The sequence below is a fragment of the Thamnophis elegans genome, chromosome Z, assembly GCF_009769535.1.
Source record: "Thamnophis elegans isolate rThaEle1 chromosome Z, rThaEle1.pri, whole genome shotgun sequence".
Taxonomy (NCBI): Eukaryota; Metazoa; Chordata; class Lepidosauria; order Squamata; family Colubridae; genus Thamnophis; species Thamnophis elegans.
Window position 1 is genome coordinate 53727225 of NC_045558.1, and position 120936 is coordinate 53848160.

General features: G+C 39.7%; 3 protein-coding genes across 6 annotated transcripts; 2 read left to right on the forward strand and 1 right to left on the reverse strand.

Annotated features, from left to right (window-relative positions):
• Nucleotides 1-11575: 11575 nt before the first annotated feature.
• EAF1 (ELL associated factor 1) lies at nucleotides 11576-23259 on the reverse strand. The gene is made up of 6 exons (XM_032236767.1): nucleotides 23090-23259; nucleotides 22154-22248; nucleotides 20328-20464; nucleotides 15695-15861; nucleotides 15081-15299; nucleotides 11576-12357 (listed from the first exon to the last, which is right to left on the reverse strand). Exons 1-6 carry the CDS (start codon nucleotides 23190-23192, stop codon nucleotides 12311-12313), a joined length of 768 nt encoding a protein of 255 aa, XP_032092658.1. The 5' UTR covers nucleotides 23193-23259; the 3' UTR covers nucleotides 11576-12310.
• Nucleotides 23260-23265: 6 nt separating this feature from the next.
• Nucleotides 23266-37946, forward strand: METTL6 (methyltransferase like 6). 4 transcript variants are annotated; one of them, XM_032236764.1, is made up of 6 exons: nucleotides 23266-23347; nucleotides 30704-31075; nucleotides 32125-32259; nucleotides 33230-33400; nucleotides 33768-33909; nucleotides 37576-37946. In XM_032236764.1, exons 2-6 carry the CDS (start codon nucleotides 30779-30781, stop codon nucleotides 37716-37718), a joined length of 888 nt encoding a protein of 295 aa, XP_032092655.1. In that variant the 5' UTR covers nucleotides 23266-23347; nucleotides 30704-30778; the 3' UTR covers nucleotides 37719-37946. The 4 variants fall into 4 exon arrangements, with proteins under 4 accessions (XP_032092655.1, XP_032092656.1, XP_032092653.1 ...); XM_032236765.1 differs by having other exon boundaries at nucleotides 23277-23342; XM_032236762.1 differs by lacking the exon at nucleotides 23266-23347 and adding an exon at nucleotides 23360-23460.
• A 15281-nt stretch (nucleotides 37947-53227) lies between these two features.
• On the forward strand, nucleotides 53228-119580 carry SH3BP5 (SH3 domain binding protein 5). Its single transcript, XM_032235704.1, has 9 exons — nucleotides 53228-53941; nucleotides 60429-60491; nucleotides 87144-87272; nucleotides 106535-106699; nucleotides 107564-107694; nucleotides 109840-109882; nucleotides 111022-111241; nucleotides 115063-115320; nucleotides 116244-119580. The coding sequence occupies exons 1-9, from the start codon at nucleotides 53852-53854 to the stop codon at nucleotides 116417-116419; spliced, it is 1275 nt and encodes a 424-aa protein (XP_032091595.1). The 5' UTR covers nucleotides 53228-53851; the 3' UTR covers nucleotides 116420-119580.
• Nucleotides 119581-120936: the final 1356 nt, after the last annotated feature.

Sequence of the window (120936 nt, forward strand, 5' to 3'; positions counted from 1 at the left end):
CCCAACCTCCACCACTGGGAGCAGCTCAACAAGGGGGCCTACCACCCCAAGCAGCTGGCCAACAGCCTGCTCAAATTCAACCACTAGCCCCACTGACTCCCACACCCCCACAGTTCTGGCCAACATTTGATGGGACTCCAAAGAAACTAGCTTACTTGCTGAATTGAGTCTGGGCATTGATCACCTTACATTGATCAGGTTGGAGCACCGTATCCTTCCGACAGAGAATTGATTCAAGAAATAGCAGAGGGGATGAATGAAGAGGAAGCTGCACAATGGATAGCAGAGCTCCACGAGGAGGAGGCTCCTGAGCTAGAAGATGCAACTGGGTTCATCCAACTGATGCATGCCCGATTTAGCGATGTGGCCCAACACATGGAAGCAGAAGAGCAGCTGGAAGATTAAAAGACTGGCCAGAAAGACTCCTGGTCCACATGTTCAAAAACACCTTAGATCCTGAACTGAGGCAAGCTTGCAGCATAAGGGATGTGTGTATCCCAGAATGAATTCAAAATTGATACACCACTGCAATTGTACTGGACCACGATCTTCACCCTCATCAAAAGCCTGCTGCAGAAAAACCTGCTAGAAGGCCTTTGGGCCACCGAACGCAGACGCAGCAAGCTGAGAAGCCTCCATCCCCCCCCTTTCCTCGAGGGGGACAATAAAATGCTACCAATGCGGTCAGCTTGGCCACAGAGCATCAGGATGCTTGGCTCCAGCCTCAGTTCCACAAGGGCACACACCACCTGCCAGCATGACAAAGAAAAACCCCAAAAGCTGCCAGAAAAGAGTCGTCTGGTACAACAACCTGAGAAGCATGATTTCCAACCTAGGGAGACAGAGAGTCCAGCCATTGGGGTAGCTCTTTCCACCCTAGATGAGGAGGAAGAGAATACTGAAGATGACCCAATGGTGAGTGCACCCATTTGCCCCTTTACCATCAAATCCAAACTCCAAGTGCCAGAAATGGGAATGGAAGGGGAGGTTGGGGCAATTGTGGACACCAGCTGCACCTGATGCTTAATCACATGTCTATTGTGGAGCAGCTAGGAATATGCACAAGACCCCTAGCCCATCCCATTTGGTTTGAGCAGGTGGATGGAAAGCTAATGAGGGGGGGGGCACACAAATTACTGAATTTGTAAAGTTACAAATAGGCCGCCACTATGAATTCCTCAGATTCAGTGCAGCTCCAAGAATGCAGGAATCAATTATTTTGGGGCTTGCATGGCTGGACAAGTGGGCACCTACAATAAAGTGGAAGGACAGGATTAGGAAATTGATTATCGGCTTTCGGCCATTACCACCGGTGGAGCCAAAGGGCCACCCAGGGATGATTGGACCCAGTAACCCGGACGGCCCAGAACCTGCAGCACCTGCAGCAGAAGCAAAACCCCCAGGGATTCAGTAAGTACCAAAAGACTACTGGGACTTGGTGGGGGTGTTCAGTAAGGAAGATTACAACTATCTTCCCCCACATCAGCCCACAGATTGGGCAATAGAATTCATACCTGGGGCTACCCTACCAAAGCTGAAAATGTACTCCATGACTCCCAAGGAGATGATTGAATTGAGGAAGTACATTGACATCAATTTGAAGCAGGGCTTTATTGAATCAACAAAGTCAAAAGTAGTGGCCCCAGTGCTCTTCAGAGAAAAGAAAGATGACAGGGTTCATCTCTGTATTGATCTGTGGGGTTTGAACGCTGTATGCATGAAGAACACCTACCTTCTCCCCCTCATGAAAGATATGTTGAACACTTGGCTAAAGGCAAGGTGTTCACCAAGCTCAACTTGAGAGAGGCGTATTACCGCATATGAATCAAAGAGGGAGATGAATGGAAGACCGCTTTTAACTGCCCCCTTGGCAGCTTTCAATTCAAAGTCATGCCTTTTGGACTACAAGGAGCACCCGCAATCTTCATGCAGTACACAAATGAGGTGCTACAAGAGCACCTGTATCGCGGAGTCCTCATTTATCTTGATGGCATCTTAGTCTTCTCTGAAACCCTGGAAGAACCTGTGAAGCTGGTACAGCAAGTCCTGGAAACATTTCTAGCCACCAAGCTATACGCAAAGTTATCGAAGTGTGAGTTTCACAAAACCTCACTAGATTACCTTGGCTATCGCATCTCCAACGAGGGGATAGAGATGGATCCAGGAAAGGTGAAAGCTGTGGTAGACTGGAAACCTCCAAGTATTCGGAGACAGCTACAGAGCTTGCTTGGATTTGCCAATTTCTAGAGGCAGTGCATTTTGGCTTTTGCAGAGATTGCCCTCCCATTGACTGAATTATTAAAAACAGGGCCTTCCCCAACAAAGCCAAAAGCAAACCAACCCCTAAAGTGGACAATGGACTGGACAATGGACTGGACAATGGACTGGACAATGGACTGTCAAAAAGTATTCAAGAAATTAAAATGGCTCTTTGCCCAAGAGCCCATACTGCAACACCCTGACCCAAAACAGAAATTCATAATCCAGATGGATGCCAGTGAGATAGCTGTAGTGGCAGTGCTACTGCCAAAGATTAAAGAAGGGCACCTCTTGCTATGCGCTTATGTCTCAAAAACTCACCACCATTGAAAGGTGATGGGGCATTTAGGAGAAAGAAGCATATGCGGTCAGGTGGGCCCTGCTCACTTGGAGACATTTCCTGGAAGGGGGAATGTGCCGTTCAAGATCTGGACTGACCATAAAAACCTCAAAGCTCTCAAAACCTATCCAAGACTGCCCCCAAAGCAAGTTTGCTGGGCACAATACTTCTGAAGGTTCACATTCGAACTGAAACACATCCCTGCAGGGAATAACTTGTTGGTGGATGCCTTGTCAAGAAAATCATGTACGACAGTAAGAAGGAAGAAGTGGTTTCTTCCCACCAAAAGGTAGCCCAAATCACCACCCAAAGCCAGGATAAGCTGACGGCAGCGATGAAATTGGCACTCCTAGCTGACCCATGATTCAGCAATAACAAGGACATCCTAACGATGAAAGGTGGCTTAGCCTGGAAGGGATTCAAACTTTACATCTCGCGGGGTTGAGGCTGGAAGTTCTACAGTGAAGCCATGATGCGAAACTAGAAGGCCACTTTGGATTCCTAAAAACGTCCCACCTCACCATGCACCAATTTTGGCGGCCAAAGGTGAAATTGGAAGTGGAAGATTACATAAAAAGCTGTGCTACTTGCACAATGATGAAAATATGGCCAGGGAAGCCCCCTGGACTACTACAATGGGTGGCCAGCCCTAGCCGACCATGGGAAGAGATCACAATGGACTTCATCATCGAGTTCCCAGACAGCAGCAGGAATAGAGTAATCTGGACAGTTATTGATTTGTTTTCCAAGCAGGCGCATTTCATTGCTTGCTCAGGATTGATATCCACAAAGAAATTAGCAAAAATGTTTGTGAAACATATTTACATCCTGCACGGAGTGGCCAGGAAGATCATTTCAGACTGTGAAGTTCAGTTCACTGCCACGTTCTGGAGAGAGTTCCTGAGGTCAATTGGGTCTACACAAGGACTGAGCTCAGCGTTTCATCCAAGCACAAACACAGCAGCAGAAAGGGCCAATGGACGGACCTTGGATGAAGCGGATTATCTAGATCCCTTTCAGTCAGATTTCAGGCCTGGTTACTCCACCAAAACTGCTTTGGTCGTGCTGACTGATGATCTCTGGCGGGCCAGGGATAGAGGACATTCCTCTATCCTGGTGCTTCTTGACCTCTCAGCCGCCTTCAATACCATTGACCATGGTATCCTTCTGCGATGACTGGGAGAGGTGGGAGTGGGAGGCACCGTGTTACGGTGGTTCTCCTCTTACCTCTCGGATAGGTCGCAGTCGGTGTTGGTTGGAGGACAGAGGTCGACTCCTAGACCCCTATAATATGGGGTGCCTCAGGGCTCAGTCCTGTCCCCCCTCCTATTTAACATCTACATGAAGCCGCTGGGTGAGATCATTTGTCGGCACGGGATCAAATATCATCAATACGCGATACCCAGTTGTATCTGTCCGCCCCGTGCCAACTCAGCGAAGCGATAGAAGTGATGTGCCAGTGCTTGGAGGCTGTTAGGGTCTGGATGGGAGTAAACAAGCTGGCTCTAAATCCAGACAAGACCGAGTGGCTATTGATGTTGCCCCCCAGGAACAGACCAGATATTCCACCTCTTACCCTGGGGGGCGAAACTCTTCACCCCTCAGAGAGGGCCCGCAACTTGGGCCCGTGTCCTCCTGGATCCTCAGCTGATATTAGAATACCACTTGTCGGCTGTGACCAGGGGGGCTTTTGCCCAGGTTCGCCTGGTGCACCAGTTGCGGCCCTACTTGGACCGGGAGGCACTTCAAATGGTCACTCATGCTCTCGTCACCTCTAGGCTTGATCACTGTAACGTGCTTTACTTGGGGCTGCCCCTGAAGAGTGTTTGGAGACTACAATTGGTCCAGAATGCAGCTGCGCGAGCGAAAAAGGATGTACCTAGGTACACCCATGTTACACCTATCCTCCGCGAGCTGCACTGGCTTCCCATCGGTCTCCGAACGCGCTTCAAGGTGCTGGTTGTTACCTTTAAAGCCCTACATGGCTTAGGACCTGGATACCTACGGGACTGCCTCCTGCCAAACACCTCCCAACGACCTATAAGATCGCATAGATTGGGCCTCCTTCGGGTACCGTCGACCGGACAATGCCGGTTGGCGACTACCCGGAGGAGATCTTTCTCTGTAGCTGCCCCAGCCCTGTGGAACGAACTTCCCACAGAGATCCGGACCCTTCCCACTCTCCCAGCCTTCCATAAAGCCATTAAAACCTGGCTGTTCCGGCAGGCCTGGGGCTGTTGACCCCAAAATATGGTCCAGCCCCACTCAGAATGGAATGCATGATGTGTTTTTTAAATCTATCTTTTCTTTCCTCTTCTTTTTTTTATTTATTGTATGGGATTTGTATCCCATGGCATACAAATGTTATTAAACTTCAAACTTCAAACTTCAATGTGATGGTGGAACAATACATCAGGTGTTATGTGGACTATCAGCAAGACAACTGGTCCAACTTGCTACCCTTCACTGAAGTGGCATACAACAACATGGTCCACAGCAGCACTGGATTAACTCCTTTCCAAATTACCAGTGGCATAGGATTTGTTCCCATGCCTGAGCTACCCAGGGAACCTCCTTTCTCCATGTGTCTGACTGAATGGATGGAGACGCTAAAGAAAGGATCGTAAAATATGAAAGAAGCTCTAGCATAAGTGGCAGAAGAATACAAGAAGCAAGCTGATAAACACCGCTCACTCCAACCCCCCTTCCATGTGGGGAACAAAGTTTTCGTATCTACCAAATACATAAGATTAAGAATGTCTAGCAAGAAATTTGGCCATAATTTCTATGCGCATTCCCAATAGTGAAGATAATTAATCCAGTTACAGTTCAACTTGGTCTACCCAGATTTCTAGAGAAAATTTACCCAGTATTTCATTGTAGCTTATTGAAGCCAGTAATTGGGTCCAGCATAAGACCATCTACCTAGCCTCCCTTGCCTCCTATAGTGATAGAAGAGGAAACACATTATGAGGTGAAAAAAATCTTAGACTCCAGGATGTATAGGGACCACTTACAATATTTAGTGCATTGGGAGGGGTACCTTTTATCTGAAATTACTTGGGTGGAAAGCTGGAACCTAAAAGCTGATAAGTTAGTAAAACAATTCCATGATAAGTTTCCCGATAAGCCAAAGGGTCCCCCTGAGGGAGAATGTGAACCTTTGGAAGTATTGTGCCGAGGGAGAAGAGATAGTTAATTCTGTTATGTTAACCCCTACATTATAAACTTTACAGGGAGCTGTTTTCTTCTGAGGAGAGGCCGCCTGTCAGGCCTGCAGCCATATTCCCTTTTGGATCTTTGGCCTGCCAAATTCTCTATTATTCTACTATGCCATTTCTATTGTGGGAAAATGGAAGGGGGGATGGTACGGAGGCTATCAAGACAAAATAAAATTCCTTTTTAGAATCCAAGGTCATCCTTTATCTCTACACTCTGCATCTGACCAGAATTGGATGGGTGGAACTGCCAGCATGGCACTGGAAGATTGGACCATGTGATGGACTTGTGGGTGTGGGGCAGTGGTGGGTTTCAAAATTTTTAGAACCTCTTCTATAGGTGTGGCCTGCTTTGTGGGAGTGGCTTGTCAGCCATATGACTGGGTGGAAGTGGGTTGCTGACCATGTGACTGAGTGGGAGTGGCTTGGCAGTCATGTGACTGGGTGGGCGTGGCCAACTTGTAAAATGTGGTGAAACTCACTTAACAATGCCTTTTCTTAGCAACCAAAATGTTAGCTCAGGAACTCTGGCATTGAAGTGTGCAAGTCTTAAAGCTGTTCAAGTTACAAGACCCTTGCACCCCTAATCCTTTAGGGAAAAAATCACAGGGGTGTTCAAACTTGACAATTTTAAGACTTGTGGACTTCCAGAATTCCTCCTCTCGCTCTTCATCTTGATGATGTGCAGAGGGGCGGGGGGAGGGAACTGGAAACGGTTCTAAAAAGCACTGTAGATTTGTGGAACTTCTATAAAAGATGTTAGAACGGCAGGAACCCACCCCTGCTACACAAACTCTCTCTCTCCCTACCTACCTATTGTATTTTTCTCTCTCTCTCTATCTTTCTATCTACCTACCTATCTACCTTCTCTCTCTCTCTCCCTACCTATCTACTGTATTTCTCTCTATCTCTTTCTATTTCTTTCTCTCTCTATCCCGCTACCTGCCTACCTACCTACACACACTCTCTCTTTCCCTACCTACTACTGTGTTTCTTTAAGGTTTAGATAGGACTCTTAGAGGCGGGCGGGATGATTGGTGAGCCAGCCAATCAGTAAGTGGTGGGTGGGGCAAGCGTGGTGCGGATGGGCGAGGGAAGGGAGGTGGAACCAGTTCTAAGTGGCACGGTAGATTTGTGGAACCTCTTCTATAGAAGCTGTTAGAAGTGGCAGGAATCGACCCCTGGTGTGGGGGCAAGATCCTGAACTTTCAACTGGGTGGGGAAAACCAGGAAGTTTTCAGATTCGGGTTTTCCCAGATGTGCCATCATGGCTCTATTAATAAACTTTGAAACTTTGAGAAATACTTTGCCTTGGATTCTGATTTAATTTTGGATACTATTTGGAACCCTGACAGGGAGGTAGAGAGCAGTGACAAACTCGGGAGCTAAAATGTGCATGGTGCCCTGAAAGATGCTGCTCCATTGTTGGTGATGCAATGAGATTCAGAGATTGGAAATTGTTGTGTCCTGCTTCTATTCTTCATGAATGGGAATAAATGGACAATTCACCATGGCCCAATAGGATTTAGTAAGGTTGTGGATAAAATTGGATTGGTGGTGGCTTATTCGCCATCTTCAGGCTGGTGTTTTCGGTTTCGTGTTTGAGTGAATAAAGCGTGGTCAGAGCTGCCATATTTCTATAAATCTTGGTGGGGGTGTGTGGACTGCTGGCTTTGTTTCAGTAAGTGGATTGATTGGCTGTGTAGTTGTATCATGATTGGTAGATTGGTGCTGATTGGTGCTGGCTGTGTGTCTGTTGTTTTGTGTTGTAACAGCCTGGGTGGTGGGTGGGGCTCGTTTGTTGACTAGGGCTGGTTTCCAGATGTCTGGTAGGCGGGAGGTATCGTCACGTTTATTCATGTTGTGGTGCTGTTTCTCTATTTCGATAGCTTCCATAATTATGTATATTATATGTTTTTGTAGATTTTCACGGGTGTAAGTATGCTGGTCTTGTTATATTCAGGTCTTTTCCCGTGTAAGATTGAGATTGTCTTGGCAATGTCTCGGCGAGGTTCCACTCGCTATCTTCAGGCTGTTGTTTTTGGTGTTCTTGCACAAGCATGAAGCCGAAAACACCAGCCTGAAGATTGCGAGTGGGACCTCGCTGAAATGTTGCCAACACAATCTCAATCTTACATGGGAAGACCCGAATACACACACACACACACACACACACACACACACATATATTTAAAGTCACAACCCCTGGTATGCCCAAATATGGGAGGAAGGTCACACTTCCACTCTCTGTCTTCGGCTCGTCACAAGAGACCATCCAGACAGAAACCCAATATTTTTTACTGTTGCCTTTAGATTGACGACTTTTTGACGAGTCCTACTCGTCATCCTCAGGCTGGTGTCTTTGGCTGTGTGCCTGTGCAAGCAAAGCGTGATCGGAGCTGCCACTCCTCTATAAATACTGGTGGGGGTGTGTGGAGTGCTGGCTCTGTTTCTGCAAGCAGATTGGTTGGCTGTGTTGTAACATCTTGATTAGTTGATGGAATTGATGTTTGTAGATTAGTTAGCTCTTTCATAACATCCTGTGTCACTAATCAAGATGTTACAACACAGCCAACCAATCTGCTTGCAGCAACAGAGCCAGCACTCCACACACCCCCACCAGTATTTATAGAGAGACGGCAGCTCCGATCACGCTTTGTTCGCACAGGCACGAGGCTGAAGACACCAGCCTGAGAATGACGAGTGGGACCTCGTCGAAACATCACCAAGATACTCTCAATCTTACATGGGAAAAGACCCAAATACACCACAAACTGCATATTATCTACCTACCTACCTACCTACCTATCATCTATCTCCTTTCCCATGTAAGATTGACTGGCCCTGCCGACACCTGCCCTATCACCTCTTCCGGCTGCTCGCTGCTCACTCCACCCACCCAACTCTATATATTTTGCCTTCACCATGTGGCCCAGCTAATTGCCTCACCAGCTCTGCTCAGCTCACCAAAGGTAAGCAATGTATGACGCCCGCTTGCCCTTCATCTTGGGTCGGGGGCTGGGACCCAGAGATGTGCCATTTTCTTAGGCCCCAGAGCCACTGCCTGCTTGCCGCCCATCTTGGCTGAGTTGGGGAATGCGCCATTCCCCGACTCTAGTCTTGCCCCAGAACTCCCACCCACTCACTGCTGGACTCACTTACCTATCTTCCCACCTTGGTGTGGGAGGACACATTGAGACTCAGTCAGTTTTCACACCGAGAAGCCGCCAGTGATCATTTCCGGCTGCCTTCTGAGCAGTTCTGCTGCAAGGCCATCCTTCCAGCTGCTGCCATTCTCCTGGCCGGGTCCAGCCATGAGTGGCACCAGCAGGCAATGGGGTGCACATGTGCACATGTGTGGTGCATGTGCACCCCACTGCCTACTGGTGCCGCTCGTGGCCAGACCAGGCCAGGAGAACGGCAGCAACCGAGGGATGGCCTCGCAGTGGAGCTGGTCAGAAGGCAGCTGCTGGCTTTAAGGTACGATCCCGGGAAGGAGGGGAGACTGTAAAGGGACAGATTGGCTTGGTGGGGTTGCCATGAGTGATATCAAATTGGCCTTGCCCACTCAGTAACATGACCCCCACCCATCAAGCAACACCTACAGAACCAGTAGGGAAAATTTTTGAATTTCACCACTGTGTAATCGCACTGTGAACAGGAGCTCTCTGAAAGCCTCCTACAAGCTATGCATGGCCATTTTGGTGAAGGGGGGTTTCGGGAGGCAAAAGCTGCTGTATTCAGTGTATAAGACGCACCCAGTGTATAAGACGCACCCAGATTTTCAGCCTCTTTTTTGAGGAAAAAAGGTGTGTCTTATACACCGAAAAATATGGTAATTTCTAACAGGTTAGATGAATTCTAATAGGAGAGAAACCTCTGTTACAATGTTTGTGCTGAAGCTTATTTATTTATTTAAATAAATTTTTAAAAGAAAAACTACAAAATATTACAAATAATATAATCTAAATTATAGAAATATAAACAAATATAGATTGATGATACAAGTATATCTGAGGCAAAATTGCATTAAAAAAATGCATTATACTTCCTAATTTATTTTTATTCCTTTAATACTTCAACAGTTGAACACTTCAGTTGTCTCAATAGTCCTGCTTTTTGGCCATATGAATCAGAAGAATTCCCTTTAGGAATCAAAACATCTCCTATGCAAATATTATGGATCGTGAATAGTTTGGAAGCCCTCTCCTACCTATTGGAGTATTCTTTTCGTTCAGGTTATTATTTGCATGCCTCTATAAAATAATTGAAATTCCATGATAAAGCTCATTTTTAAAAAGGCCCCAATTAACTTGGAAGAAGCACATATAATACTGCAGCCTTGCAGCCATATTAATATTTATATATTTAATAATGAGAACAATTTCTCTTGCTTTAGTCAAAATTATATAAGTATCATGATTTCATCTTGCAATGCTACGGAAAAAAAGTGAATACTGTTCTGAGATTTCATTGAAACTTAATTTTTACAGCCTTAATGGCATACAATGTGTCAATCAAAACAAAAATGAATAAACATTCCCCTCATTCTGATTTTGGGCAGTGATGAAAGGGTCATAGGCCTGATGGTGAGTTTAAAGTGTATTGCTGTCCCAGAATTACAACATTGCTCAGCTCCTCCATTTATTTGTTAGCTCTACAAAAACAGTCTATGAAAAATTCATTTAAATTGACTCAACTAATATTCTCAAGAAATAATATTTTAGTGGTGAAAGAAGTTTTCTGCATTAATTTTCTCTTTTTTATTTCAAATTATTGTATAACTGGGTTAGCTGGTATGTAGTACAAAGCATGTATGAAGTTTAAAATAATTCATTAGGAAACAATGTGAAGAGTTGTTTCTTCTTATAACCAAAGTAGCTTGACAAATGAGACTAATCAGTGTTTGAAACAAAAATATTGTATGTCATGGCTAACAATTGTTCCAAGATAGATATGAAACAGTATTTCTGTAGTCTCATCTGAAGTTTCAGACATTATCATTCCATGCTATATGCATTAAATATTTGTAAACAAGAAAATCTTACAATTATTTCTATTCACAGAAATTTTATTTATAACACACATATTGTAATCTTAATTTAATTGTGCTTGGGGGTATGGAGCACTAAACAATACTGACTTCTTCAATACTTAAGACAGCCAATATATATGCACAATATGAAATACTTGCATAAGATGGCATCTATGTTTTTTTATTTGCACACAAATGGCCATTTGTGCACAAATGACCATATAATTTCCCTGCAAAAATAAAAAAACCTAGTAAATTCTTACAGCTAAGTTTACAATTAGTTTTTGAGAAATTATGTTCATCAGCCTGTTGATACATACCTTTGCCAAGTGGTTTATAATGTAAAATATTTTCAGGAAAACCTGAAAAAAATACTGTGAAAATTCCCTGCTACCCTGTTTCCCTGAAAATAAGACAGGGTCTTTCGTTTCAGCCCCTAAGTAAGCACTTGGGCTTGTTTTCAGGGAGATCTTATTTTTGAGGTGCAGGAGGTGGCGAGCGTGGTCACCTCATGGCTGCTGCTGTGTTGCAATATTTTTAGGGAGGGCTTATTTTCGGGGGAAGACTTATTTTGGCGCATGCGCTCAAAAGCCCAAATGGGCTTATTATCCGGGGAGGTCTTATTTTCAGGGAAACAGGGTAGCAGGGTAAGATGATTAAACTTTTCTTGTCACAAGGGAATTTTTATTCACCATTAATATCCATTTTTGTAATTTAGTGCTCCTGCCTTAAACTTATGAAATCTAGGCACTATCATTCTTATTCTGATATCTCATTGAATATCAAATTACTGTATTTTTTGGACTATAAGATGCACATTAGCTTTAGAGGAGGAGGACAAGAAAAAAAATTGGGAAGTTGCCACCATCATCATGGGCCATTTGCCTTGGGCCGTTTGCCACCAATTGGCAGCAAACGAGCTGCAGCAGCGGCGATACACAGTGATACGTGGCGGCAGCATTTCATGCCTCCTAGAATAGATGATTAGTGCCACACCAACCCTCCTCACCGCCACAATATTAACTCTATAAAACGCAGACATTTTCACACACTTTTTGAGGGAGGAAAAGTGTGTCTTATAGTCTGAAAAATGCAGTATACTTTTAAAAAAATGGTTGACATATAGCTTACAAATAACTTTTGCTTTAAATTTTCAAGCAAGAATCTTATTAGAATACAGAGTATATGACATCTTTGAAGATAGATTTCAGTTTTAGATTAAAATTATTCACACCTACCGAAAAAAAGTTAGAAGATTATACTACAACAGGTTTAATTTATACTTAGAATAAAGAGAGGACAGTTCTATCCAAGAACATTTCTTGTTCCTTTCAGGTCACATAATGTTAACAATTATATTTATATAGGTGGGTTCCAGTAGATCAGTTACCACTTTTGTATTATTATTCATTAAATCTACATTTTTATTTGATACGAAACCAAAGCAGCAAATGTAATTTAATCATCGCTGTCACTCCCAGATTCACTCAACTGCAAGTCATTTCCTGTTGTTAAAAAAAGAGAAGTATTTTAATTTCCAATTAAATTCTACATTGATGAATTATGAAATGTTAGCTATCAGAGACACCAAGAGCAAAAATAGGCAGCAATTTTAAAAGACCCTTAAAGAGTTTACTCCAAGTGGATTTAGTTTTTGATATTCTATTATTTCTCTGTTCCTAGTGTTCTTTGGCATGATTCATGAGAAGCCCAAATGTTACAATGATTCCTGTGAAAATCACTAAACTTGAAGCTTTCTTTAATAGAGTTTAGGGTTTTTTATTTGCTCCATCACAGAGTTGATCCAATAATGGGACTTTGAACAAATATGAACTGAAGAAACTGTATGCAGTGCTAGTATCAATTTCTTTAGACTAGATCTGAATCAGTCAGGCCAATAGCAACTGCTCTAAGTTATGAGGCCATGCTGAATAATGGAAGTCAGTACTGTCTATAGAAAGATTGTGACATTAATATTAACTATTAAGTGTATAAATGAAGTATGTCTTGGAAAAAGAAAATGGGTATTTCCAACAGAAGGAAATACATTTAGCTTAGGGTTGAACTGTGGAGTCTGTGATACTCTCTGAGTTTGATTGTTTACTTGCAGCAATAATAGCCACTATGATGGACAGATAAGACCAGCAGACTGCATGCATGAATACCAACTGATAGTCAGAAGACACTCATTAATCACACAACATGTGGACACTCAATCATAGCTTCAAATGAGAAACTGTGAACATCATAGACCAAGCTAAATCCAATATCTAGGGAATTCCTGGAAGCTTAGCATTCTGACAAATCAGTCATTAAAGATATATACAGAGAATCACATTCACAAATAATTCATGAGAGATAGTAAAACACCTAAGAAGGAAACAAAAAGACCAGAACACATCCTCTCCAGCAGCCTATACCCAGAAAAGCAGGGATTAATACCAGACAATCAATCAAGCATAAAGCAATATCTAGACAAGTTCATGATCTTATGACAAAAAGCCTCAATGGTGCAGTGGTTAAAATGAAGTATTGTAGGCAAACTCTGTCCACAGCCTGGAGTTTGAGCTGATAGGGCTCAAGATTGACTCAGCATTCCATTTTTCTAAGGTTGGTAAAACGAGGAACCAGATTGTTGGGGACAATATGCAAATAACACTTCTATATTATGATGGTGTCCCCTCGACCCATTTTTGGTCCCAGGAGGCTTCAGGGAGGCCTGCTAGGCCCAAAACAGGGTTCAGGGAGATGTGGTGTGCCCTTTCCCCATAGCCCAATTTTAGCCCCAGGAGACTTAAGGGAAGACTGCTAGGCCCAAAACAAGGCATGAGGGGCACACATGCATACATGGTGTGTGTGTGTGTGTGTGTACAGCTCATGGGGTGGGGTATCACACATGCATTGCATTATGGGTGTGGGCATGCTTTTGGTACATGACGACAAAAAGGTTACTCATCACTGATCTAGAGTGTTGTAAAGCAGTGGTCCCCAACCTTTTTATCGCCGCGGACCAGTCAGCCTTTGATAATTTTACCGTGGCCCGCTGAGCGCGCGCAGGGGTGGGGGGGCGTTGTTCACGATGGCCCAGGAGCCTTTGCGCTGCAGCGATCATGGCCCCCGGCCGCTGCGCAGCCCGGTGCCAGGTACTCCACGGCCCGGCACCGGTCCGCGGACCGGGGGTTGGGGACCACTGTTGTAAAGCACTACTGAGTGTGATACAAGTTTAAATGTTATTGCTATTACTTAGCCAAATAATGAAACATCTACAAGCAATCAACCAATTTAGAGAGCAGCAAGGACTCAACAGAAAATAAGTGTGTTTGTAATGTGCACAATGTCACTTATCTGCAGTATCAAATCCAAAAATAAATAAAGAAACTAAGCCTACAAATATTTTTGTATCTCCAAAAAGATGCAAATGTTACACATGGCAAAAAAGTAGATAAGTTTTTGTGGATGTATAAAATGTATTTTTGAAAGGATTGTATCATCTAAGCAAGATGCCTATACTTGTTCTTCCTTCTCAGTTAATTGCAACTTGATTGTGAGGTCTAAGTAGCTTCTTTGTGACTTTCATCTCCTTTCAAATTGCTTTCCTGACTGATGATGGGAGCTGCCCGTCTTATACTCTATGGCTTATGCCGGCTTCTCCACTGCCTGAGTTGTTTAAGGATCTCTATGGACAACCTCTTGAATGTGCCACTTGATGTTCATCTTCTCCACATATACTTTATAAATAACTGAATTCCATAATGCGTGGGCAGCATTAACATTTAGCAGCCTGACAGAAATTAATGCAAGCAAATTGTAGATAGTATCACCATTTTATGTGGCTTCTGAATGCTAATGCTGCTTGCAGACTGTTCCCACAGTAAGTCACTTGAAGAGGCTAATTGCCCAAAGGGAACCACATGGAGTCCTCCTGACTGAGTTGATCCAATGGGATGCATTTCAATTGGACATGAAAGACGAGCGAGTAGAGATCATTATACAGAAAACTCCTATAGGATGTCAACCACAGATTCTCGTACATTACTCCTCAATTCCCATAAATGAAAGATCTTGTTATTTCAGTGTTATTATTGCCCAGGAATGAGGACAACTTGTACGTAGAGCAGCCTTCCTGAACATAATGCCCTCATGAAGTTGGTCTACAGTTCTCATAATTTCAGGTTGCATTTATGTTGTATGACTTATGTTGTATGATACTTAATGAAAATAAACTTACTGAGAGTATTCATGAGTTGATTGTTGCCTTGTGCCCTGCCAGTACCATTGGCAACTACATTCTTGTTGTTACACTGCAGAGAAGGAGAAGGATGTGCAGTTTCACCCCCATCACTGCTGGAAGTTTCATCACCACTCCCAGAGGAACTCTCGGATTCAGATGAACTGCTGTCACTACTGCTACTCATCTGCTCAATAATTTCAACTTCAGCTCTTAGCTCTAGAGTAAAAATAGGAGGGTCATTTTTAAAAGTTTATTTATTCATTAAAAATATAGCCTGAGTTTTCTTAAGAAATTCAAGGTCATATGGATAGCACTTGTCCCTGCAATTCTAATTCTCTGTATGGCTGATTTTGCCCTAGGACTGAGATTCTAATTATAATGCCCCATATAGCTCTCAATTATTTAGCCCAGATAGTCCATGTTTTAAGAGATGTTAACAGTCTTAATTAAATTAGATTTGGTTTCAACTAATATAATTGTGAGGTGGCTGGCTGGTAAAGGTTATAAGCTGTGCTGCCATTGAAAATATATACTGAAGAAAACTTGGAGGGGGGGAGTAATAGATTATCTTCCCATCTCAAACAGTAGGTAGATTATAATAAGTGTTCTACCTCTTTTAATATCATCCAATTGAGGTTCTGGTGAAGGATTGTCTTTCAGTGGTGAAGTTTTAGGTCCAGCTGCAGGCTTTGTTGGAGCTCTGAACTGGGTGGAAGATTGTGCAGCTCGAGCAGATTGCTGTTCTATCCGTGCTTGGATTTTACTGCTGCCTTCAGCTCTAAAAGGAAATGTTTAAAACAGATAACATGTATAATATATAATTGCTTTCCATAGCTTCACAGTGATTAACCTTTTTCGCCTTGGGTGCCAAAAGCACGTGTGCATGCTATCGTGCATGTGTGTGTGCCCACCCCCATAATATAATGCCCCCCACGGTGTGCCTCCTGCACATGTGTGTGTCACCTCCCCCCCCCCCGCTGTCCTGTGCATGCATGCATGGCTTTCTTGGAGCCTGGAGGGCGAAAATGGCTCCCTCTGAAGGCTCTCCAGAGGTCAGAAATGGCCCGTTTTCTGACTTCCGTTGAGTCCAGTAGGTCCGTTTTTCACTTTCCCTAGGCTCCAGAGACTTTCTAAGAACCCGGGGAGGGTGAAAAAAGGCCCAACACACAAACCGCAAGTTCGGGAACAGACTTCTGAGTTGCTCGTTGGGCCATTTTTCTCCCTCAGGAGGCTTAAGGAGATTTCCCTAAAGCTTCTGGAGGACAAAAAACAGCCCAATGCGCAAACTGGAAGTTTGTTTGTTTGTTTATTGGATTTATATGCCGCCCTTTTCCCAAAGGACTCAGGGAGGCCTACAACATAAAAAAAAATACTACAAAAGTTACAAAGGAAATTAAATAAAGTATCCAAAAACAAACCCAATTAATATTAACAATACATTTTTTTTTAATTAGATTAAAATTAACAATTAAATCATTTATTTTATTCTGTTCAGGCCAGGCGGTCCTGCTTGAAAACCCAACTTTTTAGGGTGCGTCAGAAGGACTGGAGGTCGGGGATTATGTGAAGCTCCAGGGGCAGGTCATTCCAGAAGGAAGGCGCTCCCACAGAGAAGGCTCTCTCCCTGGGAGTCGCTAGCCAATACTGTTTGGCCGATGGCACCCTGAGGCCAACTCTGTGGGATCGTACTTGACAGTGGGAGGCTACCGGTGGCAGTAGGTGGTCTTGCAGGTACCCTGGGCCTAAGCCATGGAGCGCTTTAAAGGTCATAATTAGTACCTTGAATTGCACCCGGAAAACAACTGGCAAGCAGTGCAGGCCGCCTAAAAGGAGTGTAACATGGGAGCACCTAAGTACCTCCATGATAACCCATGCCGCTTTCTGGATCAGCTGAAGCCTCCGGGTGCTCTTCAAGGGCAGCCTCATGTAGAGAGTGTTACGGTAGTCCAGGTGAGAAAGGACGAGGGCATGAGTGACTGTGCACAAAGCATCCCGATCCAGGAAGGGGTGCAACTGATGTACCAGGCGAACCTGGTAAAAGGCCCCCCTGGTCACGGCTATCAGGTGTTCTAAATTAAGCTGCGTATCCAGGAGGACTCCCAGATTGCGGGCCCTCCCTGAGGGGGCTAAAATTTCTCCCCCTATCATCAAAGATGGAACAAGATGCACAAATCGGGATGACGGAAACCACAGCCACTCAGTCTTGGAGGGATTGAGCTTGAGTCTGTTCCTCCCCATCCAGATCTGCACAGCCTCCAGGCATCGGAACATCACATTGAGGGCATCGTTTGGGTAGTTTGGGGTAGAGATGAAAAGTTGGTTATTATCAGCATATTGATGATACTGTACCCCAAAACCACGGATGATCTTGCCCAGCAGTTTCATATATATGTTGAACAGGAGGGGTGAGAGAACCGACCTCTAGGGCACTGCACAAGTGACGTGCCTCGGGGTCGATCCCTGTCCTCCAGTCAACACGAACTGCGACCGATATGACAGGTAGGACAAGAACCACCGTAAAACGGTGCCCCCCATTCCCAAACCCCCGAGTCGTCGGAGCCAGGTAGGCAGCTTCATCCAGGTACTGGGGAACTCTTAACCTTCGCTACAAAGTGAAGGTTGGAGACTGGATGATAGTTGGCTAAAGAAGCTGGGTCCAGGGAAAGCTTCTTAAGGCGGTGGGAAAGAACCCCTCTCAATGAAGCATTGGTAATCGCCTGGAGCCAGCCTCTTGTCTCCTCCCGGAAAGCCGAAACTAACCAAGAGGGACACAGGTCCAGCACACAAGTGGCAGCACTGAGTCTCCCCATAATCCTGTCCATGCCCTTGGGGGTCACAGGATCAAACTCATCCCAGATGGTCTCCACAAGATTCATCCCTGTCGACTCGCCCGAATCTACCCAGTCAGAGTCCAAGCCTGTCCGGATCTGAGCGATTTTATCCTGCAGATACTGAACAAATTCTTCAGCCTTACTCTGCAAGGGATCTTTCTCAGTTCCTTGGTTAAGTAAGGAGCGGGTTATCCTAAACAGAGCGGCTGGGCAGTTATCTGCGGACACAATAAGAGCAGAAAAATGTTGCCATTTTGCCGCTTTTATCACCACTAAGTTGGATTTCATATGAATTATTATTAGTGTTTGATCAGATTCGGACCGGCTGGCCCTCCAACCACTCTCTAAGCGTCTTTTCTGGCGTTTCATCTCCCGGAGCTCCTCAGTAAACCAGGGAGCTACCCAGGATCGACACCGGGTCAGAGGCCGCAAAGGAACAACGCGATCCAAGGCCCCAGTGGCCGCCCTATCCCAGGCTTCCACTAGGGCTTCGGTCGAGCTGTGAGCAAGGGCTTCAGGAAAAGTCCCAAGCTCCATCAGGAACCTTTCAGGGTCCATCAGGCGCCTGGGGCGGAACCATCTAGGCAGTTCTGCCTCCCTGTGGCAAGGGGTAGCAGTATGGAAGTCAAACCTGATGAGGAAATGATAAGACCATGACAAGAGTTGGATAGAAATATCCCCTAAATCTAGATCATTCATCCACTGCCCAGAGACAAAAATCAGGTTGAGCATGTGTTCCCTGTTATGGGTGGGGTCTTGAATTAACCGAGTTAGGTCCATAGCCATCATGGAAGCCATGAACTCCTGAGCTGACGCAGATGTCTCGCCAATGGAAGGCAGATTGAAATCCCCCAGGATCATAAGCCTGGGGAAATCAACCGCCAATCTGGCTAACACATTCAGCAGCTCCGGCAGGGCCGATGAAACATAGCAGGGAAACAGGTACTTAACAAAAAGGCCCACCTGAACTCCAAGGCCCCATTTCACAAAAAGGGACTCACGCCCACCTGCGGCACAGTGACCTCCTGAGGTCCGACACTTTCCCTAATAACCACCGCCACCCACCCACCCACCCCGCCCCTGGGCTCTCGGCTGGTGAAACGCCCAGAAGCCTGGTGGGCATAATTCACTAAGGGGAACACCCCCTCATGGCCCAACCAGGTCTCCGTAATGCACACGAGATCTGCTCTACCCTCGTGTATGAGATCATAAATGAGGGGAGACTTCTGTACCACGGACCTGGCGGTAAACGACACCAGCCAGAGACCAGGGTCCTGTGATCCTGAGCACCTGGGGATGCGAGAAAGTCTGTTGCTGAACAGTTTACTTCAGGAGGAATTATACTTTGTGCTAATTGATATTGGCACATGTTTGTGCCAATCGTTTATGCGGACGATACCCAGTTGTATCTGTCCGCCCCGTGCCAACTCAGTGAAGCGGTTGACGTGATGCGTCAGTGCCTGGAGGCTGTTAGGGTCTGGATGGGGATAAACAAGCTTGCACTCAATCCAGACAAGACCGAGTGGCTGGTGTGTTTCCCTCCCAAAAATTGGCTAAGTATTCCATCGCTCAGGCTGGGGGGTGAAATTCTACGCCCCTCAGACAGGGTTCGCAATTTGGGAGTCCTCCTGGATCCACAGCTGACCTTAGAACATCACTTGTCGGCTGTGACCAGGGGGCATTTGCCCAGGTTCGCCTGGTGCACCAATTGCGTCCCTACCTGAACCGAGGCACTCGCAACAGTCACTCATGCCCTTGTGACCTCAAGACTGGACTACTGCAATGCGCTCTATATGGGGCAGCCCTTGAAGAGCATTCGGAGACTTCAGCTCGTCCAGAATGCAGCCGCGCGAGGGATTGTGGGTGCACTTCGGTACACCCACGTTACACCTATCCTCCGCGAGCTGCACTGGTTACCTATTGGTCTCCGGATACGCTTCAAGGTGCTAGTCGTCACTTATAAAGCCCTTCATGATATTGGACCTGGGTACTTGAGAGACCGCCTGCTGCCAATTACCTCCCAAAGGCCCATTAGATCCCACAGATTAGCCCTCCTCCAGGTTCCATCTACTGGCCAATGTCATCTGGCTACTACCCGGAGGAGGGCCTTCTCTGTGGCTGCTCCGGCCCTTTGGAACGAACTCCCCGCAGAGATTCGGACCCTCACCTCTCTCCAGGCTTTCCGCAAAGCCGTTAAAACCTGGCTGTGCCGGCAGGCCTGGGGTTGACGAGTTCCCTTCCCCCCTCGAATTGTGTGATTGTTGACTGTCTTTTTAAATTCTCTTTGTACTTTGTTGTATTCCCTTGTTTACCCCCCCCCCCCCTTTGGGTTTGTTAGCCGCCCTGAGTCCCTTGGGAATAGGGCGGCATATAAATACAATAAGCTTTATACCCTTATAAACCTTATGTTTACCTTGTCTTTTTGACTTGAATGCTGCTGCTTAGTTTTTCAAGCACATATTCCCCAGTGTCATGGTTGATAATAAGTACGCAGTCTTTCTGGTAAGGCCTTTTGTTTCCTTTGAATACAGTCATTGGAGGTGTGGAACCCTGATTTTCAAGAAAAGTAAATAATATAATTGAATATAAACAAGTATTTATGTGCAGGTCAAGATAATCAGATATAATGGAATAGCATAATCAAAGTCTAAAATCCAACTCAGAAGATTATGCTTTAATTGGTATTTTCTTAATATTTTGTTCTATGATAGTCATTACAATATTTTTATATGCAGGAAAGAAATCATATGAACTTTGGCAAAATTACTATATATACCTGTGATGGTGAACCTATGGCACTGCCGTGCATGTGGGAGACATGTGTGCATGTATGGGGGGAGCGCAGGGGGTTGCATGTGCAGGGTCATGAGCACATGTGCAGGGGCGTGGTACACTTGGGGGGGGGGTCTGACAGGCATGTGGGGGGGGTCATATGTACATTGCAGTATGTTGCCCATGCTTTCAGCACGTGGGGACAAAAAGGTTAGCCATCACTGGTATAGAACTTTCTATTTGCAAAAATGATTTATTCATTTGCTAATCTTCTCCTCCAAAAAAGTCTGTATACTATGTCTGCTACAAGTAAGAAATATCTGAAATTAGAATGACAATGCTCATAAACCAGTAGAGAAAAATGTGTTGATTTTGCTACAACAGACTGATATGGCTAACTTTGTCACTATAAACACTTCATATTAAATATTCTTCTCTATGCAGATACACAATGCAACATAATATTTTATAGTTTATATTCTATAATTCAGAATATAGTTTATAAAGAAATCAAACAGAAAGTTTAGTTAAACTTCAATATCTCAAACAAATATAAGAGGGGTGTCAAACTCAAGGCCCATAGGCCGGATCCATCCCACAGAATGCTTAAATCTGGAAATAGCAAAGAACCGGCCTGCAATGCCTCTGGCAGCCAAAACAGGCAGTGGGGAGGACCGCATCCCCTCACACCTCATTTTGGTCGGCAGAGTGCTGCAGGAGGCCGTCCAGGCCAAAAACACGGCATGGGGGGGGGGAAACGTGGGCCCCCGTGCTCTGTTTTGGTCAGCAAGGTGCTGCAGTTGGTGTTCGTCCTGTCTCCCACCTCCTCCCCACCCCTAGCCAGCCCTGGAGAGCTACAATGCTGATGCAGCACTTGAAAAAATCGAGTTTGACACCCCTGAAATATATCATCAATATTATTTATATCCTATATCAGAAATAAAATTAAAGAACTGAATATAGTTCTAGAGAACCAGATGGGAGGAACTGAAGCCCATCCACTGCCCCCTCCTTAAATCCCACCCATTATAGCAAAAACGAAAGCATGCAAAGAATTCAGCTCCAACAACTTGCCCCCTCCCCACTCAGAATGGCAGCATCCCTAAGTGGACCTGACAAAAGTACTGTAAACCCGATATAAAGATGCATTATACTGATGATTTGATTCATTAATGCAGCAACATCTTTCTTCAAGCTTGCCTGGAAATCAGAAGTGCTTATTTCAATGATACAGTAACAAGTTGCATTTGTAGTCAGACCAAAATATTTTTTTGAAATTATTCTCAAAATATGCACAGCACATTTGATAGACAGTTGTTAAAAATGGCATTCTCTTAAACAAGTTTCCACAAATTGTTTTTATAAGCATATCATGTTCCGCCTGACTACATATGAAAAATTCAGAGCAAAGCTTGTAAGAACTTGACATAGAAGACAAATCTGCAATGTGAGATATAGTAAACTTACAGGAATATGTGGTAATGTAATTGTGACTTCATCTCCTTTACCAACTTGAAGCTCTCCTTCACAAGACGTATCTATAGATGCTGGTTTAAAATCATCTAGAAGATACAATAACTGATATTAAATATACATCATGTTATCAAGGATGTTTTATAGTATTTATTTAGAAACATTTATTTATATTATTCTTTTCATTGGCATTCAAATAATTTTGGAGCCAGCTTATTAGGGTGAATGTGCAGAGTAGGAATTAAATTGAATTATCACCTTATAATGTTCTGCTAATATTTATTCTTTGTTAGCCAATAACACAAAAAACTCTAACACAGCATCTTCATTTTTTATCTGCTATATCAAGTATCTGCTACAAAAAATAAAAATGAAAAGCCTTAATTTTTTTAAATTTCCTTCATCCCTTTTTTTTTGAAGTTCATCTATAAGGCCAGTTTTTTTAAACAACAACTCTGTAAGTGGTCAACAATATCACCTTTTTTCTGGAAATAATTATTCTTTCCTGGTGCTCCAAATAGATATTAATCAATGTCCTGTGCTATTAAATGTATTTATAAATTTTAGCTTGTCTTCTGAGAGCTCAAGACAGCACACAAAGCGAGTTCAATTGGGCTTACTCCCACAGAAGTGTAGGTATGCCTACCCCAACATAGTGCGCTCCAAAGTATTGAACCCCAGCACGCGGCTACTGATTGTCTGAGGATGATGGAGCTTGTAATCCAAACCTTAGGAATGGACCAGGCTGGGTAAGGCTGCTTTACCCACTTACCTGGGAGTAAGTCACACTGAACTCAGTGGAGCCTGTTTTCGGTTAGGCAGGCACAGGCTACAGCGGATAGGGCCCTCTTTTGACACGGGGCTTAACCAAGCCGATGTTTTGGGGTCGCCGGCCTGGCCCATAAGCGCCGCCTCTGCCGGGGCACTCACAGCGAATGGTGTGGAAAGAGGCTTTAGGGTGCCGTTCGAAGCTTTCGCCCAGCTGCAGAGGATGCTCCTCCTTGTCCAGCAGCGGGTTCGCCACGCCGTTCATGGCTACCGCGGCGCCCGCCGAGAACGACAAGAACCCCCGCAGCCGCCCCGCCCCGCCTGACCGCCTTCTCTTCCGGGCTCGGAGCAGTGTGCAACTGGGAAAACGCTCCCTGTCTGGGGGAGCGGATCGAGAGGGACCACGAACTTGGCTGTACTGTAAGGTGTCCTCGTGGTTTTTGGACGGGGGGCGGGGGCATCCGGGAATCTTTTTAGGGGGAAGAAGGGCATGCGGGTGGCGGGACCAGGAAGGTGTTACCGGCCCCGAACAGGTAGGTAGGTAGAAAGGAGGGAGGTGGTAGCACTGGGGAAAAGACTGACGCATTTCGCCTCATCTGCAAAGGTTCTTGAATTGATAGAGCTCTCAGAACCGGCAGATTTAATCCAGATCCATAATTGGACCTTTCTGCCTGATACGTTATTCCTCGGAGCTGAACGCGAATTCAGCTGAGGACACTTTCTGTTTTTTTTCTCTTGGAAAACAGGAATTTAAAAAGGTGTATTGAGGTGCTATTAGGTCAATAGTTTTTCTACTTAATTGATTTTAAGCAAAAAAAACCTAAAGGTTTACCAGGAGAATTCATTTCAGATTTGAGTACTTGATTTGGTTACAGAACGTAAGTGATTGGCTATTGCCTTTTTTCAGGTTGCTGCTACAGATAGTCCTTGGTCACATGAGCATAATTCAGACAATTTCCGACCTTCTAACCAATTTTGTTGTATTTATTTTGTGCAATTACAAAGACTATACTGTACTATACAAACAAAGTCAATGAGGAAGAGATTCACTTAACAACTATGTTATTAACCTAAGAACTTGAGTTACTCACTTAATAATTGAGGAAAGAAAAGTCATAAAATGGGGCAAAACTCATTTAACAAATGTCTCACTTAGCAACAGAAATTTTTGGCTCAACTTTGATCATAAGTTGAAAACTACCTCAAGTTTACACTGGTAGTTTCTTTATTCAGAACTAAACAGAGGATTGCCTCTGCTTACTTCTTATTTTTTAATGAAAATTTTGAAAAAAAACTTTTACAAATATTTACTTCCCTCCCCCCAACCCCCCACTCCCAACCTCCCCCCCCCCCACTTCCCAGAACCAATACAGGGTATAGATCTTTAACAAAAACATTCTAAAATAAGCTTTAAAAAAAGTTAATATCTTTCATTTGAGCTTTAACTCCTCCTTGGTAGGCTAGCTCTAAACAAACTATATCATTCCTTGTTTCTTTAGTCATAAGCTATCTGAAATTTCTTAGTCCCATATTTATTTTGAGTATAGTCAATCCATCTTCTCCAGTCCAGTTTATATCTCTTGTTTGAATGGTCCTTGAGATATGCAGATATTTTAGCCATCTCAGCTAGGTTTGTTACTTTCAATGTCCATTCTTGAATAGTAGGCAAGTCTTCCTTCTTCCAGTATTGTGCCACCAACAATCTAGCTGCAGTTATTAAATGCAAAATCAGGTTAATCTCTGCAACTGTACAATCAGTAATTATACCTAACAAAAATAACTGAGGGGTAAACTTTATCCTTTTTTTAAGAACATTTTGCATAATCCACCATATTTTTATCCAAAATGCTTTAACCTTTTTACAAGTCCACCATATATGAAAGTAAGTAGCATCAGCACAGTCACATCTCCAGCATTTAGGTTGTAAATTCGGATACATAGAGGCCAGTTTTTTAGGATCTAGATGCCATCTATAAAACATCTTACAAAAGTTTTCTCTCAAATTTTGGGCTTGTGTAAACTTTACATTTCTTACCCAGATCTTTTCCCATGTATCCAACATTATTCAACTCCCATAGGAAAAGGAACAGCAAATTGTTGACAAGAAGTACATCGTCTAACAATGTCACGAGCCTGAGACATAGGGACAGAAAATTGTTTAGCCAACGATTTAGCATTTTGATGAAAATATGAATGACTAGCAACAGGATCTGAAAAAAGAGTTGTGACTTCTTTGAGAGTCTCATCAGCGCGTCTATTTCCTTCCATCAAAAGATTTTGAAAAGGAGAATGGCTCCTAATGTGCTCAACATATAAAGGGAAGACACGTTCTTCCAAAACACGTTTTAAGGATAAAAATAAAGTCAAAAGATTAATGTCAAGAGAAACAGCACAATAAGCATAAGGAAGAGATTGCATTGCAAGAAAAACATATTTGGTATCAACAATCAAGTTAATAGGTTGATCAGAAAATAATCTCTCAGCCAAAATAACAGCTGCCAACTCAGAACGTTGGGCAGATGTCTGAACAGAAGTGAATTTAGAAAACCATTGTTGACCATCCGTCCAAACCACAACTCCACGAGTGAGTGATCCATCTGTGAAAATTGTTAATGCTTCAGGAAGAGGAGAATGAGTAAAAATAGAAGAAAATGAAAGATTCAATGTATTTGTAATAACTATTCTAGGATCTTTAGGTAAAGAATATTGAATATCACCAAGGTAATGTGAAAATGCAATTTGATATGAATCAGAAACAGTCATCAAATGTTCATGTTCAAGTTTAGTACGAGTGAAAGCTATTCCATCCAGGTCATGACCTATTAATTGCAAAGATCTTCATCGTGCTTTCATAATCAATTCTTCTAAAGCCTGTTGATAAGGAAAAATATTTCTAGGAGGAGAAGCAGACAAATTCAACCATTCATGAATATGAATCACTTTTTCATCCAAAATAAAATAAAGACAACCAGTGGGTAAAGGTGAGGTAGGAAGAATTGCTAACCATAATTTCTTGGCTATAGAAACAATTCTATCAACATATCCCAATTTAAGTTTATTTAGAATGTCTTGGAGACATTTCTTTTGCAAAACAGTAAGTGAGACCAAATCTCCAGGTTTTTTGGAACCTTTTAATGGAGAGAAAAGACAATAAGCAAAACCATGTTTTCTCTTTTTTCTTTATCCTGTGACTGTAAAGGAAAATTAAAACAAACACATCCTGTTTAAGAACATGCTAATAACCACCACTAGATGGCGTTGAACGACAATCTTTCTGAAAATGACCTGATTTTCCACATTTAAAACAATTTCCTGACGGCTTTCTCCCTTTTTGAATCGCAGCAGCCAACAAATTCATTTTGTATGATTGAGAACCTACATCCTGACAAACACGTAGCATGTTTGCTAATGTATATTGATTTGTAGCTTTTAAAGGCTGCAAAGCACATTTACAGTCCACATTAGCATTTTCAATAGCCAACTGCCGAAGCAACTCTGCAGCTGCTTCCTGGTTATCCAACTGTTGATGCAAAGCTTTTGAAAGTCTCTCCACAAAATCAGCATAAGGTTCATTCACTCCCTGGCGTATGTTAGAAAAGCTAACTTTAGGTTCTCTGGCTTGAGGAACCTTGAGAAAAGCCCTGAATGCACGTTCAGAAACCACCGCCAAAGTTGCAGGAGGAAGTAAAACCTGATTAGGAATATCTGCAAACTAACTTGATCCAAACAACTGTTCTGCTGTGTAAACTCCACCACTACCTATGGCAGCTGCCTGAGAATGACACAAATACTCACTTTCCCAAACAACATACTGCATAGAAGTCAAAATCATTCTAAGCAATTGTTTCCAATCCTGCGGAATCATGGTATAGCCATTCTTAATTCCTTCCAAAAGACCTATTATTATTATTATTATTATTATTATTATTATTATTCATTTATTTATTTATTTATTTATTTATTTATTTGTCTTGTATGCCGCCCACTCCTGGAGAACTCCGGGCGGCTCACAAAAGACAAGGGAAAGGGGGGAACGAGACAAAGACAACATATTAAAAACAAAACTAACATTCACAATTTCCATGGAGGTAGATGCTTCTCAGCTCCCCCCAGCCTGCTGGAACAGCCAGGACTTGGTGGCTTTGCGGAAGGCCGGGAGGGTAGTAAGGGTCCGGATCTCAACAGGGAGCTCGTTCCAGAGGGCCGGAGCCGCAACAGAGAAGGGGAGTCGCCAGCCGACATTGGCTGGCAGATGGAATCCAGAGGAGACCTAACCTGTACGATCTAATTGGTCTGAGAGAGGTAATTGGCAGGAGGCGGTCTCTCAGGTACCCAGGTCCGATGCCATGTAGGGCTTTATAGGTAGCGACCAGCACCTTGAAACGGATTCAGAGACTAATAGGTAGCCAGTGCAGCTCGCGGAGGATAGGTGTAACGTGGGTGTACCTTGGTGCACCCACAATCGCTCGCGTGGCTGCATTCTGGACTAATTGGAGTCTTCGAACACTCTTCAAGGGCAGCCCCATGTAGAGCGCATTACAATAATCCAGTCTTGAGGTCACAAGGGCGTGAGTGACTGTCTGAAGGGCCTCCCGATCCAGGTAGGGTCGCAATTGGTGCACCAGGCAGACCTGGGCAAAGGTCCCCCTGGTCACAGCCGACAGATGGTGTTCTAGAGTCAGCTGTGGGTCCAGGAGGACTCCCAAATTGCGAACCCTCTCTGAGGGGTGTATAATTTCGCCCCCCAGCCTGAGAGATGGAACAGTTAGACAGTCTTTGGGAGGGAACATCAGAAGCCACTCGGTCTTGTCTGGATTGAGTGCCAACTTGTTTGCTTCCATCCAGACTCTAACAGCCTCCAGGCACTGGCACATCACTTCTACTGCTTCGCTGAGTTGGCACGGGGCAGACAGATACCTCTAGTAAAATTCCAGTAATACCATAATCAGAAATAGCCTTTTTTAACTCCCTTAAAATCTGAAATGGCAAACCTTCCCATTCAGCAATCTGCTGACCTGGTTGTGGCCCTGGTTGATACTGAAGCAGACACACACACAACAATTCAGCTAACTCTTCTCCAGAAATATTAACATCCAGTTTACAATTTTCTACCATTTTCTGAAAAGTAGACCTTGGAAGAATATTAGCAGAAGGATGGGGAATAGGAGGAAGAGAAAGAGGAGGGGGGATAGGAGGAGGGGGAGGAGAAGGGGGAGGCTTTAACACAATGTCAGAAGAAGCAGAAGAAAGTGTTATTTCAGACTTAGACTTAAGATCAAAAGACGAAATTTCTTTTTCAGAAAATGGAGGAAAAATCACAGTAGTAGAATGTTGAGAAGGAGGAGATGATAAGAAAGAAACAGAATCTTCTTTCTGACCAAACATTTCTACAGCATAACGACACAAATGCAAAGCATGCAAAACATGTTTCCTCGGCTCAGAATGCAAAACCTTGCCAACTTTTTCCCAGTCTGACAACTTCAGAGAGCCTTGTACAGGATAGAAAGGACAACTTAAAGCAATTTCACGGATCAGCCGAAAAAGAGCCTTTTGTGAAACACATAACTCAGACTTCTTAAGAAGATAACCCTACTCATTAACATGCTTCCTTTGCTCCTGAGAAAGCGAAGATCCCATACTTACAGAAATCTTATAAAGTAAGATTGTAGAGCCCTTGAGCTGACGACGTCTGTCCTTCCCTGGACGAAGTATGGGTCCCTGTTCGGGCGCCAAAATGTAGTATTTAGGGTCCCCGAGGCTGAAGATGAAAGGAATGTCCACTCACGGATAGCTGAATCAACCAAAGTTTATTGAGCATTCAGAATTAACATGAGAATCAACAGCAAAATTATTAATCATGAAACATCATTCTTATAGTGTTTTCAGCTTCTTTGAGCTCTACCTACTTTACGTATTATATCATTATTGGCTAACAAGTCTCCAAGACACAATAATTGGTTAGTCCTTACATCATTGATGTTCGTGAGAACGTGCATGTTCTCACACACTGAATGAATCAAGTGTTATCAGATGAGTGAATGTTATAGGTTATACTTTGTATCATCCCGTGCCCTTGATATCTGGGAACACTGCAAGCAAAGAATAGTTGACAGGCAAATATTTTCTGCAGATTGCTGCAGCTTTTACTTACACGTGTAACCTCAGTTCCAAGGACCATTCAGATGATTCACTGTAAAAACCCTATACTCTTGTAGCAAAATACACCACAATGTCTCTTGGGAGTTGCTTTTGTCTGGCAAGCCAGGAGTTAACACGATATATCTTGTCAATTTGCCATTCAAGATTCCCTCCTGGCCTTCCCAGCAATTGATCAAAGGCTTCTGAGAAGATCTGCTTCAAATTTTCTTGATTTTTCTCTTGAAGGCCTCTTATCCTTAAGGCAAATTCCATCTGTCTATACTGCAGCATGATAATTTCATTTTCTGCATCGCCAACCTTTTGTTGAACCACATCCATTTTCGTTACCAGATTAATATTAGAATCACTAAAATCTTCTAATCTATCTTCAGTTTCCGAGATATAACCCGATAGGCAATTAAAAGTCACAAGAATATCATCTCTAATTTGCTGGTTCCAAGTCTGAACCGACTCCATAAGCTCTTCTGCCAATTCTTTATGAGCAGTAGATATCTCTTCCTTTATTTTAATTTCCATCGCAGCTGCATGATTTTTTAAAGCCTCAGCTAATTCTTTTTGCAAAATTTCTCGGGTCAAAGGCTCCCCTGCAGGAGTAATGGGGTGGGGAGTAGTGACTGTAATTTAGTTCCAGGAGCAGGCAAATTTGCAGCGCTTTTAGACGTGTGGGGGGGGGGATTTTTGCTGCTTGGAAGCCATTCCAAATTTAATCTTCTCCGCCCAATTAGAAAATCCAGGCAAGCCGCTTATCCAGCAATTACTATTTAGTTTGGTAATAAATCACTTCTGTTTTAATGATCTTTAAAATATTCTGAGCTCCGTAGAAATGTCGTCAGAGCCTGACCCCTCCTACAGAGCTGTTCGGCACCATTTTCTGTGTATTTCTAGCAAGTAAATTATCAGAAGGAATTCTTTAAATTCTTTAAAAAGATGGAGTTAAAGATTTATACATACAATTAGAAGTTCACCAGTATTAGTTCTGCCCGCTTTGAAATCAGTAATAAATCAGTCTTTTAGCTGAGGGTGGGCGTGTGCCTTCGTTCTGCAAAAAAGGCAGAAGACGTCCTTGATGCGGAGAAATCACTATGCTGCTGGGCGGCTCCCACTTCCCATCCCAGATTTATGTTCTGGGGGAGTTAATTGGAGCACTGCCCAAACATAGCTAGCTCGCCTTCTTTTCCTTGGCCCGGAGAAGAGGTAATCAAACTGCCAAACAGTTGATGGATACTGTTTAGACAGTTTAATGCAGCCAAGAATACGGAGCTGTTAAAAAACAACTACCCCCTCAGGCCCCGTCCAACCAGGGTTCTAACCTCAGAATAACTCCACCAGGGTTTACACATCAAACTAAACAAACTCAATTTACATCTGGGCTTAGGGTGATATAAGAATCAGATTAATATTTTCTAGGCCTTGGTGGTCTATTCAGTAGTGAATAACTGCATTTCTCTTTGTGACTGTCAGTTCATGCAGAGAGCATGCTCTTTATATATTAATTAAAATATGCTTTTAAAAGATGAAAGTAAGGGAAATGATGGTATTGTTGATATGTTTTTATCATTTGGTATCCAGAGAAAATTGTGAAATAGTAACTTTTTTTAATTGTGTATTTGCATCTAGGTTTTATATGTGATATGGGCAATAATTTAATTAAGAATTAATGAAGCTTTGAATCTGCTTTGTCCATTAATTAAGATGATTAAATCCAAAATTCTGAAAAGTCACTCATCTATTCCTCATACTGATGAGGTAACAATTGCATGTGAAGATGGATCTTTCCAAAAAGCAGAGCAGAAGACAAGAATTCTAGGTCTTGAAGAAGCAAAACAATTAGCCAAAAATCAGGTCTTAGTATCTGACTTTAAACAACAGAAACTTGAGAAAGAAGCACAAAAGAACTGGGATCTATTCTACAAAAGGAACAGCACCAATTTTTTCAAGGACAGACACTGGACAACTAGAGAGTTTGAAGAATTAAAAGCCTGCCGTAAAGTGAGTTTCACATTCTCTGGCACCAGAGGGCAATAAAGAACTACTAGAAAAATCTTTGAATTCGAAGCCTCTAACTCACGGGTGTCATGTAACCCGATGTTACATTGCATCATATGACATATTGCAATGTTTTTTCCCTTCGTGGAGTTGGGGTGGGTGTGGCATGTATGTGATGCATCCAGCCCGCTGGCTGCCAGTTTGACACCCCTGCATCTAAGCTGATCTTATGTTATGCATGCTATAAAATTCAGGCTAGGCTGGTACAATATATTTGTTTTGCACATTCCATGATAAAATTTGAGATGGAAATGTTAATATTAATGTCAGTCAGTTCTTTGGTATCAATTCGATTGAAGAGGATTAGTTTTTCTAGTGGTGAATCTGGTCCCAATTCCCAAAAGATGGGGGTGGTGGTGTCCTGTTTGAAACAAGTATACATTCAATGAACAAATGGAGTTCCTGGATTATATTCTTAACATTTTGTCATTATCAAAAACAGTAAGGATCACCTAAGTGGTAAATGTTGGTCTCTATTCAGAGTGACACATCAAAAGGATTAGATGATTTCTGTACAATTGTGACCAGTTTGTTGATAAAGTAACTTAGATGATTAAGTAATAATTCATTTTCATATAAAATACAAAAATATCATGAATTCTGTTTTGTATCTTTAATTTCAAGAAATTATCTTTGACTAATCTTAGGCTTCTAATTCACTAGATGATTCCATCTGCTGTATGTATCAAGATGCAACACTTGAATAAATTGTATGACTAGAATCACAATAGGTGTTAGTTTTAATTGCTTTTAAATGAAGGGTTTTTTTGCTTTTCAATACAACCACTACTTAATGGGAGTATAATAAAACCACTTTTTATTTTCGGTCATTAATTTGGGAATACATCTTTGTGGTGATTGGATAATTTGTTGTGTGGATGCAGTGAATGGAGGTTCACTCTAATAAATTTGATTCTAAAAGCTAATGTTAATCCAAAAATTAATTCACTTTGAAAGGATCAATTACAACAATTATTTTCTCACATCTCTAGTTTGAAGATCAAAAATTGACAATTCTGGAAGCAGGTTGTGGTGTTGGGAACTGTTTATTTCCACTTCTAGAAGAAGATTTGAATATGTTTGCTTATGCTTGTGACTTCTCTCCCCGAGCAGTGGAATATGTAAAAGTTAGTAAAATATTTGTCATTTTTTTATTCCGTTAAGTGAATACATGCATTTGAAAGATAAGTGTCTTTAAAAATAAATGAAGAGAAAGCAAAAATAACATCAAGACTTGGTATCATTATATTGGTTTAGCTCTACTAAAATTAATTAGCATTAGATAATATTATTAACTGAAATCCTATTTTTATTATCTGTGCATAGCAATGTCAGAGTCTGTATTTAGGTCATTTAGGAACTAATACTTTTACATTTGAATTACCTATTTATCCATTTGTTTAATTTGATATAGTAATTCATCAAATTATCTTAACCTGAAATTTGAGTTTTGTTGCTTAGTAATTAAATATTACTCAGATGATTATGGAACAGATCATCTAAATTACTTATTTTAAAATTTTGTAAGGCCACCTATAGTAAAAACAAATACCTAATACAGTAAAAGATCCACACCCAAAAGCTGGAAGAAATAGATATATACATTTTTATATATTATAATAATCAGGTTTGCTTTTTCTGTCTTATACTGTTGAACAGAATGGAAAACGTGTATGCAGAAAAAATTGAAAATTTTTTTCTGCATATGCATAAATAAAATAATCTCAGCAACTTTAAGAAGAGTGGATTTGAAGTCCATGCATCTTAAAGTTGCTGAAATTGAAAAAGTTATCTAAAAATACTAGTTTGGGAAAGGTATTCATATTTATTATCTGCTTTTCTGCTTGCTTGTCTTCAGTTCAACATTGAGTGAGATTATAATGAATAGCTTCAAAATATCCACTATCTAAACCAGTATTTTCCAAACCTGGTAATTTTAAGTATAAAGATTTCAGCTCCCAGAATTCTCTAGCCAAAATACTGTATTCTGTATTATTCTGCATTCTATTTTTCTGTACGATTTACTGTGCTAACTTCAGGTTTCAAAATAAGAACTTAAATAAAGTTGTGCCAAATGTTTCTATGTTCATTTCACAGCAAAATCCTCTATATGATGCCAAAAGATGCAAAGTATTCCAGTGTGACCTGACCAAAGATGATCTTGTGGAAAATGTACCATTAGAGTCAGTGGATGTGATTATGTTAATATTTGTACTTTCTGCCATTCATCCTGAAAAGATGCATTTAGTTTTGAAAAATATTTATAAGGCAAGTCTGCAGGGCTATAATGTTTTTTGCCGTAAGCATGTATTTCTGCTTTGAAAAGTTGTAATACAATTATCTGTGAGATAATTGTCTTAAATGTCTTAAATGCAAACTAAGGTTCTCAAATTCAAGAAAATAATGGTAACTGATTCAAGCTATAAAATGTGTTTTATGACAACTGTGAAATTTATTTTTCTAGTGCTATTATAATCAATATGGAATGATATTTGAATAAAAGTCAATGAAATGAAATTGTATGAAATCTGTTTAACAGGGCTAAGCCAAAGTGGCACAAAATGTTCCACTTTTATCATTACATGATTTTATGTATTAATTAAGTCCAACTTAATAAGTTTCATATTTTTCTCAGGTATTAAAACCAGGTAAATATGTCCTATTCAGAGATTATGGCCTTCATGATCATGCAATGCTGAGGTTTAAATCTGCTTGCAAATTGGAAGAAAACTTCTACGTACGACAAGATGGAACCAGATCATACTTTTTTTCTGATGGTGAGATCTTAATTAAGATATATCTTAATTAATATTGATGATTATTACCTGAAATATTTCATATGTGTATACACACATACATCGTAATTTTCAGAGTATAAGATGCACCTTTTCCCCCCAAAAAAGGAAGGTGAAAATCTAGGTGCGTCTTATACACTCAATACAGCATTTTTGGCTTACTGAAACTCTGCTTCCTTTGCAAAAATGGACGTGAAAAGGGTTGGGAGGCCTGCAAAGTGCTCCTGGGGGCCGGGGAGGGCAAATAACAAGCCATTTTTGCACCCCCAGGACCATTCTACAAGTTTCCCAAAACTCTGCATGGCCTCTTTTTTTAAAAAAAAAGTTTTTTAATTTTTAATTTAAAACAAATACAACATCCTTCTTTACATGCTATAGAAAGTGTATCAGTTGATTACAAATAGACTTTTGCGCATCTCTTCCACAGTCAAGAAACATAGTTCATGTTAACTCGAGCATTTTAACTCAAATATTCATACATGTCACCATCATCATATATCCATTTTCATTTGACTATAATTATTATTAAATAATAATAATAATAATAATAATAATAATGATGATGATAATAATAATTTTTGTTTCTTAAACAATACATGCCCACACCAGTGGGGAAAGAAAAAATCAAAGAAAAAGAAAAAGAAAAAAAAACAAAGAAGACAAAAAGAACAAAACAAAAAAGAAAAGAAAAACCAAAAAAAAAAAAAAAAAGTAACACAGGTATATATCATTAAAAAAAAGTATATCAGCTGGTTACAACATGTTTTGGTGCATCTCTTCCATTAATTCATATTATAATTAATTCATATCATAATTCATATTAATTCAAATATCTTAACTCATATGTTTACCATATTGACATTATTATACCTCCACTTTTAGTTGACTACAGTTATTTAAACATCCTTCATCCTTAACTATGCCAAAGGTTTAGTCCATAACCACATGCTGACATCTCATTTACTTGTTTGTAAAATCCTTTATTAAAATCAAATCCTCATATCCTATTTTAGCTGAACATCCATAATATTTAATACCAAAAATTCCATCTTCCATGCAATGTAGTTTATTATCATTCTCCCTTCTTTATGTAATTATATCGTATATCGTAACATTTTCCCCATATTAGTTAACATTTAACTGTATATATTTTATTTTATTTTTTAATAGTAACAATTATTGTGATTAATAACCTTTGTATATGGTCCAAAAATATTTCCAACCTTCCCTTCTCATATCCAATTATTATTTATCATATCAACTCCACATTATATACATTACTATCAATATCAATTATTATTCAGCTATATCTATTACAAATAAGAGTAATTAGATTTAGCTAATTTCAAATTGTATTCTTCCATCTATCAGCCTATGTCTCTCCAATAACAAAACCTTCTTAATCCTATTGCCATTCGTGGAATAGATTTACCAAATGTTTTTATAAGCAAGTCCAAACAGGGATATCTTCGCCCCTTTTTACTCAGGATGCCTCTGATGAAATAATAACGTTGTCCCAGGCTTGTTAAACTTTTCAATTTGTCTTTAATTCTCAAGGGTGGAATTAAAAATTCTGCAAATGATGTTTCATAAAGTGTAGATTCTTTAATGCTTCTCGTTCCTCCTGCGCTCTGTCTTTTAAAATAAATCTTCTGTATGGCTGCATCTCTTTCTCCCTCCAAAATAACCCAGACACCCTGCGTGTCAGCAAGTTGAGAGGCTTCATTTCTCACATTCTTCATTTGTATTTCAGGAACATTCAAACATTCAACGTTCTCACTTTTTTCTTCATATTTTAAAGTCAAATGGTCCAATTTTTTTTCAAATCTTTCATATGAGTCAAACAACTTTTGAAATGCAGAGAAAAACATTTGAAATGAACTTTTTGGAGTATGTATCGACGCCATGTTGTGACGCAGTCTAAAATATTTGCAAGTAAAAACACGCTGGGAGCTGTGCGATCTTGTCTGATCTTAGACCAACACAGCCAAGCAATAAAAGTGTCAGATCGTAAAAAGCCAATTTATAGTAAGTTAATTTACAGCCCACTTAAAAAGAGTCAGAGAGAATGTTGAAGTAGATCTTTAAAACATTTAAGAAATAGGGTAACCACCGGCCATAAATCCATTAAAGAAAAACCAATTCGCCGCTAGATTCTTCTGTTCTTTGGTTTCAATTAGCTTAGATTTTAGTGCGGACCGTCTCTCTTTGAGTAATAAAATCAGCTTACCAGTTGAAATCACTTCTACCATTCTTAGGGGCAACCTGCAGTTTCGGTTAGCATACAACTAATCCAGAAGGAGCTGGCAAAAGGGGTTGAATTCCAAGCCCCCCCAGAGACCTGCGAACGTCTCTGAGGTCACTGGATCTCACCAAACCTTCACTGTCTCTTCGGGACAGCTAGGATCGAAAACGACCCGTCCAATTCCTTTGGAATAGGGGAATTTCAGGAATAGCCTGAAAGTCCGTCTTCTCATTGCTAAGCCCCGCCTTCTCCCCCCCTTTTTTTTTTGCAAAAAACGGCCCATTTTTTTTCTCATTTTTGTGTCCCCCTGCCTCCCCCCAATCTCCCAGGAGCACTCGACAATCCTCCCAAGGCTCAGTATACTTTTTTTTTTTTTTGCAAAATGTGTGCAGAGGGTTTGGGAGACCTGCAGAGTGCAAAAACTTTCTTTTTAATTTACCTCTTCAAAATCACGGTGCGTCTTATATTTTGAAAACTATGGTGTGTGTTATTATACTAAACACCCAACAAATACTGAAAAATAGGAAAAGTTTACAAAACAAAAATCTGTCAGAACAAAAATACAATATATTTTTGTTACAGACTAATTTATAAATAAATCCAAGTATTTGTTTTGAATGGTTTTCTACAGTACAAATGTACTGATGAAGAAAATCATTTGCTTGACAATAAAGGAAAATAGATATGTTTATTTATTTGCAAAATTTATAGGCCGTCCAATCCCGAAGGACTCTGGGCAGCTTAATGTTTTGTTTAAACATCAAAAAGCTGCAAACAGCAGCCTCAGCATGGGAAGCCCCATGTAGGACAACCTATTCCCACTTTTCGAAGAAATTAAAAATGTTATTGACTCTAATTGTCAAATGGTGATATAAGGTAAAGAATATGAGGGCAGTCTTATATATTAATAATTTGTAAGATGCCCAGAATTAACTTATAGATGAAACGAGTGGCATATAAATTTAATAAATACATAAAAAATAACCCACCAGAGATATTTCTATTTTATAACCAGCTGCAAAGGGATTTGACAATTACCCAATTTCAGTAAGAGCTTCTACTGAGATATCTTTGAAGCTGATATCTTCAGGTTTTCTCAAAAAATACTTTATTAAAAAAACCATATTGACAGTTAATGATACTTAGATTATTATTTAAAAGATATATCTTAAGATATATCTTAAGTACCTCATAAAGGAGCAATCCATACTTAGCAGCTTTCTTGGGCAAATGGAAGGAAAATCTGACTTTGAATATTGCATCATTTTCTGTATTGATGCATATCTCTTTTTAAACAACAAAACAATTTTTCATTTTTTGTTTTGAAAAAATAACCTGCCTATTTAGGATTTGTATCATCTTTGTACTTTAATACAAGTTTCTTAAAATATTTTTCCTTCTAGAATTTTTGGCAGAACTTTTCCTGTCTGTGGGATATGAAGAAATAGTCAATGAATATGTGTTTCGAGAAACTCTGAACAAAAAAGAAAATATATGTGTGCCAAGAGTTTTTCTCCAAAGCAAATTTCGAAAGCCTCAGAAATAAGTTTTTGCTGAAAAATTGTTGGGCTATTTTCTTATATTAGTCAATTTAAACCAAGTTTTATATCAGGCCTGTGGGACAAAATAAGCCTAGCACTTGCCTAGTCCTCTTCTATTGATACAATCCTGAAGACAGTGGAAGCCTCTGCTTCTTGAGAACTTGAGAGACCGCCTACTGCCAATTACCTCCTCTCGACCAATCAGATCCCATAGATTAGGCCTCCTCCGAGTTCCATCGGCCGGTCAGTGTCGACTGGCAACCACGCGGAGGAGAGCCTTCTCGGTGGCAGCTCCGACCCTATGGAACAATCTCCCCGTGGAGATTCGTACCCTCACCACCCTCCAGACCTTCCGCATAGCCCTCAAAACCTGGCTGTCCCGACAGGCCTGGGACTAAAGACTTCAACCCACCCGAATTGTATGAATGTTGTGTTTTTTAACGATGTACTGTCTTATGTGTTTAATTTGTATGTACTCCCTTCCTTTTGAACTGTAAGCCGCCCTGAGTCCCCCCAGGGAAAAGGGCGGCATATAAATAAAACTACCTACCTACCTACCTTCTAAGTATAATTTAATAATCTTGGGATTAAACTACCAGCTTTCAGATTTATAATTCAGGATCACAAAGCTTTCCTTGGCTTGAGAATGCTTATTGTCAAGCAGATTCTAGAAGTGAGGCTAACCTCATATATAAACAATGCCTGAGTTCACATGACAACTTTGTTGATACAGCATAGTGAGCCAGTACTATCTTACTACATGTACTTAGCCTAACATGAAGTGCATTACCTAGCCAGTTTGGTTGGTTAGTTTACAATTCAGTGCAATTTTTAAACCGACAGCTTCTCAATAAGGGTGGAGATAGCCTCCATGCATCAAAATGAAAGCCAGCTGGGTGATCTGATTTTGGGCCAGTCATTCTTATCTCAGCCGAACTAACTTCCAAGAGTTATTGTTCTGGGAAAAATAGGAGGAGGAAGGTGTATTGAATATGTTTGTATCTTGATTTATTTGTAAAAACAATAAAGACAGGAAATAGATGGAGGGTAGGTAGGTAGGTAGGTGGGTAGGTAGGAAGGAAGGTAGGTAGCAGATAGATAGATAGATAGATAGATAGATAGATAGATAGATAGATAGATAGATAGATAGATAGATAGAGTCTGAACTCAGCTAATGTTAGATAGGCACACTAGATGCCAAAATTAGGATACCCCTGAAAGATAGCTGTTCATACACATATATCTTGCTCATTTTTTAAAATACTTTGCTACAGTCAAACACAACAAGGAAACCAGCAGGAAGTCAGAAGTTCTAATGATTTGCGGTTCTCCCTTAATAATCCATGTAATCCTCACTTTAAAATGTTAGCTATATAACAAGAATTGCTCATTATATAACACGGTCATGTGACATTACACTTTATGACTGCATCACAGTGATAGCAATTCTGGTTCCATTGCCATTGAACTTAATATTGCAAATTGGAGGAACAAAGAAACGCTTACTTGAATGCAGAAGGCGTCTGCCATCAGACAGGAAAACAAGACATAGTTTGATTGATAGAGCTGGGACGAAGCTAGAAATTCTGGTATGTAGCATTATTGGATTATATTGACTTGACATGCTCATTTGGAAACCTAGCTATGTTCACACAACTCATTAACTGGTTTTAAGTGAACCATTGTCAGTTGTCAATGTTCAAAAAAACATTGAAGCATAGATCATACTGGCTAAAATAACACAGTGCAGTAAGACACAAACCCAAATGAAGGTATAGTAATTGATACTGGTTTGATTCAACCTATTAGACTAGGCTAAATTTATGCATGTTTCAGAATGTTCTTTCCACTTGCAATAGGAGAAATTATTAAAAAGAAAATGGCTATTTCTGTTCTAATAAAAACAAACTTCAGTTTCTTCAGTTTTCTGGCAATAGGTTATAGGAATTAAGCAGTCTGGGTTTGAAACATTCCATTAATGTTGGTGTTACAACTTCTTGCATCCAGAGTGCAATGAGTCCAAATTATCTCCCATGTTAGGCAACTTATTTTTTTTAATGTTGCAAAAGCTTGGCTCTCTTACTACATGAAATATTTGTTTAACTATGATTAATTGACCAAACTGCTATTGGCTTAACTTTTGTGCTATTAAATAACAAAAATGTTGGATTAGATATGAGTTGAGAGGTCTGTGATAGGAATTTCTTAATGTTTTCCTGGTAATCATTCTCCTAGTAATTATTATGACTTGGATCAAAACAATCTATCTCTTGTGCTGGCAGCCCATTAGGCAGGAAATGAGAGGGAGCGAGGGAGACGCAGATGTAAAAAAAACAACAGGTCAGAAAAAGAGTAAGGGGAAAAGGTGGCTGTGTTCATTCTAGGCCAGGGGTACCAAACTCATGTCATCACAGCAACATCATGTGACGTATTGGGACTTTTCCCCTTTTGCTAAAATGGAGGTGGGCGTGGCCAGCGCATGACGCATCTAGCCCATGGGCTGGAAGTTTGACAGCCCTGCTGTACACTATGCTTTCCCTATCACATAATCCTATGAAATCACAATGCTCATTAAGGTTTAAAACCAGTTAGCAGGAAAACCAAGTTTCAGTCAGGTCATAGCGATGGGCTGAAAAGCTAATCTTTCATTATTGAGTTATGTTCCTCATTTTCATTTTATGAAATTTATAAGTCACAAGAGATTAGAAGAATAGGGTAGATACCTTCTCTTTATTTATTGCTGGCATAAAAACTTGTATGAAGAAAGCTGCATCGCAGTCAGCTATTATACTTGGGTTAAGGAAACCATGACTTAGTGTATGAACACTGATATTATAAGTTAAGAAACCATGTTTAAAACCAAACAATGGCTTAGAATGATATATTGACTGTTACTAAATTTAATATTTGAATATTTTCAATCTTATTTTTGAATGATTTAAAAGTTAATTGGTAAAAATGGCATTATTTGGGGTGCTCTATTGACTATATTGGATATCGTATAATTCATAGCTAATTAGTTTATGGTTTTCTTTTTGATCAGTTATATTCATTTTCATTTACATTACACTATAGTTTTATAAGGGACGGTGGCTAAGACGCTAAGCTTATTGATCAGTTTGGTGATTTGAATCCCTAGTGCCACGTAATGGAGTGAGCTCCCGTTACTTGTCCCAGCTTCTGCCAACCTAGCAGTTCGAAAACACGTAAAAAATGCAAGTAGAAAAATAGGGGCCATCTTTGACCATTGAGACGTCTTTGGACAGCGTCTTCGGACGTCTTCAGACAGGCTCTTTGGCTTTGAAATGGAAATAAGCACTGTCCCCTAGAGTCGGGAATGACTAACACATGTGTGAGGGGAACCTTTATCTTTAAAGTTTTATAGCACTGAAGAAGGCAGGTAAAAGTGTGGTACTGATAGGTTGGAATGTACTTGCACAATATGTCGATAGGATGATTACTTAGTAACTGTTTTCAAAACAAATTAAGAGATAGTCTCACTGGGTTCCTGTGATATCACCAGTTCATGCAGCAAAACTCTGTGCAACATTGTGACATAACTAATTTTTCTACATTTCTGTTACATGGATCAGTTCTTGTTTTGCTTATGTCTTCAGTTTACTTTCATCCATATGCCTTATTATTTGTTACTAAAGTTATAAAAAGAAATTCATTACTGATTCTTCTGTCTGGCATATACACAACAGGATCAGAGGCTCATAAACTTCTTCTGTATTGTTATATAATGTTAAGAGTGGCTGTCTAAAATTATATGGTAACAAGAAAGAAAAAAGGGATAATTCCTTGACAATCCCTTTTTGCTGTTAAGATATTTCTTAATTAGATCACAATAGCGATCTAAGAGTTCATCATTCAGAAAATCCAAAATAAAGTGGGCTGACTAAGTAATTGTTTGGGGTTTTTTTTGTTCTACCATTAGAAATGGATCCTTACCCTGTGCTCCTTACTCTATGATCCCTGACCCAAAGTTGGTAGTACCACTTTGGGAATTGGAATTTCCCACAATTTCCTTAACTTTGATATGAAAAAAGTATCTCCTCTTCTGTAAATATGGAAATACTGTCATCTTTTATGGTTTTAATCTGTATGCTACACCTTAGGTTATGTACCTCATGATATCCATGTTAATTTAAGGATAATTTTTCCAGTACAGTGAGATTTATAATGTAGCACATCAGGCAAACACGGTGGTAATTACTAAACCATACTTTATTTTTACCACAGTTTACTGTCTACAGTGACTTGACTAGTGCAGCAAGTTAAACTACAATCAATATTATTGCTTAGTGTAATGTATGAATTAAGCCAATGTTTTTTTTAAAAAATCGATTAAATGATGAAATAGGTTCACTGCATCTTTGATTTGTAAGACAAATATATAAGTGGCAGCTTTTTGTAGTTGTGATGGTAACTGGTCTACATACAAATAGGGTGTTCTTCAAGCTACTTAATCATGTCCTAACTTTGGAGCTGATGGGAATATTATCCATAAATCTGCAGGTTCATAAACAAGGAAGTCTACATTTTAAAAGCACTTGTAGACAGGAACTAAATTGAGAAGATATAGAAAGTGCAAAAGTAGCTCAGAGGAAACATGGCAGTTTTAAAAGTGGATTTCCCCTAAGAATTTACATTCATTTGAAATGAAGATATAAGAATATACATGTATTGTATATCATTTACATCTCAGATAGTGTGAGTTGATCAAATGACCACAAGTCAGTTCCCTTTTCTTTAACATGGTTACAAAATTAGTATATTCACTTTGAGATTTCTCTATTATGTAAGAGAAACAGAAAATACTCATATTTTTTTCTTTCCTTTTCAACATTGGGAAACCAGAATCTGATTTGTGTTTGAGGAAATTATTTGGAATCACATTGTGCTAATTTGTGATTTGATGAGCCAGCCACAATGGTTCTTTATATGCTAAACTTTCAGAAATTGCTACCATAACCCTGGCATTGTTCTCATAACATTTTAAATCAAAACAAATATTAAGATTACAGCTTACACAGTCTTTTAATTCACATAAGATTCTAAGAGATAATATGGTTTGATTCTGTCTTAACCACTGAAGCTTATAAAGCATAGTTCAGTTTGTGATTTCATATACAAAATTAAGTCCTCTCATGGTCTACAGACCATAGTGGCTAGGTTCACATAACATTAGAAGTTATCAGGAAACTGTGATACTTATTAAAATTTTTCCTATTTTGTGCCTTAGAATGTAAACAACGGTTTGTCAAGAAACAGTGGAGGCTTGACCAGCAGTGGGCAACTTGTGGTCCACAGCCTAAATTCAGAATCTCTATATCAGAGATCCTAATCTCTGCAAGAACTTGCATGCTACTCCTGGGGAAAAATGGTACTTGGGAGAAAAGGGAATATGGCTTGTGCAAGACTTTGTGCAAAAGATACTTCATGAAGCAATGCTACTTTCCTTCTAAAAATTAAAGGAAATGAAGTGGTGTTGCTTTACTTGTGTCACTCTTGAGTCTGATGCCCAGCAATTTCACTATGCAGAAGAGATTGAAACAGCTTAGTGAAAGATATTGGGTCATAGCACCTCATTGAAGAACATGGCATTACTGACTTGAAAAAGTGATGCTTTGGCATGAAATGCTTTGTTGTACAAGGCTTAGTTGTAGCTCTGGGTTATTTCAGTGATTTACAAAAACAAAAGCAAAACAAAGTTGGGCTTTGATAACATTGAACTTGACTTTTGAACACTCCTAGATTTCCCAACAGATTTCTCCTAAGAAAAGGAAAACAAAGATTGCCCATATTCCCAAATGAGATTGAATATCCTATTGTAAATCAGCAGAAAGACACTGTAACCCCAGTTTAAAATAGATTAATAGAACAAACCCTCAAAAAATAATTATTCAAGACTAGCTGCAGTTGTTTTCTTCTTGGTTATTGATCAGACTTGCAGTTGACAAATAATGACTGGTGTCTTGGCATAGGCATTTGTCAAAATCAATTACAGCTGTTTTATTTATGATTATATAATTTTCATTCATGAAGTGATAAATGAAACTAAATTCATTTGATCATTGGGTTACAATATTGCACATTTTGAGAACTCATGCCCTAATTTGTTAACTAGCAAGAGGATATTTCTAGTTCTATGCTAGGTTTTATAGCCTTTGGCCTGATGTATATCAATAATTATTTTGGGTTACATACATACATATAGTGCTGTTGAGTCAATATTGACTCCTGGTGACTGCCTGTACAAGTTTCTGAAGTTTTTCTGGCAAGATTTCACAAATACGGTAGTTTGTCATTGCTTCCATTTTATGGTTGGGAGAAAGTGACTGGACTAAGGTCATCCAGCTGACTTGTTTCCTAGTTTCTAGTTCAGTTCCTTAACCACTACACCAAACTAGCTTTCAGATTTGGCTTAACTAATCACAAGTATTTATAGCTGAGAGCTGAAGATCTCAAAGACAAAAATGAAATAGAAAGGATAAGACTGAGAAGAACTCTAAAATGACTTGGTAACAGACAAACGTCATGAGATAGAATAGATGTCATCAGAATCCATGCAGATAAGAAAGTATTTGTTGAGCAAGTTCAGAAATAAAAGGCAGGTTATGCAAATTGTCAGATGTATAGGAAACCACCTGCACTGTTAACAAAGTCCCAGGAAAGACTGGCAGTGAATGAGGAAGCAGATGGTAAATGGATTGGGGGTGGGGGGATAAGACCATCTCAATAGGTCTCCCAGAACCTATTATATTTAGGTTAAAAAAGCAATATCCTCCTACTCCACCTTGCTTAAGTTCCTTATTTGTTCATATCACAAAAAACTCTAGATAATAAGATCTGCTTACAACTGTTGGCCAGAAAAAGAAATATTCTGTTTTGTTCCTAACACCAGCTTCTTCATCAGCAGAAATAAGAACTACGGGTAGTCCTCTACTTATAACTGTTCATTTAGTAACCATTCAAAGTTAAAATGGTACTGAAAAAGTGACTTATGACCATTTTTTACACTTACGACTGTTGTAGCATCTCCATTGCTACATGATCAAAATCAATATGTGTGGCAACTGATTCATATTGCTGTGTCTGGAATCATGTAATCACATGTGGCAAACCTGACAAGCAAAGTCAATGGGGAATCCAGATTGACTTAGCAACCATGTTATTAATTTAACAATTGCAGTGATTCACAACAGCTGTAGCAAGAAAAGTCATAAAATGGAGCAAAATGCACTCAACAAATGTCTCGCTTAGCAACATAAATGTTTGACTTAATTGTGATTATAAATAGAAGACCCGGTATAGTCTATAAACTCATGAAGCCTACGTGCAAGTACACACAGGCATGTGTTTGTATTTTGGTTTGTAATTCAATTGGGAATCATACATTAACCATTATAGGCAATTTTGGTCTTCTGAATGCAAAGAAATGTAAAAACATAACATGTACATTATATGCCAATTTAAATGTAATTTTAAGAATAACTACTCCAATAAAACAATAATAAGTCATCTCTGCCTTGGATATGCTGTGTAGTATCTTGTTTGTCCTGGAGCACATGTTGAAATGTAGGTACTTGGAGAAACCAGAGGGGCCTGGAAAAGAATTGGAAACTCCTGGAAGTGATCATATATGGAACAACTGAAAACAAAATCTGAGCAATAGTCAGTAGTTTCCAAATCTCTAGATGTGGAAGATGAAGGTATATGTTCTCCTAAGTAATTATGAGCTGATATTTTCCTTCTCACCATGGAAAGTGTGACCTAGATTTGTACTGTTTTGCACAGTGTCTAATTAGGAAGGTGCCCAGTTCATTGATGATTTTGTCACCCAGAATCAGATCTCAAACAAACGAGATTCCCTGAATCTGGAAGCAAAATTATTGGAGGCAATTTCTTAACAGGATGGGAAAGTAAGGTCCATAAACTTGCTATTTTTATTCAGTTTGTGCGAGAATTAGGAGCAATGGTTCTGGGGAATAAGATATTCATATCACTCCTCGATAGCTATTTTCCAAGATTTTTTTTTCTGGGCAAAGTTTTCAGCCCTGAATGGTAGAGTAATACCTAATGACCAAGCCTTCAGACATATATATTAGCTCTTCTCAAAGTGATAATATTTGAACTCAATCATGACAAAATTGTGCATTCATATGATATTTTCCATTCTTGCTACTGGTGAAAATAAAAGGAATGGAGGGGGGGGGAGAATAATAATTAAATACAAAGATTGGAGTCTCAATCTTATATGTAATTACATGGAGAAAAATATACACAGACTTGTTCTGTGACTGTCTTGGTTAGCAATTGTTCATATTTATAGTGCTGATGAAAAAATAAGTTTATTATAATCCTTGCATTTACAGTTTCTGCATATCTGTAAAGCAAAGAAAAGCTAAAGTAAGTACAGTTGCAGTTTTACATAGTGACCACTTTGCTTAACTAAATTTATAGTCTCAATTGTGGTCATCCACCTGCATATGAGGCTGATTTATCTTTGTTTATATTTAAAATATTTCTGCCCTGCACTTCATATGGAAAAGGATTCATTACAGCTTAGATAGATCAATGAAGAAATATCATTTCTTCAGCACAACTAAAGCCTTGTTCCTTTTTAATTTGCATATCATATGCATAAACATGTAAAAAAGGGGTGAGACTTTAATCACAATATCACTCATCATCTTGACTTTTTTGATCCTCCCCTAAAGACACTCCACAATCAGAACAGTCAGCCACCGGAATATTGATAGGGGGGATATGGTAGTGTTTTTCAAAAATCTGAAAAGTTATACAAGGTCAAATTCTCTTGTCTATCATTCTAGACTTTAGGCTATAAAATACTAGATTAAAATTTCAGGAAGACAGATTCCAGTTTACACTCAGGAAAAATGATTAAAATTTAGGTACTTGTAACTGGCATGTATTTGGATTTGGATTTTTTTTGGATTTTATTAAACATTTATATGCCGCCCTTTTCCCTGAGGGGACTCAGGGCGGCTTACAACAATGGAGGGAAGGGAGTGCAAGACAAGACTTAAAAAGAAGAAAAAAAAAAAAACGTGAATAAAAGAAACTAACCATAAAAACACACCATTCACTCAACATTCGGGCGGGGTGAGAGTAATCCTATCCCCAGGCCTGACGGGATAGCCAGTTCTTGAGGGCTGTGCGGAAGGCCTGGACGGTGGTGAGGGTACGGATCTCCACGGGGAGGTTGTTCCATAGTGTCGGAGCTGCAACTGAGAAGGCTCTCCTCCGCGTAGTCGCCAGTCGGCACTGACTGGCGGATGGAATTCGGAGGAGGCCTACTCTGTGCGATCTGATGGGACGCAGGGAGGTAATTGGCAGGAGGCGGTCTCTCAGATAGCCAGATCCACTACCATGGAGCGCTTTATAGGTGGTAAGTAAAACCTTGAAGTGCACCCGACGATCGACAGGTAGCCAGCGCAGCTCACGGAGGATCGGTGTTATATGGGCGAACCATGGTGCGCCCATGATCACTCGCGCGGCCGCGTTCTGAACTAGCTGAAGTCGTCGGATGCTCTTCAAGGGCAGCCCCATGTAGAGCACATTGCAGTATTCCAGCCTAGAGATCACAAGGGCTCGAGTGACTGTTGTGAGAGCCTCCCGGTTCAGGTAGGGCCGCAACTGGCGCACCAGGCGAACCTGGGCAAATGCCCCCCTGGTCACAGCTGACAAGTGATGGTCGAAACTCAGCTGTGGGTCCAGGAGGACTCCCAAGTTGCGGACCCTGTCTGAGGGGTATAAATTTTGTCCCCCCAGCCTGATTGATGGAACACTAGCCGAATTTTTGGGAGGAAAACACAACAGCCACTCGGTCTTTTCCGGGTTGAGCACCAGTTTGTTAGCTCTCATCCAGTCTTTAACAGCCTCAAGGCCCCAGTTCATCACGTCCACCGCTTCATTGAGTTGGCACGGGGCGGACAGATACAACTGCGTATCATCCGCATATTGGTGGTACTTAATCCCGTGCCTCCGAATGATCTCGCCCAGCGGTTTCATGTATATGTTAAATAGCAGGGGGGACAGAACCGAGCCCTGCGGCACCCCATAGGTTAGGGGCCTCGGGGACGATCTCTCCCTCCCCACCAACACCGACTGCGACCTGTCCGAGAGGTAGGAGGAGAACCACTGTAAAACAGTGCCGCCCACCCCCACCTCCCGCAGTCGTCGCAGAAGGATACCATGGTCGATGGTATCGAAAGCCGCTGAGAGGTCAAGGAGAACCAGGATGGACGCGTGGCCTCCATCTCTGGCTCTCCAGAGATCATCGGTCAATGCGACCAAAGCGGTTTCAGTGCTGTAACCGGGCCTGAAGCCAGACTGGAAGGGGTCAAGATGTACATATAATAGTTTCAGTGTCTGTTCCAGGATCATGTGATCATCTTTTGCAATCTTCCCAGAGGGGTTCCAATAAGCAAAGTTAATGGATCTGCTTAATGATTGTGTGATTCGCTTGCCGATCATGGCAGAAAAAGAGTAAAACTTATATCTCATATTTTATCTATTAGTAAACAGTAAAGGCTCATTATTCAACGCTAATCAGCAAAAACCTATTAAGAGCAAAGATTTCTCTATCCCTGGGTCTCTCTGTCTGTCTGCCCCCCCTCTCTCTTTCTGTCACAGACACATACAAAGAAAAACACTCTGTTTCCCCCCCCCAAATGACCTACCTGGAAAACAAGTCCTAGCCTGATTTTCATGCTTGTGCCTAAAACAAGCCCTACCCCCCAAAATAAGCCCGAATTGAACCCCACCCACCATCTGGTTGTACAAAAAAAGGTGAAGTGCAGGCTTAAAAATCAAGCTGAGGTGGGGGGCAGTTGCCCCACGTGCCCCACACCCACTTACCTTAGGAATGTTGTGGTCAGCCCTCCTATGCCCCGACCCCTGTCACATGGTTACCCGACTTCTACAGCCACTCACGGCCACTTGCAGCAAGATATGAGTCGCCGCTTTTTCCTGTTTTAGCTTTGCCCTCATTTGGGCACTTGGCATTTAACCTTCCTGCCTTTTGCAAACTTTTGGCTGCACACAAAGAAAGCAAAAGCAGCAGAGACTGTGGCTTGTTTCTTTTCCCCAAACTCCACTAGAATGAGTCTTTGTGAGGCTCGTCGTGCCAGCTCCTCATGCAGCCTCTCATGGAGAGCGCTGCAAAGCTTCTTGTGCCATTGTGCATGGGAGCAGTAGCACCATCATGAGGTTTGCCATAACGGCACAGCCTCTTGGAGCAAGACACTGCAAGGTTTGTTGTGGATTGCACATGAGTGGCAATACCACTGCAAGCTTCATCACAGAGACCCTGACTTGTTTCTCTTCCCCAAACTCCACCAGAAATGGGTCTTCACGAGTTTGTCATACTGGCATGGCCTCTCGTAACAGGACTCTGCAAGTCCTGTTGTGGCTCGTGCAGCACCACAACAAGTCTTGTGACATCCTGCTCCAAGAGGCTGTGCCGGTATGATAAACTTCATGGCGGTGCCACCACCACCGTACGCCATGAAACAAGCCTTGCAGTGTCCTGCTGTGAGAGACTGCGCGACGAGGCAGTGTGACAAGCCTCACAAAGACTCATTTCTGGTGGAATTTGGGGGAGAGAAACAAGCTAGGTCTCTTCTCCTTTTGCTTTCCTTGTGTGCAGCCAAAAGTTAGCAAAACACAAGAAGGTGAAATGCCAAGCTCGACCTGTACCGACACCTCATGTATTAACCCCACTTTCTCAGCCTACCACCCAAGTGACCCTCCCCTTCTGCTGAGGCTTTAGAAATACCTTGCAAGCAAATTAAACCACCCTTTCACCATGAACAGCCAGCTCCCAACTCAAGGCAAAGCTAAAGCAGGAAGAAGCTGCAACTGTGCCTCCAAATGCATCTGCTCGCTGGCCTCAAGCATGTTCAAAGAGTGCCAGCAATGTCTTGCGGTAGCAGAGACCAGAGCCGAAGTGCCATTTTTGGCTTCTGTGGGACACTGAGCTGCCCTGAAAGGTAAGACAAAAAAAATTAAGACACCCCTGAAAAGAAGCCCTAGCCATTTTTTCAGAGATCAAAAGAAAATAAGACCAGGTCATATTCTGAGGGAAACACGGTATCTAAAGCTGTTTAACCTAGAGATAGATTGAACATCTATTATATATTCTCTTGAAATAATATTGCCAGATTTTTTTCTTAAACAGTTTAGCGTTTCTACTGCCATCTCTCTCTTCTTTCTAACTATAAAACAATACATTTGCATGACAGGTCAGGAACAGCCATAACTATTTCAGTCATAAAGGGTTTAGTGATATCTTACTCTAAGAGAGGTAATTATCTTAAACTATGAGCACTCCTTGGGAATAAACTCCACTGATGTTGGTGAGGTTAAAGGTGAAGTCTCCTTATATCCTGGAGACTTCATGGACACATACAGAAAGTTTTCTTAGCAAGTATTTGATATTGGTTTGTCCCTGCCATCTGCTGATATTACTTCCCCCCCCCCCCGTCTCATCCTATAGCTCTAAGATTTTCCGGTGGTCTTCTATCATATCAATGCATTTATTACATCATATCCAGCGGACTTAATGCATCCTGTCGTATACCATATTGTATTGCATGGTATAGTATCATATCATTATTTGATTCTTCTTGACTTTTCAAAATCAATTTGCCATCCAGCTAGATTTAGTGATATCACATCTAGATAAACAAACTAACTCATTCTGTAGCATTACCTTTGCAACTGAACACAATAGATTTGAGATCTACAGCTTAGTTTACATCCTGTTTTGTTTACAATTTTACAGAATATATCTTCACAAAGTTACCTATGCCTCAGCCACAGGTCATCATAGAGCAGCGATGGCTAACCGTTTTGTCATCACGTGCTGAAAGCATGTGTGCAGGCGTGCGACTCCGCGCACATGGATTCATGAGGCAATACATGTGCAATCACCCACGCATGTGCACACAACCCTATGTGTGCTGCACCTCTCACACATGCACATGCCACCCGCCTGTGTTCTCCCATCCCCCACGCATTTGTGTGACTCCCCGTGCTACTCCGCCCCCCTGTGCATGCATGCACATCTGTGATCACCCATGCACACCACACCCCATGCATGCACAGCAGAGACCCAAAAACCAGCAGGCTGGCGGGAGGCATGCACATGCTTGATGGAATTTAGCTGGGATGCTAGCTCCAGTGGCACATGTGTCATAGGTTCGCCATCACGGTCATAGAGACATCTTATATTCAGCTTTAGCTGTTCCAATTTTGTCAATCTTGCTAATTATTCTAGACAAGAAGCACACTCAGAAGTAGTAGCTCTATCTTTATTACATGGTTATATCAGAAAGAATGCAATTCTGAAAATAGCCCAGATCTTTGATTAAACAAATAAAGAGGGGTTGGTTCATCCTTCAGGAAAGAACATGAATCAGGAAAAAGCATGAAGAACATGTGTGCTGTTTATTCTAAAGAATGCATTACATTGTGCTTCAGTTGACAAGGAGCCTGGCATGCCATATTTTTATGACATTTTTATATTTTTGGAGGAGGGAGGAGATTCACTTCGTGACCCGTCAAAACCACGCTCGACTAAGCCGCGCCCGATTAAACCGCGTTGCTGATGTCATCAACAGGGCAACAACAGCCAGTGCGGAGAAAGAAGGGCGCTTTAAATAGCGCTTTGAAAGCAAGCCGATTCAACTTAAGATAACGGTTAGCTTTAGGGTTAGCTTTAGTGTTAGGTTTAGGGTTAGGTTAGGGGTTAGTGTTAGGTTTAGGGTTAGGTTAAGGGTTAGGATTAGGTTTAGGGTTAGGTTAAGGGTTAGGTTTAGGGTTAGGTTTAGAGTTAGGTTTAGGATTAGGTTTAGGGGGGTTAGGTTTAGGTTTAGGTGTTAATTTTAGGTTTAGCGTTTACAGCGTGCTTCTGTCTCCGTGCTGTTGTCGCCCTGTTGATGATGTCTGCTACGCGGTTTCGTCGAGCGCGGTTTAGTCGAACACGGTTTTGTGGTGGAACCGATTCACTTTATATACACTTCATGCTTTTTTGAACGCCATTTTGTGCACTCCATCTACTACTACTACTAGGCCAGGATGGCAAACCTTTTGGACTCAGCATGACAAAAAAAAAAAAAAAAAAAGCCTACCTTGACTCTGCTGGCATGTCACATGAACTTGTGATGAGATGAAGAGACTGGGCAGCTACTTGTCAGAAATGGCATAGGGTCTCCTGCATGAGCAGGGGGTTGGACTAGATGACCTACAAGGTCCTATTTTTATTGTGTGCTACAATATAATAAAAATACATTTTATTAGTTATCAGACAATATCAAAAAGGTGCAAAAAAGATTACAGAAAAAAACAGTAGGACATATTCAATAACAATTGTCATTTCTCCAATCAGTCCAAATCTGTTTTTTTGTACCCAATTCTTTTCAAAATGGTCTTTAATATGGAAATGATAGTCTTCCTGGTAATATGCATATTCATTTTCTACAAGAGATATGATAGTTCATCCTGGATGCACCAGTATTTCTGAGATTTTTATAATAAAGATGTAAGTAAATGGCTTTCCAGAAAAAGTAATCAAACAGATTGTATATGATATATTCAATAATTAGTATAGCACATATGCACAGTCTTTCTGCACCTTTCTAGTTAACAGAGAAGGGCTCTGTTGTGTAGTACATTTAGAGTCTAGATCATGGATATCAAACTTGTGGTGTCATGTTGACGTTAGTGATGTATCACAATGTTTTTCCCTTTTATGGAGCTAGGGTGGGCATGGCCTGTGTGTGAAACATCTGGCCCATGGGCTGCCAATTTGACACCCTGATCTAGATTATCTAAAAGGAAGAATGTTCACAGCCCAGGAAACCTTAATTTAGAATATTTTCTTCCAATCTATTAATTGGATTTATTACTATTACGATGCTATGTTAACTCATATGATTTGTTTTATAAACTGTATTTTGATTTATTAGGTTACATTAAGTAAGGTAATTATGTGTGGCATAAACTATTAAGCAAAGCATGACTTAGGATACTATGGGAATATAGTTACCATGTATGTATGTATGTATGTATGTATGTATGTATGTATGTATGTATATGATGTATATAGAAAAAAGTTGCTTACACTCCTCTCTTATTTTTATAGTTCGGTGGAAGGATCTCTTTCTCCTAGCCTTCAGAAGACTTTAAGACTTGGTGCGGGGAGGAAGTACCTCTTGATGTGCCCTAATTGTGGCTTTTGTTTTTGTTGACTTTTTCAATGTTGGTGTGATGTGATTTTGCATTCATTATTGTAAGCTACCCAGAGTAGCATTTCTGAGACCCTGATGTACATATCAACCAACTAATCAATGGCTGTTTACCTGCCGTAGGTCATCCATTTCCTACATGCAGTGCACACCTATCCGCTGGTGGCAATCAGTTGTGTGCCTATTGAAGCAACTGCCCTTAGCAAAAGCTTCCGGGCCATCTCGAGTCCTTTATCTGTCAGGCGCCCACCAATATCCTTGCGGGTTCGCCAGAAAGCAGCGAGGATGGTTTCCCAGGACACTCGAGGGCGTGATTCTGGGGCCTCCTAGTTCGCGGGGTAACGAGTAGGGTGATGATACGTGAGAATTGCCGAAGCGATCCCAAGCAGAGGAGAGCAATTCTGCAGCCCTAAAAGAATCGAATGGCTCGGGGGGAACTTGTATTACTTAACCGCATTTAACCGCTTTGTTGCAGCTACTGCATTATTATTCGGAGGCCTTGCTTTCATTACTTTGGGGAAGGAGGCGCCTGATACAGTGGGACTCGCATATAGGTGTCAAGGAGGGACAGATCCGCTCTGTGACAGCACCGCCGCCGCTTTAATAACAGCAGTTGCGGCGGCAGCAAGGGGGCGAGGCACATTTCCTTCTCCTTTTCGCTGACAGAGAAGCGTTCTTTCTGGCGCAGCCTTGCGGCGAGGAGCAAAACGGTCAGATCACCGCGAAGGGCCGGCACAGTCCTCTGCCAGTGGAACCCAGGCTGCTGGAGCAGCTTGGCGGCGGCCCCTCGGCTTCTCAAAGCGCAGAGATAGGCTCCGTTCCCTCATCTCTGGATCGCCAAATCACGCTCAGCCAACATGGACCTTGACTCTAAGAGGACCGCGGCGGAGAAAGGGAGCCCGTTGCAACCCCCGGAAGAAGAGGAGGAAGTGGACCCCAGGATACAAGTAAGCGGAGCCTCTGATCGCTCTACCCGAGATCCTTGGGAGAGTGGCCCCAAAGCATGATTGCAGTGGAAAGTGGGTGGGGTGATAGGATCGGGGTGCGAGAAGGTCTGTAATTACAAAGTAAGCGCGCGTTGTACGCCCTTGTTCTTTGAATCTTCCTGAATATCGTTCGCTTTTTCTCCCTCGGGCGTTTCTATCCGTTATTTTGATGGTGGTGGGTCCCCTCCCGTTTTTGGCTTTGGCTTTATTAGATTTCAGCCAACGTATTTCTACACCTGGCTGGAGAAACTCATTTCAAAGGAAAAATGCTCCTGTTTCTAAAGGGGCTTTATTCTTCATCTACGGATCGGCATTTTCTTTCTCGTGGCGGATCCTTCCTCTCCCAGTTTGCTTCAGTTTCCTGGATTCAGCTCCTCTCCACAATGGGAGACCACCAAGGTCTCGTGACCTAGAAGAACTCTAAAAGGTTGGGGGCAAGTTAGAAAAGATCGGAAAGGGCCTTGGGGGTAATTTAATCCACAGGATCTTGCTGTAGTCCTATTAAAAGGCAGTACTTCATCATTGTTAGTAGATGATGCCAGCTCCTGTTCTAAATGTCACCGTGACCCTGTCATGAAGAAAGTGTAAGTCTCTGGATGTCCCCAAACTCTGATGTATTGTAGTAGTTCAGATCATCCCCATGCTGGTCTGCAGATCTCAGGTGACAGCATTTAACTGGATACAGCTAATCATGAAAAGTGCCTTGATACCTGGATGGAAAACAGCTATGAAATCCCAAAGCCATAAAAATGGACAAAAAAAAAATCATCCTGGAAAAAGGAGGGTGGCAAATCAGTTTTATATCATTGCCAATAAAAGTGTATGTGTGATAGTTTGACTTGAGGGAAAGATATCTAGATGTAGATTTAACTCAGATTGAGGAGGTTAACATAAAGACTGGTGCCACTTTGACAGAATACATAGGAAGGGATGTTATATATTATTACAATCTCTCACTTTTCCTATTGCTGCTAAAAGTTGTAGGAAGCATCTCCTTCCCAACTACAAACTTGGCTAATTTGTGAATGTAGTGGAAATTTGTAGTTTGGGAATCAGAAGAAAGATTTATTGGTGACTAAGGAAATGGCACTTTTTAAATCGCATAACCATTGCACATTTTCTACGAAATTCTTTCTCTACGTGGTTCTTCTGTAGCAGATCTGTTGCCCACTAAAAGATTTATATTGCCAGTTGTCTGGCACAAATGCATTCATTCAGTGATGCCAGTGTCTCAATCTTGGTTTCATTTTGCTGGCCGTGGTTTGTAACTATTCTGTGATTTTTGTGATTTATTATTTGGAATTGTGTTTGCTTTCCCCCTAAATTTATTTCTTAAACTCTTTGGAATACATTTAAGTGGACTTTGTTATGAATAAAATCCTGATTGCTTTTACAGTCCACTTTTTTAAACAAAAAATGCTATATTCATTCTTATGATACTCATGCCAATAATTTAAGAGTTTCCTTCATTTTATCAGATTGGGGTTGGTAACAATAATCATGATACTGCCATGAATGGGAAATGTTTACCAGCCAATTACATTGGCAATTCACTGCAACTATTCCTTTCAATAGAGTTTCATAATACCTTTCCATAGACAGGGAAGCAAAGTTAAAATAAAAAGCAATGGACTGCAAATGATCCAAAACATTGTTTGAAAGAAGAAGCTCTTTTTCCTTTCCTTCCCTCCCTGTCAGTCCCTGGCTTGAAGGAGACTGTTCCTTTATAGTTAGTTATTTATGTATTTGATTTTTTAAACTTTTACTTGTATTATTTTATAAGTAACGTGCGGCCAATATACCAGTTATCCTTCTTAAGACAATTGAGATCAAAAGCAAGATGGTTAGATGAGTTGCAATCGATTTGACCTTTTTACCATGGTTATTAAGTGAACCATATGGTTGTTAAGCAAATTCAGCTTCCCTGATTGACTTGTCAAACTGGCTGAGAAGGTCCCAAATTATGACCACATGACTCCAGGATGCTGTATTCATCATAATACACACCAGTTGCTAAGTGCTTCAATTTTGATCATATGACTGCAAAGATGTTGCAATGGTTATAAAAGTGGAATGGTTGTAATTAAATGTTTTCATTGCTTTTGTAACTTTGAACAGTTACTAAATGAATGGTTATAAGTTTAGACTATCTGTACTCCTTCTTCCTCTTATTTTCCCTGAAATAGTAACCTTATGAGGAGGGTTGAACTGAGAGAGAATAACGGGCTCAATGACACCCATATCATAACCTTTCAAACCAGATTAAAACTCACAGCCTCATGGTTTTTAGGTCAGCATTTTAACCCCTACACAAAATTGGTTCTGTTTTTTAACTTTCTTAAGTGCATTTAAAATGGTTGATTTTTTTTTTATAGATAGATACTGGCAGTAGCACAAAAATAAACATCTAACTTTTCAGTAAGTTTATCTGTTCAAACATCTCCTTGTTTATATTATTGGCACTCTTAATGAATGTGGAGCAATTATGCTAGTTTGCTCTGTAATACTATTGTAACAATTAGTAAACAAGCCTCTGAAAATCTTTATTTTCCCTCTTAAAAATCTAGATATGTAAACTCTAGTTATAATATTGATATAACTATCTGATACAAAGAATGATAAAACGGCATCACTGTGAAAATAATGTAAATTACATAATTCATGACTTCATACTTATCCCCTTCTCTGCCATATAGACATCATGCAAGGAATTCAGTCAAGAACATTGATAGCCATATGAGCTTTGTCAAATCTCTCTCTTACTAGAAGTTGTACTTCAGAGAGTCTTTTTACTGTTTTAGTGAGAATGTGAGAAAAATATGTACATTGTCTTTTTCTCCTTGAAAGAATGACAGGGCAAATATATAATAAATAATTTTTTTTTTAGTATTTTATGTAAGGTGACCAGATTTTCAGATTGGAAAAGAGGGACGCCTTTGACCGGGGGGGGGGGGGGGGGGGGCTTGATTAAAAAATTTTTTTTTGTCAAAAGGTCACCCCAGGACACTGAAACCAGCATAAATACAAATCTGTTGCCAAACAAAATTTTGATCACGTGACCATGAGGATGCTGCAACGGTCGCTAAGTGTGAAAAATGGTCGCAATGGTCGCTAAGTGTGAAAAATGGTCATCAGTCACTTTTTTCAATGCCATTGTAACTTTGGTCACTAAATGTTTTCCCCCTCCTCGAGACTCCTCACTTCTTCCTTCATTCCTCTTGCTTATCTACCTTCACCTTATCTGTCTTCTGCTCTTTCCCTCTTTTCCTTCCTTTCTCCTTCCATCCTCTCTTCTTTCCTCACTCACTCCGTTCCTCCTTTTTTCTCTTCCTTCCTCCTTCCATTCTTTCAGCTTCATTTCTTTTGCCTATCTACCTTCTCTGTCTTTCTGCTCTTTCCATTTCTCTCTTCCTCTTCGCTTCTGTTCCTTCCTCCTTCCCTCCTTTCCTATTTCTTCCTTCTTCCTTCTTTCTGCCTATCTACCTTCACCTTCTCTGTCTTTCTGCTCTTTCTCTGTCTTCCCCTTTCCTCCCACCCTCCCTTCTTTCCTTTCTAGTTCCATCTTTTCTTCTTTCCTCTCTCCCTCTTTTTCTTTTTTCCTTCCTTCCTCCTTCCTCTTGCCTATCAACTTTTTTTATTTTTTTTTGTTACATAGATGACACATACCCACAACAATAAAAACAAAACAAAACAAAAAGAAAAAAACCCATCATCACATATAGCATGTCATTTGGTTACAAGTGTTTTAACATTTATCATTCTTATACATTTATTATTTCATTTAATAGGTTATAATATACAGTTTGGGTTGCTTTGTTTACCATCCCTTCCTCCTGTTATAACACCACCTTATTTTCCCTTTCTTTTCTCCCTTCCTCCCTTCTCTACTTTCTTCCTTCCTGCTCTCCTTTCCCTTCCTTCTTCCTGTACCTTTCTCCTACTCCTGCTCTTCCTCATCCCCTTCCTACCCTCTCTCCTCCTCTTTCTCTCCTTTCCATCCTCCTCTCCTTACCTCTTTCTTTTCACCCTCTCTCCCTTCTCTACTTTCTTCCTTCCTCCTCTCCTTCCCCTTCCTTCTTCCCTTACCTCTCCTTTGCTCCTGCTCTTCCTCTTTCCCTTCCTACCCTCTCTCCTTCCTTTTCTCTCCCTTCCATCCTCCTTTCCTTTCCCTTTCCTTTCTCCCTCCCTCCCTTCTCTACTTTCCTCCTTCCTCCTCTCCTTCCCCTTCCTTCTTCCCTTACCTTTCTCCTACTCCTGCTCTTCCTCTTCCCCTTTCTACCCTCTCTCCCCCTCTTTCTCTCCTTTCCATCCTCCTCTCCTTACCTCTTTCTTCTTTCCCCCATCTTCCTTTCATTCTCTCCTCCTTTCTCCCTTTCTCCCAACTCCCTTTCTGGGAATTGAAGTCCACACACTTTCAAGTCTCCAAGGTGGAGAAAGATTGATCTATCTAATTAATATAATTATTTCTCCCTCTCTTTTTCACTCTCTCTCCAGCGCACACACGCAAATGCATAGGGCAGCCCACCTCACACACAGGTAACTCCGGGTGGCTTACGGGAAGAGGACAGCCGACCACTCACCCACGCGGAGGGGGGGCAGGATTTCGCCAAGAAAAGTTAATTTTCCTGCGAAAGGAGCCGGCAGCCTCTCAGCTCTTCCCGGCCGGGGAGACCTCCCCCCACTTCCACTCCTGCGACCCTCCTCCCGCCTCCTCGGAGCTTCAAGCAAGCTAACTGGGAAGGCCGGGGAAGAAGAAGAAGCGGCGGCGTGAGTTCTAAACTGCCAGCATGACTTTGAAAGGGCTGGATTGCCTTCCGCGCGGGCCGACGTGGAAGGCAAGCGGCAAGCCAGCCCTTCAAACTCATGCCGGCACTTTAGCGTGCCCCTCGGCCGCCATTCAGCGAAAGATGTTTCGCTGAATGGCGGGCGAGTTCTAAACTGCCAGCATGACTTTGAAAGGGCTGGATTGCCTTCCGCGCGGGCCGACATGGAAGGCAAGCGGCAAGCCAGCCCTTCAAACTCATGCCGGCACTTTAGCGTGCCCCTCGGCCGCCATTCAGCGAAAGATGTTTCGCTGAATGGCGGGCGAGTTCTAAACTGCCGGCATGACTTTGAAAGGGCTGGATTGCCTTCCGCGCGGGCCGACGTGGAAGGCAAGCGGCAAGCCAATACTTCAAAGTCGTGCCGGCAGGCAGGGCTGGAGCGAGCGAGCGAGCGTGCTCCGTCCCGGTGGGTGCACGAGTGGAGCACTTTTCCAGCGCTCCTGTGCCTGGAGAGCTCCCTCTGCATATGAGCCCGGGATCCGCTGTTTGCGCTCCCTTGCTCTGCCTCGCCACCCACCTTCCCTATCTAGGGACTCCTCCAGCAGAAATAGAGTCGCGTCGAGCGCCGCTCTGCCTTTCTCTGCGCTCTTCCCGCCCGGACGCCCAGAGCCTCCCAGCCCGCCCGGCCCGGGGTGAGTCAGCTGCAGTGCAGCGGGCGGCGATCCCGCTCACTCGCCCCGCCCGTCACTTACTCTGAGTTCGGAGAAGAAGCGGCGGCCCCAGGTGGCACTTTTCGCAGAGGTTTTCCCACAGCTTGTCTGGAAGTGGAGCTGGAAAGGCGAGCTCGCTCCCCGCTCACTCGCTACGCTACCCCGCCCATGCGAGCGGCAACGAATGGGCGGGGGACTCATGCGGCATGCTAAGCGGACTCCAGCCAATCAGTGAGCTGGCTGGGATGGAAAACTTTAAGCACGCCGCGTTTTCCATCCCAGCCAGCTCACTGATTGGCTGGAGTCCAGGCCAATCCAATCAGTGAGCGGCAGGCTGGGCTGGATTAAATTTGTAGGTAGGTAGGATAGAGAACAGAACGATGAGCCAGCCCAGCAAGCTAGCAGCTGATGGGCGGGAGCTGCGAGCGCCAAAAAAAGTGTACTTTTAAAAAAAGCGTGCAGGACGCGGGAAAATGCATTAAAAAGCGGGGGTGTCCCGCCAAAAGCGGGACGTCTGGTCACCTTAATTTTATGCTATGACTTTTGCATGGAATTTCTTTATTTACTATTGGAACCAAACACTTAGGGCCTTCAAGAACTAAGAGAATATGTTGTATTTGTCATCCCACTTTTTCCCAATCTTTTGATCATTTGTCATTTTGCTAAGAGTGCCACACTAAACAATTATGCAGAGTTCAATAGTAATAGAAAAAAAACAAAAACCCTGAAACTGAAATTAGAATTATGTTAAAAATTAAGCTTCAAAAGCTGTCTGGTCTCTGTTTCTGCCCTTTCAAACAGCCTAGCTAAAGTAAAGTTCAATTTTACTTTTAAATGTTTTCTAGCCTTCTGTTTCTATTTAACATTCCATTAAGGGCCTCTCTGTGAATTGCCAGATGACACTTAATAACTTGTTTCCTCCCACGGCTCCCTCAGTGTCTTATTACTCAACATATTATTTTGACTTTCTTCTAGGTAGAACTAGAAAAGTTGAATCAATCTACAGATTATATTAATCGGAGAGAAACGGAACTTGAGGTACAATTTTTCTTTGCTGTTTTATCTAAACATTCAGCTATATTTCTTTTATTTATTACATTTCCGCTGGAAAAGATTTTTGCAAAAGAAACTGATGAAAACATTTGTATGGATTAAATCAGTGAATGAAGGAAAAGAAAGTCAACTATATCCATCTCTGATACTGAAATTGAATGAAAGGTTCTGTGCATAGTACCATGGATTCCATTAATCTTCTTTATTAATCTTACACCAACCCAAAAAATCATGCTTAGGAATCCATGTGGCAATTAATGTTGTTTCAAAACATTGTTTTATTTTCTTAAAGTACCAAACGTACATTTTCTTGGGGTACAAAAATTAGAAAAAAGTAGGAAAGTAAATTTATAAATAGAATTCATTTATCTCAAAACTATATAGATTATTAAAAATAAAAATGTTAAAACATATAGAAAAATATAGTAGTAACAAAATTATTGTATTTCTAAATTCACAAAAACAACACAAAACAATGCAGCTATCAAATTAATTTGAGACCACATGAAAATATGTTTATTTTTTTTAAATCAGGGCAACCTGGTCTACCCAAATATGGGACGGAGCATACTGCTTCCACTTTTGCCTTTCAACCCCAATCCAGAGGCCTTTGCAGGCAGTCACTTTTGTGACAAACTATTTTTGTGTTAAATTTGTATTTATCTCCTTTTATTTCTTTGTCAGTAAATATAAATTTAACACATGAAAATATATTTTCTGATCTTTCTTTTCTGCGAATATAAAGCCACATGACACCCAGAGCAATTGTAAATTATATTTGGACATAACAATAATTCAGAATTCCTAACTTACTATGAATTAGCAAGGTGGTGGGTGACTCAGCCTCTCCCTTCCAATTTTGTGTGTGTAATGCTAATGAGTTGCAGACAGCTATAATAGACTCTGTGGTTAGGTTGGTCCAAACAAGATGGGCCTATAAGCCAGTAATAATTCAGAATGCTTGTTTTTTTTCCTGAATCTGGTTTATTTTTCACAGCAAAAAATAATAACAAGAAAAACAAAACTGTTAGATGCCAGAAACAATGGTAATGGTTTACACCAAGGTCCTCTGTTCCGGTGGGAACAGAGATTCAATCTGATTAGTCGAAGGGTCTGACAGCTCCCTATAAAAGGGCTGCTGTCAGACTGAACCTTCGCTGGATTGTACATAGTTGACTTGTGCTAATAAAGAGCTGTTTGTTACTCTGAATCCTGAGTGTGCCTTCATTCCCCCGATCTAACACTGGCGACGAGGATGGGATCGGAAGACAACTAGACAGACAAAAAGAATGTGACAATTCAGCAAGTCAATCCAGCCTGGAGCATGGTGCGGCATCGAGCAGCCATCATTGAGTGGCAAATTCAAATACGCTCAGGAACACAAGATGACAATGCATGCCCCACTGACTCCGTACAACTCAGCCACCGAACACTTGGAATCTTACTTGATGAGGTTCAATTGGTTCCTCGAAGCCAACGACCTCAGGGGCCTTTCTGAAGGCCAGAAAAAGAATATGTTCCTGAGCTACTGCAGACCAGAGTTGTTCGAGGCGACGAAGGATTTGTCCGAGCCAACACCACTCCAATTGGTCGCTTGGTCAGTTTTATAACAGACACTGAGGACACACTACGCTCCCAGACCATCTAAATACGCCGGAAGCACGAATCCAACATCTGTAACCAAAAACAAGGGGAATCCATTAACAAATACGTTGCGGCACTCAGAAAGGCCGCACTGCGAGTTTAGAGATCTTGATGAACTACTACTTGACCGCATCATATGCGGTGTTAGGGACATTGGCCTGCAGAGGAGTTTATTAGCAAAGCCTAATCTCACTCTCCAAATCACCCTGAAGTCAGGGCTACAGAGTCTTCAATTAAATCTACGGAAACCCTGCAGTGCCAAAATAGTCCAAAGAGTGCGCAGAAGAGCGCAGGCGTGCATCGCGAGGCCACAGAGCCTGAAAGCTCTGAGAGTGAAGATGACAGCTACCGCATGCGCAGTGACCGCACGAAGGTGGCATGAAATTTTGAACCGCATTTCCCACCTTGCGCCGGCTGTGGAGGAAACCACCTCAGAACGCATTACTGTTTCCGCGATGCCATCTGTCAATGCTGCGAACGCAAGGGGCACATCACCAAGGTCTGTAGAAGCGATCGCCCTGCTACAACCTGGAAGCCCAGAAGCATACCTAACCGCCAGCAGAGGCCCAACCGAGGGGCATTGCAGCCGCCACCATGGCGAACAGAAGGCGACACCAGAGTCACCTACCACACCTCCATAGGCCAAGTCCACACAAAGCGACCAAAAAAGCAGTTGCCTGTAGATGGCGCCATGGGAGAGGCCCAAACCATTGTGCCACAAAGAGGTGCATTCAAATGCACCCGCCTTCAATTCGGAGTTAGTATCGCCCTGGACTGTTCCAAAGCGTCATGGAATGGCTTTTGCAGGGGATTCCAGGAGTCGTCCCCTATTTTGCTGACATATTGGTATTGGCTGCAAATAAGGCACAATTATTTAAAAGATTGGGAACTGTTCTGGCCAGAATCAGAGACAAAGGCTTCCGCCTCAAAAAAGAAAAATGCCAAATTAACGTGCCAAGGGTTGAATTCCTAGGGTACCTCATCGATGGCTCTGGGATTCACCTGACTAACAAAAAAATTAAGGAAATCCAGGATGCCCCTACACCTCACAATCAGACCGAACTGCAGGCGTTCCTCAGGCTCCTTAACTTCTACAGTGTTTTTCTAAAGCAGAAAGCCACGGTTGCTGAACCTTTGCATCGGCTTCTCAGCAAACATGCCAAGTGGTCCTGGGGCAGAACTGAAGTAGCTGTATTTGCCGGGGTGAAGAAACTGCTGTCAGTGGACACGTTTTTGGTCCAATATAGCCAGACCCTGCCATTTGTCGTAACGTGCAATGCTTCCTGTTTGACGTTGGAGTCGTCCTCAGCCACCGCATGCCAAATGGAACTGAGGCGCCCATCACCTACTACTCACGTATATTGTCTGCTGCCGAGTGGAACTACAGCTAACTGGACAGCGAGGCTCTGGCTGCATTCACCGGTTCAACGAATACATCTACGGTCGTGACTTTGAACTTATCACAGACCACAAACCATTACTGGGAATACTGGCTGGGGACCAGCCTACCCCTGCTTCTTTGTTGCTGCGAATGACCAGATGGACAATCTTCCTCGCGGCCTACAGTTATCACCTTGTCCATCGACCTGGCTCTACCTTGGGGCATGCCGACGCCTTGAGTCAATGCCCATTGCCTGAACTGCTTGCAGAGCTTACCCTCGAGACGCCAGTCCTCCTCATTGACTATCTTGAGGCTGGTCCTGTCTTGTCTTGTGATGTCACCCGCCACTCAGCAAAAGACTCTACATTCCGACAGGTTTGGAACTGGGTGTGGAGGGAGCGGCCCAAGGGGCCTGTGGGGTCTGAATTTAAAATGTCTTACTGCAAATGTGATGAGAGCTGTCAGTAATAAATGGTTGTCTACTGTGGGAGGACCAGGTTGTTGTTCCACCCAAACTGTGCATTGCAGTATTAGAGGCCTTGTACATAGGGCATCCTGGAATTGTCAGGATGAAATCTTTGGCCAGGAGTTACGTATGGTGGTCTAACTGGACAGCGAGATAGAAGAATGGGTGACTACCTGCACACCGTGCCAGGAGTCCACACCAGTTCCCCAGAGGTGCCCGCTAAGGAGTGGGAGCGACCTCAAGCACCATGGGCTAGGGTGCACATAGATTTTGCTGGCCCTGGATGCCTACTCGAAATGGCTAGAAGTAATCCTCATGACCTCTACCATGGTAGAAGCAGTCATCAAGGCACTACAGAGACTTCTCCACTCACAGCCTGCTCAATGTTTTGGTCTCTGACAACGGGCCCCAATTCACAGCCATGCAATTCGAGCAGCACAGGGAATCAGACATGCCCTGATTGCTCCATTCCATCTGGCTTCCAATGGTCAGGCAGAGAGCATGGTGCGATCTGCAAATGAAGCCCTATTCAGGATGGGCCCAGGAGATTGGCAAACATGGGTTGATCAATTCCTCCTCATACAGCACATCATGCCAAGTTCTACCACTGGTAGAAGCCCTTTCGAGCTTCTAATGGGTTGCCGGCTAAGGTCCCACATAATGAAATATTTTTATTGGAGAAGATATAGCTTCCATAAAAGAAAAATGCTATTTGTTTGGCATTGGTTTTTGTGGTACAAATCCACATGTTGCCTTAATATGATGCATAACCAAACCATTTAGATCATTTTCTGATCCCTTTCATATAGGTTTGTGTGATTTATACCTTGTGTATCTGTTGGAAAAGGCTAAATTGTGCTTACCTAACATTAATTTCTTGTACCTTAACATTTAAACCTCTTTTGGTTCATCATAATCAGATCAAAATTCAGAGTCTTGGCAAAGGGGAAACAGCTATTCTGGGAAACTACAGCAGTGTTAACCAGGCAACCTCTGCTAGGATCTCTCGATGTTAATGTATGCAAAGGGCAGCAAGAGATATTTCCAACTTTACTGGCTGGTGCTTTCCATATATGGCTTTTTGAATCAGGCAGGAGTGTTATGGAGCATTCACCTACTTTTCAGCATATACCAGTAACTTGATCAGTAGGGTGTTTATGGAAATTAATAGCCAAAGGTAATGATATCTTTATTATCTTTATTTTATGCTTACCTGTTAGAATACTGTAGAAGTGCACATCCTGTGTAGGTAGGAATTTGGAATAGAAAATCTTATTATTATTTGAGTCTGTCTATTTTATAAAGCTGGTATTGCCACTTGTTTTAAATCCAGAGTGCACCAATTAAAATTATGGACAAAGTTTATATTTTATATTTCACCTCTTGTGGATTTTTTAAAATCAAAAAATAATGTGAGAAATACCTTGTTTCCCTGAAAATAGGACCTCCCCCAAAAGTAGGCCCTATCACCTTATTGGCTCATGTGCTAAATACAGGCTAACCCCTCCAAAATAAGACCTATTTAAGTGCCATTGCAGTTGGTGCCAGCCATTTCTTTTGGTTCTTGTAGTGACATGACACGAGGTGAGGAGTTGTAGAGGGGGAAGGCAAGGGGAAAGAATTGCCTAAGGTACCACTGGGAAACAGCTGATCTGCCACTGCTTTCAGAGCCTGCATGTCTTCGCTAAACAGATCTGCTGCCGCTTTTGGAGCCTCAATGGCCTCTGTGAAACAGCTGATCTGCCACTGTTTTTGGAGCCTGCATGTCTTCGCTAAACAGATCTGCCGCTCAGGGGTGGATTTCATTTTTTTTACTTCCGCTTCTGTGGGTATGGCTTGGCGGGGGTCATATGACTGGCTGTGAATGACCTCGCACAATAAGTGGTAGCATTAAATCAACCTTCTTCTGTATAAATCCTTGCATGCACCAGGCCTTTTCAGTTTCAAGAACACAAATCCCTGAAACATGTTCAATCTTTTCTTTCCTGCCCTTAGTGATGATTAGAAGTGGAGCTTTGTTTCCATCCAGACAAATTGCCTAAATGAAGGTAGAGAGATTGACATTATACCCCTCTGATGAATTGTGGTTTGATACCCTGGGCCCATAAACACTGCAGTTTCATGCATGCCAATCATGTTGGAGAGTTGGTATTAGGAAAAGTCAACGCCATTTGTTGCAAGTGCACATTTGATAAGTTCAGCATCCTCCAGCTTGAACAGTGTGGTTGATCTTAAACAGTTCATATCGCTGAAGGAAGGCATCCAGTCAGTGTTCTTATGCTTTGAATTTTTCGAGGGAAATTTGTAACTGTGGTGCCATTGCAAGGGCAAATGCTTGGATATCAGCCCTGCGCACAACTAAAGCTTTTGCTCTCCTGTCAGAAATCCATTCAGAGATCTGACCTTTAAGTTCAGGAAACAATAGTTGCTGACCTGATCCAACCTTGCACTTCTTAGAATTTTCTTCGTGCACCTATTGATTGAGGTTATTGTACTCTGCTCATCATTTTCGGACCATACAAGGATCCACCTTGTTCTCTTTGCAGAAAGCTATAAGATTCTTGCCCTGAGAGTCCTCCATGTTTCTTTTCTTTAATTCGACAGAATAGCTCTTTCCTTTGGCACTCATATTGTCTGTTGGTCAAAATAAACTTTAAATCAATAAATTCATTTACCCATTAACCCAAAGGCCTGGGGTGATGGTTGGGATTTGGCACAATGGTTGCCCTGGAGTAGTGCTTGGGATTTGCAATTGTGAGTTTTGTCTTATTTTACAACCTTTCTAGCCAGTTGTTAAGTGAACCAGCTGGTAATCCCCCATTGAAAGTTCCCCATTAATTTTTCTTGTTAGGAGGTTGCAAAAGGTACTGGTAGGGGTCAGTTGCCAAGCTTCTCATGTTGACCATGTGACACCCTGCCAATGCATGGCTTGGAGCTGAACCTGCTGTTTAGCAAAGACATGCAGGCTCCGAAAGTGGTGGCAGATCAGCTGTTTTGCGGATGCTGTTCAAGCTTCAAAAGCAGCAGCAGATCTGTTTAGTGAAGACATGCAGGCTCTGAAAGCAGCAGCAGATCAACTGCTTAGCAAAGACATGCAGGCTGAGATCAGATGTTTTGTGGAGGCTGTTCAGGTTCCGAAAGCAGCAATAGTTCAGCTGTTTAGCGGAGGCCATGGTGGCTCCAAAAGTGGCAGATCATCTGTTTAGTGGATGCCATGGAGGCACTAGGTGGGAGGGGAAGCTCGTCCACACTCCATTCCCAGTACGCAAAAAAAAAAATGAGGAAAATATAAGACCTCCCTGAAAATAAGGCCTGGTGTCTTTTTTGGCTGCCCAAAAAATATAAGACTTGGTCTTATTTTTGGGGAAACACAGTAGGAGAAATAATAATGTTAGTGAACACTGTTGTACTTAGCAGGAGAAATTTTGTTTTTATTCATCTCCATATATAGAGATATGATTCTTTTAATTTGGTAGTATTAGTCTATGATAATTTAGTATCATGGTTAAGTAAAAGCTATCTCCCTATCGTTATTAGAATATATGTTTTGGGCAAGGCTAGCTTTGGTTGAGGTGTGGCTTAGATTCCTTGGTGCAGATGTTGCAGATATTTCATTCTCCAGGTCAGGAGTCCCCAGTGCCCGGGCTGTGGCCTGGTGCTGGGCTGCATCCTGATGGGAACTGGGCCATTGAAGCAGTGGGTCAGCATGAGTACCCGAAGTTGCATTTGTGCAAGCAGTGCTCTTGCTGCCGCCTGTGGTCTGCAGAGCTAGAAAGGTTGGGAAAGGTTGAACTAGGTAACATTTTCAGTGAGATTTGCTCTATTTATATATAGTTGTTTTCTCTGCCAATGTGGATAGAATGTTTTCTCCCTTGGTAGTTGAATAGGTTGTTGTTTACTGATCGATTGTTTGTTTGAAATGGTAGTTCTTTGAGTGGAGTATTGTTTACTGCTTCATTATTGGTCTGGTATTAACCCTGATATTAATCCCTGCTTATGTGGATGATGATTGCTAATGAGGAGACATTCTGATCTTCTTATTTCCTTTTTAAATTTTTTATTTTCTCCTGAATGATGTGTAAATGTTGTGTTAATTCTTTGTGCCTATTGATAACTAATTTGTCTGAACTGCCAAGTTTCTAGGAATTCCTTAATGTTCTTGGACTTAGCTTGGCCAAGGATGCTCATGGTTTGCCAGTTTAAATTATGGGTAAATCTGTGAAATTAAGGCATTTTCATCATGACTTCAGATTGCTAGCTGGGGTTTCCGGAATGAAGTATTTTCCAAACATACCATCCTCCAGAGGAGTTGGAACTATAAAAACCCGCTTTTCCAGTAAAAAAAAAACAGAAGCCATGCTAAAAGAAAATTTTGAAAGTCTCTTGTCAACTTCTCTGGAAAATGGTAGATTGAAAATGTTCACCGTAGGATTTTTAGTTGCAACTTCTGGAGTCATACATCAAATATACGGTAATTGTATATAAGGTTGCCAATATTATCTTCCCAAGGTGTGTTGGATTAAAAGATCCATATTTGTCTGCCAGCCTGACCAGTGAACAGTGTAAATTTGGTTAAAATGTTAACTTCGTTAAAATTTTATTTTGAAAAATCTGTATATTTTTTAGACTGAAGACTAAAATTGCTGATCTAGCGGAAAGGATAAATGGAATCATGACAATTATACAAGGGAAGGAATTATAATAATTATTATATTAATAAATAATTATTATAATTATTTCCTTTACATGTAACATCCTCCCCCCTCAAAAAAGATGTGATTAACGCCAGGAAGGAAACACTTGTTGGCTATGTTCCCTGCTTTCTGGTAGCTTTCAAGCGAAGAATAATTTCCTGATCTTGCTTGTTTTCCTGCTTCAACTTTTTAAAATTTTAAAATTTAACTTAAACATTTTATATTGATTATGCACAATTAATGTTATGTGTAATTTAGCTTTCAAGTTCCTTATAAATACTTGTTGGAAACCTACTCCTGATTAAAACGCTTAAGACATGAAAATATGCCTTCTAATTCTCCATGAGACTATACAATAATCTTGTCAGGAATTTATGGGCTTTTTTTTTAAAGTGCAGAAAACCCAAACTTTTTACAAGAGGGAAGAAAATTGGAATTGTAGAGGGCTATGAAAATACATTAAACAACCATTTGATCTAGGTAATGAGAGAGAAAGATTCTGTGACCTTTGTCATGTTGATGTGGACAATATCTAAGAAAGTGGTTCTCAACCTGTGGATTGGGACCCCTTTGGGGGTCGAATGACCCTTTCATGCCTTGTTTTGCAAAAAACAGGCCCGTTTTTTGCTCGGTTTTGCTTCCCCCCCCCCCAGGCCCCAGGAGCACTTTGCAGGCCTCTCAAACTCTCTGCATGCCCCATTTTTCACAAAAAATGAGGCGTGCATAGGTTTGGGAGGCCTGCAGAGTGCAAAAAGTTTTTTTTTTAATTTACCTCTTCAAAATCTTGGTGCGTCTTATGTTCCAGTGTGTCTTATAGTCCGAAAAATATGGTAGTTGTTTAGCAGAATGATGTCATGCAGTAAAAAACTGTCCCTGTGTTGTAGGACTCAGAAATCCATCACAGCAGGTGTCCAAAATGTCTGTCTGCCTCTGCAGAGTTTATTTGGCTTTTATACAGTTTCAACAAGCAAAGCAAAAGCATAGATAGCAACAGCATCTTATTGGCTTATTCTCCTTGTCAATCTCTAAGACCATCCCAGTCAGGGTAGAATCTCACATAACTCCCTGGTAGTGCCTGATTCTACTAATTAGGTGAGTTCATAGATAGTTGAGGTAATTGGTTACTAAGGCACATGGCAGTTTGTTGCTCACGGCCTCTTTGTAACCTTTGTATAACCTCTACATCTCACTCTTTTTTATTTTGTTAGACAAGGTATCATAAGAGGGGTTAATAAAAGAATCATAATAAAAAAAGGAACATAATTACTTATACAGGTTACCCTGTATGGAAGGGAGTTTAGGGCAAAAAGCTGTGATACATATATTGCAAAGAGAGGGAAGACACTGAACAAAACAGCACCCATCAATCAAAATCGCACAAATAATGACTAAATAACATAGGACATTTCCCAATAAGCCTGTGGGCAACCAAGCTCAAAAGCTTTCCCACCAAGATTTTAAAGTATCAATTTTCAAATCAGAGGCCAAATTGTAAAATATTGAGCTGGTGCTGGATGGTTTGTGATTCATCTGAAAGATTGAAACAACACATTAATTACTAAAATAACTAAACAAATAGCATTATTTTTTTTTGCCAAATTACACGCAACAGGATTAATATTAAGATGAGCACAAGCAGCAAGTCCTGTCACACCCACTATAAACACAGCCAATGCTACATATTCTACTTTATTAAGTAAAGCTGTCTCAGAGTTACAAGTGCTGTCTAGCATGACTCCATGTCGAAAACGGCTTGAGTGAAGTTGCTGTTTGGAAAGCAAAACAGGAATTAACCAGCTGAGACAACACTGTGCTTCACTAATATTAGCAGGAATATAATTAAAAGTTTCTTGACCACATATAAAAAAACATCCTTGCGGGAGCCAAACATGAACAAAATGAAAGGAAGTCTCCTCAAAAGCTGTACAGTTTAAAGCAAGTGAACGAATATGAAGAAAGTGAGGTTTTTTACTTGAAAATGTACAATTAACTATTTTTCTGCATCTTATATTTTCAGGAACTGCTACTATCGGGGTGTTAAAAGCAATAGCATCGGGGGTGGATCATAGGCAGCCAACCCCCAACTAGATATAGTCTTATAGTTAAAGTTTTCATTCCATAGCAATTTAGTCAAACCAGTGAAGTTTTGAATTACTGCAGGCAGGATACAAACAGGGACCAAACATGTAGAAAGCAAATTTTCCATGTTATATGATTCAGATAAGCAAAAGACATCAATGTGTGTGATATTAGCTAGCTGCACCCATAGGTTTTGCTTCATTCATTGTTCAAGCGAATGTTTGGGTGAGATGACAGCTGTTGTTGCTAAAGGACAGCAATTAACAATCAAACATAAACAAATGATGGCTAAGGAATTAGCAGTTAAAACCGCAAAAATGGCAGCGCACAAATTCTTGGGGATTTGCTACACTTGTTGTTGCAATACTGCTTGTGTTTTGGTGGTCAGTTTTTTTCACGTCTCCCCATGTCACTGGACAGCTGGTCCAACAAGATCGTGTTGGCCAGTGTGCTATCTGTAGAATCATCTGGGCCATTTCTAGAATTGGATTTGGGGACTGGTACCACAACATTCTTAGCTGGATGAACACAATGTACTAGAATCCATAAAGGCCCTGTAGAAGCAAGCACAGCATATCATTGTCCCCCTAGAGGGGAAGGCAAACCTTTTTTGACCTGTTGTGTTACCCACGCCAAATTGGGATATGCCAAATTGGGTACCCGAGAGCCTTCTTTTTTTATTTGTTTGTGAAGACAGTCCTTAAAGGACCAATTAGCACTTTTCACAATGGCTTGACCTGTGGAATTGTAGGGTAGCCCATGAGTAAAAACAATATTCCAAGTTTTACAAAATTGCAAAAATGCCAATGAAGAATAGGCCATTATCAGTTTTTAAAGAGGAGGAGGCTGAAAAAAGATGAGAAATAACATGATTAGCTGTTTCTCCTCGTTGAGGTGTGGCCCAAAGAGCTCCTGAATAGCTATCAATAGATAAATGAATATACTTCCAGGGAGCCAAAGAGGGAACATAGGTGACATTCATTTGCCATAGTTGATTAGAAGCCAAACCATCGGGATTAACTCTGCTTGGCCTGGTCGAGTGGAATATGGCAAGCTTGTGCCAGCCCACTTGCCTTCTGATGAAAAAAAAAGTAACTAAAGAATGGATCTGAAAAGAGAGTAGGTAAAACATAGACAGCAGCATCCACATAACTGTTGCCTTAAGAAAGAGGTCCTGAAAGAAACAAATGACTATGTACATGAGAAACAAAATATAAATACTTTCGGTCTTATAAAAATTGCTGCAAAATTAAAAACAAAGCCATGAAATTAAGTCAATCCTGGGTGTGATATAAGCACCTGGAAGATTAAAAATAAGTTGACACACATAATGAAAGTCAGAAGTTAAGTTAAAAGCTGTTGAAAAAAGGTATAAAAAGCTAAAATAGCAACAGCTAACTCTGAACATTGTAGAGATGACTGTATTGCTGTGTAGGACAACTTCCAGGTATTATCATGAGAGTCCTTGTAATCAATCGCTCCTCCAGTTCGCCCTCTATCTGAAAAACAGTAAAAGCTTGCAAAAGCAGAGAAAACGAAAGCAATGGATGAACAGGAAAAGAAGAAGTCATTAAACACGCAAGCCAAGGATCTTTAGGCAAATGATATGCACTACAGCCCACATAATCAGTTAAAGCACACTGAAGAGATAAATTATTCTGAAAATAAAATTGAAAATCAGATTTCGGAATAGGAAGAACAATATTAATCAAATCTGTCCAATTTCTGCGACAGGCTTAAGTAGGTCCCAAGGTTATTAATTCAGCAACTGCCTGGATAAATGACAAAACATTTAGGGATGGGGTCTTTTTGTCTTCTAATACACTCAACACTCCCATAGGCAGCTTACTAGTAGAAAACATCAAAAGAGTTAGCTGACAGTCTCTACAAGAAATACAATCCACAAACTGAATACTCAAAATATCATTAATCATCTCAACTGTAGCTGCAGAAGGAATCAAATTTTTGGGGTGTTTTCCTTTGGTCAATAAATCAAATAAAGGACTAAGTATACCTACCGGCAAAGAAGAATACAGATGACTCCAAGTAAGGGTCCCCAGCAACTGCCATAAATTAATTAGCAAAATACCTTTGTGTACAGTTAAACAAAGAAAAACCAGAGCAAGAAAAGATTGCAACATTTCATGCAGTTGTATTTTTTTTGGAGCAATTTGCAATCCATAATAATTTTGTATTTCTGAAAGCCAATTAAGTTGTATCATTGGAGCTCCAATTAAAATATCATTCATATAATGATTTACCAAAGCCAATGGATAACGTTTACAAAAAGGATTCAATTCTGCAACATAAATCTGACACAAAGAAGGACTAAGTAAATGTGTAAATCAACCAATGAAATAACTTTGGACATTTTGCTTTGGGTTTCGACTCTTGATGGAAAGGGCTGCAGGAGGCTGCAGACATACGCCCCTCCTGGATTTCGACATTCCCTTTTAAAATGACCAGGTGTATCATAGTTGTAACACTTTCCTTGAGGCTTGCTGCCTTGCGATAAAGCAGCCGCCAGTAAATTAGTTTGACAAGAGGCTCTTCCTATATCTTGACACACTTTAATCATATCTACCAAATCAGGATTCTTTCCAAGACCAATAATTGCCCTTTGGCATTCGGAAGTAGCGTTTTCTTTTGCTAATTTCATCAACAACTCCATCTGAGCCTCAGGATTTTCTATCTGTCGTCTTAAAGCATCATGCTATCTGTTAATAAAATCAGGATACAACTCAGTAGCCTTCTGCCTGATATTAGAGAAGGCTTGCTGAGGCTTGCCAGAAACAGGCACAGTAAAAACAAACTCTTCCTGATCGGGGAGGGGAGGGGGATAGAGAAAATGGCAGGCACAATGAAGATAAACTGTTCCTGATCAGGGGGCAGAGTGGGATAGAGGAAAAACAATCCTTTAAGCTAATTGCTTCATGATCTTGTGAAATCAAATTAGGTGAACAGACAGAAAACATATCTTCTATATCCCCCCCCTCTTTTGCTAATTGTTTCTCTAAAATTTGCCTCATGGGGGTGAACAATGGCTGTGGAGAAGCAGAAGAATTAACCTCTCCATGAGGAGCTGAAAGTCCAATTGAAGATGATTTCAGGGGAATAATTTTTACTTGATCATAATCAGGCAGAGGTTTTGTGGTCAATTGTTATCCTGCCAAAACTTTAGAGCCAAATTTTTCCACTGCATGACGGTACTGAGACCATAGATGTAATATCTTTACTTGAGCCGGGGTTTAAGATGTAAAATTTTCCCTATCCTTGTCCAGTTACATAAACGAAGTGTTCCTCGTTCTGGATACCAGAAACATTGTTTCCCTATCTCTTCTACCAGCTTCCTTATGCCTGCCTCAGATGCTGTAACACCTGATTTCTGTAACAAGAATCTAAGTTCTTTTACGTGTTGTTGCTGGTATAGAGACAGACTGCAACCCATACTTACATTTGAGGGATCCCGTAGGATGAAAGTGCACTTTGGGGTCTTTTCCAGATGGAAGATAATTATGTTGGCTGTTGCTTCCCCGGAGAATGTCCCCATCCCTGTTTGGGTGCCAGATCTGTCTGTCTGCCTCTGCAGAGTTTATTTAGCTTTTATACAGTTTCAACAGGCAAAGCAAGAGCAACAGCATCTTATTGGCTTATTCTCCTTGTCAATCTCTAAGACCATCCCAGCCAGGTAAAATCTCATATAACTCCCTGGTAGTGCCTGGTTCAACTAATTGGGTGAGCTCATAGATAGTTGTGGTAATCAGTTACTAAGGCGCATGGCAGTTTGCTGCTCTACACTGTGTCTAGTTCAGGTGTGCAATGCTTTATAACCATAATGGTGAACCTATGGCACACCTGAAGTGGCACATGGAGCCAAGTCACCTGACATGCGCGGCGTCGCCCGTTCCTCTTCTGGGTTTCTGGCGCAAATGTGCATATGATGATCAGCTGGTCTTTGTGCGTGTGGTAGTGCCAGAAACTGGAAGAGCTGGTCTTCCATTTTCTGGCATGAGCATGTGTGCCGGATAGCTGATTGTTGTGTGCACATGTGTGCCAGAAACTGGAAGACTAGTTTGCTAGTGAACATGTGCGTACTTGAAACTGGAAGTTCATTTTCTAGCCCGTGCATGCCTCCTAGGGCAGATTGGTAGCAATTTTTTTTCCGGCAGTTCTAATTATCCATTGAAGTCTGTGTTTGTCTTGTTTGGTTGCAGAGCCAAACCAGACAGTTATAGAGGTGCAGATGACAGACTCAATAATTCCTCTGTAGAAGAGAATCAGTAGCTCCTTGGGCAGTCTGAGCTTTCTGATTTGGCGCAGAAAGAACATTCTTTGTTGTGCTTTTTGGGGGATGTTTTTGATGTTACGTGTCCATTTTGATATAAGCTAGAACCTAGAAATGTGAAGGTCTGTACTGTTGAAACTGTGTTGTCTAGTATTGTAAGAGGTGATAGTATGGGAGGGTTTCTTCTAAAGTCCACTGCCATTTCTACGGTTTGGATATGTTTAGTTCAAGGTTGTTCTGGTCACACCACAAGGCTAATTGTTCAATCTCCTGTCTGTATGCAGATTTGTTGTTGTCTCAAATGAGACCAATCACTGTTGTATCATTTGCAAACTTCAGTAATTTAATAGAGGGATTATTTGAGATGCAGTCATTGGTATATAGAAAGAAGTGAAGTGGAGAGAGCGCACAGTCCTGTGGGGACTGCTAATTGTATAGGTATCTGAAGTGATTTTGCCTAGCTTCACCTGCTGCTTCCTGTTTGTTAAGAAGCTTATAATCCAATTAAAAGTGTGGTCAGGTACTGCTAGCTGATTTAATTAGTTAGAAGAATAACTGGAATGATGGTGTTGAATGCTGAGTATTGAATGCATTTAGCAATAAAGCAAACATCTTAATTATATCTAACCTCTCCAAAGCCTATCTATTTCTATGTCACTTGAACAATTTTTGTAACTTAAGCTCCTGCAGAAAATAGGTTAGAGCATCATGACAAAAGACACAAACACACCTGCAAATCCTTTTTGTAACTTAAGCTCCTGCAGAAAATAGGTTAGAGCATCATGACAAAAGACACAAACACACCTGCAAATCCTTGGAGCTACAATAATATGGGAACAGTTCGATTTCTGCTTTTTTTTTAAAAAAAAAGAACTTTCCATGAAATTAAAGACTTCAATCCAATACAAATATGATTAAATAAATAAATAAATAATTATTTAATTTTGTATTTAAGATTTATTTTTTAAAAAAAGAAAAAAGTTAAAAAATCTTATTGAGCAGTAAAAACTGCCACCTAGTTCTTTTAACTCTCACAAATATAGTCCGGGAGGCTGCATGACCACAGTAGCCAGGAAGAGGCTCATCTGCCTGGCTGAGAAGTTGTATGGCCACTAGCTGAGAGGATGCTCATTCCCCCCCGCCCCAGGAATCTGCATGGCTGGGCTGGCTGGGAGAATGTTTCCCCCCCTTACCTGCTCACCTACTGGGGTCAGAAGCGAGGATTCCCTGTGGGACAGAAGTTTTGTCTAGAAGGAAAAGCATACAGAAACCAGTTTGATCATAAGGTATCTAAATGTTATATGCCATATTTTCCACAACTAGAAATATTTAAATTGCATACTTGTAGCATAAGTACATAAGTAGATCGCTTTTATTATTTAGTACAGTGGGTCTCAACCTTCCTAATGCTGTGACTCTTTAATACAGTTCCTCATGTTGTGGTGACCCCCAACCATAAAATTATTTTATGTTTTCCGTATTTTTTTTTGAAAATATGTGTTTTCCAATGATCTTAGGTGATCACTGTGAAAGGGTCATTCGACCCCCAAAGGGGTCCTGACCCACAGGTTGAGAACCACTGATTTAGTAGAAACAAATTCTATTAACAAAGGAATAAGTAGGAGATGGGAAATTTGGAGGAGATGAATTTGCTGTTCATTATCCATAGAAGTACCTTAGAATTAAGAATGAAAATAAAAATATTGGATCCTGTTTCCACACAATTACTTTATACTGTATTTTCCAATTATTTAAATAAGCTCATGTGATTACTTTTCATACAAACTGTTCGTGTTGACTATTTTGATAGGCTCTCTGAATTTGAAAAAAGGGTCATCTGAGAAGAGTGGATTCGCAGTATTAAAAAAGAAGACAGAGAATAGTGATTTAACGACAGATCTATATGCTCTACCAATTATCTGAGGACTGCAGTCCTCATTTGTACCACCCAGAGGACCAATGTATGCCTGTACATACCTCGCTAGTTGCTTGGCAATTTATTTATTCCATCTGTATTTATATATTCTTCAAAATATGTTTAAACTTTTTAAAAAATGGGAAGCTGACTTGCCACAATGCAAAACACCAGAAAAAATGATTTATTTCTTTATTTATATTCCATCATTATTGGTATGAGAAATTCAAAGCAGAAAACATTTCAAATATCCCTCCTATTTTCCCCACCACAGTCCTGTGAGATAGGCTGGACTGGAGAATGACTGACCCAAGATCAGCCAGTCAGTTGTTAACTCATTGAGCCATTTGTGAACTTTGTAAAAAAAGAGAGCTATCTGCAGCCAGTGTTTTGTTCAGAAGTGCATCCACATGTCTTGAAAAAGCAGAAAAATTGTAAGTGTAGGACTGTTTTGCTTTGTATTGCATTGGTGGACAGGGATGCATTTGTCTGCAATTCTTTAAACAAAATATAGCCTTTTCTGGGGCAGAAAGGCAGCTGCATAATCCTAGGAAACTGCATAATCCCAGGGGAAAATGCAGCTGCCTTAAATAATTGCACAGTTGTAGCATTCCTTTGTGCTCTCCAAAATATATTTTTTTGCATTTGAATCCAAAATGCAGTGGTACAGTACAAGAGGGCAAGTAAGAATACACAATTAAGAAATGTTCTTTGAAATAGGTGCTTTGTAAACTTATCTGTGGCAAGTCTTCCCAACCACTGTTTTTCAAAAGCATTCACAACAATAAATATGCATCGGAATCCAAATAAAACTTTAGATTACATTTATGGCTGCTTATTTTGTTTCTACTACTAGTATAGAAATGAGTGAGAAATCATTATAATTATTCCTGGTGTGTGTGTAAAAGGCAGGACTGATCACTGATCATAACGCACAAGAACAGGCACTAAGCACCAGATCCATAGAAGCAGGGATTTACCACACTAGACAGAACCCAAGGGGTCGATTAGTGTCTCTCAGCTGAAAGATATATGGACTTTAACTCCCACAATTCTCCAGCCAGAAGATTGTGGAGAATAATAGAGCTAAGAATCAGTGGGAGTTCTGTATCAAGAAGGACAGGCAGGCATTAGATAATCAACCAGATACTGTAGTAGTAGACAAATTAATAGACCAAGACCAGAAGAGCTCCGGAGGCCAGGCAAGCAGGGCGAGGCAAGACACCCCTCGATGTGAGTGAGTTTCCATGCCTATCCATTCACATGACCACTCACCCACACCCACTACCCACACCCACCCAGTCCCATGACCACCAAGCCACACCCACAGAACCAGTAGTAAAAAAAATTGAATCCCACCACTGCTTATAAACCAAAACTTGTAAAAACAAACAAGCCAAGCTTCTGTAGTTTACCAAATGCTACATTCTTATATTAATATAAGGAGGAACAGGATGAATAGGCTACATGTATCAGCACATGTTTCATTTACATTTTTTGTCAATATCCCACAACTCTGTTTTCTTTTATTATTCTTTTTTATTATAGTAAAATATTTAATGTTTGTGTTACAACATCTTAAGTATAAAACAACTCATTGTACACAAGATTGATCTGATAGAGTTACATCTACACACACACATGCACTTAAATACAAAAACAAAATAGGATATTTTTTTACATTGTAAGGCAGGTAGAAAAGCAATACAGGAAGTACGCAGGTGAAACAAAATTAGGAGGAAATGTCCAAAGTGAGATAGAATTACTTCTAGAATATTCCTTGTCTATGACAAGATGAGAAAAGACAAAACAAAATTAATAGCCTATATTACTATTCACTACCTTGAATATGTTGCACTTTAGCTTCCAGAACTTCCAACCACTTTGAATGGTGATTGATATAAGAAGATAAGCTCAAATCAAGCATAAGCTCTGGAAGCTATGTGAATGCAATATATACAGCTTTTCTGACCATATTATTGACATTAACTATTTCCAGGATGTTTTTTTCCATTTGTAATGTCTACTAGGGTGGTTTTCTTCGAAATATTAGCCAGGCTCAACCTTGATTAACATCAAAGCCTAGATAAGTTTGCTCAGATATCCTTGTTGATATCTAGTTTATAATGTATGAATCCCTTAATGAGCAACAATGTATTTTGAAATGAAGTAGCCATTACTAATGTTGATCTTATCAAATCGTACCAAATCAGTATATCTACTCTACCCAACAATTTCGTACAGGAATTCAATTTTAGAAATTAATTAAGAACAGCTTCAATTTTATTTACCAAAGATTGCTTTCACTGGTTTCAGAAATCAAAGTACTAAAAAGAGTTGTCTATTGGGGGAATCTCAGTTCTGTCTCTCTGTCCCACCCATAACTGAGTTTTTAGCCCAAAGAAAGATGTTTTTTCCCTTCTGGCCACTATGGTGAAATCCTGCGATGGACTTCAGGAAGAGAGTTAAAATCCTAAAGATTTGGCTCCATTCTTGCAGCCAAACAAGGATCTTCTCCCCCATGGATCCTCCTCCCAGGATCTTTCCCTGAGAGGCACTTCATGCTTCCTACCTGGGACTCTGCCCTCTTAACTACCCAAAAGAACTGGGAGTGCCAGGATTAGAGTCAATGAGCAAAGCAGCTATGTGAGCACCTCGCTTAATGACCACTTTGCTCAATGCCTGGGATTTTTAGCCGAATTTTGGTCACATTTGTATTTCCCAAATGTCATTATATAAACAGCAGCCAGGCCAGACTATTATTTGTTTTTTTATTCCTTAACCAAATCAGATAAGCAAAAGAATACTGCATTATATTCTATTGCGGCATAATAGTGTTATAGATTTTAAATCACATCCTCAGAAGTGGCAGTAAAATGAATATGCTCTGGATGAAGAACCACATTAATAAGTTCAGTGCTCTGGAGTCATTCTGTCATTACTTACAGCTGTTTTTTGCTATTCCTTTGTCCTCTCTGCCTTCGATCAACTGTTCAGCATCAATGGGCAATGAATACTTCCTTCTGTTCTGTATCACAATTGCGCTTTTTTATCACCATTAGTCTAATTCTGTTTTTGTTTATTTCAGGCTACAAATACTTCTGATAATTAAATTCCACATTAAAATATTTATTCTCTGTTATTCCTAAGTTTGTATATGAATCAAGTAGGAAGATAGTACTTTCAAATTAGTTGAATTTACAGAGCCTAACTCTGTGTTAAAGGACTCTGATATTTTTGATGTCCTGAAATTCCCAGCTGGGAAATTTGTTTTGCTTTGGCCTTTCAAGCCAAATAAATATTTGTTAAAAGTTCTGAACAAGATTTGAGGTCATAGGAAGAGATCCCATGGCAACATCTTACTGTGTCTCACAAATACTAAAGTCTATACTGGTCACAACAGCCTTCTATACTTGGAATTCTCCATGGTTCTTAATAAACACTGGAAATTACTAGTCTGAAATTCAATTCCTCTGGATGATTATATTGTCATTTCTTTCAGCAATGTAGTCGGAAAGCTAGGCATACTTTTTTACATTGTCACATATTACTAAGTTCATGCATAGGGCTGAGTTGTAATGTGATTTACTTAACTTGGGAGATAGAGTATTATTTGAACTTTGCTACCATGGTTGCTAAACCAAGGTTCATGTTTAACTCCTGTCTATGATCCAGACTTTCAGGGCGCCAGATGAACTGAACCTATCTTTCAAACAAGCAAAGAAAACCTGTTTAACTATTACTTGCCATTAAATGTGCACATGACAGAGTTATAGAATATAGAGCACAAATTAAAAAGCCAAATGTGAAACTCTTTAAGTCCCTATGCTAAATGCTTTTCACACAGCCACCCTGATTTTACATCTCAGTTCCTGATTGCTGGTTTCCCATTATCAAAAACTGATGTGTGAAATCCTGATCAATTCATGTAAAACAGAAAAACTGGGTACTTGCTTTGAGGATACCCACCTCTTTGACGCTATTAACAAAATATATACCGACACAAATACCCATCATGATTTCCTTCCAGGGTAAGAAATATTATTACCGAATGAGAAAAGGAATAAGGGCATAAAAATTAAAAGCATAATAGAAGCATGCAGTGTAAAGTTTACTCTATGCCAAACTATTTCAAAAAACCTTTCCTTACTTTTCTGTCCCCTTGCAAATCATCCTTGCTTCCATTAAATCCATATATCACTTCATATAGTGTCTTTGTTAAACTTCTCACTTCTCTAAAGAAGCTGAAAGAAACATTTTGTATGAGAACTGAAACATCTTCAAAGAAAAACCGGAAAGCCCAGTTGCCCCTTTGGGATTCTCACTTCCCTATTTCTAGGATCTCATCAACCCCAGCCAGTTACACATTTCTTAGATTTCTTCTTGTCATATTTTTCCTTCCTTCACATTTTACAGTTCTGTTCTCATTCATTCTTTTTATATGACCAAACTACTACAAGTGTTTCTTATATATGGGTCATTAACTTCTGTTTATATTTTTTCACTCTGGAAATCCAACTTATACATAGCATATACATAGCAAAGTAATCAGAAGCAGAATATTATACATTGCTTCTTTTGACAAATATTCACTACTAACAAAAGATTGCATATTATTCACATTTTGTCAATAACTGCATATCTTAAGATTTTGCAATTTCTCCATATTTTGTAATTATTTATCAGAATGCATGAATTAATCTCATGAACCAAGTGCATTTTTTCAATTTATGAATAACTTGGACTTGTTTACTTCCCTGTCAAATATAAGTGCCTTGGTCTTGAAAGTATGCATTTTTATAACTATACTGCACATTGCATCAGGCAATGTGTTTTGCAAATCATTTGGATTCTGAGCCAACAATATAGTATCATCTACAAATAAAACAACACATACAGTATATTTTACAGCCCAACCAACTCATCTCTAATGTTATCATAATATTCTTTAGACGATAATAATACTAGTAGTTCAGGTAGTCATTGTTTAAGCCTAATTGGGATTGTCAATTCCATATCTAAATGAAGTAGTTGTTAAGTAAAAATCATGATGGTCCTGGTTAGTGACAGCAGTTTTGATAGTCCCACAACAAATGATTGTTAAGCAAATCACCATGGTCATTAAATGAGACATCCCATGATGTATTGGACTGTTGTCCTCATCAGAAACATCCCAACAAAGACCAATTTGATCTAGTGATTAAAGCATCAGGCTAGAAAGCAAGAAGTCATGAGTTCAAGTCCTGTCTTAGCCATCAAAGCCGGCTGAGTGACCTAGGGCTACTTACTCTCAATCCAGCTCGCCTCACAGGATTATTGTAGTGGGGATAATAGGATGAGGAAGGTATGTTAGATATGTTCACCACCTTGAATTATTTGTAAAAATAATAAAAACAGAATACAAATAAGTAAGAGGCTTTATGACTTATCAAGAAAACACTTAGAATACAGACTTTACAAATGGCAAGAGATATTGGATGACACTATCTCTGGAAGGATACAGGATGATGAAATGAAATGTCACACTAAATTTTAGTTAAATGTAGTTAAATTTGTAGCTGCTCCGGCCCTGTGGAATGATCTCCCCGCAGAGATCCGGACCCTTCTCACTCTCTTGGCCTTCCGTAAGGCCACTAAAATCTGTCTGTTCCGGCAGACCTGGGGCTGTTGACCCCAAAATATGGTTCCAGCCCCACTTGGAATGGAGTGCATGGTGTGTTTTCAAATCTATCTTTTCTTTCCTTCTATTCTTTTTGATTTGTATTGTTAGCTGCCCGGAGTCCCACGGGATTGGGAGGCATACAAATGCTATTAAACTTTGAAACTTTGAAATTTTGAGTGCTATGTATATCATAATAATAGTCAAATAAATGACTAATAATGATAACAAAGCACTTATATATACTAGATTGATAATATGAAATTTTATACAATACTGTAAGTGAGGATTATGGAGATGATGTTGAAAAGCCTTTTTATAAAAGATAAACAATTTTATATAGAATAGAATATAAAAATGTAATATCATTGGATGATTTCAGGATAATGTAATAAAATGTCATAATATAAATTTACTTTAAATTTAATATGCCTTATGTTGAAAGGATGTAATAATAGCTAGGTTTAATGGATGTTTAATAATTATATCAATTTGTATACATGTATATTAGATTGATGATACTAATAATGGGGAAAAACATAGAATTGAAAATTATTAGAGAATGTTATCAATGCTAAAATAATAGAATGACTTAGAATAGGAGGAAGCATAATATCAATGTATACAAAGATATCTTGATTGTCAATATGTGAATTTTGATAAAATTCAAGTGATGACTATGGAAAGGACACAGAAAGATCTTGTAACCAATCTACACACTGTGTGTAGTTGAAGAGGCTTTTATGTTATATGTGTTGTGTGTGTCTGAAAATAAAAATTTTATTAAAAAAGAAAAAGAAAAATGTAAGCAGGCTGGTGTGTAAGAGCTACAGGCCAGATCTATGGGAAGGCAAGTGCTACTGAATGCAGTGGGCAGACAGATATCATCGGTTGGTGCTATGGCAGATGGTTGCAGTGGAGTATGAGATCCCCATGTTGCCCCCAGGCCCATTGGGAGGAAAAACGGTGGGAGCAGGAGCAACCTCAATCTTCTGCTGCCTTCTGTATTGACTTTGTTTGTGGGATGCCAGCAGAGAATGTTGCAAATGCCAATCATATGACTATAGGACATTGCAACTGCCATAATTGAAAACTGGTTGCCTGAATCATGATCACTTGACTGTGGGGATACTATAATGGCCTGCAACTTTGAGACCAATCACAAGTCTTCGTTCACCATTGTCATAAATTTTAATGGTCATTGAACAAGTACAAGGATTACTTGTACTTCTTTACATAATATTGATCATTATCAGCATTTGCAACATTGGGCAAGTTTCTTAAAGCTGGTATGAAAGGACCCTATGCTTTGTTTCTTCAACCAGGTCCTGACAGTCTTTCCTAACTTTTCATTTGGATCAAATAAACTTCTATGAATGTATTGGGATAAGGTGGAAATCACATAGTGCCAAGTAGAAACTATATGGTGAAATCCATCTTTGCAACTGCCTCTTACGTGACTCAGGAGGTGTGAGGCCTAACATTGTCATATTGTATGTTGCTTTTGAACTCTACTCAATTGTTTCAAAATTTCAAGTGTTAACATGCAGCATTCTGAACTGAGTGTGGAGCCAGGTTCAAAGAAATCAAATAGCATTACTCACTTCCCCAAAAAAAAGTTTTCCTGACTTTTTAAATTTTTTGCTTTGCCAGTGAAGTTTGTGATGATATTGCATGGACTGTCCCTTTGTTTCTGGGTCATAATGATGCACCCATGTTTCATCAGCTGTCACAGTACTGGGAAAAAATTCTTATTCATTCTTTTAGCATTCTTTTAACAAGTACTTGCAAATTTCAACACTTAACATATCTTTGCAGGTGAGGATCCCATCTTGCATAAAGTTTCTGATACTGAAGAAGATCAATAGGATACCTACACATTCGTATGAAAAGGGCAGCACCCTTTGAACAATCTATTGATTGTCCTTAATTAGTTCATTAGTTAGTTCATTAGTTCATTGGATCCATCCATTTTAAATAACTATCATCCAGTCTCCAACCTCCCCTTTGTCGGGAAGGTTGTTGAGAAAGTGGTGGCCTCCCAGCTCCGACGGTCCTTGGATGAAACCGATTATCTAGACTCCTTTCAGTCTGGATTCAGGCCTGGATACAGCACGGAAACAGCTTTGGTCGCACTGACCGATGATCTCTGGAGAGCCAGGGACGGGGGTCATGCCTCTGTCCTAGTGCTCCTTGACCTCTCAGCGGCCTTTGATACCATCGACCATGGTATCCTCGCAACAATCCTGTTGCGAGAGGTGGGGGTGGGAGGCACCGTTCTTTGGTGGTTCTCCTACCTCTCGGACAGGTCGCAGTTGGTGTTGGTTGGAGGGCAGAGGTCGACCCCTAGGCCCCTTAAGTATGGGGTGCCGCAGGGTTCAGTCCTGTCCCCCCTCCTGTTTAACATCTACATGAAGCCGCTGGGTGAGATCATTCGACGGCACGGGATAAAATATCACTAGTACGTGGACGATACACAGTTGTATCTGTCCGCCCCGTGCCAACTCAGTGAAGCGGTTGACATGATGTGTCAGTGCTTGGAGGCTGTTAGGGTCTGGATGGGGGTAGACAAGCTTGCACTCAATCCAGACAAGACCGAGTGGCTTGTGTTTTTCCCTCCCAATAATTGGCCATGTATTCCATCTCTCAGGCTGGGGGATGAAATTATACGCCCCTCAGACAGGGTTTGCAATTTGGGAGTCCTCCTGGACCCACAGCTGACTTTAGAACATTATTTGTCGGCTGTGACCAGGGGGGCATTTGCCCAGGTTCGTCTGGTGCGCCAATTGCGTCCCTACCTGAACCGGGAGGCTCTCGTAACAGTCACTCACGCCCTTGTGACCTCAAGACTGGACTACTGCAATGCGCTCTACATGGGGCAGCCCTTGAAGAGCATTCGGAGACTTCAGCTTGTCCAGAATGCAGCCGCGCGAGTGATTGTGGGTGCACCTCGGTATACCCACGTTACACCTATCCTCCGCAAGCTGCACTGGCTGACTATTGGTCTCCAGATACGCTTCAAGGTGCTAGTCGTCACTTATAAAGCCCTTCATGGTATTGGACCTGGGTACTTGAGAGACCACCTGATGCCACTTACCTCCCAAAGACCTATTAGATCCCACAAACTAGGCCTCCTCCGAATTCCATCCGCCGGCCAATGCCGTTTGTCGACCACCCGGAGGAGGGCCTTCTCTGTGGCTGCTCCGGCCCTCTGGAACGACCTCCCCGTGGAGATCTGGACCCTCACCACCCTTCAGGCTTTCCGCAAAGCCGTCAAAATCTGGCTGTTCCGACAGGCCTGGGGCTGATGAGTTCCCACCCCCTCTCGAATTTGTGTGGCTGTTGGTTGCTTTTAAATTGTTTTTGTATTTTGTTTGTTTGCCTTTTGTTTTTGTCTGTATTATCCCTTTCCCCTTTGGTTTGTTAGCCGCCCTGAGTCCCTTCGGGAATAGGGTGGCATACAAGTGCAATAAACCTTATAACCTTAGTCTTTCTTAGTTGAAACTTTTTGGTTGCTATCACAGCTTATCCACTTTGTTCTTGATCACACAAATAAACTTCCTGCTTCATCATCTTTATATATTTTGATACAGAACTTATGTCAACATAGTAATAAGTGAAAACCACTTGCAGTTGACAATGTATTCTATATAAATGAAGCCCTTCAATCAAGAATAAAATCATGGTTCATAATCAAACACTTTTTTGGTGCTCATTTCACAAACTACCGCAATATAGTACAGCTTTCTGCTAACTGAAATGAAATAACATGACAGAGTTTCTTTTGTATCAGTACTGCCATCTGTTGGAAATTTATAACATTGGTGATATTTATGAGATTGCAGATCCTGGCTAATTGAAGAATAATCACTTGCTCCTACTTTAGGTAGTTGAAAAAAAAAGAAGTAATACATAAGACAAGGAGAAGGGGTGATTGAAGAAAAGAGGTTGAAAATACACTAATTTTGTTCACTAAAGCTATTAATTGATTGGACATTGGTATGAAATATCACAACCCTTCCTTTAATTAGTAGTTAGTCATTTGGAAAAAGTAACCTATTAAGGAATGTAGAAAAGGATTAATGTTTCTGAAGAGTCAAAATATTTTCTCCCTGAAAAAATAAAAAAAATATACATATGTTGGTCTCAATGCTGCATTAAGAGTTGAGGCTCGGGGCAGAGCAGATGTTGTGCAATATTGCTTTTTATTTAGATTAAAACTCAATAAAAATTACTTGATTACACAAACAAAAAAAAATCACATCTTTTATGAAGTCTATCTCTTTTTAGATCAGAAAGTGTCAGAAAGTGTTAGACATTTAGTAAAATTGGGGAGTGTAATACATTACGTTTAACACCATCTCAGGTTTTCATTGATTTCTATTAAGTTTGAAATTCAGCTACACAAATATTTTTCTCCTAGGTAACTAACCCTAGTTTTACCTAAATTGACTAAATTGCTAGTGATTAGTGAAGAATATGTATTTGCAGATTTGCTGTGTTTTTCTTTGTAGGATGCACGTCAGAAATTCCGTTCAGTTCTGGTGGAAGCTACAATAAAACTAGATGAACTTGTGAAGAAGATTGGAAAATCTGTAGAAGATTCAAAGCCTTATTGGGAAGCCCGAAGGGTTGCCAGGCAGGTAAGAATACAATTGAAAAAACTGTGCAATACAATTTTAGTTAATAGAAGCACAATAAAACCACAATGGTATTGTTTATAACACATGATCTGCATGCTATGATGGGTATTTCAAGTGTGTGCTTCCTATGAGATAATGACCTTTTTCTCCTTCCAAGTGTGATGAATACCACCCATACAGATCTTATTTATTAAAAGGCTTGTTTGTTCGTTTTCTCACTATCTACTACTAATGATCTAGGAAAAATTTCTAGTAATCCATTTATACTTCTTCATTTCAGTTATTGTAAATGCATCACAATAGAATCAATTATTAGTCTTAGAATTTCTCTTTTTCTTCAATTATGACTTATAGAAAGCTGTACTCAGTGGTGAGCTGCTGCCGGTTTGGACCGGTTCGCCTGAACTGGTAGTTCTGAGCACTGTTTGGCTCTACCCACCCACCCTGATGCTATCTCACTTTCTGGCTCACTCGCCCTGCCCTGCATCCAAGCCGATTTGCACGCCTCTCCTATTCCACTAACCGTGGCTAACCTAGCAGGTATACAGGAAGCCACCCCCATCGAAAAAGCATTGTTTTAGGTATGGTATGCAAGTGTGGAAGGAGCGTGCGTGCTGATATTTTCAGTGAACCAGTTGTTAAAGTATGTGCAGCCCGTGACCCATCAAAACCGCGGAGGACAAAATTGCGCTCGACGAAAGCGCGCATTTGACGTCATCACAGCGCGACGAAAAAAATTAAAAATTGAAATAAAATTAAAATTAAAGCAAGCCGATTCACATAAAGGTAAGGGTTAGGTTTAGGGTTAGGGTTAGGTTAAGGGTTAGGGTTGGGTTTAGAGCGTTAGGGTTACGTTTAGCGTTAGGTTAAGGGTTAGCGTTAGGTTTAGCATTAGGTTAAGGGTTACGTTTAGGGTTAGATTTAGGGTTAGGTTTGGGGGGTTAGGGTAAGGTTTTCGCTTTATTTTTACATTTTTCAATCACAGCACGATGTTTTCGTCGCGCTGTGATGACGTCAAATGCGCGCTTTCGTCGAGTGTGCTTTTGTCCTCCGCGGTTTTGTGGTGGAACCTGTGCAGCCCACCTCTGGCTATATTGTAGATTTTTCCTTCTCTAAACAAAAGGAAAAAATAATGGTGATATCACCTAGATGATTCTTTTTCATACAGTGGAATTGTGAGTAAGTTCACCTAACTTGTGATAGACAGTCTGAAAATACTGCAGCCTTCCAATTGAACTGACAAAAAACTGAATTGGCACAGACTGAACATTAACCTTCAAAGTAAGCATATTATTGACTTATTTTTGAAGATTTTTCTAAAAAGCTACTTCCTGGATCTGCTTCTAAAATAAATTAGAAATACTGACTAATCAATTATTGATTTACTATGCTCTGTATTTGCTACTTATTTTAGAACAATGTTTCTGCAGTCTCCACAGAAGGGAGAAAGTGTGATCTTTTCTCTACTTTATCTCGCCAAAGCTAAAGTCTAATACATTGAGGGCCACATCAGGGCTGTGGTTGACCTTGGGAGACCAGCAAGTCATGGCCAACTGGGTGGGTGTGGCTGACTAGGTGGGAGTAGACATCTTGACCCCATTGCCCAAACTGCTGGCATGTTTCTTCTTTGAATTGGATAGACCGGGCTGAAGCTACACTGGCCCAATGTTTTCTCTTCGCATTGGGTAGATCAGGCTGAAGCAATGCAGGTAGATAGAGCCAAAGCGATGTGGGTAGACTGGGCCAAAACATTATGGGCTAACCACATCACAGGCTGGATCTTGCCGTGGGCCTTGTGTTTGACACCCCTGGTCTAATCCATATTGTCTATTCTCTTTCAGCTGTTTTGACCTCGTTGCCCTTTTCATAAGTTGCAAGAATGCATGGTGGTCCATTAAGAATTAATTTGCTCATTTGTTCAGTTGTGCTCATTTCTGAATTAAGGGACCTACTCAGTCACACATGCTCTGTGTTCAACAACTGCAATGTGCTTTACATGCGGCTCATTTTGAAGAGTATCCAAAAACTTTAGCTGGTACAGAATTCACCAGCATAAGGAGTTATATGTTTCTGGTAGAGCATACATTGCATCTAGACTGTGCAGGTTGCATTTCTTTCTGGATCCAATTCAAGATTTTGCCGTTGCTCTTTAAAGCCCTATGTAGCATGAGAGTGGGCTATTTGAGGAACCACCTTTTCCTGGTTTCATCTGTTTGTCCCATTAGATTTAACAAATGGACATGTTATGGGTTCTGTCATCTAGGAAGCTACATGTGGTGGGCTGTAGATGACAGGCCTTTTCTGCTATGGTCCCTGCACTGTAAAATTTTCTCCGTCCACCACCAGGTAAGGATGGCTTCATTGCTTCTAAGTTTCCAAAGTTCCCTGGTTATGTCATCAGGTATGGGAGATGAGTGAAATATTGAAGTGGCTCAATTACTATTAACTTCCTTCCATCTATTATTCGTTCTTATCCCCCCTACTATTTAACATATACATGAAACCACTGGGCGAGATCATTCGGAGGCACGGGATAAAATACCATCAATATGCGGACGATACGCAATTGTATCTGTCCGCCCCATGCCAACTCAATGAAGCGGTGGACGTGATGAGCCAGGGTCTTGAGGCCGTTAAGAACTGGATGAGCGCTAACAAACTGGTACTCAACCCGGACAAGACCGAGTGGCTGTTGTGTTTCCCTCCCAACAATTTGGCTAATGTTCCATCTATCAGGCTGGGGGGTCAAATTTTATACCCCTCAGATAGGGTTCGTAACTTAGGAGTCCTCCTGGATCCACAGCTGACTCTCGACCATCATCTGTCGGCTGTGACCAGGGGGGCATTTGCCCAGGTTCGCCTGGTCCGCCAGTTACGACCCTACCTGAATCGGGAGGCTCTCACAACAGTCACTCGAGCCCTTGTGATCTCTAGGCTGGAATACTGCAATGTGCTCTACATGGGGCTGCCCTTGAAGTGCATCCGGCGGCTGCAGTTAGTTCAGAATGCGGCCGCGCGAGTGATAGTGGGCGCACCGCGGTTCGCCCACATAACACCCATCCTCCGTGAGCTGCACTGGCTACCTGTTGATCTCCGGGTGCGCTTCAGGGTCCTGTTGACCACCTTTAAAGCCCTTCATGGTAGTGGATCTGAGTACTTGAGAGACCGCCTTCTGCCGATTACCTCCCTCCGACCGATAAGATCGCACAGACTGGGCCTCCTCCGAATCCCATCCACCAGTCAATGTCGACTGGCGACTACACAGAGGAGAGCCTTTTCTGTTGCAGCTCCGACCCTGTGGAACGATCTCCCGATCGAGATACGTACCCTCAACACCGTCCAGGCCTTCCGCGCAGCCCTTAAGACCTGGCTATCCCAACAGGCCTGGGGATAAGTCTCTAATTTGCCCCACCCGAGTGTTGAATGTTGAATGCAAGTTGTGTTTTTATTACTTTATTTATTTTGTTCACATATTGTTTGTTTTGAATTGCACCCCCTCCCTAATGATTGTAAGCCGCCCTGAGTCCCCTCAGGGAAAAGGGCGGCCTATAAATCCAAATAAAATACTAAAAAAAAAATACTAAAAAATACTATTCCTGTTTTACTTTTTTTAATTAAAAAAAATTAAAATATTTTCAGTACTTATTAACAGTAATGATTTAAGATTTTTTAAAGTTTTATTATAGATCGCCCAGAGTCACTTGTAAGAGGAGCAACTATATAAATTAGATAAATAAATAAACAGGTCTGAGTGTTATCTAGTATTACAACAAACTTTTAATGACCACTTGTAATACAAATAAAAACTAGAAGGGATGCAATGATATCATAAATGATTGTTTTGTCAGGACTCAAATAGTATTTCATATATAGCAATGAAATGAGTCTGGAATTCCTGTCTCTGTATGTTACTGGCTATGATGGGAATTTTGTGCATTCTGTTGAGGGAAACTGACTTTCTAAAACTGCAGTATAGCAAATAGGTGGAGTGGATGTGGTAATATATAGAGTTCTCCATTTCATTAGGCTACAACAATGTGGCAAATACAGTTGAATTGACAGTCTTTTTCATATAATATTTTTATTTCTATGATTACATCTTTTTAAATAATGATTTAATTTTCTTAAGCTAAGGCAACCTTTGTCAATCTGGTACTCTCCAGGGCCTGTCTGAAAAATCTAAGATTTATGGATTTACTGTATAGTCCATCAGGTGGACTGCCCCTTTGGAGCATATTAAATATGGCTAATGTCTTTTTTTCTAATCTGAGCCATTAGTTTTGCCATCCGAGCCAGCTCTATCAGTTTTACAATCATTCTTCTATTGCAACATCACTGAATCCATCAGTGTTGGGTTATAGAAATCTTGCTGCTGTTTTCATATAAAAGAACAAAGTAAAATGCAATTTTTCCAAATGTTTGTCTATCAACTCTAATAAAAGTTAACATATGTATTTCAATCTAACATTTTTAGATTTTTTATAAGTCCACTGAAAGTGTAAAATGTCCCTTCTTGGTGTTTATATTTGAAGTTTTGAGAATCATCTATACATCTTTTTATAAACATTCTCTTTTAAGATTATAGCACAATGTAAATTTCAACCCCTTTGTCTACGTATACTCCCACTGCTGTATTTGTATACTATACAAATGAATGGATGTGAATATGAAATGTTTAGTCCATCTTATCCTATAGCCTTTAACTTGTTGGTCTTCTGTTTTTATTTTTGACAAAACTTTGTACATTTTAGCAATAAGATATTTATCACTTATATGTAACTTGACTTTTTAGTTTTAATCATTTTTAATGATTAAACATTTTAATCATTTTTAATGATTAAACATTTTAATCATTTTAATGATTAATTTTTTAAATCAAGTTTAAATTTTTTGAGAAATGAAAAACTGTTGTCTCTTGATAATCAAATCCATTGCTTCCTGTGTGTTATCAAAAATTATTAACATGGTCATGGTGAAGAAAGGGCCCAACAGGCCCACCGGAAGTTCGGAAATGAACTTCCGGTAGGCCGGTTGGACCATTTTTCATCCTCCCCAGGCTTCAGGAGGCTTTCCTGAAGCCTGGGGAGGACGGAAAATGGACCTACCGGGCCCACCGGAAGTTAGAAAATGGGCCATTTCCGACTTCCATAGGACCTCTGAGAAGAGGCAGGAGAGGCGAGGCTGTTTTTGCCCTTCCCAGGCTCCAGGAAAGGCTCTGTAGTCTGGGGAAGGTGAAAAATGGATCTACCGGGCCCACCAGAAGTCAGGAAATGGGTCATTTCTGGCCTCCAGAGGGCCTTGGAGGGGACATGGGGAGGCTGTTTTCACTTTCCCCAGGCTCTAAGGAAGCCATCCCTGTATGCGTGGGGTCCTGGGGGGCATCTAATTACGGGTGCGTGCACTTTTGGCACCTGAGGGGAAAAAGGCCTGCCATCACTGCTATAGAGTATGCCAGACCTACATTAGAAATAAGGGTCATAGGTTCCAGGTGGTGATGTCGGGACGAGTGTGGAGAAGAAATCAGGGCTCTGATTTCTTATCTCAATCTACACATTTGGAGGACCCCTGCGAGGGTCCGCTGATCTTAGAGGGAGATGCAGAGGAGTAGGGAAACCCTAGGACTAACAAGGCGGAGGGTGACTGCCCGCTACGATGTGGGGATATCCTTTTAATCCGGTGTGCAAGTGTCTTGTTTCAATGGCGGACTTGAAGTCTCGACAAACTATCTAAAAGGAGAAGGAAGAATTTCATCAACCTGTTGTATCATCAAGTGGATTAGTGGATTGGCTTGCGAGTGGAAACAGCGGTGAGTGTTGGTTGAAAAGGAAGATTGCAGAGAAGAACGGGCAAAGCAGTGAATCTCTAGAGATCAGGTGAGAGCCCTATAACCAAGCGGCCACCAGTAGGAATGAGAGCGGCAGATTTTTAGAGGAAAAGACCTGCCCCAAAGAAGTAATTGGTGTAAGTGAGCGATCGGAGGGAAGACAACAAGAAAGATCACGAACTGACTCTGAGACATGCAGATAAGTGGTGGAAAAGAAACCAAGTAAGAAGGAGGACTTGGAGAACAGTGGTGTGCTTGGGGGCGGCGGCTGACAGATAGCAGTTAGGAAAAAAAGAGGACAACGAAATAGAAGGGGAAGGCTGATGCAACAGCTGTGCTGAAATTATCTAGAACTATTCAGAACAGAAGAGGGTGGACAATTTTGCAAAGACTGAAAAGAAAAGTAATTCAACCCAGAACTTTAAAAAAAAAGTAAAAGAAAAGTTGTTGAATGAATTGACTGCATTAATAGTTTAGAAAAATAAGTTACAATATATATATAATATTTATATATAATATTTATAATACCTATAAACAAGCACTCAAATCTATATTCATATTTATAAAGAAGTAAGTGGAAAGTTTGTGGATATCCTTATATATATGTCTATGGTTATAAATATCTATTTGAATTAATTGCAGTAATTACACTAAGGATATAATGAAATAATTGCATTCTTAAGATATAGCACTATTGGTATAAATGAGTACTGAGTACTGAGGCTTCCTCTCTCTGTTTGCTTTTTCCTTATTATTATCAGTTGTTATTGAATAATTTATATGTAGATAGATATAGATACACACACACACACACACACACACACTGCTTTAGCAATACTGTTTGTGGATTATTATAGATAGAACAAGCTAAATTAAAGAATTATTTTTAAAAAAACAGCAAAGCATATATATTATATTATCAGTAATATCTAATGTAACAGTGTATAGCCTATTAGTAGCAAATTTAAGATTGTGATTAAAAGGGGGGGGGGAAGAATATTGATAGAAAAAAAAGATAAGCTGAAATAAAAATAACAGTCAAGATATAGGATACTAATTTGGGACAACATATATAATATACTAAAAGAACAAGATAAAATTTTAAAAGAGAAGGGGAGTATTACAACAACATCACTGAAAGCCGGGAAAAAGACAATTGTAAATCCAGTGACAAAGGTATGGACTGCTTCTCCAGCATCCCAAAGGTGAACAGAAGGAATGGCTACAATGGAAAAACCAGATTCTGGATCAAATATCGAAAATGTGCAGGCAGCATTGCTAACCATCCAAGAAACTATGACCAAGCTTCAAGAGGCAGTAGCTAAAAACCACAGTGAATTGAAAACGGATATGAATGAAATGAAAATAGAGATGAGTGAAATGAAAAATGAAGTTAAAAATGACATTCAGAAATTAGATGATAAAATGGGAATAATACAACAAACACTGGAAACAGTCAATAAAAGTGGTAGAAAAAAGAACAGAACAAACAGAGAAGAAACTAGACTTAGTTGAACAGCAGATGAAAACATCAACCAAAAACTTAGAAGACTCCCTCATTCACCTGGAAATGGATCGTGCAGCATTTCATCTCTGATTCCAGAATGTAACAGAGACAAAAGAGGAAGATTTACAAATGATAATGTTGGAATTAATAGCAGAGATGTTACAAAGAGATAAGCATGAGATCCTAAATGAATTGGATGATACAGGGTAAGCACTAATTATGCTAAAAGACACCAATTGCCTAGAGAAATATACATTAGATTTGCAAGGAAAAAAGTGAGAGATATAATTTATAGAATAGCAAGAGACAAGCCGATGGTGTACAAAGGGAAAGAGATACAAACCCTGAAACAAATTCCGCGAACAGTGAGGGAGCAACGGAGAGACTATCGATTTCTGGCAACACAACTGATTAAACGAGATATACTATTTAGGTGGTTGGTACCTGAAGGGATGCTGGTAATTTGGCAGGAGAAAAGGATTAAAGTTGACAATCTGGAGAAGGCACAAGATTTATATGAGCAACTAGTAGGCCCGGAACAGGAACAGAGCAGTAAGGAGGAGTTGGAATATAGAAGCCAGGAAGAACATCAACAGAGAACAATGGAAGGAGAACAAGGAGAAAGTAGTAGGGAGGAGAGAGAGCAACAAAGAGAGGAGAAAGTGAGATCAAAAACAAGGAGCCGAAAAAGAAACTAGAGTTAATAAAAAATAAAGACAGACAGAGAATTAGGAGGATGGAAGAAGAAATTCAATTATTGTCAATAAATATTAATGGTTTAAATTCGCCAACAAAAAGAACGCGTATCTGGGCAAAATTAACAAAACAAAAAGCAGATATAATATGCTTACAGGAAACACACATTAAAAAACAAGATATAAAATACCTGGAATGTCCTAAATTAGGAAAATTATATGCAGCATCAGCAGAAGAAAAGAGAAAAGGGATAGCGATATATGTTAAAGATGGGATAAAGACAAATTTAATTTATGCAGATGCAAAGAGAAGAATATTAATGATAGGGATAAACCAAAAATCAGTACTACTGGTAGCAATATATGCCCCAAACGAAAATCAGAAGGACTTTTAGAAAAAATTACACGAAAAAATTAGAGAAATTGGATTGAGAAATATTTGTATAATAGAAGATTATAATGCCATAGTGGACAGTAAAAAAGATTATGTAAGTGACAAAAAAATTAAAAGTAAAGAAAAGTATTACCAAGAACTTGCTTTGAGATGGAGGAGCTAAATTTAATAGATATTTGGAGAAAAATGGAACCAGAAAAAAACAAAACAATTTACCTTTTACTCCAATCCACATCAATCCTGCTCACGGATTGATATGGCATGGATGAATGGGGAAATTGGGGCAGAAATACATACAATTGAAATATTACCAAATACGTGGGCGAATCACAACCCCATTAAAATAATTTGGGAAAGGAAAAAAAACTAGACGAAGATGGGTGTTAAATTTGCAAATATTAAAAGAAAAGGAATTTATTCAAAAATGTAGAAACAAATTGGAGTTATTTCTTAAGGAAAACACAAAAGAACAGACATCTATACAAAATCTATGGGACATCATGAAAGCTTATTCCCATGGAATTATTATAGCGTATTCAGAAACAAAGAGAAATGGGCACAACAGAAGATATTAGAGGAGGAAATTAAAAATTTAGAAATAGAATTACAAAATAAGCCACAGAATGTCAAAATTAGAAAGGATTGGATGTTAGCAAAACATAAAATAAATATATCAGACCAGGAAGAAATCATAAAGGGCCTAAAACTAACAAAACGAAATTTCTTTGAGCAAGCAAATAAACCGGGGAGGTGGTTGTCATACAGATTGAGAAAAGAGAGAGAAAAAAGATTAATATATCAACTTCAAGGGGAAACTGGTGAATTACAACATACAATGGAAGTGAAGAAAAAGATTGCATAAAAGTACTTTGAGAATATGTATAAAGGGGAACAAGTAGATGAAAAACAAAAAAAAGAATATCTGAATGGAGAAGAAACACCGTCAATAACAGAAGACATGAAAGAAATGTTGTAAAAAAAAACAAACGAAACTAGAATTGAAACAGGCGATCCAAAAACAGAAAAATAATAAAATGCCAGGCCCTGATGGATTTCCAGCAGAATGATATAAAATAATAGATGAATTGAATGAATTGATAGAACCTTGATGTTGGAGATGTATAATGAGGCACTGATAAAAGCAAAAATACTGGATTCATGGAGGGAAGCACATATTACGTTAATATTTAAAGAAGGTGCGGATAAAAAACAGATTCAAAACTATAGGCCAATCTCATTATTAAATGCTGACTATAAAATATTCAAAACAATAATAGCGGAGAGATTGAAAAAGCTATTAAATGACTATATACATCCAGGCCAAAATGGATTTCTCCCAACAAGACAAATTAGGAATAATACCAAAATAGTAGCAAATATCTTAGAGTACTATGAGGGGCATCCAGAGAAACAAGTGGCACTTGTTTTTCTGAATGCACAGAAGGCATTTGACAATTTAAATTGGGAATTCATGACACAACAAATTAAGAATATGAAATTAGGGGACCAATTTGAAAGATTAATAGAAATGATATACTCTACCCAAAGGGCAAATATATTATTAAATGGAGAAAGTACAGAGACCTTTAAAATAATGGAAGGAGCAGGATTGTCCACTATCACCTCTGCTCTTTATCCTGATGCTTGAAAGTCTGCTAATAAGAATTAGACAAAATTCGGAGATAAGAGGAACTAAAATTAAAAGAGAGGAGTATAAAATTCAGGCCTTTGCAGATGATTTGGTATTCATTGTAGAAGATCTGCTAGAAACAGGAAATAGTTTAATGCAAGAATTAGAATAATATGGTGATGTAGCAGGGTTAAAGATTAATAGAGAAAAAACTAAAATGGTAACTAAAAATTTGAAGGAAGAACAAAATAAAGAATTAGAAAGAATAATGTGACTGCAAGTGACAAAGAATGTTAAATATCTTGGAATATGGCTAACTGCAAAGTGCTCAACTATAAAAGAAAATAATTACCGTATACAAAATTAGTGCAAGAAATAAAAAAGATCTAGAATTATGGGGGAAACTACAACTATCATTATTAGGGAAAATAGCAGCGATAAAAATGACTGTATTACCAAAGCTATTATACTTATTTCAATCAATCCCCATAAAATTAGAATTCTTTTTATTGAATTGAACAAGATTATATTAAAATTTATATGGCAAGGGAAGAAAGCCAGGATAAAGTTGAAAGCTCTATAGGATGACAGAAGCAAAGGTGGTATGGGACTCCCTGACTTGGAACTTTATTACAAAGCAGCAGCATTAACATGGATTAGGGATTGGATAAATTTAAAAAATAAAAGAATACTAACATTAAAGGGCCACGATTTACAAACGGGATGGCATTTTTTCCTCTGGGAAGAGGGTAAAAAGAAACAAAAATATTTTTATAGACACTATATTAGAGATGCATTGATACAGGTCTGGAATAAAATTAGAGAAAAATACTACATGAAAATACCGACATGGCTTTCCACTATGGAAGCCATGACACATCCCAATACACTAGATCAATACACTAGTAAAATTTTAGACATCCAAGGAAATTTGAAAACAAATCAGGAATTAAAGGAGCAAAATATAAATATAGACTGGTGGCCATACCTTCAACGTCAATCGAGATACAAAAAAGATGTAAAAGAATATGGAATTTACACAGAATTACAACAAATAGATAACATTTTAATTGGCCTGGAAAATAAATTCGAAAGGAAAATTTACAAATATTTATTAGAAGTAACATTAGAAGAAGAAAAAGTTAAAGGCTGCATGATAGCGTGGGCCAAAAACCTTGGACACAATATAGATCTAGTGGATTAGGAAAGAATTTGGAACACAAATTATAAACTAACACAATCAGTAGCACTCAAAGAAAATATGTATAAAATGTTTTATCGTTGGCATTTACTACCAACGAGATTGGCTAAAATGTACCCAAACATGAATCCGACTGCTGGAAGTGTAAAAAAAATACAAGGGACTTTCTATAACATATGGTGGACCTGCCCGGAAACTCAAAAATATTGGACAAAAATTTGGAAATGGGTGCAAAAAATTACAGGAGAACAAATAAAATACAAACCCGAACGCTTTCTGCTGGGAATAATCAAAGGGAAATATACAAAGAAAATTAAGTACATATTAACACAACTGCTGACCACAGTTAGAATAGCGATTGCCCAATGCTTGGAAACAAAATAATATCCCCTCGGACGAATTAGTGATACAAAAAAATTTGGATTGTGCAGAGATGGACAAATTAACACTAAAATTAAAAGACAAAGAAGAGTTGGAATATTATGAAATTTGGAACAATTGGTACAAATGGCTGCAAAACAAGAATAAAATTAATTAAGCCAAAAAGCATGCATACAGACACACACACACACACACACACACACACACACACACACATATATACACACACACACATACATAACATACATACATACATACATACATACATACATACATATATATATATATATATATATATATAACTGTGTATAAAGGTTTATAAACATAGAAGCGAAATAATATTTATATGTACAGGTATGATGACATAATAATGTTGATATAATGACTGTAAGGTGTTGTAGAAGGAAAATAATTAAAAAGAAGAAATAAGGGTGATAGGACTTATTGCTTATTGCAATTTGGCTAAGAGTTGCAGCATAAATATGCTCTGCTCTCCAGGCTTATTTAGGAGCTGTATTGCATCATAAATTACATCTGATATGTGTCTGTAATTTGGATTAAAATGACTCACAAATGGCTGGTAGAGATTTGACGTTGTCATTTCAAATAGCGCCAAAGGTGGTCCCTATTTTTTTATTCCCACCAAAAGTGGTCCCAATTTTTCTACTTGCATTTTTTATGTGCTTTTGAACTTTTAGGTTAGCAGAAGCTGGGACAAGTAATGGGAGCTCACTCCATTACGCGGCACTAGGGATTCAAACTGCTGACCTTTCAATTGACAAGCTCAACCACTGAGCCACTCTGTCCCTAGTACTGTATATCAATTCAGTCTAATAGCCTGCCACTGTGAAGTGAGAAGCTGTTGATACTTATTTCTCTGCTACCCTGTAATCACCAGATTGGTAAATCATGCTAACTTTTAGCCCTTGTAATCTTCTGTGGAGCAAATTGGATTCGTATGAGAGATGATTGAGAATATATATATGACTAAAAAGCTCTGAAGTATTCTGCAGAGTCCTTGAGTTACAGCTATAATGGAGCCTGCCAATTATGGTCACAAATTGTGGTGTTCATTAAGTTGGGCACCCACATGATTGCCTTGTTTAACAACCTCCTCAATGTTCTGGATGTGGCCATTAAGTAGAGCACGGTACCACAGAGGTAAGGAAGGCCTTTGGAGGTCTAGCACAAGCCCAGGCTTCCCTGGCTGTGCCTCCCTCCCCAGGCACTCTGTGCTCTGTTTCTTTCTCAAAGTCCATGCAGACCTCACACTTGCTTTTTCTGTCCCTTTACTTGCATGCTTTGGGCTTCCTTCCCATCCCGCCACTCATCCATTCAGGGTTGCTCAGGCCAGTTGCAATGCATGTGAAGTGATTGCAGCTTGCAGGCCTTGAGCTTCCTTTTCACACAGCCACTCACCTACCTAGGGGAATTCAGATTGGCTGGAGTACAGACAAAATAGCCACAATTTGCAGGCTTTGAGCTTTCTATCTATTTAACCATTCATTCACCCAGGGCCAGTTCCAGGGCCAACAGCACTCAACTTACCTTTTTTATTTTTGTAGCTTCTGGGAGAAGTTTCTGGCTGATGTGAAGCTCAGTATATGAGATGATCAGTCTGAGCCTGAGGGTGGGATTAAATGTGTCATCATTCGTCTCCAACAAATCTAAGTCCACCTTGAATCCTGTTGACTCTTTCTATTGCCAATTTGTTTTGACATTTAGTAGTTCAGATTCTTTTTTAAAAAATATTTTATTGATCAATTTTTCTTTAGTAAACGTAAAAATTCAATATCTACACGAACAGTGTGTTGCCTGGGTAGCAATAATAGTAATATTCATAGCATTGATAATAGTCAATAATAATAATATTTGCTTATCCATACTAATACTGTAGATGTTCATTATATAGTTAATCATTCTCTTAAATTTTTAAGTTTCTAACTTCTGTTTCTGTCAACTAAACCATTGGTAAAAATGGTTACCAAAAATATTGTTTCTTCTCCTTTGAGTGTTAATCTATCCATCTCTGCATATTCTAATATTTTTTATAACACTTTCATCTGTAGGGATCTCTTCATTTTTCTATTGTTGTGCTGTTTACACATGTAAAATTAAATATATATTTCATTTAATTTATTTTTCTGGTAAAATACCCAACAAGAATATTTCTGGTTTTAAATCTACTGTATATGTTGTTTACTATTTTTTCTAACCATGTATGTACTTTTGTCCAATGTTCTTTTGCTTTTGGACATATCTACCACATATGATAGTACAAACCCAGTATCTGATTGCATTTCCAACATTTGGCGAACATCTTTTAAACATATTTGCTATTTTTGCTGGTGGTAAGTGCCACCTATAAAACATTTTATATAAATTTTCCTTGTAGGCAATTGACATCATTAATTAGTAATTTATATCCTACAGTTTCTTCCATTTATCTAGCTCAGTGGTTCCCAAACTTGGTAACTTTAAGACTTGTGGACTTCAACTCCCAGAGTTCTCCAGCCAGAAGAGCTAGCTGGAGAATTCTGGGAGTTGAAGTCCACAAGTCTTAAAGTTGCCAAGTTTGGGAACCACTGTTCTAGCTCTATAGTATAGCCAAAGTTTTTAACCCACACCATCATTGTTTCTTTCAGTTGTTGTTCTTCCATTTTAATACTCAATAGATGGTTATATGGTTTTTTAAATTAATTTTTAATCCGTCCATAATAGTATCTAATCTAGTTCTGTGGGTTCTTTATAGAAACCATAAATTTTTACATCTTTCTCATACCTTGATTGTATTTGCACGTGCGGCCACCGTGCTAAATCAATCCCTTGATTTTTCAGTTCTTGCTTAGTTTTAAGTTCAGATTCTTGTGGAGAACATTAGGATACAATAAACCTATATTCATTTGAACTGATTGGACTCCTGATTTTCTACACTTGACACTCAGTTTTCCTACAGAGACAGCCTTGTGAGAATCTCAGGCTATTCAGCAAGCAGAGGCTGTTTTCACAATCTTGTAAGAGGTCCTGAAATAAATTTCAATTTTGCCAAATGTAGCAAACAAATTATCAACGCAGTTCTGCATTAAAATAAAAGAAAACTTCAAACAAATTTGATGAAAATATTGTATTATATTATGGAAACCACATTGCAGATATGCCTATTTAGCAGAATTCAATATAAAAATTGTGTATTTGAAAAACAAAAAATATTGGTTATGATTTTTTTAAGCAAATACCAGTATATAAAAATTAACAAAAGGATATTAAGCTGGGTTGAATCAAATTGAAGTAACGACTTCATTTTTGTGAAAACATGAGCTGCTGAATATTTTGCATTGTTTCTCATACTGGCCAGATCACTTAGCTGTTTGTTTCTGTGATTCAGAGACGTTTTGACTGTGGCATTTGTTTAAGAATCATCTTATTGCGTTCTGTTTTGTAGTTCACTATCCTGATTTCCAGTTTTCATCTTTTTTATTGGAAATTATTTTCCTATGAGCCTTCTTTCATGTTCAGTCAAGTCTTGGTTGTGAGTAAATTATGTAGGTATATGTGAACTGTCAAGGGAAAATATTTTATAAGATAACAGTTGCAGTCATAAGATAGGAATCAGTTAATACTGGTAAGAAATACGTATTACAAAATATTCTTTCATGCTATATGTATTTTGTGTGTGCATGTGTGTATGTATATGCATTTGTGTATTTAGCACCAGATTTTCTGTTATTTGGGAGTGAAAAACTCCATCAATGTATTATTGCTAATCATGTGAATAAAATAAAGTCTTTGGAAGAATGACTGTACATTGACTAGGCTGCTAACATATAAGCAAATATTTGGTTTCTTGCTTGTAACTTTAATGAATAGCCTTTGCCTCTTATCAGTTGCGATATCTCTTACATCAATGACCTATGAACTTCTGTTGGTGGGAAAAAAATTCTTTATACACTTTCTATACAACTAAGATTTAAAAAAAAAGCAAAATTACTATATGAACTGAATGAACTGCTGTTGGGGTGCAAATTATTCTGGAATGCTTCCTTGTATTGTTCCAAATAATATTATGGGGTGTTTCCCAATTTATGTGTGTGCATGTGTGTGTGAGAGAGATTTGTTGGAGACTAAGTCTCTGAATTAATTTATATAGATTGGCAGAAAATTATTGTTTGAAATGTTTCATTAAGAGATGATATTATCAATAGATACAAGAGGGCCAAAATTTCCCGACTCCTACATTAGTGAAAAGCCTCCTTAATTACTAAGTAATTAAATTGATGGTTTGTGGTAAGATCTGCTTACTTTTGGATGATATATTTTTACAAACAACTTTCATTAGAGGATAGAAGACTGGATAAGATTTTTTGCTATTAAAGTAGTTAATAGGAATTATTAACTGCTCTAAAGATTATGCATTATTAGTTAAGTTGGATTTCAATAATAATACATGTCTTAAATCTTGTTAATATTTTGGTTCTGCTTTAAATAAAAATAATCTGGATCCCTAAAGCCAAAGATATTGCTTTTAATTTATTAGAAAAGTGATGTTTTGTTCTGCACTTGGTGTGGTATCTTAGCAACAAGACTTGCTTATGTAAATAAGCACATGACTTTGAAAAAAAAAACCCATCGTATTTTCCAGCTTATAAGACAACTTTTTAAAAAATTATTTCAAAAATCGGGGGTAATCTTATATGGTGGGTATACTGAGCGCACCAAATCCAGAAGCTGCATTTTGCCTTGAAATTTGCTGTCCCAGCAACCTGAAGGGGACATTCTCCCAGTGGCATCTCAGGCGCTCCCATCTTTAGCCAGGAGGAAGTGAGGATGACTGGGCGCAGTTTCGAGCGAGAGCCATGGGGCGAGATGCAAGCGACAAAATGGGTCACTGTGGGCATAAAAAGTGCCATCAGATCTGTTAAGTTCGATGGGTGGCAATGACGCAGGCAAGACAGTTTCTCAAATAACAAGGCTTTATTACACACAGCTAACACAACAGCAACTCCAGAACCAACAAGCGTAGAACAGTTCCTGCTTGACAGTTATTTATAAGCAAGCTGTCCATGGGACAGCCAATCATTGCTTAGTAACTCTCCCGCTCTCACTGCGTGCCTCGACTAATAGGCGCAACTCGGAGATGTGGCCACGTCTCCGAGGCTAGGACATAACAAGATCGCCTCCCAAGGTCCGGGAACCAACCAACCAAATAATTAAACAAAGTTGGTTTCGTTTCCTTGTGCGGCAAGAGAGAAAGTTGCCTGAGATACCGCTGGGAGAATGTCCCCTTTGGGTTGCCAGGACAGCAAGTTTCAAGGCAAAATGCTGCTGCTGGAATCGGTGCGCCTGCAGCTTAATGCTCTCCAAGAAGCTTGCATTACTGGGAGCAGCAGCAGCGGGCGTCATCGCTACCTCCTCCCCTGGTGTCCAGAGTCCTTCTCTCAGGAGGTGAAATGGGAGCTGCCCCGCTGGCAGAGCCTCCGGGTGAAAGGCGAGTGAAAGGCACAATGATGGGAAAGGCTGGCTGGCCATCCCCGAAGCCAGCTCTTGAGGAAGGAAGCAGAATGAGGCCCAGGGCTTGCTTCCCTGCCTCCTTCCTCCGAGAGCTGCGGATGACAGGGAAAATGAGGCTTCTTTGCCAGCTTCCCAGCTGGCAGAACAGAAATTTTCGCCAACTGGAAGGTATGTGTGTATGTGTGAGAGAGGGTGGGGGGCAAAAGAGAAAGAGACAGAGAAAGAAAGAGGAAAAGTAAGAGAAAATGAAAGGAAGGAAGGGGGAGAAAGAGAAAGAGAGACAAAGAAAGAGAAAGAAGAGAAAGAGGAAGAGAGAGACACAAGAAAGAAAGAAGAAAGAAATAAAAAGAAAGAGAACTTATGATGACAATTGACCCCAAAATTTTGGTTGCTAAGCAACATTTTTGTTAAATGAGTTTCACCACATTTTTCAAGTTGGCTATACAGTAGTATTCTGTCACCAGTTGCCTCCTAGCAAACAGGCCTTTCGGTGTTGTCATTTATATAAGGTATTTTCGAGTTCAACTTAATACAGTATTATAACATTTAGGAGACTCCAGCTCCATCCAGGTGAGTAGGGAATAGAGTGATTTTTGAGCTGGGATGCTATTAAGATGGTAAAGCATAGCACTTCTCTGACATTTTAATTCTAGGACTTTAAAAAAATCTGATTGTGAATAGATTTTTGGAAGGGATGTTGTGATAAATAGCCCCCTCCACACAAACAGTATATCTCTGAAAAGACGACAGTAGGAAGAATCCTAATTGCTCTTTAATGGAGGTTTAGAAACATTTGCCCACAGGATTCTGAACAAAATGATCTTTTGATCTTATCTAGCAGAGTTCTTGTTTGGATAGCTTAAAGAAATTATTTTATCATGGGAACAAATAAACTAAATGACATACATATCATATGTGTTTTTCTTTCTTACTCTGTGATGTGAAGGGACATTCTAACCAAAAGAAAGTTCAGTTCCTACGTGTCAAAATTATTTAATTTTAAGGAAGGTGTGGTTGATCAGGGCTATTGCATTATTAACTCATTTATCTTAAACAGGGAGATTAGTGAGGAAAAAGATTTGCAAAGGTGATTGGGGTTGGGATTAATACTCCCTGGCTATTGCTCATCTGCTTCTTTCCATTTGGGAGAACTGCCAGCTGAATCCACATAATGAATAAACTATTTCTGGAGAAGTGCAGGGTAAAAGAGGGAGAAAGGAAGACATGGTGAATGAGCTCTCTATTGTTTCTCATATTTCCCCTATCATAATCAATTCCAGTTTGGTTGACAGCTTAGAAAACAAACAGCATGGCACCTCCCTGGGTTTATCATCTTATCCTTCCTTTCAGCTTTAGAGTGAATTAGGAAAAGTTTAATCCACTTACAATGTTTTATATTACATGTTTGATGACAAACAGCCTTATGTTTATAAGTGACAGTTTAAAATTACCATATTGAAATCAAATCTGATGTTTTTACATTTTTATTTGGTGTGCCTTGGAAGAGGTAGTCTTATATGGTGAGTATAGCCCAAACCTTATATTTTAACAGGAAAAGTAGGGGGTCGTCTTATACACCTAGTCGCCTTATACGCCGGAAAATACAATACATATCTTTTTGTGCCAATGGAACCTCAAATGGTTAATTAGCTAGCATTTATAGTTGCAAAATAGTGGTTTAAAATTGAATGCTATAATATAAGGTATTTTTTAAAAATTAACAAAATTATTTGAGCAAGCAATTGTAGCCACGATTTGCTCATATATAGAGAGAAAAAAAGAAACCATTATCAAAATGAGAAGGGAAGATGGTTCAGGCCTAACTTATAACATCCTACATGAATTGTCCTTTGCATATGTCGAAGTGAAACTACAGAATAAGTTATATATTTTTGGAGACAACAACATTGAAGTAAGCAGTGATCAACACAAATCTGCTTAATGATATTATGAGATGGGGAATGTTATATGTAAGCAGGATATAATCCTTCAATCAATATAGTCACTACTAGCATCTATTGTAGTGACATTTTAAGATGAGCAAATGAAATCGGAAGAAATCATTATATATTATTTATCCTTTCCTTCTAAAGTACTAGACTAATTTAATCTTTCATTGCAGGCTCAGCTAGAAGCTCAGAAAGCAACACAGGATTTTCAGAGAGCAACAGAGGTGCTACGGGCTGCTAAGGAAACCATTTCTCTTGCAGAACAGAGGCTGCTGGAAGATGATAAACGTCAATTTGATTCTGCATGGCAAGAAATGCTCAATCATGCCACCCAGCGGGTAGATTGTATTACTACTCTTTCCATAAGTTTTTAAACAGTTTAGGCAAGGAGAAAGAATTAATACTTTACAGATTATTGCACAGGTTTTATCAGTTACTTCAGGGACATTTTATTCATAGATATCAGGAGAAAAGCAGCAACACTATTTTCATGTAACTTTTCTAACTTCTAAAACAGGTAAAGCAATTACAGGTTAGTAACATGTCGAAAAAGGCTGAATCTGTCCACGAATGATGTACAATGGGCCTACCACTGTACAAATAAACATTTTGATTTAAAGACACATAACTTATTCCTTCAGATCTTTCATCAATAGCCATCAAAACTGAGTCTATTCACCTGCTGCTGATGGTCATCGTTTTCTCCTTTTTTCCATTTCTCAAACATTATGATTATCTTCAGAAAACTAGGTGGATTGATTGTAATCATTGTTTAATATTAAACAGACTTTAGGCATTATGTATGATCACGAAAGTAGCTTTTTTTAGTAGGAAAATAGCCAATGTTAACAAGAAAAGTAATTGCTTTTTTAGAAAAACTTTGACATTAATCTAAACAGACTCTTCAAATTCAGTTATTCCATGATTCTGTTACTGAATTTAATTTACATGAGATTTTCTCATTTTTTGCATTTTGTAACACTGATAGAAGTCTAGTCAAGTAGCCAATGGCATGTTGCTAACCTTAATAAATTATACCAAGATATTTACAACTCAGATTCTACTGAGTCCTCTTTTTATATGTGGTTGTGCTATTTTGCCAGATACTACTTAGGCATTTGAGAAATATTGCCACTAAAAACAAACCAAGCTTTGCATATAGTATCTTAAATTCAAAAACATTTTCATAATGCTTTTTAAAGGTTATGGAAGCAGAGCAGACAAAAACTAGAAGTGAACTTGTACATAAAGAAACAGCAGCCAAATACAATGCTGCCATGGGCAGAATGAAACAGTTGGAGAAGAAGCTGAAAAGAGCTATTAACAAATCCAAGTAAGTTTAAATTTTCCTGGGTTCATGTGATGTTGTGATTGTTGAGTGGTTTTCTGGCATATGTAAATAGAACCATGAGAAACCATGAGAAATGTCAAAGGCAGCCTTGAGTCAACGACTCCTTCCAAATGTCCAATACAAGACAAATGCAGAAGTCACATATAGGAAATAAATATAGTGGAAATAAATATACTCAGCAGTACAGTGTGTGATTCAGTGCAAATCATTTAGATGACATTTCCAGGTAGGGATTAAAGAAGTCTTGCTTAGAGTTCCTTATAAATCTTCTGTTCAATCTGAATTAACAGCTATGACTTCCCTGGACCAGTGGTTTTAATCATTGGCTTGTTTCATCAATGAGGCTTAAGCTGTGGTTTAACTGTGCTTTTAAAATAATTGCCTGAAAAACCACAGGAAAATTATACTATGGCTTAGCCGCTGTAAAAAAGACCTGCTTGATGAATTGTGCTGTGCCCTGATATGTGATGCTTCATTTATTGATTTGAGCTACTACTATCTTGTGCTTGGAATGCCTTTAAGGATTGTTTAAAAATATATCTTAGTCAAATTATATTAGCAGCAAGATTATTGCTTGAAGTAACTTCTGGTACCAGTCACAATCATTTAAAACATTTAAAATATATCTATTTCATGTTTTTTTCTAATACCATCATTCAAACTCTAATTTTCAATTACAACTTAATTTTTATTCATACATTTATTCATATTCTTTCCAATCCTCTAATCCGTATAATTCTATTAATACACATGTTCACATTAAAATATATTCTTTCATTATTTAATCACCTTAATTCTAGCATTTAATTACTTATCATATATTTATATAATTCTATTATTATTACACATTGTTGAAATACTTTCATGAACTATTTACTTTACTTTCCCTTTCTTTTTCCTTTATCCAACATCTCTTGCCCACATCCAGATTTTTAGTTGTCTTTTTTGGAGGGAGGGGTGTTCCTCCCATACTCTTCTTTTAAATCTTTTAAGCTTTTTAGTTCATCTGCCGTTAAATTTTAACTATACATTCTAGCTTTCTCTCCCCTCTCCACCTTTGCCCACTGTCTATTTTTAAAGCTGTTTGTTATAACCCCTGTCTCTTTTCCCCAGCTATCTTCCGGTTTCTCCCATTCCCTTTTCAAATCTTTGAAGATATTTTCCTCCTGTTCTAATTCTCTATTCGCTATTAATTTTAATAATATCTCCTCATTGTTGTCTTCTCCTTGTTGGTTTCTTGGTTCTGCTGTCTCCTCCACTTCTGGTATCCCCATTCTTTCCTCATTGTCTTGGTCTTTGTTCCTTGTTCTTTGTATTATATTTTCCAGTTTTTGTTCTATACAATCAAATATTTGCATCATCTCCTCATGTTGTCCCTTCATAAAATCCTTAATATTTTGATACATCAGCTCCATTCCGTTATCTCCACTTACTTCCACTTTGCGTTACGTCTTTGCTTAACAATTGTCCACAAATTATTAAAATCACAATTTTAAATGTCAAGTCAACAAGCAATCAATCCAATTTAGAAAGAAAACCAAGGGGTTATCTATACCTCTTCCAATCACTTTTATTTGTTCAACAATATTCGGGAGTCTCTTGGCTAAAGTTATTATTTGATGTGTAAATCTCTAATGGTTTTAAAGTAGATGCTTGTAATCTAGTAAATATAGATGATTGTTCCCAAGATTGCACAGTTTTTTTCTTTTAGCAGTAGATGGCGCTCTAGCTTCAACTTGCTAGTCTCTCTGTGTTATTGCTGACAATTTATGGCAGCCATGTTTGCTGCCACTGGTCTTCGGATGAGGGGGCTTTCCTAGTCAGAGAGGAGAGATGTGGCTCTCCTCGACCTGCCAGGCGGTCCCCCTTTACTTCACCATCCCTCCAGTGTGGCTATGGCTCAATTTGAGCCTTCTGATGTGGAGAGGTTCACGAGCTGCAGAGCTCGTGATCTTCACTTCCGAAGGCACCGGAAGTACAACCGGAAGCTCCCAAAATCCACATATTGAAAATGATAGGATGGCTAGATTTTTTTATATCAGGATGGTAAATGGCTGATTGGATGGGGATTAAAAGGGAGTGCATTGTTCTACCAGTAATAATGCTGTTATGTTCCCATCCTTATAGGCCTTATTTTGAACTCAAAGCAAAATATTATGTACAACTTGAGGTATGTACTTTTTATTTATTTTATGTAGAAGATAATTATGTAGAAGATAATAAAAAGATAATGTTAGTTCTGGATTGAGTTGTGGAATCGTTGATATTTCTGTGCTTGGTTGTTTGCAGGTATTTCTTTACCCAACTAGGTAGTTATTGATTTTTCTTATTTAAAACCATCTGTCCCCCTCCCTCCCCCCAAAATAGAAAAAACATCCCTCACTATGCTTGTTACTGTTGTAGTGGTTGTCTCATTTTAAGAATGATGAAACTTTTATAGATGTGAAATATTCTGCATAAATAGGAGATATTGTCTTTTGAAATTTGAAGAATTCCCAGCATTTAGAATATTTATTTAGTTCTAATTAATTTTATATCATCTTTACAGGAATCAGATTTTTCAAAGTTTAATTATAATGTATTAAAACAATATATCAAGAAGTGTAGTAAGTCTTCTCATAGGACAGTTGATCCTATAGAAAAGGAGACAATCTAGTTTCTCTCTCCCCGCCCCTGAATATTGCTATTATTTGCCTTGTAGTGTGGAGAATGTAGACAATATATTTCACTGAGGTGAAAGTTTTGCTCTGAGTAATTGATAGCAGCCTTTTAGTATGGAGATGTTTTTCCTAAAAATAGTTAACCTGCACATATGTGGGGTGGTAGCTTTTATATGGTAATTTAGAAATATATATCCATGGTGAAAAATAGCTCCACCTGACAAAATAGCCCACAAAATGCATATATCAACATTTTCATGATGATTTCTTTAACTAGTATCCTCTTTAAGTGTTGGGCTCCCATAATCAATTATCCCATAAGTTATTGGATTGTCATGCTTGATGAGTCAAAGAAATCAAAGTCCAATATGCTGGAAGGATCTTAAAATTGGGTAGTGCTATTTTAAAGTTAGAATACTTCATTCTATATGTTATATCCGACAATTGTGTAAGAAAAAAAGAGTTCAATTCTCTGTAAATCTACTGATTGTGACAGCTTGATTATTTTGGTGAACAGCTTTAGAGAAATCTGTGGGACTTCATTAATATTTTTTGTCTCAAAAACAAAAAAAAGTAATGCAATTTATTGTATACGGATGTTTAGAAGTTTTTCTTTTGAGTAAGGAAGTCTTTCTGCCTGCTTCATTAGCAATTAAAAAAGATAGTGGATGATCTGCAAACAAAATTGGCTTTGGCAAAGGGTGAATACAAAGCAGCCTTGAAGAACTTGGAGATGATCTCTGATGAGATTCATGAGAGGCGGCGAGCTTCATCAATGGGGCCCAGAGGATGTGGTGTTGGGGCTGAAGGCAATAGTACTTCAACAGAAGACCTTACAACATGCAAGTTAGATTCAGATAATGTTTCCAGTAAGTAATAGAAAAAAGCATAGAGTTTTGGCCATGTCAATTTTGTTCAAAGGTTATATATCACCAACCAAGAGCTGGTCAGAAAGTGCCAAGTATCAAGGAGCCAATTATAATTAATTAATATAGTGTCAAAGTGATTTTCTATTTACCAAACAATTTTTCCCATTTCCATGGTACTTGAAAATTTCTTTTTGAGGTGTGGTTTATCAATTGTTGTGCTTTTTTACTTTTTTACTTTTTTGTTATGCAACTGTCTGTTGCTTCTCATATTTTGGGAGGACTCATGGGAATTTCTCAGATTTAGTAGAAATAGGACAAACCAGGAAGCTGGAAATCCAAGGAGAGGTGATTGTACCATGAAAAATAGGACAAGCAACATTCTCAACTTTGTTGTAATAATAGTAAAATTTTGCCAAATTTCAATTTTGACTTCGTTAACAAAGGTTTCTTAAAAACACAAATAAAATGGTTTAAAACAGGTATTAAAGATATTTAGCACAATTATCTATGAAAACAAAAGAGTTGGTTTTTATAGAAGCCGTAATGTTGCAATATTAGAATACAGTATTGTAGGCTAATTCTGCCCACTGCTAGGAGTTTGATCCTGACCAGCTCAAGGTTGACTCAGCCATCCATCCTTTAAAAATCAATAAAATGAGGACCCAGATTGTTGGGAGCAATATGCTGACTCTGTAAACCATTTAGGGAGGCTGTAAAGCACTATGAACTATATTAGTAAGTGCTATTGCTATAGTGGTAAAGGCATGAGGTTAGAAACTAGAAGACCATGAGCTCTCTGTCTGTAAAACAGATTATAGTCTGGTTTGGACACTGGACATGGCTAATATTTTGAAAATTGATGAAATGAAGGGCATAATTTTAGTATTTATCATTCTCTAGCTGCAATTTTCCAATGAAAATGGCATGACATGAGTGTGAATGGAGCGGACCTATTTTTATGACAACTCACTTTTTTTATGGCCTTCGGTGATTGGTTGAGGGAGGAAAATCACACCAATTTTATCACCTAGTGGTAATATGGAATGTTATACAGTGGCAAGAAAAAGTGTGTGAACCCCTTGGGATTACATGGGTTAAATTGGTCATAAAATGTGCTCTGAACTGCATCTAAGTCACAACAATAGAAAAACAGTCTGCTGAAAATAATACTACACAAACATTAGATGTTGCCATGGTTTAATTGAACGTAACATGTAAATATTCACAGTGCAGGGAGAAAAAAGTATGTGAGCCCCTAGCCTAATGACTTCTGCAAGAGCTAATTGGAGCCAGGAGTGAGCTAACCTTGACTCTAATCAGTGTGATGATATTGGATGTGTTGCTGACAGCTGTCCTGCCCTTTAAAAACACACACTTGTTTTAGGTTTACTGGTTTCAAGAAGCGCTGTCTGATGTGAACCATGCCTCGCAGAAAAAAGCTCTCAGAAGACCTATGATCAAGAATTGTTCATTTGCATGAATCTGTAAAGGGTTACAAAAGTATCTCCAAAAGCCTTGATGTTCATGCGTCCACGGTAAGACAGACTGTCTACAAATGGAGAAAGTTTAGCACTCTTGCTACTCTCCCTAGGTGTGGTTGTCCTGTAAAAATGACTGCAAGAGCACAGCGCAGAATGCTTCATGAGGTGAAGAAGAATCCTAGAGTGGCAGCTAAAGACCTACAGAAATCTCTGGCGCATGCTAACATTTTTGTTGACACATCTACAATAAGGAAAACATTAAACAAGAATGGAGTACATGGGAGGACACCATGGAGGAAGCCATTGCTGTCCAAAAAAAATATTGTAGCACGCTTGAAGTTTGCAAAAGAGCACCTGGATTTTCCACAGCACTACTGGCAAAATATACTGTGGACAGATGAAACCAAAATTAAGTTGTTTGGGAAAAACACACAACACTATGTGTGGAGAAAAAAAGACACAGCACACCAACATCAAAACCTCATCCCCACTGTAAAACATGGCGGAGGGAGCATCATGGTTTGGGGCTGCTTTGCTGCCTGGACGGATTGTTGTCATTGATGGGACAATGAATTCCAAGGTTTATCAAGACATTTTGCAGGAAAACATACGGCCATCTGTCTGCCAACTGAAGCTCCGCAGAGGATGGGTGATGCAACAGGACAGTGACCCAAACCATACAAGTAGTTCTACAAAAAAATGGCTTTAACAGCACAGAATACACCTTCTGGAGTGGCCCAGTCAGAGTCCTGACCTCAACCCGATTAAAATGCTGTTGCATGACCTTAAGAGAGCGATTCACACCACACATCCCAAGAATATTGCCACACTGAAACAGTTTTGTGAAGAGGAGTGGTCCAAATTTACTCCAGATGGTTGTGAAGGTCTGATCTGCAACTACAGGAAATATTTGGTTGAGATTATTGCTGCCAAAGGAGGGTCAACCAGTTATTAAGTCCAACGGTTCACATACTTTTTTCTCCCTGCACTGTGAATGTTTACATGTTATGTTCAATTAAACCATGGCAACATCTAATGTTTGTGTAGTATTATTTTCAGCAAACTGTGTTTTTTTATTGTTGTGACTTAGATGCAGTTCAGAGCACATTTTATGACCAATTCATGCAAAACTCCATGTAATCCCAAGGGGTTCACATACTTTTTCTTGCAACTGTATATTATATGATGTGTTATAATATTAAATATTATATTACCACTTAATGGTAACATGAAGCTTGTGTCAGAGTAGACTTCACCTTTTCCATTTTGATAAGAGGTGATACCTGTTTCCCCCTGAAAATAAGACTGGGTCCTATTTTCTTTTGGACCGCAAAATAAGAATTAGCGCTTATTTTTGGGAGGTTCTTTTATTTTTTTCACATGTATGGGAGGCCCACTTCTTCTTGCTTGTGGCAGAGCAGGAGGTCACATGATGTGCCAGTGCTGCTGTGAGGCAGTGGCTGTAAGTACCCTGCAGTGGCTTACCCCAGAGGCCCTGCAGCCAGGCCACCCATGCCCTGACACCTGCCTCATCTCGTAGCGACTCTGGGAGCTCTGTCCAGGACCCCACATGGCTGCCAGCCCACTTCTCCTTACTTATGGCCGCAATGGAGCAAGGACTGAGTGATGCATTAGTGTTGCGGTCACAAGCTGAGTCAGGGGTTAGGCATGGGTGGCCTGGCTGTGGGGGCCCTGAGGTGAGCTGGTGCAGGGGGCGTGGGGTAGCTCCATCCCCACCTCACCTTTGGCCATGGCTTAGCGAGCAATCAGATAGAATGGGTGGCCAGCCAGCTGCGCAGGCATTTAAGTAGGGCTTATTTGGGCGAGAGGGGAGGAATACATAGGTAAAATATGCTAGGTCTTATTTTTGGGATAGATCTTATTTTTGAGAAACAGGGTAGTACTCATAAGGAGCCAAGATGGCGCAGTGGTTAAATGACTGCAGTTCTGCAGTTCGGCTGTTCAAATCTCACCGGCTCAGGGTTGACTCAGCCTTCCATCCTTCCAAGGTGGGTAAAATGAGGACCCGGATTGTTGGGGGCAATATGCTGACTCTGTAAACCGCTTAGAGAGGGCTGAAAGCTCTATGAAGCGGTATATAAGTCTAACTGCTATTGCTATTGTATTGCTATTAATACATTGCTGAGAATAAACAATAGTTGATTGCAGTGATTTGGGATGGGGGAACAGAAGCCCGAAATGGGAAAATAATGCTGAATTTTGCAGTTTTGATCCAAGTTAAGAATTATATTACATTCAATTAATTGTGATTGAGATGGCCTATAAGCTTGTTCATTCTTTAATTCATTAATGCTAATTAATTTTTTTGAACATTTTCAGTGGCATCAGAAGTTTTTGAAGATGACACCTGCAGCAGCTTTGTGTCTGAAGAAGACTCTGAAACTCAGTCTCTATCTAGTTTCAGTTCTGGTCCAACAAGCCCTTTTGATATACCTGCTCAGTTTCTTCCAATGACTCGACCTAAAAGCTTGGATTTATCTAGCCCCATATCACTATCTGAATTTGGGGTATTTCCTCTTTTAGGCCCTCGCAGTGAATGTAGTGGGGCATCCTCTCCTGAATGTGAAATTGAAAGAGGTAAGTTAGATTGATGAAGGCAAAGCTCAATACAAGACAGAGATAAGATAATGGCTAAGGACAAACAGTGCAGATGTGCATATACTTTGGGAACAGTATATGCTGGTTTGTTGCCATATTTCAAAACAGTAGCTACAGTGAAAGCCAGAAAAGGTAACAAAATGATCTGGAAATTTTGAAGAAAGATGACAACTTTACCTGCATTTTGTAACATACAACTTCTCAGCCAGATCTGCACTAAAAATAATAAAGCCTTGTCCCAAAGGTTCTTTTTCAGGAGGCTACTGGGCTTTGTTTTTTCTTTGAAGATGTTTTGCTTCTCATCCAAGAAGCTTCTTCAGCTCTGACAGGATAATGGGGAATGGAAATATTTATACTGCTTGCAGACAGCTGGTAAATTGCATCCTTTTAGAGGGTAGTTGAAGCACTTGGAGGCTTATCTGTGGCCTCAAGGTCATCTGAGTAGTATTCGTGGTTTCTGTAGTCTGCAATTTTTCTCTAGAAATTAATTCCTACTCCCACACCATTCAGAGGGTATTCATCCTAAATTGTATAGCTAAAAGTCTATAAAGATTCTCAGTCATCCAGGTCATGGTTGTCCCAAAGGTGCTTTAAAAAAAACCCCAGTTGCCTCCTTGGGACAACCATGACCTGAATGATTGAGAATCTCTACAGACTTAAAGCCTTGTAGTAAAATGTATGGTTTTATGACCATCGAATGCAGTGGAATCAAGATTGATAGGATTTATAGTTTATTCCAAATTTTCCAAGTTTAGTGATTAATTAAATACCTTTTGGGGATTCAGAAGCACACATACTTTGTAAGCTGAATATGAATCCAACTCAAGTTATGATTATATTGTGGACTTTTACCCTTGTTTTATAGTCCAAAGCTGCAAAATCTTTCCATCTCATTTTCACAGGAGACAGGGCAGAAGGAGCTGAGAACAAGATACTTGACAGAGTGAACAAGAGTGTAGGTAGCAGCTCTTCTTCCAGTGGCCCAGTGCCGGACAATCAGTTGAAGCAACTTTCCCTACAATGCCTGAAAGTCAAGGATGGGAATTGTGCAGACAAACAAATAGTACAAATTGGGTGAAGTAATATCCAGGGGCTAATGAGGAATTAATTTATACACAGATGTTTCCTGATTGTCAGAACCTTGTGCCAAAAACTAATATGTGCCAAATTTTTAAGCCTTTACTGCACAATAAAGGCTTACACAATTGTTGAGGGCTAAAGTATGTACATTGAAATATGTAACAGAAATCTTGGTCAGGATAGAAATTTTAAAGGACAGAAATACCAATCCTTAAGATATTTTGTAATAGTTTGGGAGAAGCAATAACTAATATGAGTCCTCTATGAAATTTAGGGCACTCTGGCACTCAGAGCAAAGCCAGGTTGGGAGGATTAGCTGATATCTTGTTTATAATTTGAGTTGCTGTTTAATGCCGTAAAATTCCAGGATGCTAGCAGAATATCCTTTGAAATACCTTGTATTGTGTTTGGGTTACCAAAGGAAGCTGCTGCACGTAACAGAATTTAAGAATTCAGTCTTCCTATAGATTCATGAGGGTTGATACATTATACCTCAAAGGTAATTAAAATGTTAATTTAATTTAATCCCTTTAGCTTTTTACACAGCTGTGGGGAGGATATAGACAGGAAGATGTGTGTGTGTGTGTGTGTGTGTGTGTGTATATACCACACACATATAAAATGATGAAAACAAAATGGTCAGTGAAAACATTAATGTAGGATACCACTTTGTTGTGAAGTACCAATCATCATAATCACAAAGCATAGATAGGAAGATTACCCCACATCCCATCAAGTAAAAAAGAGAAATGTGCATGAATGGAATAATTGCCATAGCATTGATATGGGGAACATTTTCTAGTATCTCTGCATTATTAAGTATAGCATTTCAGGAGTAGTTAAAAGAGTTAGAAGTTAGTATTCTTTAAGTAAACTATAAACAAGATAGAAAGGAAGCTGAAGCATGTAAACAACAACTATTAGAGAACTGGAATTGATGCTAGTAAGAAATAGTTAAAAGCATAAAGTTGCTTTAGTAAACTAGTTAACTAGTAGTTAACATTTCTAAAAATTGGCCTAGGTCATATTTAATGAAGCATTACTGATAAGCAATAATCCTTTCAATATTTTTTTTAAATTTGGCTTAATTTTGTTATATTTTGTCAATGGTATGTGTATATTCTTAAAACAAATGTAAAGATTATTTCACACTAAGTCTCCTCTGCCCTTTTTGTTTTCATGTGTAGAATGGTTATTTTTAATCTTTACAACTTCATTCTTCAAATATGTCTGTCTGTCTGTCTACCTTCCATATATTTTTTTTGCAAGGATCTTTGCAAGGAACAATTGGAATGGTAAAAATAAAATGAGAACTAGAAATGTTAGTAGTAAGTCTGTGTCTGTGTATAGATACTACCTGTGATAAAATTCAAAGTTTAGAGTTTACCTTTATGAAAACTATGAGATACAAAATTAAACAGTTTTGTTTCATGGATGTTATGACAGTCAGTAATTTTTCTGTGATAAATTCTGACCTTTACACATTACCAGCAATTATCAACATTTTAGTTAAGGGGGAAGTGGCTATATTCTATGTTTGCTGATATCTGTTATAAAGACCATTAGGGTTACACTACAGAACACATTGTAAATTTTTGTGCCTTCCCATTTTATTTGCAGTGCATTGGCAGATACAGGCATTCTAAAAGTTTTTTATGGTAGAAAACTTCTAAAATGGCTCTATAAGCCAAAGCACTGCAAATAAAATGGGAAGGGCACAAAACATACAATAAGTTCTGTAGTGTAACCCTATTTCTATGGAGCCACTTGAGATAATTTCTGTTGCAGATAGCCGAAATGGTAGATCTTCTTCCTATTAAGGACAACATGGCTAGTAAAGGGCAGGGGGAGAGTTAATTCTAGGGCTTAAGTGTGACTTCTCAATAATTGCTATGTCCTATAAGTAAATCATGTTGGCAGGCTAAGTTCAAATGAAAGGGAAAAGAATATTCAGTTTTTATACCATTCATAGATTTTCATAATCTGAAAATCTAGCTTGTGTGACTGATGTTGCTAGCAATAATGTAGAGCTTGACTCATAAACTTGGTTGCTAATAGTTTTGTTCTAGTCGATGAAGCATTCTGCACCACTATTTGCATGGCTTTGATGCTGGCATTTCCCCTAAATTTGTTATTCAGCTTCATAAGAAAGGTCGAGAACTGATTAGCAGTATGCCTGGTTATTTCATTTTGTCCAAATCAATTAAATCTTACTTTATGTATCTATGAAATATTAAGATAACCTTGTCATTTTTTACTGTGTGAGCACACTGGCACACATTAAAAATGAAATTCTGTTGCTTATTCTCACTATATGTACACTATAGAGAGTTATCATTTATATGTGTAATGGGCAGACAAAATGTATTTACATACAAACATTCATAGGCAATTCAGAAGATGCATGAAAAATTGATGTTCTGTGGAATAGTCCTAATTCATCCTTAAATCAATTATCGTGTTCTTTATTAGATTACTGACTTACAACTGAAGATCTGTCTATATAACATTGCCATCTCATTAATTGCCTTAGAGAACTGGATCCATATATATTCTTCCCCCCAGAAGTGAGGCAGATCTTTGAAAAGGAGTAAAAGCATGGCTTTGTGCCCTTGTGTGGGGAACCTGCAGTCTTCCGTGCAGTCATGAAGTTGAATAGTGCCGTGGGAGTCCGCCCTTGGTAACTCTTAATCAACTTATAACATCCACAGTGCTGATTGGTTTAAAGTTCACTTCTAGGAAGCTGCATTCATTGCTAAGAAATTTCTTGCTTAGTGGATCATGACTGGTGTTTGGGCTGCTGAAGGGAAAAGGCTTGGCTGTGCTATAAAGTCCTATCTTGCAAATATCTTCAAAGATTTAAGGCTTTCTTCTATTGGAGATGCAAGGTTCTTAATAAAGTTAGCTAACCAAATTTGTGTTTCATTTTAATGTTTAAAAATATTGATCATTCCTAACTAAACTTAGATTTAAAACAAAGTTTATATTGGAAACAGTTTGATTTAATCTTTCTGTCCAATCAGAAGACTAATGCACAGAAAGTTTACTTACGTTTTAAGGACTCAAGGGAAAGCTCTGAAAAATGATCTTATTCTTTTGCATAGATAAAATCAAGCTAAGAATAATTAATCAGATATACCAGCATACTATCATTGAAATATACAAGAAAAAGACCTTGACTTTCTGGTTTACTTCACAGAATTACACCGGTTTCACCTGTTTTATAAATTTAAGAAGCCAAATGGGCTCTTAGTTTGAGCAGTACCAGGGCCTAGAGGTAAAGAGGCTCACCTTCCACTTGGAAGACTGAGAGTTCAATCCTAGGCAGCGGCAGATGTTTCTCTATCAGGACAGAGAAAATATCTCCTGTGAACTCTACATTGATGTCAAGAAGGGCATATGGAGTAGGCCATATGGTCTACTCCTTTGCCCCAACGCCACCCTGAAACAAGGGATTAAAAGAGGAAAAAATGGGCTAGCTTTCTGTAATCCCATCCATCCAACCATTCACAGAGTTATATATTTCTCTGTGAACTCTACACTTGTAACAAATACTGTTGATGGGGTATAAGACTCATTATTTCCTGACGTGCTGGGGAAATTGGCCGTAATAGCAAGAGTTCAAGTGTTTGTGTAGTTTTAATACAATTGAATTTCTGGTGTGAAAGCATATTGGAGGATTTTATAATAGCTCATGAAAGAAAGTTGGAGTTGAATTTTAGTCTAAGGATACAGCTTTTAACTCAAAGAAATGTATCAGTCATGCCCCATACTTTGACAAATATGTATGATAAATCAAGAACCAAGATCTATAAAGCATACTATTCTAACAACAGAGTTATAGATTCTTATATTCAATCCTTTCAACCCTTGTATGATGATAGCAGTGACCACCAAGCAGTGATATATAAGCATCAATTTTACTCCATCCTCAGATAAATCAGCTGATACTGTACTCAAAAAGGCAGTAGGAAAAATGGCTATTTTTCTCCAGGTCAATTATCCCATATTAAGCAGATAGAATTGACATTAGAATTTCACTGGTGTAGGTATGCTGGTCTTGTTGTATTCGGGTCTTTTCCCATGTAATATTGAGATTGTCTTGGCAACGTTTCGGCGAGGTCCCACACCATCTTCAGGCTGGTGTTTTCAGCTTCGTGCTTGTGCGAGTAAGGCGTGGTTGGAGGGCTGTTGTCTTTCTCTAAATCTTGGTGGGGTGTGTGGAGTGCTGGCTTTGTTGCTGTAAGTTGGTTGATTGGGTGTGTAGTTGCATCCTGATTGGTAGATGGAGTTGATGTTTGTAGATTGGTTGGCTGTTTTGTATCATCCTGTGTAGATGAGGTGCTGGCTGTGTGTCCATTGTTCTTTTGTGTTGTAAAGACCTGGGTGGTGGGTGGAGTTCATTTGTTGACTAGAGCTGGTTTCCAGATGTCTGGTAGGTGGGAGGTATCATCACATTTGGGGTGTTTCTCTATTTTGATGGCTTCCATAATTATTCTCTTGTTGAAGTGTTCT

Excerpts from the sequence above, each read along its gene's own strand:
- SH3BP5 (XM_032235704.1), top strand. The coding sequence starts at position 53,852 with ATGGACCTTGACTCTAAGAGGACCGCGGCGGAGAAAGGGAGCCCGTTG. Across the intron at positions 53,942-60,428 it reads AAGTGGACCCCAGGATACAA|GTAGAACTAGAAAAGTTGAA; the intron begins GTAAGCGGAGCC and ends ACTTTCTTCTAG. Across the intron at positions 87,273-106,534 it reads CCCGAAGGGTTGCCAGGCAG|GCTCAGCTAGAAGCTCAGAA; the intron begins GTAAGAATACAA and ends CTTTCATTGCAG.
- METTL6 (XM_032236764.1), top strand. The coding sequence starts at position 30,779 with ATGATTAAATCCAAAATTCTGAAAAGTCACTCATCTATTCCTCATACT. Across the intron at positions 33,401-33,767 it reads TTTTGAAAAATATTTATAAG|GTATTAAAACCAGGTAAATA; the intron begins GCAAGTCTGCAG and ends TATTTTTCTCAG. Across the intron at positions 33,910-37,575 it reads ATCATACTTTTTTTCTGATG|AATTTTTGGCAGAACTTTTC; the intron begins GTGAGATCTTAA and ends TTTTCCTTCTAG.
- EAF1 (XM_032236767.1), bottom strand. The coding sequence starts at position 23,192 with ATGAACGGCGTGGCGAACCCGCTGCTGGACAAGGAGGAGCATCCTCTG. Across the intron at positions 20,465-22,153 it reads TTACATTACCACATATTCCT|GGTTCCACACCTCCAATGAC; the intron begins GTAAGTTTACTA and ends CTTGAAAATCAG. Across the intron at positions 12,358-15,080 it reads TCAACTCATGAATACTCTCA|GAAATGACTTGCAGTTGAGT; the intron begins GTAAGTTTATTT and ends TTTTAACAACAG.